The sequence below is a fragment of the Pongo pygmaeus genome, chromosome 15 (genome assembly GCF_028885625.2).
Source record: "Pongo pygmaeus isolate AG05252 chromosome 15, NHGRI_mPonPyg2-v2.0_pri, whole genome shotgun sequence".
NCBI lineage: Eukaryota > Metazoa > Chordata > Mammalia > Primates > Hominidae > Pongo > Pongo pygmaeus.
Window position 1 is genome coordinate 95,215,555 of NC_072388.2, and position 124,133 is coordinate 95,339,687.

At 48.5% G+C, this 124,133-nt stretch overlaps 3 protein-coding genes across 6 annotated transcripts; all 3 read left to right on the forward strand.

The window, feature by feature from the left end:
- The first annotated feature begins 55,678 nt into the window (after positions 1-55,678).
- On the forward strand, positions 55,679-94,172 carry BDKRB2 (bradykinin receptor B2). Of its 3 annotated transcripts, XM_063652050.1 has the most exons (4): positions 55,696-56,027; positions 87,285-87,397; positions 89,914-90,079; positions 90,620-94,172. In XM_063652050.1, exon 4 carries the CDS (start codon positions 90,627-90,629, stop codon positions 91,719-91,721), a length of 1,095 nt encoding a protein of 364 aa, XP_063508120.1. In that variant the 5' UTR covers positions 55,696-56,027; positions 87,285-87,397; positions 89,914-90,079; positions 90,620-90,626; the 3' UTR covers positions 91,722-94,172. The 3 variants fall into 3 exon arrangements, with proteins under 3 accessions (XP_054305438.1, XP_063508120.1, XP_054305439.1); XM_054449463.2 differs by lacking the exon at positions 89,914-90,079 and having other exon boundaries at positions 55,679-56,027; XM_054449464.2 differs by lacking the exon at positions 89,914-90,079 and having other exon boundaries at positions 87,290-87,397.
- On the forward strand, positions 73,263-73,678 carry LOC129013071 (cyclin-dependent kinases regulatory subunit 1-like). The gene has a single exon (XM_054449468.2). It carries the CDS (start codon positions 73,328-73,330, stop codon positions 73,565-73,567), a length of 240 nt encoding a protein of 79 aa, XP_054305443.2. The 5' UTR covers positions 73,263-73,327; the 3' UTR covers positions 73,568-73,678.
- An 8,298-nt stretch (positions 94,173-102,470) lies between the features above and the next one.
- Positions 102,471-114,691, forward strand: BDKRB1 (bradykinin receptor B1). 2 transcript variants are annotated; one of them, XM_054449466.2, is made up of 3 exons: positions 102,471-106,216; positions 112,591-112,709; positions 113,600-114,691. In XM_054449466.2, the coding sequence occupies exon 3, from the start codon at positions 113,610-113,612 to the stop codon at positions 114,669-114,671; it is 1,062 nt and encodes a 353-aa protein (XP_054305441.2). In that variant the 5' UTR covers positions 102,471-106,216; positions 112,591-112,709; positions 113,600-113,609; the 3' UTR covers positions 114,672-114,691. The 2 variants fall into 2 exon arrangements, with proteins under 2 accessions (XP_054305441.2, XP_054305440.2); XM_054449465.2 differs by lacking the exon at positions 112,591-112,709.
- Positions 114,692-124,133: the final 9,442 nt, after the last annotated feature.

A 124,133-nucleotide genomic window follows, 5' to 3' on the forward strand; every position in this document is an offset into this window, starting at 1 on the left:
TATAGGCCCTGTGAGAGTTATGCTTTAAGTAGGTTCTATTTTGGTGTATGTCAAGGTTTTGTTTCAAGATTTAGAACTCCTTTTAGCATTTCTTACAGTGCTGGCTTAATAGTGGCAAATTCTCTCAGCATTTGTTTGTCTGAAAAAGACTATCTCTCCTTCATTTATAAAGCTTAGTTTCACTGGATACAAAATCCTCGACACAAAATTATTTTGTTTCAGGAGGTTGAAGATGGGACCTTCATCCCTTCTGGCTTATAGGGATTCTGCTGAGAAGCCTGTTGGTAATCTGATATGTTTTCCTATAGATTATCTGATGCTTTTGTCTCAAAGCTCTTAAGATTCTTTCCTTCATCTTGACTTTAGATAACCTGATGACTATGTGCCTAGGTGATTATCTTTTTGTGATGAATTTTCCAGGTGTTCTTTGAGCTTCTTGTATTTGGAGGTCTAAATCTCTAGCAAGGCCAGGGAAATTTTCCTCAATTATTCCTTCAAGTAAGTTTTCCAAACTTTTAGATTTTGATTCTTCCTCAGGAACGACAAGTATTCTTAGGTTTGGCCATTTAACATCCCAAATTTCTTGGAGGCTTTGTTCACTTTTTAAATTCTTTTTTTCTTTGTCTTTGTCTGATTGGGTTAATTTGAAAGCATTGTCTTCAAGCTGTAAAGTTCTTCTACTTGCTCTAGTCTATTGCTGAAATTTTCCACTGCATTTTGTATTTCTCTAAGTGTGTCTTTCATTTCCATAAGTTGTGATTGTTTTTTTCTTTATATCTATTTCTCTGGAGAATTTTTCATCCATATCCTGTATTTTTTTTTAAGTTCCTTAAGTTGGTTTTCACCTTTCTCTGGTAACTCCTTGAGTAGCTTTAATAATCAACCTTCTGAATTCTTTATCTGGCCATTCAGAGATTTCTTCTTGGTTTGGATCCATTGCTGAAGAGCTGATGTGATCTTTTGGGGATATTATAGAACCCTGTTTCATCATAGTACCAGAATTACTTTTCTGATTCCTTCTCATTTGGGTAGGGCAAGGCCTGCTGTTCAGATTCTCTTGTGTCACGGAGTGATCCCTTGATGTGGTGCTCTTCCCCTTCCCCTAGGGGTGGGGCTTCCTGAGAGCTGGACTGCAGTGATTATTATTGCTTTTCTGGGTCTAGCCACCCAGTGGGGATACCACGCTCTGGGCTTGTGCTGGAGGATGTCTGCAGAGTCCTATGATGTGATCCGTCTTCAGGTCTTCCAGCCGTGGATACCAGCACCTGCTCTGTGAGAGTCTTTGGTTGTAGATATATTTAGTGTGCTGGCTTTCTTGAATGCTGGTTATGCTAGTGGTGAGGTTTCATGTGGACACCCTCAGGACCTCTGGTTAACCAGGATATTGCAGGCAGCAAAATTAGGTGTTGTATTCTCCTTCCTGGGATCAAGGTTATTCTGTCCTGAGTTGTTATAATGACCTGAGTTGGTTGGCCTCCAGCCAGGAGGTGCTGCTTTCAGGAAAGAAATAGCTGCTGTAGTAGTAGGAGGCTCTAAGCTCTCTAAGCTTGCCCAAAGATGGCCAGGGTAAGCATTTTGATTTATCAGGCAACGGATAGGGCCATAAAGCTTCCAATAGTTTCTGTGTTTTGTGTTTGGCTATGAGGGCAAGTAGGGAAATACCATCAGGTCCAGGCAGGGTTAGGCAGGTCTAGGCTCACACTCTTCTTGGAGAGGGCTTACCATGGCCACTGTGGGAAGTAGGGGAGTGGCTCTCAGGCCAGTAGAGTTAGTTCCAGAGGGGATTATGACTGCCTCTGCCATGTCATGTAGTTTGCCAGGAAAGTGGGGAATAGTTTGTAGCGAGAGGCCTCACCCAGCTCCCACGTAGTTGGCAAGACTAGTCTTGCTCTTGCAGTGCCCCACTCAGATCTTGCCCCAGGCCATGAGCTACCCCACTGAGAAAGCAAGCACAGCTTTTGGTCCTTGCCCCTCGCCCCTCCCATCTGCCCACTCTGACAGCGGCAGCTCCTGTGCTCCTATGCTCCCTCACTCACTCATATCCAGCTCTTGCTCATCCCCTGGAGTCCACTCAAGAAAATGTTTGCCCAGTCGAAACCACAACCAATTTCAGTTGGGAGTTTCCTTTGTCCCATGACCCCTCCCCAGTTCCACTGGCTGCCTTCCCCAAGGGCCCCTGTGAGATATAAAAGCAATGGCTTCCCAGGGCTCGAGCTGGAGACTGGGAGTGCGTTAGGGCTCTTCCCTTGAAGCTAACTGTACTTTTATATTTCTTGCACCTCCCTAAACCCGTTTCATTTCTAGGTAAGGTTAAATCCTTCTCCTGTGATCTGGATTTTCAGATTCCCCAGTGGGGATGGGTGTTCAGAGGTGGATTTTCCCCCTCTCACACTTTGGGAACTCACAGTTTTTCACCTGTTTCAAGGAATTTGCATCAGGGTGCCACTTCTTTCAAAGGATCTGTGGATTCTTTTGGTTTTCCTGGTACATTCCTACAATGGTTCTTGGAGCAAAAGATCATGGTGTGAGTCTCCACACGCTCTTCTGTTCATCCATGTGGGAGCTGCATGTTAGCCCTGTCTCCTATCCACCATTTCTATCCTTAAACATCATTAACTGAGTGGTTACTATATGCCAGGTACATAGTACAACACAGATGGTTCAGGTACAAAAATCAGAGGCAATTTCTTTCTTCTAGGAAATTTTAGTTCAGAAAGAGAGATAGGTAAAAATAACCACTGAATTTCAAACAAAGTTAACCAAGTAACCATCATCACTCCATCATCATCACATCTGCTAGCATTGATGGAGAGCCTATTACTCTGGTGCTAGAGTACTCTACATGTATCACCTCATTTAATTCCCACAATGACTTATGAGGAAGTTCCCATTATTGATTCCAGTTTACAGATGAGAAAACAGAGACTAAGTAATTGCCCCAACATCTCAAAGCCAACATGTGCCAGACCCAGTATAAAACTTGAGTCTGCCTCCAGAGCTTCTACTTATTTCTATTATTTTACATTAAAATGGGATATGAGCAGACTCCCATGGGGTGGTGATGGACAGAGCAATTCCAAGAAAGAAATCAAGGAAGGCTTTATGGAGGAGGAGGCACTGAGGCAGAGCTTTGAATGATGAGTTTAATTCCAAAAGGTGAAGAAGAAGGGTAATGGCATCTTACACGGTAGAAGCTGCCGGGGGCTGGAGCCTGGGGTGCCCTGCAAGAGTAACCCAAAAGTTTGACCAGTGCTACAATAAATCAATTTTATTTAACGTTCAATGGCTACTTGATTATTGGTCTTCAAAGGAGGCCTCTCCTGCATGTTCTCACTTGTTATGTAACTCCTACAACTCGTCAAAACATAATCTCAAATTCCTCTTTAGTAATTGGAGAGTATCAGCCAGGCACGGTGGCTCACATCTGTAATCCCAGCACTTTGAGACATTGAGGCAGGTGGATCACGAGGTCAGGAGTTCGAGACCAGCCTGGCCAACATGGTGAAACCCCATCTCTACAAAAAATACAAAAATTAGCTGGGTGTGGCGGTGCATACCTGTAATCCCAGCTACACGGAAGGCTGAGGCAGGAGAATCACTTGAACCAGGAAGTCGGAGGTTGCAGTGAGCCAAGATTGCACCACCGCACTCCAGCTTGGCAACAGAGTGAGAAATTGGAGAGCACCATATTGTATGTGATGGTCTCAATGGTGTTACATTGCTTCTCTTTCACTGCCTATTTTTATTTGAAACATTACCGGACAGCAGAGGCTGACACATCAGGAGAGTGCTTTTGCCTCGTGAAAGCTGCCAGATAACAGGCTCAAAATGTGTCACTTTCAAAGTGCCAGCAAAGATGCTTGGGGACACTAGGATGTGGCTTGCCTTGCTTGGGGGCAGGCTGAGAGAAAACGCCCTGCTCACTGGCCTCCCCCCTTGTCCACCACGTGTCGCTTGGCAAGGGAGCCTTCATGGACACTTAGATCATGCTGCTTGGTGAAGGTGAAGCCGGGGAAGCAGGCAGGAGTGGATCCTGGAGGGCCTGGAAAGCCGTGCTGTGGAGTTTGGCCTTGGCCTGCAGACGATGGGCAGCCGTTGCCCGTTTTTGGAGAGAAGGGTATTATGATCCAAAGTATGTTTCAGGAAGAGAACTCTGGTTGCAGTCTAAAGAAGCTTTAACATCCCTCTCTCCACAACTGATGAAACAACTTGACAACAACGTTAACAACTTTGAAACAAAGTTGAGTAAGATGTAGATGAGCTAACCGTAGCAATCACTACGCTCAACAGTTGAAGGCTCTATCTTTCAGTGGACAATGTCTGTTTATCTGATGCTGGGTCATAAACCAAGTCTCAATAAGTTTACAAAGATTTAAATCATGCAGAGTAGAAGTAAATGGAAATAAATTAAAAATCAATGATAAAACTGTATCTAGAAATTCAACAAGTATTTGCACATTAAGCAACAAACTTCTAAATAACCCAGAGGTCAAAGCAGAAATCACAAAGAAAATTGGAAAATATTCAAAGCAGAGAGAAAAATCTGTGCAATAAAGCTAATACAGCACTTGGAGATAATTTATAGCTTTAAGTACTTACACTAGAAAAGAAGGAAGGTCTAAAGTTAATAGTCTAACTTTCTACAGTAAGAAATTAGAAAAAGAAAAGCAAAGTAAAATCAAAGGAAATAAAAGAAAGAAGGTAATAAAGATAACAGCAGAAATAATAAAATAGAAATAGAAATACTACAGAGAAAAATAACAAATCCAAAAGTTTATTCTGTGAAAAGATACAAGAAAAAAATAATAAACACCTAACTAGACTGATGAAAGAAAAAAATAAATACAAACTACCAGTAGCAGAAATAAAACAAGGGTTTTTCTGCAGACATAACTAGACAGTGTAACTCTAATATCAAACCTAACAAAGATATTATATAAAAAGAAATTACAGATAAATATACCATATGAATATAGACACAAAAATCTTAATAAAATATCAACATACCAAATCCAGTACTATATCAAAAGTATAATGCATTATGACTAAGTTGGTTTTATTACAGAACTACAAAATTGATTTAACCTTTAAAAATCAAATAATATATATTGCCATATTAATAAGATAAAAGAGAAAAACACATGATAATTTTAATAAACACAAAAAAAGATACCAAAAAAGCATTTGACAAAATCAAATGCACATTCATAATAAAATTATCAGAAAAGTTTGAGGAAAGGACATTTATTAAAAATACTACAGCCGGACGGGTGAGGTGGCTCATGCCTGTAATCCCAGCACTTTGGGAGGCCGAGGTGGGCAGATCACCTGAGGTCAGGAATTTGAGACCAGCCTGGCCAACATGGTGAAACCCCATCTCTACTAAAAACACAAAAGTTAGCTGGGTGTGGTGTCGGGTGCCTGTAATCCTAGCTACTGGGGAGGCTGAGGCAGGAGAATCACTTGAATCTGGGAGGCAGAGGTTGCAGTGAGCTGAGATGGCACCACTGCGTTCTAGCTGGGAGACAAGAGCAAAACTCTGCCTCAAAAAAAAAAAAAAAAATACTACAGCTAAATCATACTTAATGGTGAAGTAGTTAATATTTTTACCTAAAGATCAGGAGTAAGACAACATATATGCTATCATCTCTTCTACTGAATCTTGAACTGGAGGTTGTAACCGTATAATAGGCAAGTAACAATCAAAAGACACAAAGGTAGGAAGGAAATAAATAAAGCATTTTTGCAGATGACATCATTGTTTACATAGAAAATGTTAAGCTACAAAACAACTACTAGAATTATAAAATGAATCTAGCAAGGTCACAAAATACAGGGCAAATATACCTTAAAAAAATCAATCAATTTTTTTTTTTTCTTGAGATGGAGTTTTGCTCTGTTGCCCAGCCTGGAGTGCAGTGGCATGATCTCGGCTCACTGTAACCTCCCCGTCCTGGGTTCAGGCAATTCTCTCACCTCAGCCCCCAACTAGCTGGGATTACAGGCATGCATCACCATGCCCAGCTAATTTTTGTATTTTTAGTAGAGACGGTGTTTCACCATGTTGGCCAGGCTGGTCTTGAACTCCTGACCTCAGATGATCCGCCTGCCTTGGCCTCCCAAAGTGCTGGGATTACAGATGTGAGCCACCAGGCCCGGCCTCAAATTTTTATATATTAGCAGCAAACAATTTGAAATTTAAATTTAAAAAGTAATGTTATTTATCACAATATCAAAACCACAAATATTTATAAATAAATGTTTCTTTAAAAAAATGGGCGAGATCTATACACTGAAGGCTAAAAAGCGTTGCTGTAAACAATGAGAGAAGACTTAGAGACAGCGCTAGACTATTGTTCATGAAAGTCAAGTCTCAAGTTTTATGGATGCCAGTTTTCTTTTAAGTGATGTATGGATCTAATGCAATCCCAATAAAATCGGTTACAAGCAGACTTTTTTTTTTTGCAGAAATTTGACCATGTAGTTCTGCAATTGAATTGAAAGACCAAGAACCTAGAATATCTAAAGCAATCTTAAGAAGAGAGAACAAAGTTGGAGGACTTAGACTATCTGACTTCGGACTTCAAGATTTACTATAAAGTTATATTCATTAAGAGAATGTGATATTGACCCAAGTCTTGACAAACAGATCAATAAAACAGAATAGACAACCCAGAAATAAATCCACACTTACGTGGCTATTTGATTTTTGGTAAGGTGCCAATATAATCCAATGGGGAAAGAAAAGTCTTTTCAATAAATTGTGGAACGATTAGATAGTGATATGGGGGACAAAATGAACCTAGACCTCTGCTTCACACCAATAAGCAAAGCTAATTTAAGAAAAATGGTAAGCATAAAGGCTAAAATAAAACTCTAAAAGAAAATAGGAAAATATCCTCATGATTTAGGGTAGGCATGAATTTTCTACACAGGACACAGCAACAAGCATAAACTTTTTTTAAATTGAAAAATCAGAATTTATCAAAATCAAAGCCTCTGTGCACCAAAAGACATTGTCTAAAAATAAATAACTGGCCGGGCACAGTGGCTCACGCCTGTAATCCCAGCACTTTGGGAGGCCAAGGTGGGTGGATCACGAGGTCAGGAGTTCGAGACTAGCTTGACCAAAATGGTGAAACCCCATCTCTACTAAAAATACAAAAATTAGCCAGATGTGGTGACACGCACCTGTAATCCCAGCTACTCAGGAGGCTGAGGCAGGGGAACCATTTGAACCTGGGAGGCGGAGGTTGCAGTGAGCCGAGATTGTGCCACTGCACTCCAGCCTAGGTGACAGAGCAAGACTCTGTCTCAAAAAAAAAAAAAAAGAATAACCCAGCCAAAGCCTCGAAGAAAATATTTTTACAACATATATCTGATGAGGCACTGGAACCCAGGATATATTTTAAAACTTCTATACCTCAATAACAAAAAGACAACACCACAAAACTTTAGCAAAAGATTTAAACAAAGACATTTCACAAAAGAAGATATACAAATGGCCGATAAGCATATGACAAAGTATTCAACATTATTTGTCATAAGGAAAATGCTAATTAAAACCACAATTACATACCATTCATAGTCCTTGAAGAGCTAAAAGTTTACAAGTCTGACAATACCAAATGTTGGCAAACATGGAACATCCAGGACTCTTGTATCCTTAAGCAGTATACATTCACACGCTATAAACTATTACTGTATTCGCACACACAACTTCTTATAAAGTGCAGCATATGCTTACCTTATAATTGGGAATTCTGCTCCTAGGTATTTACCCAGGAAAGAAATGAAAGCATATATCACAAAACTTCTGCATAAGAATGTTTTCAGTAGTTTTACTTAAAATATCCCCAAACTAAGGCTGGGTGCAGTGGCTTATGCCTGGAAGGACAAGGATGCACAAACTAGTATATGAAAAGCCCAGTTCCTAGGCTGGTTAGAGCACCAGGATGGGAATGTGCAAACCTGGGCTCTTTTTATGGCATTACCATAAACTCCCTGCATGTCCCCAGGTAGGTATGTTCCATCTCTCAGGCTCATTTTTGTCATCCCTACATCAGCAACCTTGTGCCTGTGGGAGGTCTGTGGCTGGGGAAAAAAATGGATGCTGGAGCTTCTAGGTTATTGACTCTAATTTTGTCCTTGGAGGGAATGTGGCATTGAGGCCCAAGAACCATCCTTTGGACCAGCATCGCAGGTGACCCTAGGGTAGTTACTCTAAGAGTCAGATTTGCAGATTCCCAAGTTACCCTTCCCAGTTTCAAAATTCTGTGATTTCACCTTCTGCTAAGTGTAAGAGAGTGTTTTCTTGAGGAGTCCACGTAGATGAGAAGGCAGCCCTGGCAGTGGGCCTAATGTGCATACAGAGAGATCCCTGGAGACCAGCTGCCTGTCTGGAGGCAATGAAGCAGAGACGTAATGACCTTAACCTCCGAAAGGCAGCTGCAGAATCCTATCCTTTGCAGGGCTAATCACTTTTGGGACTTATACTTCCTGGACTGCAGTGGGCAGTGGCCCAGGATGCGGGTCAGATAGCTGAGAACTATGTGGCAGGTTCATTAGCTGGAAAACCTCCCCACCCCAACTAATCAATTGTACGAGGCCTGAAACCTGGGAATGAGGGAAGCCAGCCACCTGCAGCAAACCACAACCCCTTTCCTGGGTAGGTAATAGCTGGTTCCTGCAGAAACGAGTTGTATTAGCACAAAGAGTGGATCCCACGAAGAAACCAGGAGTTTGATGGAAAAAACTAATTCTATTCCTGTTCACTGTTCATATATACATATATACACATATATATTTGTTTTGTTTTGTTCCGTTTGAGATGCAGTCTCGCACTGTCGCCCGGGCTGGAGTGCAATGGTGTGACCTTGGCTCACTGCAATCTCCGCCTCCTGAGTTCACGCATTTCTCCTGCCTCAGCCTCCCGAATAGCTGGAATTACAGGTGCACACCACCACACTCAGCTAATTTTTTGTATTTTTAGTAGAGACAGGGTTTCACTATGTTGGCCAGACTAGTCTCAAACTCCTGACCTCATGATCTGCCCACCTCAGCCTCCCAAAGTGCTAGGATTACAGGTGTGAGCCACTGCACCTGGCCATTCACTTAAATATTTATGGCTCCACAAACAATCTTAGTGCTGCCCTAATCATCCAGTCTCCTAGGGGCACATGGAGGCTTTAAAAAACTACATTTTGAAATATGGCATTGTTGAGAAAACTATTTGAAGTCCCACACCGAAGAGTTAAATGAAGCTCGGTTTTGAGGTGGGAGCAGCCTGTCCAGCAGGAGGGCCGTAGGTGACAGAGACAAAGGCTTGTGGCCCAGTTTGAGGAGAATTGGTTTCTGCTGGGCTTTGACATGGAATTTGACTCAAGAAGAAGGGAGTTGGAGTCTTTCCAAACATAAAGCACAGCCAAGGATGAGGATGAACAGAGGTAGGAGGGCTCCTGAAGGCGTCTGGTAGACCCTGAGGTTGGTAGCCCATCATTTCATCCCAGTGATGAACCTGACCATTAGCACATGGCATTCCACTGGTGACGGTGATCTGTTAAGGGGTGCACACGTCCCCTAAATTGGCCCAGTCAGTTTCAAGAAAAACTTGACAAGACTTGGAAAAGAGGTTTCTCCATCTTCTCCTTGTGGGTGTGGATAAGGCCTTTGGGAGGCCAAGGCGGGCGGATCACTTGAAGCCTGGAGTTCAAGACCAGCCTGACCAACATGGCAAAACCCTGTCTCTACTAAAAATACAAAATTAGTCGGGTATGGTGGCACAAGCCTGTAAACCCAACTACTCGGGAGGCTGAGGTGAGAGGATCACTTGAACCTGGGAGGTGAATAAGGAAGCATATTGACCTTGTTGTCACTGGCTGCCACCCCACAACCACGAGATGGACCAGCCTCAGGGTGACATCAGTGCTGAGAATGGAAGAGCAAGAGACTGGAAAGGACATGTTCCCTGATGCCAGCATTAAGCCACAGAGTGCCCTGTACCTAAAGGCCCCCTGCCTCTGCACTGCCAGCTATGTGAGATGCATTTCCTTATTGTTTAGCCCCCACTTTTCTTGAGACAGAGTCTTGCTCTGTCACCCATGCTAGAGTGCAGTGGCGCGATCTCAGCTCACTGCAGCCTCTGCCTCCTGGGTTCAAGCGATTCTCCGGCCTCAGCCTCTCGAGTAGCTGGGATTAAAGGTGCCTGCCACCATACCAGGCTAATTTTTGTATTTTTAGTAGAGACAGGGGTTTCGCCATCTTGGCCAGGCTGGTCTTGAACTCCTGACCTCATGATGCACCCGCATCAGCCTCCCAAAGTCCTGGGATTACAGGCATGAGCCACTGCACCCTGTTTAGCCCCTTTTTAATCAGATGTCTTTTCTTTGCTGCAAAAGCTTCCTGGCTGGTACAACATCCTGCAGAAGAAGTTGCACATGGAAATGTGGGCAGGAGCCTCACAGAGAATCCTAATGAGTAAGGCAGGCTAGTGTGTAGGAACCTATCACGTTTGTTTCAAACATTTACAAAACGTCAGTTTTGATGGTGTTTTTTCTGCAAAGACACACTTGATTTGCATATTAAGTATGAGGAATATTCTTCCATTCCACCAAGAAAAATGTTCTCACCCATGTTTTATAAAACCTAAAGCCCTCTCAGTGTTCATTTTCTATTTTTGAAAAAAAGTATAGGTAGGAGAAATATCTCACATTTGTCTTTAAGAAAAAAAAAATCCAGCATAGGTGCAATGGTAAATTGTTAGAGCCACATGGCCTCCATGTGAAGGAGACAATATAGAGTGGTGGGGACTGGGGCAAAACAGAGAGTTCATGGCCCATCTAAAGGGCTTCAGCAGCTGGCGACATGTAGGACTGTGGGCCTAGGGTCACCTGTCTCTACTAAAAATACAAAAATTAGCCCGGCATGGTGGCATAGGCCTGTAAACCTGACCACTCGGGATTCTTCAACAGAAGCTATAACATCAACTTTGTATGTGAATTCTCCAGACTTTCCCATTTTAAAAAAAGTAGATCAACACTGTGTGAGCCAAACATCATAAATCTGAAGTTGTTTATGCTTGACTGAGGCTCGGCATAGCAGCTCTCATGCTGCACGGAACAGGCCCAGCATCTCCAAACATATGGCCAACTAGGTACAACGTGTGTCATCACACTGTTATTTATGATACCGGCAATATGGAAACAACCTTAATTTCTGTAACAGAGATTAAGTAAATTATGGCAAATCCACTTAGTGGAAGATTATGTAACTGTTTAAAGAAGATATTTACAAAGAGTAACTTGAGAGAAATGTGTATAATACAACGTCAACTGGGGAGAAAGAGTCTGAAGAACTGTGTACAAACTTGATTACAACTCTGACAAAGAATACAAAATAGAGCAATGCCTTAAAAATTAACTCTGAAAGTAAACAAACCATATAGTAACAGGAACTGTCTCTAGGTGGAGATAATATTGCTCAATCTTCATTTCCTTATACTTTTCTGAACTTTGCAAATTGTCTATAATTTTATAATCATGAAAGAATAAACTTGGTTTTCAGCTTTCTAAAGCACTAGGATGATGACTTCCCTGAGCCCTGTCTTCATCCACATCACCCTCAGCAGGCCAAGTTCAGTTGGGTTCAGGTCTGCAAACTTTTCCAAACCAGCGATGTTGTGCCATACTCTGGTCCAGGCACAGACGGTGGAGCCAAGTTAGAGCCAGTCTCTGTCCTGGAAGAGCCCACGGACCAATTACACAAACCAGATAACTTTAAAACCAAGTAGTGAGAAGACAGACAGCTCAGAACACCACCTAGAGCCCAGAGATTGAATGGCCTGATCTTTAGATGAGAGATGAGGAGACAACATCTGGGCTGAGTTGGGAGGCCTTCTAAGAGCCCTCTAGCTGAATAAAGGTGGCAATGGGGTCCTAGGAGAAGATCCTCATGGTGCAAAGGCACAGAGGCAGGAACCAACCTGGCCCACGAAGGAGACCAACTTACCTGGGGAATAATGAAGGCCAGGCCTCATGTGTGGGCCTCAAACTCCTCAGATCATCTCTCTCGACCGCTGTTGGGGGCGAGTCAGGTTGTATGAGTCTCTCTCATTAGGGTGTGGGTCAGTTGTCCACTTGAGGCTTGAATCACCTTTGGGTCACCCAGGTTCAAGGACAGAGGCTCTGCCATTGGTCAGTTCAACTGCATCCTCGCATCTAAGAGGTGGGGTGGCCTAAGCACAAAGCAAGGTGCCTGTCCTCCCAGCACACCTAGATATCCACTGAGATGGGTTACACGGCACTGTTTTGGGGGAGTCTGATTCTGGGGAGACCCTGAGACCATCAGTATAGTTGCCTCAACCATTGTCCGAGATGGGAAGGAGAGAAGGAAGGAAATAAACATTTTGAGCACCTGCCAAAATGTAGGAAAGAGAGGAACCACATTTTCTGGCACTTTGCTAATTGCTTTTATACATACTACCTCTCTTAATCCTAACCCAGTGAGGTAGGTATAATTGTCTTTGCTTCAAAGCTGGAAAAGCATGCCTCAGAGAGGGCAGGTAGCTTGCCTGAAGCCACACAACTTGTAAGTGGTGGAGCCAGGACTAGAACCAGGCGTCCTGCCTTCCAGGTGTGGGCTCTTCTCACCAGTTCACATTACCTCAATGACAGGGACTGGGTTTATAGACTTATTGAGCTTTCTTCACTCCATAATTGAGTGCACATCTGGACTCCTTTGCCAAGCATTTTAGTACCAGAGCTGCTATGAACACCGTCTATCTAAGCAACCTGGACTTTTGAGCCATTTCCACTCTTAATTGCTCCTCCCACAGAGCACCTGTCTTCTGGGGAGGGAAAGAGTGTGTCAACACAACTGGAGAATGTCACAGCAGAGCTGATGCCAGGCTCATGATTCCTGGGATGCTGTCTCTCAGGCATGGCATAAAGATTCCAGAACTCTCCTTCTCTACTTTCCTATGGGTTAGAGGTAAGCTTCTGGTTTGTTAGCAAGGCAACATTTAACCCTTCTAAGAAAAGGCAAATGATGTGGCAGTGAGATGGGGAACAGCCACCCAGGGGAGGCAGCCAGGTATGGCAGGCAAGCCATCCACAGACCACAGAGGGAGGCCTTTCAATGATGCTAGACAAATCATGGTCCTCTCTGGGCCTTAAGGACTAGGGCTGAATTGGAGCCAAGGCTTTCAGACTTGGGGAGGGAGGAAGAAGTCATCTGTGGCACTTGTTACAAACTTGCAGCCCCTCACTCTCTCTACATTGTCCATTTTAAACACTCTGCCCAGGTGAGTCTCAAAAAAGATGATTCATAACAAATCTTAGTCTGTGGTGTGAGCTCCTCTCAGGCTCCTGACCTGCACACAAGTCAGTCTGCTTGACTCCTTTGCTCTTATTTTCCTTAGATGTCTCCAACTAGAAGTGTTCTAATCAGAACCTCCAAGTCTTCCAGGCCACCCTCTATCCCCATCCAGCCTCACCTCCCACAGGCTTCCCCAAAACTGCCTTGGTTCCTCTCTTTCCTGCATACTCCACATCCAATTCATCAGCAAACCACACCCTCTTCCTACGCAGTGTATCTGCAGTCCACCACTTCCCTCACCTCCCCGGCTACCCACTCTGGTGAAGGTTACCAAGACTAGAGCCATAACCACATACTTGGTCTCTCAGGTTCTACTCTTGCCGCCTAAAATCCATCCTTTGCACAGCAGACACAGCGATCCTTTTAGAGGACCTAGTAGATCATCACACCACTGCTTACATCGCCCCTGCCCCCAGTGATTTCCCAGTGATGCTGGTACAGGTCCAGGCCCTGGGTGATGTCAGGGTCTGCATTTCTATGAAGTTCTTGGCCTTTTCCTCATGGTCACAAGAAGGTGGCCTCATCCAGGCAGGAAATGGTTGAGATCTGTGGCTTTCCAGTTTCCAGTGATCTCATGCCCTGAACCATGCCCAAGGGCACTTTCGTGACTTGCATGGGCCCAACGAGTACCAAGACAACTCTGCTGGCCTCCTGGAGCTGAGCCCTTTCTAGGTGTCAGTGGCTCTCCCAGACACTTGACCTCAGCTCATTGTGGTGGGAAGAATCCTTAAGATGCCCTCAATTCCCATCCGCTGGTTATTCAAGCAAACACTAACCTAGGTACTGCTGTGAAGGGACCTTGTCAAGTGGGCCTGATGTGATCAGGTGAGCTCTTTAAAAACAGCGCATTTTTAGCTGCTTCACCCCTAAAGAAACAACCAGCAGAGTGAAGAGACCCCCTACAGAATGGGAGAAAATATTTACAAACTATTCATGCAACAAGGGACTGATATCCAGAATATACAAGGAACTCAAACAACTCAAAGCCAAAAAAGAAATAATCTCATTAAAAAGTGAGCCAAAGATCTGAATAGACAGTTCTCAAAAGAAGACAGACAAATGGCCCACAGGTATGTGAAAAAAAATGCTCAACATCAGGGAAATGCAAATCAAAACCCCAGTGAGATATCATCTCACCCCAGTTAGAATGGCCATTAGCAAAAAGACAAAAAATAACAAATGCTGGTGAGGACACAGAGAGAAGGAAACCTTTATACACTGTTGGTCGGGACGCACATTGGTACAGTCATTATGGAAGACAGTGCGGATGTTTCTCAAAAAACTAAACACAGAACTGTCATATGACCCAGCAATCCCACTATTGGGTATTTATCCAAATGAAAGGAAATCAGTATATCAAAGGGATACCTGCACTCACATGCTCATTGCAGCACCACTTGTATCAGCAAAGATATGAGAACAACCTAAGTATCCATCAATGGATGAATGGATCAAGAAAATGTTGTATATATACACAGTGGAATACACAGCCATAAAACAATGAAATCCTGTCATTTGCAGCAACATGGATGGAACTGGAAGTCATTTTGTTCAGTAAAATAAGCCAGGCACAGAAAGACAAATATTGCATGTTCTCACTCATGCGTAGAAGCTAAAATGTGGATCTCATGGAGGTGGAGAGTAGAGTGACAGTTGCCAGAGGCTGCGAAGGATATTGCGGGGCCAGGGGAGATGCAGAGAGGTTGGTTTAGGGGTGCAAACATACAGTGCCAGTGTTCAATAGCACAGTAGATTCACTTCAGTTAACAATATAGTGTGTATTTCAAAATAACTAGAAGATTTGAAATATTACCCACTCAAAGAAATGCTAAAGGCTCAAGGCGATGCATATTCTAAATACACTATTTGATCATCGCACATTGTATTCATGCATCCAAATACCATGTGTATCCCATAACTATGTATAAATACTATACTTCAGTTTAAAAAACGGAACAGTTTCTCCAGTTGGAGGCAGAAGTCAGAGTTATCAGAAGCACAGAACGAGGTCTATACATCATTGTTGTCTTTGAGGATGGAGGTGGGAACGTGCCAAGAAATGCAGTGGCCTCTAAAAGTTGAGAGTGGCCCCCAGTTCACAGCAAGCAAGAAAATGGGGGCCTTGGTCCTACAACTGCAAGGAACTGAGTTCAGCCCACAGTGTGAGTGAGTTCAGAAGCAGATTCTTCTTCCAGAGTCTCCAGATAAGAGCCCAGCCTGGCCAACACCTTGATTTTGGCCTTATTAAAACCTAAGCTGAAGGCTGGGCCTGGTGGCTCATGCCTGTAATCTCAGCACTTTGGGAGGCCGAGGCAGGCAGATCACTTGAGGTCAGGAGTTCGAGACCAGCCTGGCCAACATGGTGAAACCCTGCCTCTACTAAAATTACAAAAAAATTAGCCAGGCGTGGTGGCATGCACCTGGATTCCCAGCTACTCCGGAGGCTGAGGCAGGAGAATCGCTTGAACCCGGGAGGTGGAGCTTGCAGTGAGCAAAGATCGTGCCACTGCACTCCAGCCTGGACGACAGAGCAAGACTACATCTAAAAAAAAAAACTCTAAGCTGAGAACCCAGCTGGCATGCCTGGACTTCTGACCTACAGAACTTGAGATGACAAATGGGTTTTCTTTTAAGCTGCTTCTAAATGTGGGGTAATTTCTTATGCAGCAGTAATAAACAAATGCACTCCTATAATCTTCCATCCTTAATCCACCAATCCTGCTGGGTAGATATTTTCATCCCCCATCTTACGGGTGAGGCTCAGAGAGGTCTAGCCCACCAGGGTTCCCCAGGGGACCCCAGCCTGGAGCCTGACCTCTCTAACTCCCTACCTTGCCTCCCCTGTCTTTGGAGCACTCATGGTGTGCAGACCCAGGGCTGGGCGCTACAGACTCAGAGATGAACCTGACGAAGTCTTTGTCCCTGAGGAGCTCATGATTTGGTGGTGGAGAGTTACCAATGAGATGGGAAGAAGACAGGAAGAAATTAACCAGAGAGAATCACAGAACAGAACTCAATCACAGCTTTCACAGTTAGTTAGAAACTTAGAGACCAAAGCCTGCTCTCTAATCCAACATCATTTTCAGACTAGAAAGGGGAGTTGGAAAAAAATCCAAGCCTAGAACCCACTTCTGACCCCTGTGTTTGCTCTCTCTGTTAAGGGGCAATGGTGGGCTCTTTCATCCCCTGGAAAACAAGGAAGCAGTGAGGACCAGCTGCCACGCTGCTGCCTCCAGGGCTTCCAACCCCACCTGTCCTCTGGAAAAGCAGAAGACACTGACATGCATGCCAAGGCTGGGAGGGAAAGAGGAGGTGGGGACGGAAGTGCCACCCATCTTCTTCCTCCCTCCCTCCCTACCTTCTCCCCGCTCCCCAGAGGCCAGGACAATGGGGGATGAGTGGGAGTGGGTGAGGGGGAGAGGCAATGACAAGAATAAAAGAGTCAGGGGATGGATTGATTTATTTATTTGCCTTCAAGAACCCAAGAATAAAATTCCAGTGTGGCAGGAGCCTCATCTCAGGTGTCCCCAAGCTCCCTCCCCAGCTGTAAGCGACTGTCTGTCATAAAGAAGCCAGGGAAGATGAAGCCCAAACCATGGGACTTCGCAAGCACTGCTCTCTGGCCACACTCACTGTCCCTGTAACACCACATCAAGACACAGGGGAGCTGAAAACCCTGACCACGGGGGTGGCACGGCCAAATACCTTTGCAGCCTGGATCGCCTGCCTGGGGCAGAGGAATCCTTAAGCATGAATATGGAACAAATGTTCTTGTGGCCAAGGATGGAATGTGACAGCACAAAGAAACACTGGGCTGTCACTTCCCTTCCAGGCTGGCACACTTCTCCATCCAGGAAGCCAGGGAACACGTGATTCTATGCATCCCAACAGGAGACTGATGTGGACTCTGTATAGGAATATAGGAACCCCAGAGAGGTGGAGCTGCCATTTGCAAACATGTCTCTCTACCAAAGGGGAAAGATCCTATTCTATGAGAGGCCCTTCTGTCCTGCAGAGTACGGGGTGGGTTTGGACAGGTAAATGTGGGCTGGAGAGGGGTAGATTGACCTGAAGACCTGCAGGGAGGGTGGGGAAGGAGGAAGAGAAGGGGAAAGACAGTCATGAATGTGTAGAATGGTGGGAAGCCAGGACTCTGGGCTGGCAGGGAGAGACCCAGTGGAAAGCGGCCAGAGGGTTTTATGGGCGGACATGGCTGGCGGCATTGCTGCAATGCACACCCCCACCACCTTCTCTCTAGACCTTCAAGAGAGTGGGCTACACACTCTCAATGTGCAGGGTTGTCCTATTTCTTGTGTTTGTGGAAATGGGAGAGTCGAGTTCCACGCTGAGCTTGACACAACACGGGTGAGACACGGGGCAGCGAGATAAGCCCTAAATTGGAAGCAGATGCTTGGGGCCACAGGCAGCCATAGGAACTTAAACCCCCAAGACATCTTGGAAAAAGCCAATTGTATGTAGGTTGCAAGAGTCAGGGAAATGTCTGCTGACTGCAGGCCCATGTCATGAAGGTCTCCCTATCACACATGCCCACATACCTGGCCACCCCCCAGTGCCAGGTCAGAGTCCCTCTGTGAGTGCCCACTTGCATTGTGCCTATGACTGCCACTGGACCACCCACCACACCATGTCACCATGACCAGTTCACTTCCCTGCCTCCCTGTTCAGACTCTGGGATCCTCAAGGCCAGGGACTGTATGCTAATCATCTCAGACACCCCACCACCTCGCTCAAGCCTCAACAAAAATTGGCGTTGGGCAGAAGAGAACTGGATGGACACTTCTGGAGTCTGACATTGTGCCAGGCTCTGAGGGTACAAGTTGACTAAGACCTGCAACCTGCTCACAGGGTGCTCATGGGCTCAGTAAGATGGGTGTCCTAAGAGGCAGTGAGGTCCTCATCCCTGGAGGTAGGGAGGTGCGCTGGGCCCCAGCTTGGCAGAAAACTGAGAAGGGTGATCAAGCTCCCATGGGTGAGGGTCTAGATGGTTTCAGTGTCCCTCTGGCCCTTGGATTCCCTGACTTCTGAGATCTTGGTCCTGTCAGATACTGGCTCCAAAACATTCAGCTGCCTCTCCACAGTCTTCCAGTTTCTAATGAGCAGTCCGTGAGCAGAGGGAGGTAAACAAGAGCTGAGTCACCCTGTGGAATCCCCAAGTAGAAGTCACCTCCCTCTTAATAACCATTATAAACACATTACCAGCAGCTCTGTTTACTTGCTCTTTGGAGTTTATGCAGCTGCATGGAACGTAATATGGAGGATGAGCTACAAACATTTGACCACCCCATATTTAGCCATCTTTGTGTCCGGTCTGTATGTCATTCCACATTCAACATCCTTGTGCTGGCCAAGAAGAGGAGGTGGGGGGCTACTGCCAGCCCCACCTGGGGAGCCTTCATGGGCCTCACCATCAACTAAATGGTGTCCTTATCTCATGGGAAGCTGAAGGACCCTTTGGGCTGAACCCCAGGGAGCCACAGTTTTCAGCACCTGTCTCATGCTGGTTTCTCTGATCTTTGACTGCCATCAATCCCTCAGCAAGGCTGGGTTCCTCTCTCCTGGCACTACAAAAATAAATTCATGGCAGGGCGTGGTGGCTCACGCCTGTAATCCCAGCACTTCGGGAGGCCGAGGTAGGTGGATCACCTGAGGTCAGGAGCTCAAGACCAGCCTGACTAACATGGAGAAACCTCATCTCTACTAAAAATACAAAATTAGCTGGGAGTGGTGGCGCATGCCTGTAATTCCAGCTATTCTGGAGGCTGAGGCGGGAGAATCCCTTGAACCAGGAGGCAGAGGTTGCAGTGAGCCAAGTTCACATCATTGCACTCCAGCCTGGGCAACAAGAATGAACTCCATCTCAAAAAAAAAAAAGAATCAGCCAGGCACGGTGGCTCATGCCCACAATCCCAGCACTTTGGGAGGCCGAGCTAGGTGGATCAAGAGGTCAGATCAAGACCTTCCTGGTGAAACCCTGTCTCTACTAAAAAATACAAAAAATTAGCCAGGTATGGTGCACGCACATGTAGTCCCAGCTACTCGGGAGGCTGAGGCAGGAGAATCACTTGAACCAGGAGGCGGAGGTTGCAGTGAGCCAAGATCATGCCACTGCACTCCAGCCTGGGTGACAGAGCAAGACTCCATCTCAAAAAAAAAAAAAAAACAATCCATAAATTGCTGGGGACCCACAGCATGTATCAGATGAACTTGTTGTTTCTGGTTTTCTCAAAACTTGAGCTTTAAAATCCCGTTTCACAGATCAGGAAAGAGAGACCAAGTAGGGTAAAGAATTTTCCTAGGGCCCCAGTTGGCCACAGGCCATCCCGGCTCTAGGTGGCAGGCTCTTTTCCTGCCACTCTGATCCTTCCAAACCTGTTCCCCTTCCAGGGTTCCGAATTTTAGCTGATAACATCAACCTCCACATGGTCTTCATCCCCACTGTATGTTGTAGAATTGGCTTGAATTGCATGTGTCAGAAATCCACCTCCAGTGGCTTAACCAAGGAGGGATCTCTGTGTTATGTGGCAAAATATCTGGAGGTAGGCAGTCTGGCACTTTGCACTTGTGTGAGAAAGCCACTAAGAACCCAGATTCCTCATTATATCCTGCTCCACCCTCCCTACCTCAAATCTCTCGTCCTCATGATCAGAAGAGAGCTGCTCTACCTCCAGACATTGCAACAACTTTCCAAGCAGGAAGAAAGGTTTATGTCACCTGATTTTTTTCCCTTTTATACAGGAAACAGCAGCTTTGCCTGGTAGATTTCTGTTTACGTCGCATCGTCACAACTGGGCTATTAGACCACCTTTAACTGCAAGGCACCTGGGAAGCTGAGCAGTAACTAATCACATTGCTTCCCTGAACAAAACTGAGTTTCTGCTGGGAAGAAAGAGGAGAATGGATATTGGATCAGCAATCAGCTGCCTGGGCCTGCCACACCCACTTCCTACATTTACCCAGCCTCTGAGTCCCATGCAGTCTAACTACTCAGTTTCTTGAAATCCACTTTTCTTTTTCTTGCCAAGATTACTACCCCAGTGCAGCCCCCTCTAACCATGCTGTCTGCGAGGCACAATGGGGTGACTGGCTGCTGTCTACTCCTACCCTGCCATTATCAATCTTTCCAAAGCACAGAGCATGTGGCTTCCCTGTTCTCAAACCCGCAGTTCCTCTCCATTGCTTATTAAAGATATCCAGATTCCTCAAGCTGACACTGACGTCCCTTTACACCCCAGCCCTAACCTACTTCTTCCCTTGCCTCCTAGAACTCCCGATGTCCAGCCACCCCACTATCTCCCAATCTGCGGACAGTGGTGTTCTCTCCCAGGCCTCCTAAACTTGGCTTGTGCGGTCTCCCTGTGCTTGGCATGGCTTTCTTCCTGCCTATTCTACTCATTGGAAATTATCCTTTAAGTCTCAGCTCAAATGCCACGTTTCCTGTAACCATTTACTAAGCACCCCAATCAGAATCCACCTCTCCCTCCTCAGCGCTCCCCTTGGATGTACAGTTTGACATGGAGTCCAGCTGATTGTTGCAGAGTCTCTGATGGCTAAGGCTGCCCAGCACCGATCTTCTTCCAGTAATAGCCTTTTGGGGATTCGCCCCTTCCCCATCCTTGGTCCATGGGATCCTGAGGTTCTGGTGACATCATATAATACATTAACCTGCTTAAACATCTCCTGACCTAGATATATCTCTAGACTTTTCAGTTACATTAGACTCTATAATTCCTTTTCATTTGAATCCATTTCTTTTGAATTTTCTTTTAGGTGTGGTCAAAAGTCTTCCCAGAGAGTGCTGAGCATCTCTCCCTGGCTGGGTTGGAAACTCCTTGATGGACAAGGTCTATAGTTCATTGCACTTTGTTCCCCTTGCCTGGTACAGAGCACCTTCCTTGGGAAGGAGCAGGGATGGGGAAAATGAACTGAGATACTGATGAAATGAGAGATCCACACCCCCACCCCTGACACCTGTGAGGCTTCATCCTGGAGCCCTCTGGGTCATCACCTGTTTCCCGATGCCTCAATTCTGCTGAACCGCGTTAGCCATGTGTGTTCTGAGGCCTTTCCCTGACCCCTGGCATTTGTTTAACAAAGTCACACTCAGTAATGTGTGCAAAATGAAGTCTCTCTGCTGGCATCTCTGGTTCCAAGCCTTGTTCTGTTTAAGCTGGCAGGGCCTGGCTCATAGTAGGCATTTAACACTGTCAGTTGTTTTTATTGCCAGGCATTTAATGCATGTTCATTGTATTTATTGCCCAACTCTTTGGGTAAGCCATTGAGTGAAACACCTGCCGCCTATCAGTGCTCAGTAGACACCCATTACCGTAATCCGTGTGAACATGTAACAGTGGCTCACCTTCCTTTTACAATCCCAGGTGATCCATAGAGATCCAGTGAGCCCCCAGCCTCAAGTCACTGTCATCAGTCTCCTGAATTGTTGCAAAAAGCTCATGACCATTCTCCACCACCCACCCTTGCCTCCCTGCCATCAGTTATGAACACAGCAGCCAGCATGACCTGTTGAAAGGTTAAGTCAGATCTGTTGCTCCTCGGCTCAGAACCCTCCAGGGCTTCCTCCCATCCCACCCAGAGTAAAAAGCAACATGAATCACTTGGCTGGCCCCCAGGCCCTCCAGATCTGGCCCAGGATCCCTCACCTCTCTCCAGGCTCACTCTGACCCAGCTCCACCACCTTTCCTTGGATGCTTAGGATATTCCAGGCTCCCTCCCATCCTACGACCTCCCGACTTGCGCTTGCTTCTGCAAAGCTGCTCCCCCAGAGAACGGCACATGTTGTCCGCTTCCCTATCATTTGAGATCCTCTAAAGTATCATTTCATCTGAAATGGCATGTCCCCCCGACCCCCGTGCTCCACATTCCCCCTCGTGCTGTCACGCTTTCCAGCATGCCATGCTCACTGCCTGACATAGGGCTTAGCCACATGCTCACTCATTTAGCGTCTGTGTCCAGGGCAAGCACTGTGTCCGTTCACAACTGTAGCTCCAGGCCAACTGTGCACAACACACAGGAAGTACTTTCATCCTCCAGAAAAGTATCAGCAGAACCCCTCGCCAAAGGGTACAGTTGGTGAAGCCCTTCTGGGGCCATTCTGCAGTTCTTGTCTGAGAAGAAGAAAGGACAGATAGAAAAGTGGCAACGTTTTTTGGGCATCTGTTATGTGTCAGGCAAAGGGTTAGGAGTTTGCCTTCAATGAACACATGGAAGTGGAAAAATAAGTCTTCACCCACTGTCTTTGTCCGTGTGGGCTGCTATAAAAAAGTACCTTATACTGGGTGGCTTATCAACAACAGAAGTTTCTCACCTTTCTGGAGCTTGAGAAGTCCAAGATCAAAGCCCCAGCATGGTCGGTGTCTGGTGAGGGCCCTTCCTGGTTCACAGATGGCAGCTTCTTGCTGAGTCCTCACATGGCAGAAGGGATGAACAAGCTTCCCTTCACCTTTTTAATGAAGGCACTAATCCCGTCCATGTGATTCCACCCTCATGACCTAATCGCCTCCCAAAGGCCCCACTTCCTCACACCATCATTTTGGGGGTTGGGATTTTGACATATGAATTTGGGGAGGTGGGGGGGCAGAAACATTCAGATCATAGCACCTGCCCATGCTGACCACTGTGAGCCATTATTTAAAGTATCACATTCTCTCCCCGTCCACTTCATCTGCTTGGGTGCCCCTGCTATGTGGGTGCCTTAGGCCCCCAGCTTCATTGCCTATTAGACAATTCAATAGTGACTAACTCCACTTTACAGATGACAAAACTGAGGCACAAAGAAGTTCAAAACTTGCTCCATGATTCAATTCAGGCCCATCAAATCCTAGAGCCCCCCGCTAACCATTCAACCCCAGATGGAGCATCTCCTGTGACATCTCAACCTGCCGGTTCCCATTTCACTCCTGACCCTGCCCTTGAGAGAGCCCTGCCAGGGCTGATGCCCGGCCCAGGAAGACTGAAATCTAACTCCAGATGCCAGATCACATGCACATCTGTCAGGTGGGTCTGCTGGATTTGGGCCCAGCTTTTTTTTTTTTTTTTTTTTTTTTGAGATGGAGTCTTGCTGTGTCGCCCAGTTGGAGTGCAGTGGCGCGATCTCGGCTCTCTGCAAGCTCCACCTCCCGGGTTCATGCCATTCTCCTGCCTCAGCCTCCCAAGTAGCTGGGACTACAGGTGCCTGCCACCACGCCCAGCTAATTTTTTGTATTTTTAGTACAGACGGGGTTTCACTGTGTTAGCCAGGATGGTCTTGATCTCCGGACCTCGTGATCCACCCACCTTGGCCTCCCAAAGTTCTGGGATCACAGATGTGAGCCACCACGCCCGGCCTTGGGCCCAGCTCTTAAACCAACCACCCCAATGTTGTTCACCTCTCAGCAGCAGACACACCAGAGGCATTGATGCATGTTGAATTCTTTGTCTGTTTGCTGCTGTTCTCAAGAGCAGCATATTCTCTGCACTGGGCTTCCCCACAGCTGATCTGGGATGTTGATGGGTGGAGTCCTAAATGTAAAGGTGGGTTAGCATCTCTCAAGGAATTCAGTGTCCTACAGCCCCAGGAGACTGGATTTCACAGGAGGCTTTTCCTCCTGCACCAGGTGGCTGCCTTCTTTTCTCTCTGGTTATGAGGGACATAACCACGGCAAAGCCAAGAGACCTCTAGCAGCCCCCGGGCACTGCCAGCTCCTGTGTCCCTTGCTGTCCTTCCCTGTCCTGTGCCAGCCGCACTGAAGCTGCATGGGGTCTGCCCTGGCACATCCTTCCTGCACAGCCACAGTCTGTGGACACTCCTGGCCACGCTGAAACAGACTCTTCAGTCATGACTTCTTCCACTCATCTCATGGGCTGGTAGCTGCCTTTGAGAACCTGGAGGCCTGAATCTGTCAGGCAAGATAACTTTCTGAGCCTCTGCTATTGCAGGCACCTTCTAGGCACTGGGGACACAGCCATATGGATGGACCTCTGCCCCCAAGGAGCTGATGTCCTAGGAAAAGAGTGTAAAGATGTAAGATACACATGAGTAAGACAAAGCCAAAAACCAAGGGTGTCTGAGAAGAAGAGCGGGGCTCATGGAGAAAGTGACAGGGCAGCTGTATAGAGGTGGCGTCTGTGTGAGTCCTGAATGTCAAGAAGGCGGCAGTACCAAGATCTCGGGAAGAGGTATCCAAATGGAAGGAGGAGACGCGTAGAAGCACAGAGGGCTTGCAGGGTGCAGAGCCGGGAGAAGGTCTGTGTAGCTGCAACTCAGAGGGAGATCTGGGGACATGAGGGTGTGGGACAGGCAGGGCAGGGGCGCTGGCCCCGTCAAGGGATTGGGATCCCATTGACAGTGTGATGGGAGCCACTGGAGGCATTAGCTGGGGCGTGGCATGATCTGACTTACACCTCAGTGAGACCACCCAACTCTGTGAGGAGAGGGCAGGTGGGACATGGGTCAGTGGCCGCTGCAGGCCCAGGGGAGCTGGTGGCAGCCTGGGCTCAGGGGAAAGGTAAGGCGCTAAGGGGCAGTCACCTCAGGATCAGCTTTAGAGGTAAAGCCATCAGGAGTAACTGGGGGGTTGGCAGTAGGGTCTTAGGAAGAGAGGAATCAAGGGTAATATCTGAGTTTTGACTGAGCCAGAAGGCACATGATGATGCGATCTCCTGTCTCAGGGAAGACTGGAGAAGCAGCAGCCTTGGCGGTGCGCTGACAGTCAGTTGTTCTACCTTGTCACATTAGTGGGAGTTGTGTGTTATTCATCTAGGAGGAGAGGGCCCAATGCTGGGTAGACAGAAGGGTCTGGGGCTCAGAGGGGTCCAGGATTCAGAAAGGAATTTTAGAGTCAGCGTATGGCAGATGGCATTTGAGCGGTGGGGCTGCGTGAGCTCCCCTAGAGGTTGTGGACAGAGGGAGGAAGGCTGAGGCTGGCCCCAGGGCGCTGTACCTTCCAGAGGTCTTGTTGGCGAGAAGGAGGATCCAGCAGAGGAGACAGACAGGCAGCAGCTCGTGAGGCAGGAAGCCTGGAGAGGGAAGAGCTTCCAGAAGGACAAGGCTGGTCACATCACATGATATAGGAGGTTGAGTCAAATGAGGACAGAGAAGTGAACACTCGCTGTGGCCACATAAGGCATCAGTTACCAGTAGAACCATCTCATGGGGTATGATGGGGACAAGAACCCAGGTGGAGAGGCTCTAGGAGAGGTGAGAACGTCAGCCAGCAGCCAACGTGACTCTTCGAGGTGCTGTGAAGGAGGCAGAAAAGGAAGTGGTGAACAGAAGAAGATGGACAGTCCAGGGGTGTTCAAAAGGGGCTGTGCGGGCTACTTAGGGATGTCTGGCCGGAAGGTGTCATTGATGACAGGGGAAAGAGATGGAAATAAGTAGAGAAACAAAGTCCTGGAGAGGGGGAGAGGGAAAGGGATCCTGAGCCACGTGCATAGAAGCAGAGACCTGTCTTCCAGGTGGAGCATGTGGACACCGGACATGCTGGCAGGCTAGGAACTGCTGAGCACTTCTCACCTGAGTACATAGACTCTCTCCATCAAACATGACACGAGGCCATCGGCCAAGAGGGAGAGAAGAAAGCACCATGGAAGATGGAGAGAAAGAAGGAGTGGTGAACTAGGAAAGTGAAAGAGTACATTTCTAGGGAAGCGTGATGGATTTAGAGAAAGTGTTCATTGCCCTCTAGAGATCTGTGCTCCTAAATTTAAAGTGAGAGCAACTAGCAGCATTGTACGATATTTCCCAGCCATAATCAGCTTCCAGGTGAGGGCTGAGGGCGAGCAGAGTTGGGGCAGAGATGTTTTGGAAGGTCACGAGGTGGAAAAATAGGAGACGATAGCAAGAGGGATTCTTGGAATCAAGACTGAATGGGGGTTGGGAGCAGTGGCTCACGCCTGTAATCCCAACACTTTGGGAGGCCAAGGCAAGTGGATTACCTGAAGTCAGGAGTTCAAGACCAGCCTGGCCAACATGGTAAAACCCTGTCTCTACTGAAAAAAAATACAAAAATTAGCCAGGTGTGGTTATACATGCCTGTAATCCCTGCTGCTCTGGAGGCTGAGGCAGGAGAATGGATTGAACCCGGCAGGCAGAGGGTGCAGTGAGCCAAAATCGTGCCACTGCACTCCAGCCTGGGCAACAGAGCGAGACTTGATGGGTGGATGGGCTGGGTGGCAGAGATGATCACTGGCTGTCCCTTGAGATCAGGCAACTGGAAATGCTCGGGATTAGACAGTGGAGTGACTGCTGCTGGTGCCCTGTCCAAGCCCTTTCCAGACCCCAGGAGGCTGTGCTCTGTGCACTCTGCAGACCTTGGCCAATGCCAGTCTCATGGCTGCCACAATGGCTGCCCTGGAGATAAAGGGCACTAACTCATTGGTGCGCCAGAGCCCCCCATGGGATGAGGCAGAAGCTGGGTTCCAACCAAGACCACCTGCTTAGCTTTTTCCACCTACCATATCCTGCTTCCTTTGCCTCCCTTTTCCTGGGAGTACTCCCCAGTAAATCATTTGAGCAAGAATCCAGCCTCAGGCTCTGCTTTAAGATCTACGAATTTTCATGTGCCAAGAACCATGATGGGGGCGGTGGTGGAGAAAGAGCCAGTGAATCCAGTACTAATAATATCAGTGAGCAAGGAGGGTGATGGGGCAGTCAGGAAATGACAGCTGGCAGGAGTCGGGGTCATGAAGAAGAAGCATGCCTGTCAAAGGGGCTTTGAAAAGGAAGGAGACGGGTAGGGGACTGGCTGGAGAGCAAGGAAGATATTGGCCCTACTACTTCCAGATCCTGCAATTATGGAGTGTGATAGAAAGAATTAGCCACTGAAGAAGATTTGGGGAAAAGCAGGACTTTCAACAGACAGCCAAGTTTGAGATAGTATAAGAAGGTGAAATGATCAGAACTCATGATAAACCAAGAGTTTTGGATGGCTCAGAGGAAGGGGTGGATAAGCGAGGAAGGATGGGTGATAGGGTCAGATTAGGAAATATTCAGAGCATCTGTAGGAAGTGGAAGGTCTCAGATGATTCAGGAGGCTAAGGTTCTGCCAGAAGCTGAGGGGAAGAGACATTTAATTCTTGATGGATTTGGTCCTGGGGCTGAGAGCTCATACTGACAAGTGCCCCAAGGCAACAGACTCAGCAGAAGGATGTCTGCCATCGCAGATGGGAAGAGCAACTTTCTCAGGCCATTTCTCCAGGTTCCTGAAAAACTAATTTAACTGGTTTGCATACACAAAACCAAGGGTTTAGCTGGGGCCTCCCTGCCTCTTGGGGATTTGGAGAAATTTCACCCAAACTCCCAACGTGTGGGCACTGAGCCTCCCAAGGATTCCTCCCCACCCCACCCTCCCACCCTCAAAATGATTTTTGTGGCTGTTTGACAGCTTGATTCTCCAGCACTGCACTCCTGTATCCTGGAGGGACTGACTGTTTTCTGGCCTCAGCTTTCTGAACATGAAGCTCAGGCTTTGCTTCAGCTGCCAAATTTTGTGAGTTGAGCAATTTAAGGCACAGAGGAGCAGGCGGAAGAGGGGCAGTGTGCGTGCGTTGCTCTCTGCCAAGCTGGGGCTCACCGTTCCTCTCTTTTTCTCACCCCACTGACCTCAGCGTGAGTGCATGTGCGCACGCACACACACACACATGCTCACACACATCAGAGTAGTCAGCATCTCCCGTGGTCTCAAGGAGGATGTTTCTGCCCACATGCAGGCCCTGGGGGCTCAGCTTCCATTCCAAGTGACTGCCCAGGAATTTATTTCCAAGACATACAATGTTCTTATTGAAAGAAATTTGGAAAACACGGTTTTGTCCCTCTGAGAAAACAATGTGGTGTGGTCAGGGATACAAACTCTGGGATCACACCACAGCAAGGAGCTGAACCTTCCTGAGCCTTGATTTCCTAATCTAGACAATGGGGGTGATAATACCACAGTTGACATTTTCCAGCACTTTCCTTGGGCTTGGCAATAGGCTAAGCACTTTATAACCATCATCTTAGTTAATTCCAACATTAGCCTTACGAACTGGGAATTACTTTCACTGATCAAAGGATAAAAATGAGGTTCAATGAGTTTAAATAACTTGCCCACCATCTCCTGGTTTTTAGTTGGCTGAGCTAGGATTCCATGGTGGGTCTTTTTCACTTTGAAGCCTTTGCTCTTAAACTCTCTGCACCATGCAGAGTCAGGAGCCCTCGGAGCACCTGCTGGCTCTGCCACTAATTTGACCCCCCTCCCCTTGGGCCTCAGTTGCCCAATCTGTAAAAGTAAAAAAGGTCCCTTCCAGCTCTATCCCAATTGAATTTTTGAAAATGGCAGTCTTGGCTTTGAAAGAGTTAACACAGACGCATGTGAGTCAAAAGTCCCTTCTTACTCTGCTTTGTCCCAAGTTTCCTAAGATAGCTTTGAAGACCAAAAGCGCATAACAGCTTAAGCTTGAAGGCAGAGTTTAGGAGGAGGTGAGCGTGCAAACAGCCACTGCAGTTCTTCTGGGAGGCCTGTACATTATCCCTAAATATTGCTTAACTTTTTATAGTGTTCTATTTTATCAGTGATGAGGCTTCCACCATGAAATCACAATATTAGAAACCAACTCAGAGAGCACTTGGGTTTAACAGAGGAACAGGCAGGGGAGGGGGGTTTCCTGAGACCCCTCACGTGCCAGGCTTCATCACAAGTTCAGTACACGGAGGGGAAGCTCAGGTCCTGAGAGGGTGGGGCCTACCCTGCTCCACCCACACACAAATCATGGCAGAGCCAGGACCCTGAGCAGATCTTTGAGCCCAGGGCGTTCATTCCGAGAGCTCCCCTGCCAGTGCCTGTCCTTTCTCATCTGTGTTTTTCCAGAATTTCTTAAACAACACTGGGGGATAAGGGGGGCTGCCCAGTCACCAGGGCTCTGGGCCCTACCTGGCTTCAACCTGAGCAACTTTGTTTTTATCAACCTAAGATTTTGTTGGAAAAAGGCTTTGGTTGCTTACAAAATTTTTTTAAGTTTATGTTCCAGCCTGGGCAACATGGCCAGACCTCGTCTCTACAAATAATTAAAAAAAAAAAAAAAAAATTAGCCAGGCATGGTGGCTCTCGCCTGTAGTCCCAGCTACTAAGGAGATTGAGGAAAGAGGTCGAGATTCAGTGAGGTATGATCGCTCCCCTGCACACAGCCTGGGTGACGGAGCCAGACCCTGTCCCCCTGACAAAAGCAGTTTGGAAATGCAGCTATACTTTCCACATTCATTTTTTTTCTTGCTCCTAAATTGATTTCAGCAAAAAATGGAAGCTCCCTGACACCGGGAATGCAGAGAAGAGAGACATACAAAGCAGCTCTGCATTTGGGGCAAGGAATTCAATTGCACTGTAGTGGTGTGAGTGTGTTTGTGTGTGATAATGTGTGTGCATGGGTGTGCGTGTGCATGCCCCACACCCACTCACAGTGAGTCAGGGTGACACGTTTTGCACAGACATCCTGATTCCCGCTAAGAGGCAACCACAGCTGGCACCCATGGCCTTGTTTATGCTCCCAGATGCTGAGCGACACAAATGATAAATCCAAGCAAGTTGTTTGCCTGCAGAGTTCCTGGGCTGCTCCAAAGTCGCAGCTGGGGGAAACCCACAGGGCTCTAGACCCAGCCGTGCAGGTAGAGCCCTTCCATGTGCTTTTGAAGATGGCACAGCGGGTACGTCCCAGCAGCCAGGCCATCTGGTGGCTAAGAAATGAAGTTCCAGACAGAGCCCTGGGTTGGACACAGTCTGGTCTCAGATCAGACCTTGGTCTCTAGACCCCTGGCACGTCCTGGGCTTCAGCGGCCTTCCCCAGATGTCCTCTGGAGCCCTCACCTTCACGTTCACCCAGCTACAACCATTCCTCACCTCAGTGAGCTTCTGACTGTTTTCCAGCGCACACCTAGGCCAACAGGAAGCCACCCAGACCCCATGGCATGATGTGCGAAGCCCTTCATAGCCTGGGCCCACCAGGAAGGCACTCCCTCAATTCACTCCTGACTTTATTCCTGAATTCAGGGATACACAAATGCCTGATCCAGGATCTGTCTCCCCTCTGCGCCATCCAGAGCCTTGCCAGCACTTGGCAGAAATGAGGTGGGATCAGAGCTGATGGAGAATTGAATAAATAAAAGAACAAATGAAATATGCAAGAGTCCATTGAACACTATAAAGAACTGAAATCATAAACATAAGAAATTATTACTATTAGGAAGAATGTGATTATCACATGCCCCACTGGGCAACTTTTTTGGCCTTGTGACAGGCTTTATGGAAATAAATAATTTAGCTTTAAGAAAATCAGTCAACCAATTTTAGAAAGTAATGACACCTGTTTTCTCATTGTAGAAAACTTTGAAAACATGATGAAAAGATTAGTCACATATAGTCCAAACAACCAGATATAGCCCAATGACACTGGGTGTATTTTCTTCCAGTCTGCTAGGCAAGTGTGTGAATGTAAAAAGTAATGTAAGTGGGATGAAATTGCATACTGTTTTATATCCTGTCATTTTCAGGTAATATTTTGTTGTTTATACTTTGCTATGTTTTGACCCCCGAAGTCAGGTTCCAGCATCCCCATTTTCTGGCTCTGTGACCTTGGGCCATTCATTTCACCTCGCTGAGCCCCTATTTCTCATCTCAAAAATAACAACACTCTTACTGGAGCCAATATCAACTTTCTCCTCTTTGCGAACATATTGTTAAACTATATTTACCAGGCTCCTTTGCAGCTAGATGAGGCCACATGACACTCTTCTGGCCAATGGGATGTAGGAGGAAATGATGTATGCCGCTTTTGTGCTTGGCTCATAGAATCTCCCACCAATGGCCCTCCAATTTCCCTCCTTACCCTCCAGGGCCCCCATGTTATTGAGTTGCACTAAAGCATTCAGGAAACTATGAGATGGAAGAGCCACCAGGAGGACCCAAGATGGAACAGATCTGGGTCCCCAAGTCAGACCCTGGAGAAGGAGCCAAGTGGCCTATGATGTGAACAAGAAAAAAATCCATGCTGCTTAAAGGTATCAGGATGTATTTGTTTCTGCAGCCCAGCTTAATCTGACAGCTACTTACCTCGTAAGGCATGCTGCGCCATTTAAATGAAATATGTGACATCAGTAGCCCATAAAAAGCACTTCAAATCTGAGCCATTACAAATTAAAGAACAATAAAGGATAAACAAGCCATTTGGTAAATTGGATAATACACACCGTAAGGTTTGTGGGACTTCAGGGAAGAGAGAAATCACTGTGGACAGCAGTGAGCAGTAAAAGGCGTGTTGAGGGGAATTTCTAGGATGTGTATGGCTGTGGGTCAGAAGAAGATTTGGAGATGTTTCATTCAACCAGTGTGAGTTTGCCAACCTCCAGGAGGCAGGAAGAGCAGTGAATGGGGGTTGGGGGGGGGTCCTGTATGATTACAGGAAAGTGAGAAAGCACCCGACTGGAGACTCATGCCCAGCTCCCAGGGCCTGTCCAGCAGAAGCTGATCCCGCTTCACACAGAACCTAGGTTCCTCTCTCCAATCAGCCTCTCTGTCTGTTCAGCTTCAATACAAAGCCTGAGGACCCCCTGACATTCCAACTCCCTCAGCCATGCCCTGTCCTTCATGAAGTCCTGCAATTCCAGCTAGTAAACACCTCTCCAAACAAAATCAGCATCACCACCTCCCTCTCACCATCTTCAAGAAGTCACCTTTATCTCTCCCCTGGGCTGCTCCTTCTGTACCTCTCCACACACATGCACGCCACCCACACACATGCACGCCAACCACACACATGCACTTCAACCACACATGCACTGCAACCACACACATGCACACCAACCATGCACATGCACACCAACCATGCACATGCACGCCAACCACGCACATGCACTGCAACCACACACATGCACGCCAACCACGCACATGCACACCAACCACGCACATGCTCTGCAACCACACACATGCACGCCAACCACGCACATGCACGCCAACCACGCACATGCACACCAACAACATACATACATGCAGGTCCGTCTCCCACAACAGCAGAGGGCCCTGGGAAACGCACATTGGATCATGTACCACACCCCATAAATATACACCATGATGATTAATGTAATGTGTCAACTCAGCTGAGCCACGGTGTCTAGATATGTCATCAAACATTATTCTGGATGTTGCTGTGAGGATGTTTTTGGAGATTAACATTTAAAGGGGCAGACTTTGAGTAAAGCAGACTTCCCTCCCCAGTGTACAGGGACCTTACCCAATCAGTTGAAGGCCCAAATAGGATTAAAAGACTGACCTTGTGCTTAATATTCGTCTTTCCCAAAAATCGATGTCCTCCATCAAGGAGCCGACAGAGCCTGCTTTGTTCACATGGAGTCCCCAGTGCTTGCGGTTGGGGCATGTCATAGGCCTGCATACAATTTAAAAGACTAAATAAATGAATATCTATTATAATCCAAATATGTATTTCCAGCTGGACACAACAATGATCGTTCCTTCTCATTTCCGATCACATATTGTTTGGCTGCATGACGAATGCTCACACTCAAAAATGTCTCCATCATTACACAATCCATGATGGGAAACTGACTAAAGCAGGTTGCCTGTGGCAGCAACCCCACCCGGGACATTCAGCCACGTAGCCAAGCGTCCCTGCTGCCCCTCCTAGCCTTTCCCTCCCCAGCCCTCACCATCCAGCCGAACATCCTGATCTCGGATGCCAAGGCCCCCAGGTCTCCCCCCAGCTTCCCTCCTTCCTTTCTAATAAGAGGAGACTCCGCTCTGAGGCTAATTCTCTGTGTGGACAGGGTCATATTCCTTAACCTCTTTGGCTCTGGATCCTCCTCTATAAAGTGAAAGGCTGGATCAGAGGGTTGTCGGAGGCCGCCTGGCCCTGACTATGTGATCCACAATCATCTACATCTTTCTGCACCTTGGCCTGACTGCCCCTTCTCACACTGCCAGGACTTCCGGTGGCTCAGAGCCAAAATCCACTACTCAAGTATTCCAACCCAAGTGATTCTTAAGCCACCACACCATGCCATGCCAGCCTTGCCAGCCTGGAGGTAAAATCAGGATCACAAATATAAAACAGGATTCTTCTCCCTCTTTCCTTAACTGCAATTGCAGAAGCGGACTCAGCTGTCCTCAATGGGTCTCTCCCACACACTCACTCATATATGCACATACACATACACATACACACACACTCACACATACATATTCACATCACATTTTCTTTGTTTCAGGCAGGGTGTTTTCATTATAAGCAACAGAAACCAGTTCTGGCATATCTAAGGAGGAGGGAGAGAGGAAGCAGAGAAGGACCATGAAGAAGAGGATGAGAAAGAGGAAAAACTGGAAAGTCTCCCAGAATCACAGGAGCCTGAACAGCGAGGTCTTGGGAAGGACAAGGCGCAGCCGGGTCAGAGATCCAGGAACAGGAACCAGCCAGCGGCCTCTTCAGAGCTGGACAAGCAGGATCACCAGCCACCACTGCATCCTCTTTTTTGTTATCAAATTATGTCATACATATAAGAGATTATATTCAGAACATATCAGTATCATTTCAAAAATATACAAGTAAACTGGCCTCCATAGATTCAACAACCAGGTCAAGAAATAGAACTTCGCCAACAGGTCTGAAGCCCCCAGGAGCCAGTTTAGCCTGCAAAGCCTTAACTCTTGTCCATCCTCACCTACACGCACTTGAGGGTCAAGCTGCTCTTCCAGGAACTTGATTGGCCCAACTCAGTCATATGCCAACCACTTGATTTTAAGTCTCAATGAAACTTCATGCACTGGGGAGCCAGAAGGCCACCAAAAGGCAACTGGAGTACTACTATGAGAAATGTGGACCTCAGTACTGTGTGGCACAGCAAGTGTCCCCTAGTAGGTTACCCTTGGAAGACTTGCCCCAAAAGATCCTTCTTTCACCTGTGTTTGAGGATTTTTTTTTGGTTTTGACTTGCTTTTCTTTATACCTCCTCTTTGACTTAGATGTCCGTCCATGGGACTGAGCCAGAACAACGATTAAATGGCAGACAGCAGGCTGTGCCCACAACCTCTTTTCTCCTATTTTGGCCATTTTTGTCTTGAACTTAGCAAAAATGGATGATTCTCCTAGAAGGAGTTATTTCCCAAGAAATCCCCAGCTTCTTTATACAAAGACGCCACTGATGGGACTGGCCTATGACTTGAATCCTAAAGCATGCCCAGCACCCCCTTCCCAACAAAGAAGGCAGAGATGAGTTGAAGCCAAAGTAATGGTTTCTCCTGTTGCTCAGTGTGATCAGGATTACTAGCTGTCCACCAAAACTCATTCCCCTGATTTCTTAGTAACAGGCATGTAGCCAGTGATGGGCTGCCCAGTTAGATAACACTCCCCAGGCTATCTTGGATGTGATATGTGCATTTGTAGGTCTAGAATCTAAGCCTCAGGGCATGCTTCCTTCTCACTCTCTTTTTCCTTTTCCCATAAGCTGGAACCTGGACATGGCAGTGACCCAACTCTAATCACAGAAATGACCAAGGTGACCTGGAGAATAATGGAGTGCCACCACCCTGACAAGCTGAATGGCTCGCTCCAGGACCGTTACGTGAGAGCAAGCGATTGCAAGCCAGTCCTCATGTAAATGAATACACCTACAATCAAAAGACCTTTATCTCAGTACCTAGAGGAGACATCCCGTGATGTGGATCCAGGAAAAGCCTTCTGGTCAACAGACACCAACCCAACTTCTAGCCATTTTGTAGGACCTTGGCCTTTTGGTGAAAGCATTTCACCCCAGGACACCGACCAAGAAAGTGCCCATGAATCCTGAATAGAGTAACGCATTTCTCTATATTTCATTAGCCGAGATAAGGGGATCTGAAAGAATGATACACAAGACCAACAGAATTTTGGAAGGGAGGACAATAAAAAAAACGCTGAGACTAAATTATAGTCTGACAAAGATTGAGGAGATAGGGCACTGGGGATACCAGAGATTAATTTGTAAGAACCGCCAGGTGCAGTGGCTCATGCCTGTAATCCCAGCACTTCGGAAGGCTGAGGCAGGCAGATCACCTGAGGTCAGGATTTCGAGACCAGCCTGGCCAACATGGTGAAGCCCTGTCTCTACTAAAAATACAAAAATTAGCCAGGCGTGGTGGCAGGCACCTGTAATCCCGGCTACTCGGGAGGCTGAGGCAGGAGAATCACTTGAACCCAGGAGGCAGAGGTTGCAGTCAGCCGAGACTGTGCCACAGCACTCCAGCCTGGGCAGCAAGAGTGAAACTCCATCTCAAAAAAGAAAAAAGAAAAAAAAAAACTTTGTAAGAACCATGAGGGGAAAATGAAAAGCCAAAGAAAAGGACACAGAAAAAAACAATGAGAAGCATAGACAGAAAAACAGATGCGAAATCTGCTTGCAAAGTAAACCTTAGATTCAGAGGGAGAACTCTCACCAACAAGGACAGAGGGGAAGGGAGATAGAGATGGAGACAGAAAGGGAAAGAGACAGAGTGAGAGAGAGAGAGAGCAAATAAGGAGGCTGGTGTTAATGATCGCATTTATCCACATCAAAGCCCAGGATTTCCATCTGCTCCCTGGTGCCTGAGTTCCATCATTGCCAAGATGGAAACCATCTGGCTCTATGCACGCGGCCCTCCCAGTGTTTTTCCCACAACACTGGTGTTTTTCCAGCTCCCCGACCTCGTAGGGAATTTCATGCCCGAGTCAGAGGCACGATGTCAACTGGGCCTCAATCCTCTCCTGCCCCAGTCTCTCATTGCCCGTGGAAGCCATTGCCCAGTGTGTTGGCCCCGCGCACATTCACTGAGCCAGTCTCCCTCTGAGCCCCTCACTCGGCTGGTTTCTTACAGTGCCATCTGCCCAGAGCATAACCAGAGACCCAGGCATTGTCCCAGGTCAGGGGAGGAGGGAATGTGAAGAGCCTGGGTGGGCGCTGAGATAGGGGACCTGCCCGCAAGAGCTGACCCTTCTGTCTCTCAGTTGTGTAACCTGAGGCAAGTCACTGCTCCTGTCTGAGCCTCAGTTTCCCCATATATAAAATGGGACTGGTAATACCTATTTCACAGGTGTGTTTGAGGATTAAATAACTATTATAGGAAGGCTTAAGCCAAGTTCTATGGAATAGGAGAGGCTGAATCATAGCTGATAATCATGTATTATTATTGGTAGGCAGGTGAGGAGGTAAAATCTTCCCGGCTGGCTCCATGGTTTTTTAGAACATGCCCCTAGACTACATCTTTGTGTGGGTCCCGGTCCAGGTAGAAGCCTCCCCAGTCAGTGGCCAAGCCCCAGGGCCTGGCATGAACTCCCATGACCCGGAGCCACAGAGAACGAAAAGCCTTGAGCTGTCCTGATGTTGTTGCCCTCATGAGTAATGAGGATGCACTAAATGAGCACAATATTAAGGAGATGTGGTTGCCCAGAGTGGCCTTGGGGAGGCGGGGGCAGGGAAGGGAGCAACGTCCCTGTAGTGCCAGGATCTGGACATTACACAGGGCACGTAGCTGCCTCTATTTGCAGCCTTTACTAACCTGACTCAAGTATGCCACATTCTCTTCCAAAGATGCAGGAAGGCAGTTCTGGAAGCTTCCTGCTACCCATGGTCATGGATCAATTGCCTAGAACCCAGAATAATAGTTCCTGAGAGATGCATGCAGGCACTGTGCATGCATTAGCTTGTTGAATCCTGGCACAAGCCTAGCAGATAGGTTCTGTTGCAGCTGCATTGAACAGATGAAAAAGCAAGCTAAGTGCCTTGAGATTTGCAGCACAGGCAGAGGCAGAATTTGGACCAGGCAGTCCACCTCTCTGGCTGCTGCCGTGCCTGCCATTCTGGGACCACAGGGGGCCTCTCTTCACCGTGCTTCAGAGGGCTTGGGTGTCAGCACCCCGAGTTCTGGAGGTTTGGCTGACGTGGACCCCAGAAAGCTTCCAGGACAGAGAGAGTCCATCCAAGTTCAGTCAGCCCCTCCTCAGGATCACACAGGCTATGCCCTGGGTTAGCAGCCTCTGGGCTGGATGAGATGGACACACAGCACCTCTGAGACTCCACAACATCTGGTCTTAGCACCACTGTGTCTGCGAGTGGATTTGAGAATGCCACAAACACCCAAGAGGCTGTTTCTTAACCTCTCAGAAGCTTCATGTGCAATTTCAGGCTTTTATTTCTGAGTCGGGAATGGACTACTTTGTCTGTTGTAAGACAGCTTAGGGCAGCAGTGAGCATAGTGGTGACGCCTGGCAGGCCAGGGGCCACCAAAAGTCCATACTCACTCTAGGAGATAGCCCACTGCATCTACTATGCACCAGGCACTGCTCTAAGGGCTCAGAGTCCACTGGTGAACAAGACAGGCAAGGTCTTTGATGTCTTGGAGTTTACGTTCTAGTAAAGGAACACCTCCAGTGAGCGAGTAAAACCACGGCCCTCAAAAGCAGGACAGTGATCGGGCTACAAGGAAGACAAACAATGCTAAAGAGATAGAGGTCAAAGTCTCCGTGCATGTGTGTGTCTGTGTGAGTAGCATCCATGGGGTGTGTACGTGTGTTTGTGTGATGTGTGTGTTGGTGGAGTTTGCATTGGTGTGCACATTGTGTGTGGTTTATCTGTGTGATGTGTATGTGTGTGTTGTGTGTGGTCTGTGTTTGTGTGTGTGCGCTGGTATGTGTGACGTGTGTTTCTGTGTGTGTGCATATGTGTATGTGTTGTGGGCTACTTCAGATTGGGCGGTCAGGCAGGCTTCTCTGGGAGAAGTGACACTTGAGCCAAAGTGGCCAGGGGACCTGGCTACAGAAGATGAGACAATCAGGGTAACTGTCAGAACTGGCCGCCCCCAGGATTAGGAGGCTCCCAGCTGTGGCGTGTAGTGCCCCATCAGCCCTCCTCTTATGTGGGGTCGCTCCTGGTGAAGGAACATGAAACGTGTCCTCCCTTCCAGGGCCCACAGAAGGGCAGAATGCAAACCCAGGCCTGAGCTTCCCAAGTCTTTTGAACTGCTGGCAAGATTACAGCTGTGCTGGTGGAGCTTCCCAAACACCCGGAGGAAACCCATGCCCCAGTGAGGCCTTTCTCCAAACAAGTCACTGTTCTTAACTGCCTCTTGCAGGGACCCTGCCCAGAAGGCACAGCCCTGAGGCATCCACTAGCTGTCTTAGAGAGCCCGGATTCCCTGGGGGACTTTCCAGGCCTCTGTGGCCTGCCCAAAGTCACTCACCTGCATGGAGCTCATTCATTTCTTCTCACTGTGGAGTGTAAGAGGCCAGACATTTTTTGCACGGCAAAACTCCAAAAGCAAAACCACAAAAGTCCTGTACCTGCTTATCTACACGTTCCATTCCATCCATCAGAGTGAAAATCCAAGCAAGGTTTTCATATGTCTGATACTGGCTGACTGGGTAACCATGCACACATAAAATCATTTTTTCACTCATCCACCTTTCTCCAGTGTTCACAGCATTGGAGACAGTGGTGTATAGAAGATGAGATTTCTGCCTCCAGGAGTCCATGGGAGGGAGCAAAGACATCCATCCAAATAATCACTGAGCACCTGCTCAGCTCCAGGTGCCCAGGGAAGGGGAGTAATCTCTTGGCAGACACAAAGTAAGACAGGGAGGCACAGGCGCAGTGGATACGCATGGCAGGGCAACAAGCCCCTGCAGGCTGAGCTTCCAGAGAAGGCTGTGTGGGGCACTGACGGTTAAGCTGGGGCCCAAATGATAAATGGGTGTTGCCAGATGCAGGGAAGATTGATGAAGCGGGTGGATTACTTGAGGCCAGGAGTTCAAGACCAGCCTGGCCAACATGGTGAAACCCTGTCTCTACTGAAAATACAAAAATTAGCCGGGCATGGTGGCGGGTGCCTGTAATCCCAGCTACTCAGGAGGCAGAGGCAGGAGAATTGCTTGAACCCAGGAAGCGGAGGTTGCAGTGAGCCAAGATCTCACCACTGCACTCCAGCCGGGGTGATAAAACAAGACTCCATCTTAAAAAAAAAAAAAAAAAAAAAAAAAAGTGATGGGGAGAGTTCCAGGACTAGCAGAGGAAAGATTTAGCCAGTACACACTGGATATTAAATTACCAACATACTTCCTTATGTGTGAATAGACACCTTCCCACATCCCATCCCAACACTCGGCTCGCCCCAACCCCTGCTCCTGGAATCCCCTTTTATGGGGTGAATTGTGTCCCCCAAAAAGGAGTTGATGTCATAACCCCCAGTAGCTGTGGACATGACCTTGTTTGGAAATAGTCTTTGCAGACAATCAAGTTAAAAGGAGATCATTGGAGTGGCCCTAATCCAATGTGTTCTTATATAAAAGGGAGAAACTTCGACACAGACACACACACACAGGGAGAATGCGATGTGCAGATGGGAGTTCTGCTGCCACAGCTAAGGAGTTACCAGAAGCTACAGAGAGGCCTGGAACAGATTCCCCCTAGAGCCTTCACAGGGTTCCCGGCCCCGCCCACACCTTAATGTCAGACTGCTAGTCTCCAACACTGTGAGACAATAAATTCCTGTCGTTTAAGCCGCTCCATTTATGGTACTTTGTTATGGCAGCTGTGGGTAACTGACACACTCCCTATGATCCAAACGCTAAAGAGGAAACTCCTGGTAGACCAAGAGGTCTCCAAGAGGCTGTTCCATTGTATTGCCATTGGTAAAGATTTTAAATATCACTCCTGGAGAAAGCAAATGTAAAAGTCCTGAGTCCAAGATCTCTCTGAAACTGAAAGAAAGCTCCAGGGGACAGGAGAGAGAGGGTGAAAGTGGGAAGAAGGGATAGCAGGAGCCAGGCACCACCGGGGGTTTGGTCCTTACTCTAAGAGCAAGAGAAGCACTGTAGAGTTTCAAGTGACAAATGCTGACTTATGCTTTTGGAAGGGCCCTTGGGCTACCGGGAGGACAAGGGGCAAATGTGGCGGTGAAGACACTTCATAGGAAGCAGAGCCTTATCCAGGCTGGAGAGGTTGGTGGCAGCTCTGGGCTGGGAATGGGAATGGCTGGGGGAGTCCTCACTTCTGTTTCGTCTGTAAAGTAGCAGGAAAGGTTATTTGCGTGGGATGATGGAGAACTAGAAGGTGTCAGGGTGTGAAGGAAAGAAAGCAGGACAAGCTTGGGTGTCAGCAGCTGGGAACCCCTGGGAGGCTCTGGGCAGCCCGTGGGGCTCTGCCAAAGCTGGTGATTCTGAGTCGGCAGTGGCATCGGGGCACCGAGCTGGGGGAGGCCCATCATCAGTGCCGTGGTGGATGGGGAAGTGCTCGAGGGAAGGGAGGGGCCGAGGGCCATCATGCCTGTGAGGGGAAGGCAGACGCAGTGGGAGCAGTCGAGTAACTTATCTGGAAGGCAGGAGGGTTATAGGCAGAAAATTAAATGACAGTGTTGGCTAAAAGTGGCAGATTCATCACACGTCGGTGTGCTCCCTCTCCCAAAACCCCTTTAAAAATATTAGTAAAGGTGTTGCGATTTTTCAAAAGGTGTTGCTGTACAAGAACACGGCACACAGAAGACGCTGCAGCAGCAGCCGAGTCAATAAACTGTTAGTTGACTGAAAGCCAGCCAGGGATCTAGCAGAGTGAAGACGGTGTCCACCCAAGGGCATGAGGAGAGGGTGCTGTCAACAAGCCACTTGACCACAGAATCTAGGGGCTCAGTGTTTTGAAGTAGCAGGTGTCACAAAAAGAGGGTGTTAGATATGAGACTCAAGAAAAAGGAGATTGGATAAAAATTTGTCTGCAAAATGTTTGTGTTCTCAGTCCCCTCCTCCTAGCCTCCATTACGCTCCCTCTGACCCAAACATTAAAGAGTAGACCAAGAGGTCTGACTCCAGCAATATCTTCTTCTCCCTTCCCCCACTAAATACCTCCAGTCCCTACACTAGCTTTACTCTCTGGGAAAATTAAATGGGAGAGATTAGAGGTGAGGCATGAGGCTGAACAACTTAGGGTTCCATGGAAATCTGTATGTGGAGCTCTGGCACCCTAGGCTCCTTCTGGGTCCTATTCCCAGAAGGCCAATGCCAGGCATATGCTTGTCAAGCAGGGACTTCAGGGCTCTAGAGGGAACACCTGCAGAGCTGACATTGGAAGCGTCAACGAAAAGAGTCAAACTCTGTAAAATATTTGAAGAGATTTATTCTGAGCCAAATATGAGCAACCATGCCCATGACACAGCCCTCAGGAGATCCTGAGAACATGTGCCCAAGATGGTCGGTGTGCAGCTTGGTTTTATACATTTTAGGGAGGCATGAGACAGCAATCAAATACATTTAAGAAATACATTGATTTGGTCCAGAAAGGTGGGACAACGCAAAGTGTGTGGTGGGGAGGGGTGTTTCAGGCTATAGGTACATTTAAACATTTTCCGGTTGACAATTGGTTGAGTTTCTCTTTTTTTTTTTGCGTTCCTCCTTTTTTAATTTTTTAATTTTAATTATTTTATTTTAGTTTAAATTCTGGGATACATGTGCAGAAGGTGCAGGTTTGTTACATAGATATACATGTGCCATAGTAGTTTGCTGCACCTAGCAACCCATCATCTAGGTTTTAAGCCCCATATGCATTAGGTATTTGTCCTAATGCTCTCCCTCCTCTTGCCCCCACCCACAGACAGGCCCTAGTGTGTGTTTTTCCCCCTCCCTCTGGCCATGTGTCCTCACTGTTCAGCTCCCACTTATGAGTGAGAGCATGAGGTGTTTGGTTTTCTGTTCCTGTGCTAGTTTGCTGAGAATAATGACTTTTGGCTTCATCCATGTCCCTGCAAAGGACATGAACTCATTCCTTTTTAAGGCTGACTAGTATTCCTAGTGTATATGTGCTACATTTTCTTTATCCAGTCTATCATTGATGGTCATTTGGGTTGGTTCCACGTCTTTGCTATTGTAAATAGTGCTGCAATAAACATACGTGTGCATGTGTCTTTATATTAGAATGATTATTTAATGGGTGCAATATTTTATCCTTGTGAGGTTTTAATAATAATTTAATTTTTTTTGATAGTCTTCACTGCTTATTCTTGGTCTCTCTCCTCTTTGCTTGCTTTAGTGGGTTTCTTCAAATGGCCAGTGCCGCTGGCCACCTGCTTACACTGCATAGTGAGCTGGCCCCAGGGTCTGCACAGCTAGTCTGGCCTCAGTGCCAAGAGTGCTTCATGGAGGAAACATCCAGCAGCAAGCTAGGAATGCTGGTGGGGGCCTTTCTGAGGACTAAGCTCTGATTTTTTAATCTTGTCCAAATTCCTATCTAAGGGGTCTTGGAAGTTATGACTTACAAACCATAAATTCTCATCAGATGTGTTTCATTTAACCCTATATATCGTGCCTTACTTTCCAACCTGACTCTGGCATAATATTATGAGATAAGGACGAAAATAAAAATATTTTACCCCAAAACATTTTTCTTTGCCATATCTTGAAATGGCCCTGCAAAGCTGTCCTTTGTGAGGAAAATTTGCATCTGAAATAAATCTCTATTAACATAGCTAGATCTTTTTCTTCCAGGCCCTCCCAATCCTAAAGAGATTAACTAAGAGTCTAGCACCTTTTAAAGATCTGAATAGGAAACATTTGTCATCCATTGTCTCTAAGGGCAGCCAATATAAGACTTCAAAAGAACCTTGGCCTCCACAAACTTTTATCTTAACCTGAACATTTCCTTTCTATTGATTCCAGGTCTTTAGACCATTTGACCCAGCAATCCCATTACTGGATATATACCCAAAGGATTATAAATCATTCTACTATGCAAACACCATCCTTGGGGACGTCAACGTTTTGCCAAGCAGGAAGAGCAACAGGGACAGACATCAGAAGGGCTCTTACTGTCCTCATGGGGTCCAAAGGGCACAACAGAAAGGCAGCGAGGAAATGGAGGGTGGCTCTAGGCTCAGAGCCTGGTGGGCCTGCCACTGTGGGCAGTGACCACGCAGTGGGGTTGGGGCCTGCTGGATGGAACTAAGTCACAGGACCTCACTGGATGAAGCCCGAGAGGAGAGGCTCAGACGGTGGGGAGGAGTAGGAAGCAGTCCTCTTGCCCAAGGCCCCATGGCACTGGTATGGGTGAGCAGCTCAGGGGACCAACTCTGGGGCAGGCACTGCAGCAAGCAGCGGCTGGAGTGTGAGCAGAAGTTTGCTCATTTGACACCTGGGGCTGGGCAGAGCCCCTCCCAGGGGCAGCTCTGGGCAGCCTGTGGAGAGACTGATGCAAGACGGGCAAGTTCAGAGAACGAAAGATTCCTTCCAGCTGAGGGACGTCTGGAGGAGGGGACATTGGCGCTGAGACATTCTAGGAGGTGGGACTTGTAACATGGAAAGATGGGGAAATATACAGAGTGGATCTTGCTAAGTGCCGGGGGCTGTGCAGGCAAAGGCTCAGAGGCGGAGAACGCCAGGGACATGTGGCCCAAGTATGGGAGGTCTGGAGCGGGGTCGTTGTGAGTGTGTTGGTTCTTGTGGGTCTTTCCTGCCTCTCTGAACCCCCTTTCTGGGTGTGGGGGATTCTCCACCTCATGAGGGTGGCAAATGCTCTCCCACCCTTTTCTGCACCTGGGGTGCAGGTGGTAACAAGGATTCCATCATAGGATGCTTCCACATGGGCCTTTGAACCAGGAGCCAGTGATGGGGAGAGGTGAGCGCGCTAGGAACCCGTCCAAGGAGGGTGGCAGAAGCTGCAGCCAGTTCCCAGATGCATCGGGGCAGCGTGGGACTGTCCAGCGTGGCCTGGGCTCATCTGCAGTGGCAACTCCAGGTCTGTGCCCACAGAGGCAGCCACAGTGTCTACACAGGAGCAGCTCTGAGGTGACTGTTGGGCACCATCATTCCTGGCTGCTTGTCCCCTAGAGTTCCCCTGACCCCTACCAGCCAGAGAACTGCTGAGTCCTTCTGGGGTGGAGGAGATGCACAGACCACCCGGGTTTCTATTGTTTGTTTCGAAGCACTCCGTATGCAGGGGAAGAAGGCGTTTGTGATTCAATCAATAATTATTCACGACACACTTCCCTTTGCCAGGCACTGTGCCAACCTCCATAACAATGTAATTCACTTTTGCTTCCATTAGACTGCTAAAAATGTCCCCAAATAAACCCTGGAATCAAAAAAGGGACCTTCAGGAAAGGAAAGGTCACCTTCTCACTTTCTGAATCATCTGGTCTGGGAAGAGAACCTAGCTTGGTGCCCGGAAGAGCGGCCAGTCTAACAGCCTCCACCCACACGGGCTCTGCTGCAGGGGGCCCTGGCTATTCCTGGCAACAGGGGACTCTGGATCCTGCTCCCACCTCTACCCCCTGGGGTTCGTTCCAGGGCCACGTTTAGGAAGGTGGTGTCTATTTATGGGGCAGGAGTGAGAGGATGTGTTGCTCAGGGCCACCTTGATGTCTCGGGGCTGGCTCCTCCCTCCGTCCAGCACCCCTCCCCCAGGACTGCCACATCTCCTAGGACTGCCACTCTCATGACTCGCCAGGAGACCAGGGGACCCTTTGCCACCTCCGAAGTGTAGCGGGTAGGGGGCTGGTGGTGTTCATCTTGACAAGGAGAAAGCAGGACCAGCTTCCCAGCTCAGGGAGTCCTAGGCTGGCACATGGGGACAGAGGTGGCCTCCATGGCCATTTGAAGGGCAGGTGAGTGAGAATTCTGGGGGACCTATGAAATGGAATAGGAAGGGTGTAGACTGAGGAGTCAGCCAGAAACTGGGTTCACAACTGGCTACAGCCTCTCTTTCTCTGGCCAAGGGGTGTTTATCGAGCACCTGGCGTGTGCCTGCCTGCAGATCAGTGGATGGCACAGACACAGCCCTTGCCCTCTGCACATTCATGGTGACATGGGAGAACAGCAAATCAACAAGCTCACCACTCCACAGAGGAGGTATGCTGCACGCAGAATGATAGGGAGGGCAAAGGGCACCGTCTTCGTCAGGATGGCAGGGGAGGCCCCTGAGGAGGAGCCACTGAGCCTGCGCCTTGGGGAGGAGAGGCGCTGGCCATGGGGGGCAAGGGGAGAGCTTTCCTCACATAGCCAGTGGTGCTAGTGGCCCGCGGCAGCACAGGGCAGATGAAGAGGCCTGCAGAGGGTGGTGATGGGGGCTGGGGATTGCTGAGAGATGGTTGGAGGCGCGGGGCACTGGTGAGAGACGGTCGGAGGCGTGGGGCACTGGTGAGAGACGGTTGGAGGTGTGGGGCACCGGTGAGAGATGGTCGGAGATGTGGGGTCCTGGGGCTCACACCCGGCAAGGTGAGAGGGTGTTTGGGTTTTATTGTGGGTGCAGTGGAAACCAGAGGATGGCATACCTTCTTAAAAATTCCTCTGGACAGTGGTTGCCAGTGGGTGGGGGTTGGGATGACTTTGACCACAAATGGGACACGCAGGCCACGAGGGTGACGCACTGCTCCAGGGGGCCAGAGCCGTGGTTCTGCACCTGTCAAAACCCATGGAATTAAACACCACAGAAAGTGAACTGTACTGTTGTGCAATGTTTTCTAAGTCCTTCAATTGAAAAAGGCCCTTCCAGCAGCTGTATGAAGGTGTGGCTGAAGTGTGGGAGGCAAAGGAGGGGAAGAGAGAAACCGGCCAGAGTCCCGGAGGAGACCCCTGGTCAGAGTGTCTGGGTGAGGTGGGTGATGGCCATGGGGACAGGGCTATGAGCTCAGGTCCTCTGGGAGCCTCTGAGGAGCCTCAGTTTCCTCATCAGGGACACTGTGCAGCAGTTTCCACTCAGGAGCTGTCCATGTGTTCTGGGGATGGTGCCTATAACCTGCCTGGCAGGGCCTGGCTGGAGCAGGTGCTCAGCCCTTAGGAGCTGGATGATTGACCTTTTTCCAGAGGGTGGCTGTGGCTGGCCTCAGGGTGCCTGGAGGTGAGCCATCCGCCTAGGGAGCAGGGAGGGGGCCACCTTCAGAAAACAGACCTGAAGGGGAACTGAAGGGGAACTGTTCAACAGTGAAGGACACCTGGCTGGAGGTCCCTGGCCTACGGATCAAGTGACGTCACCCCAAGCCGAGGAATGTGACCCAGAATGTTGTGTACTTAGAGGGTTTCTCTCTCCCAGGGAGGTCTGAGCATTTTTGTGGGGGCCGAATCAGGATCTGGCTGAAGCATCAGACTTGGGAGGGGGAAGGTGCAGGGCAGGCAGCTCCCAGGGAAAGCTGCAGGCTCAGGACTGGAGCTCCAGGCTGCAGACCAGGGCACTGGGGTCAGGAGTACTGGATTCCTGCTTCAATGTGGCCACGGATTATCTGGGCGCCCCTGGGAAGGTCACTCGCCTCTGCCTGTTTGTAAGGTCAGGTGAGTAGAACATGGGAGCGCCCCTTGGTGCACTATGAAATATTCTCCCAACACAGGGATGGACAGGATGGTGATGCTCACGGTGACAGTTGGCACCTCGAGTGGGTAGAAACTCCACTGCCCCGGGTCAGTGTCCTTCCAGAGTCAGTGAGCTGTGTTTGAACCTGAGAGTGGAGATCAAAAGACAAAAGGGATATTGCTGGTAGGAATGTGCAGCAGCCACTGGGTAAACAGTCCGGCCACTCCTCAAAAAGTTAAGCATAGAGTTAACCACGTGACCCAGCAATTCTCTGGGTCTTCCCAAAAGAATGGAAAACAGACTCAGGCAAACACTTGTACGTGATTGTCCCTAGCAGCATTAGCCACATAGTCAAGAGACGAAAATAGCCTGAATGTCCATCAGCTAGTGAATGGATAAACAAAACATGGTACATTTAGACAGTCTTAAAGAGGAATAAAGTACCTACACATGGTGCAATATGGATTGTGTTAGTCTGTTTGCATATAAATACCTGGCCAGGCACGGTGGCTCACGCCTGTAATCCTAACACTTTGGGAGGCCGAGGCCAGTGGATTGCTTGAGCTCAGGAGTTCAAGACCAGCCTAGCCAACACAGGGAAACCCCGTCTCTACTAAAATACAAAAAAATTAGCTGGGTGTGATGGCATGCACCTCTAGTCCCAGCCACTCAGGAGGCTGAGGCAGGAGAATTGCTTGTACCTGGGAGGCGGACGTTGCAGTGAGCTGAGATCGCACCACTGCAATCCAAGCTGGGAGACAGAGCAAGACTCGGTCTCCAAAAAAAAAAGAAAGAAAGAAAGAAATACCTGATACAGGGTAACTTGTAAAGACAAGAGATTTGTTTGGCTCACAGTTCTGCAGACTGTACAGGAAGCACAGTGCTGGCATCTGCTTCTGGTGAGGGCTCAGGAAGCTTCTGATCGTGGGGGAAGGCAACTGGAAGGTGGCATGTCATGTGGCGAGAGAGGAAGCAAGAGAGAGAGGGAGGAGGTGCCAGGATCTTTTAAACAAACAGCTCTTAAGGAAGCTCATCGAGTGAGAACTCATTACTGTGAGGACATCACCAAGCCATTTCTGAGGGATCCGCCACCATGACCCAGTCATCTCCCCCTCAGCCCACCTCCAACACTGGAGGTCACATTTCAACATGAGATTGGAAAGGGACAAATATCGATCCAAACCATATCACGGATGAGCCTCGAAAGTGTTTTGCTAAGTGAAAAAAGTCAGACACAGAAGTTCACATATTGTAAGGTTTCATTTATATGAAATGTCCAGAATAGGCAAATCCATAGAAACAGAAAGTCAGCTGGTGGTGGCCAGGGGCTGGGGGTGGGAGGGGGTTATGGGAGCAACTGCTTAGTGAGTAATGTGGTCCTCTTTGTGGGTGATGAAATGCTTTGGAACCAGATAGAAGTGATACTTGTACAATATTGTGAATGTACTAAATGCCACTCAATTATACACTTTAAAATGGGTAATTTTATGTTATGTGAGTTTCACCTTGATTTTTTCAAAAGGGAGGAAAAGAAGGAGTGCTTGTGGCCACTGCCAAGAAGAGAGGAGTAATCCAGTGAGGATTGGGCTTTACGCAGATTCCCACCTGGCCATCCCAGTAGCCCTATGATGGACCTGTTCACATTGATACTTCCATTCTACTGGTGAGGAGCCTGGGGCTCCTGCCCAGGCTTGTGTGGGTTGTGAGTGGCGGCGCTGGGCTTGAAGGCGAGATCTGTGGCTATCTTGTGCAGTCCTTGCCACAGGCCTGCCGCTCTGCTGCTTGCCTTGTAGCAATCGTCTCATCTAATTTTCACAAGCCGTGCAGCAGGTGCTATCTCTGTGTTATAAAGGGCGTGGCTGGACAGGGGGCTTACAGCCACCCTGGTGACAAGTGATCAGAGGACAGGAGGACCCTGGCCCAGGGCCTTGAAGGAAGACAAGTCGTGGGTCACTTGGGAAGGCACAGACAGACAGTAAGAGGCTGTGACAAAGCGGCTCAGAGGGAACGCGGGCTTCAGGAGCAGGCACATCGTGCGGGGCTGGAGAGCAATGGGACTGGGTCTGCAGCGCTGTGACAAAGGGAGTCCAGGGGAGGAACAGCACAGGCCAAGCACAGTGTGAGCCAAGAACAGGGCCCCAGGGGACTGGAGGCCTGGTCAGGTGAAGGAGCCGATTGGTAGACAGGTAGACCAGGTGGACATGGCTACATCATGGAGGGCTCCTGCCAGGTGCCAACCCCCACTCCTGTGTCTCCTCGGAGGCAAGGGCCCCTTGTGCCACCACTGGTGGCCAATAGGATGGAACCTGAACTTGGGATATGGAGGGCAGATAGGGGTGGGGAAGGCAATTCTATGGGCAGGCTGAGCGGGCAGCCTGGGACTCTGGCTCAGCTGTCAGTCCCAGGAGAAGAGGGGCCTGAGGAATTCCAGGAAGCGAGAGGAGGAACCGGCCCCACTGCGCCTGCCTCAGAATCCCCCAGGCGGACGTCCCAGCACCAGGAAGTGAGTAACTGCCTCTCCAGACCTGCAGACGACAGCCCCACTGCCAAGGATAGAATTAGGAAGCGTGGCCAGGATGACTGCCAGGCTGAGGGCTACTTCCCGCCAAACCTGGGGATGATCGATGATCTGCCATCCCCATCAGACCAGGACCCACCATCACCTCCCAGGGCAGCAGAGGGATAGACGGACGGAGGAAGGACTGGCCTCTTCTTCACCTTGCCCCCACCTCAGGTCCCTCTCCATCTCACTTCTGAAGGTTTTTGCACCAGGAATAGCCAGGACTTTGCTTGCTTTAAGCATTTGCTTCTTCCAAACGCATTTCATAGACCCTTCAGAGGACTTTGCATATTTCCTTAACACTAAGGACCTCTATTTATAAGACACCAGCTTTCAAGGGAAAGAATAATTGCAGATTAAATCTACCCACTTCAATTTCTTAAGCGTTAGAATGGAGAAAAGTCTCTGAGTTGGGGAAGTCCCTGCCAAGCCCTGGGTGAGGAACTGGGCATTCCCTCTCTCCCTTGTTTGCCCAGCAACCTTCAGAGGTGGAGGGTAGGGCTCATTTCTCCAGACAACTCACTCCAGGTCTCTCTGCTGGAAGCGGTGGTGCCCGGTTCAGAGACGCTCAAAGTGAGTCCAAGGTGTTCCATCCAGAGGCCATGCTTTCCATTCAAACCAGGACTTGCTTCAAAGGCAGAAAGAAGGCAGCGGCGTTCTAACAGATACCAAGGCAAGAGACCCCGTCATATCCTTCCTTACTGGTGTTGTTTCCCTACATTGGCCAACCACAACCCACCAAAAAGGGGAGGGCAGGGCTCCAGAGTTCCTGCTCCTTTCAGTCCCCCAACTCCCTGTGAGAGGAAGGTAGAGAGTGCTGATAAAGCATGCACATACCAAGAAGTGAAAGGAAAACAGATGAGCTTGTTTTCTGCAGTGTTTCTGCTGTCCTGGTAAAAACAAAATACACGTGCGCCTGCAAGCTGTGAAATAGAAATTGCACAATTCTGGTGGTTTTAAATAAGAGCTAAATGCACTGGTTTTTGTGCTTATAACTGGCATTGAGTGATATCAAGGTGAATGGTAAATGCATGCTAATAATTTAACGTTTTAATTTTTCTATACCTAGAACAACATTAAACAGCAAATTTTAAAAATGCCATGACAGGCCAGAAGCAGTGGCTCACTCCTGCAATCCCAGCATTTTGGGAGGCTAAGGGCAGGGAGATCACTTGAGGTCAGGAGTTTGAGACCAGCCTGGCCAACATGGTGAATCCTCATCTCTACCAAAAATACAAAAATTAGCCGGGCATGGTGGCACACACTTGTAATCCCAGCTACTCGGGAGGCTGAGGCAAGAGGATCGCTTGAACCCGGGAGGTGGAGTTACAGTGAGCCAAGATCACACCACACCACTGCACTCCAGCCTGGGGGAGCAGCAGAATGAGACTTGGTCTCAAAATAACAAAACAACAACAACAACAAAGAACAGTTGTCATGACAAGTCAAAAGAGAGACCGCAGAAGAAAGGAAAAGCCTTATGGCTTAACACCTTTACCAACACTTCTTTCCTGCTTTTTGAGGAATGGGCCCCTTTTTCACTTTGTATGGAGTCCCACAAATTCTGTAGTTGGCCTGGCTGTCATACGTTTTCGTGAATGCTAAGGAAAGGATGGTGGCTGGAGGCAGAGCGGTGCAAGAAGAAACAGAGCAATAGAAAAGGGGAAAATTCGGCCAGGTGCAGTGGCTCACGCCTGTAATCCCAGCACTCTGGGAGGCCGAGGAGGGCGGATCACGAGGTCAGGAGATCGAGACCATCCTGGCTACCACAGAGAAACCCCGTCTCTACTAAAAATACAAAAAATTAACTGGGCACAGTGGCGGGCGCCTGTAGTCCCAGCTACTCCGGAGGCTGAGGCAGGAGAATGGCGTGAACCCGTGAGACGGAGCTTGCAGTGAGCCGAGATCGTGCCACCGCACTCCAGCCTGGGGGACAGAGCGAGGCTCCGTCTCAAAAAAAAAAAAAGGGGAGGGGGGAAATTCCGCTTACAACAACAGCATATATAATATGATCCTGCTCATGTAAAGTGGGATATATTGAAGTACAGACATATATAACACTATACAATGAATACATGTAAACACACAGAAACATGGCATCAAATTCTTTTTTTTTTTTTTTTTAATTTGAGACACAGTTTCACTCTGTCACCCAGGCTGAAATGCAGTGGCGCAATCTCAGCTCACTGCAACATCCACCTCCTGAGTTCAAGCGGTTCTTCTGCCTCAGCCTCCCAAGTAGCTGGGATTACAGGCTCCTGCCACCACGCCTGGCTAATTTTGTATTTTTTAGTAGAGACGGGGTTTTACCATGTTGGCCAGGCTGGTCTCAAACCCCTGACCTCAAGTGAGCCACCTGCCTCGACTTCCAAAGTGCTGGGACTACAGGCGTTAGCCACTGCACCCAGCTGGCATCAAATTCTTAATCATCTCCAAGCTGTACACTTTTCAGTTGATTTTCACTTTTTATCGTACACATTAAGTTCAAATAATAGAGAAACAATACATCCATATTATGTATATGCTCAGCTTTTTTTTTTTTTTTTTTTTTGAGACAGAGTCTCACTCTGTTGCCCAGGCGAGAGTGCAGCGGCGCAATTTCGGCTCACTGCAACCTCTGCCTCCCAGGTTCGAGTGATTCTCCTGCCTCAGCTCCCGAGTAACTGGCATTACAGATGTGTGCCACCATGCCTGGCTCATTTTTGTATTTTTTTAGTAGAGACGGGGTTTTGCTATGCTGGCCAGGCTGGTCTCGAACTCCTGACCTCAGATGACCCGCCTGCCTCAGCCTCCCAAAGTGCTGGGATTACAGGCGTGAGCCACAGCACCCGGCCATGATCAGCTTTTTTAAAAAGCTGCATTTTCATTTGGGGAAAGGGAAGACACGCCGATGGAGTCAGACTTGGACTCAGCTCTTGGCTCTGCTGTTTCCACTGTGCAGGATTTAGGCCAAGTTAAGTAACTTCTCTCAGCCTCTGATTCTCCATCTGTAAAATGGGGATACTGACTGGTAACCATCTCATCAGGCTGCTGTGAAGGGTCGTGTGCTTATGTAGGGCCTGCTACAGAGATCACTTAGCAGCGAGTTGCCATGCAGGGCTAGAACTGGGGGGCTCATGCCTGTGCCAGAGGACAGTGCCCCCATAGGCTGTGCAGGAGGCCTCTGGGAAGGGTGGCCAGAGGCAGGGAAGGCAGGCCAGAGACGGCACACATGGGCACATGGGCTGGGAGGCGCTTTGGGGACGCAGAGGCTCTGTAGAGTTCTTAGGTGTGAGCGTTAGTGCCAATCAGGCAAAACTACAGGCTCTGCATGGGTTTTGCCGTGAACCCAAATCAGCACTTATCCTCTGACCCTGCTTTCCAGTTTCCCTGCTGGTCTGTCTGACCTATGTGTAACTGGTCAGCCTTTTGCAGGGCAGCTGCTGATTGACAGAGGACCAGGGAGTGCCTTTCTGGTCAGCACTGTGGCATTCTGGACAAAAGCACAGCCCGCTCCTGGAGGCCAACGAATAGAATAATGGCCTTCCCAGGAGCACCTGTGCCTCACACACAGACATATGGAGAGAATGTTCTGGAACATCAGGGTGGAGGGTGGACTTTCATAAACAAACATGTACATACATGTCTACAGCCCACTTTTATGCTGTTCTGTTTGGCCCACTCTTTCCTTCATCCCAGTAAGGTTGGATCTGGGCACTTTTCCCCATAGACTGCTTGTGCTCCTTGCAGAGGGCGCCTCCTATGTGCCGGGTGATAAATAGCAATAAGTAAGATGGGGTCCTTGTCTCGTGGTGTTCTCAGACCACCAAGAAAAATTCCGGGGTGTGTTAGAAAACAGGCATGCAAGAGGTGCAGACAGGACCAGGGGCTTCAGGAAAGGCCCCCACGCAGCCTCCCAAGAGAAGAGCAGGCTTGATTCAAGCGAGGGCGAGAAAGGGCATTTCAGGCAGAGATTGTCACATCAAAGGCCCCGGGTCAAGTGCAATCCTGCCCCACTCAGGAGTGTGAGGGGAGTCTGTGGGGCTAAAGTACAGAGGGCTGGTCATGGCTGGGGAGGCTGCGGTGGCCAGGGAGGAGGGAGCAGGAGGAACAGCTTCTTATCATGCCACGTGAAGGAGCCCTGCTTAGTGGGGCAGGGTTTTGCCAAAATAACTGGATCCCTCCTGTGGTCCTTGCTGAATGCAGTTGGGCTGACTCGAACCTGGAGGCTTTACAGGGCTGAGCCAGCCCCTGCAGACCCCAGCCAAGCAGACTGAGTGGTGAGGAGTGTGATGAGGCTGCCGCTGCAGGGACTTTGCAGGGGCGTTGAGGCAAACCTTCTCAAAAATGCAAAAATGTACTGCAAAAATGCAGTACAAAAGTGTGCCGCTCCAGACATAAACTGGGTGCTACTGAGTCCTCAAGAACACTTTGAAATCCTCAGCCCGGCTTTGCCCATAGGCAGGGGACTGGCCCAGGGTAAACTCCTCCAAGGCATGGGGATGTCTGATTCATTCACTTCTGCTTGACAATGCACTGCCTGGCTATGTGGTTATCTGATAAATGAGTGTGTGGGTGGATGGTGGGAGGGAGGGAGGGAGGGAGGGGGGAGAGAGGGACGGATGGACGGACGGACAGATGGACGGACGGACGGATGGATAGATGGATGGATGGATGGACGGATGGATGGATGGACAGACAGGTGAATGAGTGAATGAATGGATGGATAGGTGGATAGGCACGTGGGTGGATGTGTGGGTAGATACCAGTATAGATGAATGGAAGAGTGTGTAATTGTTTTATAAGATTAAAAGATTCCTTTGATGGCAGGATGCAACATAGTAACACTCAGATAAATGAAAGGTAGAACTTTTGTTTCTTACAGCTCCAAATGAGAGGCTGTCAGGCTGGGCCACACAGGATGTGCAACTGGGGACTGGGTCCCAGCAAGCTGGAGCTATAGGTGGCAGCTATGTGTGGCACATGGGGTAGTGTTAATGAGGTTTCCTTGGCTCCCTATGGATTGGCTAATTTGAATAATTTTGTGAGTTCCAGTTGATGGGAGCTGTCCATTATTGTTTGGTACCTGGCTCCAAGGCAATCAGGACGGGTGCCTAGTGGCCCAGAGTGTGAGAACCTGGTAAGAGAAAGGGCCAGAATGTGAACTTAATCAGCTGCTCACGAACTGGCTGGCCTCCAGCCAGGACCTCCAAACTGGCTTAAAGTAGCCTTTTTTAAAAACTATATGACAGAGATGGATGGAGACGTGTGCAGATGGACAGATGTCTTTTGGGGATTTCTGTCAATGATATTTACAGAAGCATCAACATTGGATTCAGATCCTTGAGGATTTTCAACTCATAGATACAGAGCTCTACAATATCTAAGTTGGAAGAGACTTCAGAGGGTCTCTAGACGCTCATGCAGGTCTCAATATGTTGTGTGTCTCGGAGCTCTTCAATATTTTAGTGAAAGCTATAGATGAGGCTCCATAGGGGGTAAAGCACAGACGCAACTTTTCAGAGGGCTTGTGGTCTCTGGGAAGCCTGTCCACAGACCTCTGTCCCCAACTGGGAAGTCAGGAAACTCCAAATTAAGGAGCCCCAATGTGGTTGAACAGGCAGGTGCACAGATGAGTCAACCACACAGCCAGGCCAGGGAGGGCCTTCACTCAAGGGCCTACAGCCAGTTCACAGCCAAGCCAGGGCTAGCGCCCAGGCCACCCATAAACTTATCTGAGACTCTGTTTCCCTGTCTCCATGATGATGGGATCAGGCTTGATTGCTGGTTTGTAGGTTTGTTATGAATCAAGTCACAGGGAAGAGGAGCTGATGGGCTGGGGGGACATCCTCTGGCCCTCCTGTCTCTTCCCCAGATCCACTGGGCCCACTCTTATCTGTTCTCTTCTGAAGGAAGGGTTTTAAGGCTTCAAAAAAAAAAAACAAAAAAAAAACAAAAAAAAAAACAAAAAACACGTTTTGAAAGTCCCTGTCCTTTCCAGCTCCTACCGTCTCATCCCTGGGAGTGTAAAGTGCTGCAGATGGTTAGTAAGTCTTTGAGCAAAACTGAGAAAGCCAATCTGAGCGCTGACATGGTGACATGGGAGAAACCTCCGCCATACATCTCCGAAGAAACGGCCGCGTGTCTCAGGGGAGCGCAAACACCCGTACCCAGGAAACAGGACAGCTTCTGCCACTGTCGCCCTTGGGAGCCGTACATGGCATACAAAGAAATCCCAGGACTCCGCCTGCCCACCTGGCCACCCTCTGTTTACACCTTCTGCGTAAACGCCCACTGTTTACATCCAAAACTCAGACACAAAATAACCACCTCAAGAAAATAAATAATGATAAGAAATAAATGTTACGTGAGGCAAATTTATTCACACGGGGCTTCCCAGGCCACTTTGTGGTCAGCCGGGAGGGATGTTTTTGCCGTCCCACGACTCCAATGGGCAGCCGGGCTACGCAAACATGGAAATCTTCCAAGAACCTCGCTTGCCCCCAGGGCTCAGAGGGTGGCAGAGCGGAGAGCGAAGGTGGCCGCAGCCTTCCCGGCCCCACAGCCAGCCTGGCTCCGGCTGGGCAGGAGTGCAGAGCTCGGCTGGAGGCGGAGGGGGAAGTGCCCAGGAGGCTGATGACATCACCACCCAGCCCTTGAAAGATGAGCTGTTCCCGCCGCCACTCCAGCTCTGGCTTCTGGGCTCCGAGGAGGGGTGGGGACGGTGGGGACATCAGGCTGCCCCACAGTACCCAGGGAGCGACCGAAGTGCCCATGCCGCTTGCTCTAGAGAAGGTGGGTGCCGGGCAGGGGCTGCTCCAGCCGCCTTACCTTTGCTGGGAGGACAAACTGTCCCAGCATAGAGGGAGGGAGGGAGGGCAGGCAGCGGGGAGAAGTTTCCCTCTGGTCGTGGGGAGTTGGGAAAATTTCCCGTCCTTCCGGAGGGGAGGTCTGACAGGCGATGGGGAGAAGGGTTCCCAGCAGGAGGAATCGCCCTGTTTGTCTGTTGTAGGTTTCTCTTCTCTGAATCAAGGTGACAGACAGGCTTGTGTGTGTCCAGTGTGTGAGGGATTTCGTGATTGGATTTTCACATACTTTGGGTGGGCACCTTGGAGTAAAGCAGCGAGGTGTGGTGCAGCAGGGATGGGTGCTGGGTGGAGGCTCCAGAACCTGGCTTTTCACCCACAGCTGTGCCACTCGTTGGCCCTGTGCGACCCTGGACAAGTTTCTGAGCCTCAGTTTCTCTGTCTGCAAAGCAGCCTGCTCGCTGGCTCCCTGGGGATGGCAGGGTTAAATCAGAAGCAGGCGGGAGGGGTTTGTGAATGTTGGCTGATGCGCCTCCAGGAGGCAGGTGGTAGTGACTATCTCAGATGGGCTTAGCGACCCTCTTCCCATGGTCCTAGCTGACCAGGGCAGGGGGATAGGATGGTGCAGGGGTTCCGAGCATGGGCTTTGCATCCAGTCCAGGTTGCAGTTCCAGCTCTGCTCTCACCCTGTGGGTGACGTTTTTGGGTGAGTTATTTTGTCCCGTCTCCTGAGCTGTAAAGAAGACCTGGCAGTTCCTCTTTATGCAGAGATAGAGGTAGGCTCTTGCCTGTGAAGCACCGTGTGTGTCATAGGCACTAAATAAATGGCAGCCGTGATTCGAGTTGCTGAGAGTAGGTCGTTTACGCAGCCTGGGTGGAGGTGAACAGCAGGTGTTGCTGTTCCAGGCAGGTCAGAATGTGCCTCACTGAATCACAGGCCGCCTGTGGCTCCCCAGCCTACAGGAAGTGGGAGCCCTGGCCCGGGAGTGGGATGATGGGGGCCTCCCTGGCCAACCCCACCCCAATTCCATTTCTGAGTTGGAGAAGGGCTCAGGTGGCCGGGGGACAGGGGAGCAACCCCAGAGGACATTGCAAAGAGCCCCTGCCCGAGGTTCTCTGGAGAAAAAACTGTGCTGCGTCCTTCAGGCCCCGGCAGCAGCAAGAGACATTCCACAGTTGTGAGCCCCACAGGCTTGGAGGAAGCATTTGCTGTTTCCCCTGCTTGAGGTGAGAGCAGGAGACAGCCAAGAGAAGGCGTCTTTGGATGGAAAAGAGGAAGCATGCGTGCTGTCCCCACAGGCAGGACCCCAGGCCTCATCCCAGCTCTCCCTGCAACCCTGCACTCCAAGCCTCTCACTGCACTGATGAGGAAACTGAGTCTCGAGGGGGAACATGACCTCAGCCAGCCCTTCGCTCAGTGTCCAGGGAAATGCTTCAATCTCTTTGGGATTCAGTCTCTTTGGGATTCCCTCCCTTGCAAATGGGGAGGTTCCCATGGTTGGGCCTGCACAATGGGTCTGAGGACTTTGAATTTGGTCGTTGCCTGCCAGTGGGACCCAACACGGAAATATTAGGTTGGTGCAAAAGTCATCGCGGCTCTTGCCATTAGAAGCAATGCCAAAAACCGCAATGACTTTTGCACCAACCTAATAGCTGCACCACGTGGTTTTTGCTAACACAGTGACTGGCTCGGTAACAAGTTTGGTGGCTCCAGAGGTAACATTAGGGCGGCCTCCTCACCTGTGCTGCTTGTGGTCAGGGAGGGGCCCACCTGGGCGCAGCGGGGAGAGCCCTGCTGATTTGCCCAGTGTCATAGCCTGTTTGAACTGCTATAAGAAATGCTTTAGACTGGGTAATTTATCGAAAAACAGACATTTATTGCTCTCAGTGCTGGAGGCTAGGAAGCCCAAGATCAAGGCACTGGCAGATTGGGTGTCCGGTGAGGACCTATTCGTCATAGATGGCACCTTCTATGCGTCCTCATATGGTGGAAGGGTGAACACGCTCTCCCAGGCCTTTTTTAAAGAGCACCAATCCCATTCACAAGGAGGGAGACCTCATGATCTAATCACCCCCCAAAAGCCTCACCTCTTAATATCACCACCTTGGGGATTAAGTCTCAACAGGTGAATTTTGGAGGGACACAGGCATTTGGATCATAGCACCAGGGGACTCTGGTTTTCAGAATGAAAGTAGGGGCCTCGTCTATCTGCTCAAGCTGCCTCCTCTGCGCTGAAAACGATGCCTAGCCCAACATGGATGGATCAGTGTTTGCTGAAATGCTGAATGGTTAAATGAATAAATAAATATTGCTCATATAGCAGGCAATAAAAAAGCACACAGAACCTAACACTAAGTGAGTGAAGCCAATCTGAAAAGGCATATGCTGTATGATTTCAACTATATGTGACATTCTGGAAAAAGGCAAAACTATGAAGACAGTAAAGAATAAAAAAATCAGTGGTTGCCAGGAATTAGGGGAGGGAGGAGAGAATTAGAGGAGCCCAGAGACTTTTAGGGCAGTGAAACTTCTGTATGATACTATAATGGTAGAGGCATGTCATTATGCATTTGTCCAAACCCACAGAATGTCCATCACCAAGAGTGAACCCTGATGAAAACTATGGACTTTGGGTGATGATGATGTGTCAACGCAGGTTCATCAATTACAACAAATTGACCGCTCTTGTGGGGGATGTCAGTAATGGGGGAGGCTATGTATGTGTGGGCACAGGGGGTATATAGTAAGTCTCCATACTTTCTGCTCAATTTTGCTGTGAATCTAAAACTCCTTTTTAAAAAAAAAAAAAAAAAAAGGCACACAGAGCAGATCTGCATGTTGCTTTGAGGATTCAGAAGGCACTTAGGACAATTACAGTACCTCAGGGTCATGAGTCAAACAATCAGACCTGCCAAGACTTGACGCCCCAAATGCATCACTTCTGACATGCACTGGGTCCAGGAATCCCCTGCCTCATGAATATCCATCTTAGTGTGCATGCCTCCAAGAATGGGGAGCTCACTACTTTGCGAGGCAGCCCGTTCCATCTCAGGAGAGTTCTACTGGTTAAAAGCTCTTCCTCCAACTGCCCCCACTGAGCAATGGGTCCACTTTCATTTCCTTGGGGTTTGTACCATTCTAGTTCTATTGCTTCTCTCTGAGCTAAATATCCACAGCTACTAAATCTGACCCCCATGAAAAGTGTTAAATCCTAAATTCCTCCTCTGAGCTCCTCTGGTTTTCCTGGGGACCTAAGGCTCTGCTTCCCCAAAACACCCGCTCCAGGGTTGTTTTCTAGAACAAACCTAAGGCGTGAAGTATTTCTTTGACTCTTTCATCACAGTGGGTTCTGGAAGATTCTGGAGGCTGGAAACATATGTGCCTCCCCCTCCCCACACACATTCCAAAAAAGTCATCACAGCAGAAAGCAGGGTGGAACAAACACAGCTCTGGGTTCAAATTCCAACCCTGTCACTTACTGACCAGAAAAGTTCTCTAAGCCTCAGTTTCTTCTGTACAATGGGGATCATCATTCCTATTTTTGAGGACCACTGGGAGGCTTACCTCTGATTGTGCTGATGTAGTGAAAGGGGGTGTCAGGCACACTGCAGGAGCTCGGGTACCAGATGGACGGTCTACGGAGGCAGGAGTGAGGGCCTGGGGCGGTCACAGAGGTTGCATTTGCTTTGCAGTAAGGCCATGGCCACTTGAGGGTGTCCAGAAAAAAGCCCTCTCTGATATGCACATGGTCCTGTGTCCAGGCAATGAGCCTGTGGGCACTGACAGCAAGAGTCATTCTCACGCTTCTCTTCAGGGCTCAAACTTTAGATTTACTCTGGCCTGTCCCATCCCATTCACTGCTAACCCCTCTGAGCCGCTCTGATCTGTGCCACCGGTGAAGGGCAGTGGCAGGGCACAGAGAAGTGGCCCAGCTGAGTGACATCTGGAAATGAACAGTGCCTGTGGGGACGTCCGTGGGGTGTTGTGACCTGTACAGTGCCAGGCTCCAGCACAGCCCCGTCGCTTCTGTGGTTCTTATCATGGTCATGAGGTCACTTCTTCTCTTCCCTGCGGGTTTCCTAAGTGGTCACACTCCAGTGGCAGGGGTGATCTGCCGGAGAAAGACCAAAATTTGTTGTACTTTAGAATCACCTGGAGGCTGGTCACCCACGCAGGTGCGGGGGTCCTGCTCTGGGGACTGTAATTTGAAGTCTGGGTACTATTCACTGAAATGACAGACTGCGGCAAGTCTCAATCAGTCGAGGTTTATTGAGTTGATAAACCTCGATCGACATTTATCGAGAGTTTGAGGGTGCACCTGGGAAAAACATGAGCCACAGAAAATGTGTGGGGCCTATGTTCTCCGAAGAGGTTTTCATGAGACTTAGTGTTGTAAATCAAAGAGAAACTGACTGAACCAGGTCTCAATTATTTTTTAAGTTTATTTTGCCAAGGTTAAGGATGCACCCAGGAAAAAGGGACACGAAATCACAGGAAACATCTCTGGCCCATGCTTCTTTCAAAGAAGGGGCTTCACTATTCAAAGGGAAAAGAGCAGGCAGTAGGGGAAAGAAGGAAAAATGGGGGGAAGGTGGCCAAAAGAGGCAAGCAGTTGCACCCGTTTGAGCCTTTTCATTAACTTCACTGAATGCACATTTTTCATGTGAAAGAAGCAGGTGGAGGAATCATCAATTCCGCATTCACCTGGGGCTCAGTCAATCTGCATTTTTATATAGGATAAAATAATCATAGGGCTGGGCACAGTAGCTCACACCTGTAATCCCAGCAGTTTGGGAGGCCAAGGTGGGTGGGTCACCTGAGGTCAAGAGTTCAAGACCAGCCTGTCCAACATGGTGAAACCCTGTCTCTACTAAAATTACAAAAACTAGCCGGGCATGGTGGCGCATGCCTGTAGTTCTAGCTACTTGGGAAGCTGAGGCAGGATAATCATTTGAACCCAGGAGGCAGAGGTTGCAGGGAGCTGAGATCGCACCACTGCACTCCAGCCTGGGTGACAGAGCAAGACTCTATCTCAAAATAATAATCATCATCATCATAATCATAGCATATAGGAAGCCGTCAGCTATACACTCGTCTCAGGTGAGCAGAGAGATGACTTTTGGTTCTATCCTTTGTCCCATATCTGTGAAGCTAAGCTGTTAATTTATATCATGAGGGTGAAATACAACAGAGCTGCTTGAAGGCAAAGATCCTGGGGCCCACAAGGAATTTCACTGCAAGCAAAATGTGAGGGAAGTAAATAGTTATCCATTTAGACACAAAACAGGAGGCAGGTTGTGTGACCCAGCTCCCAGCTGGACTTTCCCCTTTGGCTTAGTGAGTTTGGGGTCCTGGGATTTTAATTTTACTTTTCTTTCATAGTATTTACACATGTCCTTGAAGTGGAGAAAGCATGTAGGAACACCATCAGCGTGACTCTAACAGACTTGAGTGTGAGGAGCTAGGCTTGGATTGCAGACCTCAAGTTACAATTGATGTGTCCTTGTTTTGTGGTAAGATCCACATCTTGAAAGGTTTCACCCAGCAAAGAACAATTTATGGGGGCAGTCATGGGGAGATATCTGAGGCCTTTTCCTTTCTGTGGGGGTCTGGCTAATGTCTAAGGTTGTGGAGTAACAGCAGTCATTAGGAATAAGGATGACAATGTTGCCTGATTCAGTCTCCAGGCTTAACTTTCCCTTTGGCATAAAGAGTTTGGGGGTCCCAAGATTTCTATTTTCCTTTACAGTACTCAAGGACTTGCTAATATCTCTGGGGATTTCGGCCACGCTTTGAAACAAGCTACCTTAGCAAATGATCTGTCCTGGACCCAAAAGCCACTCTCCTCAGGCCCTTCCTCCTAGTTCCACCAGCCAAAAAACTTGGGGTCCCCAAACCTGTTCTTCACTCTCTGGCACCTGTGCTCATGTGCCTGCTGCCTCAGGAAATGACAGAAACCCTCCCCGATCCAAGTTATTAGCAAACTGCACATCTCCACAAAAATTTAAACGGACAGATTGTTAAATGCATACAGCTCACAGCCAGCTCCCTTCAAGGTAGATTTGGGCCCAAACATTTCGGGAAGCATCAGGCTGTGCCCCGCCTCCCCTACCAAACAGGAATCCTCTCGAGGGAAAAGACTGGGCCTTTCCCTCAGCCCGTAGCACCCAGGCTCATGCTTGGCACCTGCTGTGCTCTAAGAGTGCAGGGGTCACTCCCTGACCACAGAGGGAGGCTCTCTGGGGTTCTCCCGGAGCCTCGGAGATTGCACCTTGTGCATGCGCTGCTGCACCTGGGGTACATCACCCCCACTCTGGAGCCCTCTGGCCAGTTAGCAAAGTGAGAGGTGAGAGAAGGACCTCTTGGTTCTTCTTTGAACAGAAAGATCCAGAAAGCAATGGCTAGAACACAAGAACAGGGCAGGGGAGGCAGGAAAGGGCCTGCACACCTGCTACAGATCATTTGTGATAGCCAAAACACCTGTGCTGATCATTTGTGATAGCCAAAAATAGTGAAAACTTGGGGAGACTCCTCAAATGAACTGTAGCTTGAGCACATTAGGGAGATGGACTCCGTGAAGATGATTCCGCTCTCCACCCACTTGCCTTCTCCCTCCTCCTCCTGCTCCTCCTCTTTCGGAAGCCAGGCACAGGGATTGAATCCCACCCCATTCCTCCCCTGCTCTGTGACCTAGGGCAAGGGATGTGGTCTCTGGGATCCTTCGTTCCTTCAGCTATAAATAGTAGTAGAATTGGAAATTACCTACGAAAACTGGGAACTCCCTGCAGAGGCCGGTGCATTACAGGGCAGTCCTACTCTGAAATACTGTGAGGCCGTTGAAAGCAAGGTGGGTCGACAGATTGTTAAATGCAAAGAGGTGAGGACACAGCTGGCGGTGCATTTAGGGTGCTTCTGCAGGAGTCCTTATACATGGATATGTGCACATCTGCTCCTGAAAGCTCAGAAGATGTCTGGAAAGCAACAGGAGACACCAGTGAGCCTGGCTGTCTCTTAAGGCGACAGGCAGGGACAGAACCTGGAGGGAGACTTACCCCTCACTGTATTCTCTTTCACACTCAAGTGTTACCATGAGGATGCATATCTCTTTGCAAAAATTTAAATATAAAAAGCAAAACAAACTTGAATAGAAATAAACTACTTGAAAATTTTAGAAAACACTGTTACATCAAAGAGACAGATCATCAAAACTGAAATTATGGAAACGACTAACTATAAGAACACTGCTTACCAAACTTATGGGATGCAGCCAAAGCCATAGTCAGGGGATGAGTCATGCCTTTCCATTTTTAAATTATTAAACCCAAAAGATTGCAAAAAAAACTGTTCAATTCAATAAACTAGATAATAATGATCCAAAAAAGTAGAAGAAAGAAAAGAATTACAAAAACAAAATGACAAGTTAGAAAGATAAAAAGCATTAATGTCAGTAGGCCATCTAAGGATGGCTCTTTGAAGAGCAGACAGGAGAAGGGCAATCCCAGGAAGTGCTATGTGCTATGCAGAGAATTAGAATAAGTTGATGGCAGAGATCAGTGGGTGGCGGCTCGCTTGGATGGTAAAGAGTAGCCTGCAGCCAAAGTTGGGCACAGCAGTGCAGCCTTTATTGGGGGAATGCCTGGGAAGCAAGATTTGCCTAGGTAGGAGTTTCCATCAGCACCTGCAGAAAGATCTCCTTTCTACCCTGGCCCCCAGTTCTTTGATGAGTTTTGCTAATACTCCTGTGTCTCTGAAGAGCAGGCGCCTCACCTATGGAAAGGTAGGATAGCAGGAGTTAATGCCCCCTCCCCCATTCCAAAGCCCCTGCCTGGGATTCTACCATCTCAGCTTCATATGCTTTATAGGAGTTCAGTCTGAGCCCGCAACCCAAACAGGCTTACAGATGTGCTAGCTATTTTGCCACCAGTATTTTTTAATAGTCAGTATTTGGAAATTGGCACCAACCGGCCCGATTGTTCAACAGTCCTGGGTTAGGTTACTAGGCCAATTACTTGCTGAGTAACCCAGGGCAGGTCACTGACCTCTCCGAACCTCTCCTTTCTCACCTGTGTGATAAAGACTACTGCTGTGCCAATGCAATAGGACTATGTATGAAAGTACCCAGACTGTGCCCAGACTCAAGAAGCTGGTTTATTCCTTCCTCCCTTAACCATTTACTGAGAGACTGCTCAGGGCTCCCCTCAGCTCAGAGATCTTTCCCCACAAGGAGCTGAGAGCCTGGTGGGAGAGACAGGCAGAGACCCAAGTGGTTCTAACACAGCTCTCTGAATCTGTAACCCCAAGTCCCATCCCCAGAGGACCCTGGGACAGTCACACTGATGGTTTGTCCCTAAGCCTCCAGCATCAGGAGCCATGTGGCAGGATCTCCACTCTTCTTCTTTCTGGGCCTCTGTCTGGACTGACCCAAACACACACACAGACATACACACACACACGTGTACACACACAAGCTGCTTCTTTGCTGCCTGCATGTCCCCACACCAGCTTATGACACATCTACAATGTCTGATGTGTCATTGTGGGCAGGTTTCAAGTTGGAGGACCTAGACCCAGGTAAAGTAGAGGGTCTGTCTAAGTGAGGGAGGGTGCGCAGTGGAGAGAAAGTGTAGGGGAGACTGCCCAATGCCATGGACGTATGCCTGAGCCCCAGGGCACCCTTGACCCCCAAAACGATCACAAGTATCCTCCCCTGATAAACCTGCCAAGTAGTTATTGTGTCTCCACTTGACAGTTGAGGAAATGGTCCCTAGAGGTGAAACAGAGCTAGTTAGAGACTGGGCTGGCCCTGGAGCCTGGCCTGGGTCTTCCCATCACATCCTGCCTCCCCATACAAGCAAAGGTCGAGAGGTGGGAACTCCCAAAGCTGCTCAGGCAGGGCCAGGGGAGACCAGTGGGGCAGGGAGGGGACAGGAGGGGAAGGAGGAGCTGGGGCTGGAGAAGTGGATAGGAGCATGAGTCCCTTGCCTGGGCCTCCCCATGGTGGGCAGTGATCCAAAAGCCCCAGCCAGAGCCTTCTGCCCTGTGACGGGGGCGCCCTGCATGTCCCCTCACTCCCTGCCCTCCAGTCCCCACCAGTCCTCCTGTTTTCCATGAGGATGAGTAGCAGCCGCAGGGACTTTCCTCGCTAGTGGCCTGGGCCGTATCTTCCGGGAGTCTGTTTGGACTGTGGTGTCTGTGGCTGAGAGGGTGGAGGTGAGGGCACCCAGGGCCATCACTTGACAGAACAATCTGTGGATTTGGGGGAAAGCAGAGGCGACTGTCATTCCTGAGACAGGACGGGAACCAACAGGAAGGATTCCTGAGTGCCAGGGATGATCACACTGGATCCTCACAACAACCCTCTTGCCGGGGACAATGCTCCTTATCCCACAAGCTGGGACCTGGGCTCCGACAGGAGGCCACGCACTTACAGTCCTGCCTTTAGTGACTGGCAGAGCTGGGATTTGAACACCTCTGGTGAGACTCCCTCGTCCAGCCTCCTTCATTGTATAGCAGGTTTGCCTCACATGCCAGAGTTGGGGTGGCCTCAGGGCACAGCCAGGGGATGCCCCCAAATCCACAAATGTGGTTTGAGTCCCAGTCCCTCCTCTCTCCAGCCTCCAAACCCTCACCTATGCAATGGTGCCTTGCCCGGCTCACAGGCTATGAAAAGGGGTGAGATGAGACAGTGTCCCCTAAATACATCTAACAACACTTTTGAATGGAAAAGAGAAAAAGAAAATACTACAAGCATGTAGATTGACTGGAGGTTGGGGAGTTGGTGGGGGTGGAGACAGGCAATCCATAAAGCAAGAAAAATCAGGCTGGGTTCAGGCTTTTCTGCAGCAGCGAATGCATCAGAGCCTCCAGTGGGGCAGCTGTAGACCTAAGAGAGAGGCAGGTGTGATGCTGAATGGTTCATCACAAGAGAAGGCAGCAGAAAGACAGGCTCAAAAGTGAGAGGGTGCCCAGAAAATGCCATGCCTGCAGCTTCGTGAAAAAACACTCAAAGCGATAACCCAGCCGGCAGAGATGTGAATCAAAGTGAAGATTGGAGGCTGGAGAACTGTTTGCCTCTGTCCTTGTCCTTTGATTCACTGGGACACCAAATTATGGAACCAGGCTGCATTTTGTGAGAATGAGTGGATTTTGCAGCCCAGGAGGAAACCTCATCTTCCCAGAGCTTCTCTCCACTGGCTCCCAGCTGCTTGCTTTTTTTTCAGGTTATTAGAAGCCCACTGATTCTACCTGCTCAGTAAGGGTGGTTGGGTGCTATGGGACATCATTAAACAAACAGTTTATAAATAGTTTAAACATTTCATTTTAAATTCAAGCATGATTGTGCATGTCTTTACCAGTTTTTATGTAAGCAAAGCCTTTCCTTTAAGCACAAATTGGCTGATTATCTTTCTTACATAAATAAACCCATAATTCATTCCAAACACTTGGCTTATTTTAATATTTTTATTGCCAAAGAAATATATGTTCTTCACAGAAAACTTGGATACCATGACAAACAATAAAGAAAACCCAAAAGCAACCTATGATCCCATGCTCAAAGACAACCAGCGCCAGTAATAATTTGGTATTTTACCTTCTCAACTTTTGAACTTTGTTATATATACAATTTGATTACCCAGCTTTTTGTTCCCTTAACATGTTATCAGAAATATTCTCTCATTTTTGGTGAACTCTTAGAAGCATCCTTTTTTCATGTCTGCTTGACATTTGTTGAGTGGATATAAGATCATGTATTTAACCGACTGCCTGGTCCTAAACATTTAGGTTGTTTCCTGTGAGCCTCCTTCTACATGATGAGGAACATCTCTTTGCATAAAGCTTTTCCTGTCCTTTTGATTATTTTCAAAAATACCAAACAAAAAAAAACGGAGGGTGTTGAAGGTTCTGGGTTTGCTTCAATGAATTATCCAAATATTAAATGATCTAGAGACAGGTTTGGGAGCCACTAAACCCTCTCCTCCTGTCTGACCCTATTCAAAGAAGACATTGGAAGCTGCCATCTGCTTTCCTCTCTCAGTCTGTAAGTGGCTCATTAAATACCTGCAAACTAGATTATTTTTATGTTGTCTTGGCTACAGGAGTTTCTGCAGGAATCAGAAACAGGAAGCAAGGCAGGTCCTTGGAGACAGAGGAGCTGGCATCTTATCAGATGCGATTTCTTATTAATAGTCATCCCTAACATTGATTGGACACCTACTAATAATCAATCCCATCTTACAGATAAGGGAACTGAGTAGCAATAATCTATCCCATCTTACAGATAAGGAAACTGAGACTCAGACAGGTTAAGGGCGCTGCAGTAAGCACAGACACAGAGCTGTTCTCCCTGTGTCAGCTCCTGCGCAGTGTGAGTGGAAGGGTGAGCCACTGTGGCGTGCCCTCTGCCAGGCACAGGCCTGCAGGTCAGACTCACAGGGGCCAAGCAGAGCATCTGGGAGGATTTTGTTTCTGGCTCCAAAAATGAAATACCAAGGAAAGTAGGCAAGCTCATGCATGTCAGAATCCTCAGTCTCAGCTCAGGAAGTAGGAATTTTCCACCTTTGTTAGCAGCAGCGATGGCAAACCCCAGGGCCCTACATATAGCCTGTGCCTTAGTCAGGGTCTGCAAAGGCCTCACTGCCCCGGGCCAGGTTGCAAGACCCCTCCTACCAACTGAGGTACAAATCACAGTTCCTGGAGGGTGGGCATTTATATAACAGGGAACAGAACTCTTCTGTACCTCCCACTTCCCCGCAAGAAGTAGGCCAGGCATGGTAGCTCATGCCTGTAAATGAAGCATTTTGGGAGACCAAGGTAGGAGGGTCACTTGAGGCCAGGAGTTTGAGACAAGCCTGGGCAAGATCCCATCTTTAAAAAAAAATTTAAAAATTAGTGAGCTGTGGTGGCAGGAGCTGTGGTCCCAGCTGCTTGGGAGGATGAGGTGGGAGGATCGCTTGAACCCGGGGGGTAGAGGCTACAGTGAGTTATAATTGTACCACTGCACTCCAGCCTGGGCAACAGAGCAAGACCCTGTTTCAACAAAAGAAAAAGAAGAAAGAAGGAGAAGAGGAAGAAAGAAGGAGAAGAGGAAGAAGAAGAAGAAGGAAGAGAAGGAGAAGAAGAAGGAGGAGGAGGAGGAGGAGATCCTACAGCACTGTTTGGAGGATTATGGGAAAATTAGGCCCACGCATCTGATATACAATCGGCACCTCCAGTAGCCACACATCCTACAAACATAAAATGTGTGTCTTGAACCAGAAAGCCCAAGGAGTGAGGGGCTGTGGCATTGAGTGGGGTAGCTATACATAGTCCTAGGGCTTAAATCTATAGAATTTAAGTAATCCTGGTCCAAACTCACCAGAAACATTGCCTAGACTTTACTTGAATACCTTTAGTGACAGGGAACTAACTACTGCCAAAGGCAACTAACTCAGCTCAGCAAACATTCAGTGATCAGCTGCACTTCCCCGGGACCAGAGATTCAGATAAGCAAACACCCTGTTCTGTGCTCAAGGGACTGATGGTGTGTGACAATCGAGATAGTGTGAAGAAAAAGGACAGCAGGTGTGTGTCTCTGTGCATGCATGTGCAAACACCGACACTGCAGTATGTATTCATAGGAAGTCACTACAATGGTGAGGCTCACCTGGCACCAGAATGAACAGATTTAAGAAAGCTAGTCATCACAGACTGTCACAGCTGGAAGGATTTTACAAAATAACCTATCTTATCACCCTCCTTTGCCCTAGAGATGGGGAAATTGAGGCCCAAAGAGCAAAAGCCACCTGCTCAAAGGTATATTGTTGAGTCTAATGATAAAAATAACTATAGCAATAGCAACACTGAGGGCAGTTGTCCTAGATGGATGCTGACTCCATGCCGGCCCCTGGGCTAGGCGTCTGGTGGCACTAGCTCATTTCACTGCCATAACAACTGGGTCCCCCATCTTGCAGATGAGGAAGCCCAGGTTCAGAGAGGTGAAGTGGGGGGCTGGGGGTCTATCCCAGACCTTGTTGTGTTGTCACCTCCTCACTCTCCCAGTAGCGCCAGCCAGAGCACCTGTCTTGGGAGTCCCGAGGCAGGGACAGACCATGCATCCAGGAAGCCCCCAGGCTCTAAGGAGGCAGCCCTATAACTGCTGGATGACCAGAAATCAGGCAGGGATCCCTAAGTCCCTTCTGAGCCTCAGTCTCCAGGCTCCTCCAGCCAGGTCTGCCTTATACACTTGACCACAATCAACCCGGCTCTTTCTCGGTTCTTTTCATCTCTCTGGTGGTTTTGTATGTAGAGTCACCCAGGTCCCCACTTACGAGCCTGTGAGATGGGATAAATCACTTCCCTTTGCTGAGCCTCAGTTCCTTCATCTGTAAATGGGTGCAACAAGTTCCTTCAGGACAATCGTGAGGCTCAGGGAAAGGACTGTCGTGCAAACACACCATGGCATGAGCTGTTGAGTGCAGTGCCCACTGCCACTAAGGAACGAGTGCCACTCTGGGATTGTGGAAAGTGCAGAGCGGCAGGGTTGAGATGCTCGTGCATGACTTTGGACAGGTCATCTGCCTCTCAGAGGTTTAGTTTCCTTACCTGTTAAGCTTGGACTAAAAATCTCTAAATGGTGAGTTTCTTCCAACTTTGTTGGCTCTAGCATGTCTGTGGTCCTTAATGGTTTACAAAGCGCTTTTGCGCTTGAGACCCCTAAGTGCTGATTCTACCACATCCCCATCCACTTAATAGTGGGATGACCTTAGCCAAGGCTCTTCACCTAAACTTCCATAAGCCCCTCACTGGAATTTGAGCCTGTTTTGCTTTTTTAAAGTGAGGGCAATGCTACTGGCCCCACCCATCTTACAGGACAAGGGAAGCCCAAGGACATGAGAGCGTTCTGAGCTGCTTCCCAGGCCCTGCTCTGCCACTGACTTGCTGAGGCTGGGTTTCCCCATCTGCAAAACGAGGACATAAAAACCCATCTAGAGCTGGGCATGGTGGCTCACGCCTGTAATCCCAGCACTTTGGGAGTCCAAGGCAGGCAGATCACTTGAGGTCAAGAGTTCGAGACCAGCCTGGCCAACATGGCGAAACCCCATCTCTACTAAAAATACAAAATATTAGCCAGGTGTGGTAGCTCATGCCTGTAAGCCCAGCTACTAGGAAGGCTGAGGCAGGAGAATTGCTTGAACCCAGGGGACAGAGGTTGCAGTGAGCCAAGATCGCGCCACTGCACTCCAGTCTGGGCGACAGAGCGAGACCCTGTTTCAAAAAAAACAAAAACAAACCAAAACAAAAAAAACCCATCTAGAGTGTTGTGGGGATTAAATGAGTTAATATCTGTCAGCCCAGGGAAGCCCACCCTTGCCCAGAAGTCCCCAAGGGCATAGGGCAGAGCAGCAGGAGCCCAAGTACCAGGTCCCAGTCCCCACCCCTCCCCTGAGAGTTGTGTGGCCCTGGGCAAGTCAGAGGAAACGCCGGGGGTATTTATTTTAAAAAGTGTCTGTCAGGAGTCTACACCATGCCAGGGGTTTCAAAGATGAAAGAGGCATGAGTTTGTCCCTCAAGCAGCTCAGGAGGAGCTGGAGAAGGTTTCCTAGGCACGAGCTTGTCCACACCATGACACATAGACCCTGAAGTGTTTTAAATCAATCACAAAAAGCAAAAATACAAGGAAGCTGACAGATCTTTGCTTCAGGAGAAGTGGAGGCTTGGGAACAAATGAGATCATCACGGTCTTTTTGTCCATTTTCTAAGGAGTTGGGATCATTGCCTGAGACCCTGCAGATCTGGAGGTACCAACATGAGACTCCGAGGGCCACTTCCTCTGCCCCTCCCTTCCCACCCCCTTTAAGGCCCTCTCTGGAATCAATCCCTTTCCCTCCATCTCCCCAGACCTGGCTCAGGCCTCCATCGTGCCTCTGGTCTGGTGCCTCAGCCCCATCGCTTCCTGCCTCCAGATTTTGCCAACCGCCCCCCACCTTTGGCCATGTCCAGGCATCCTGGCACAAAAGCCAAGATGAGATCTATACTTGAGAGTGTATATGAGAGGGATGCAACTGAGGCTACCTGGAGTACATGGACACAGCCATGGCCTCAGGTCATCATCTCCCCCATGAAGCCTCCCACACCTCCTGTCCCCATCTTGGGCATACTTCCCACCACCTGGGAGACCCCTGAGGACAGGCATCGTCTGTCTTTCACCACTATATCCCCCTATAAAGAGAGATAATGCAGTGAGGTGCCGGGGTTCAAATCCCAACTCCACCCATCACCAGCTGTGTGACTCTAGACAAGTCACCTCGCTGCTCTATTCCTCCAATTTTTATAAAATTGGGATAGTACCAGTGCCTGCATCTAAAATGGTTGTGGATTACATGAATTATTTCATGGAAAGTGCTTAGAACATTGCTTGGCATTCATAGTAAGCCTCCAAAAACTGAAGTTATTATTATTCCCTGGTTGCTGGCCCAGAGTAAGCACTCATAAATTTGTTGAATGAATGCAATGTAAACAGGAAAATGCTCTGTAAATGCTGGTGTAAGCTCGTCAGCTTCACTGTCGTCGTCAACATTGTCCTGATGCTATTCATGGTGGTTGTGCTATTTAGAGCCCTGCTGGCTGTAGACCACCAATGTGGGCACAGTCCTAGCCCCTCGCTCAAGTAGGGTATGCAAGGACTCAGGAGACGTCAACAGACATTCACAATATTCACACTGGGACCTTGGAACCAGTGTGGTTGAGTAGACACCTGGAGGACAGAGTTCTGAGTTTATTTGGGAGGGGTTGCCTGGGAGAGTCAACTGTCTGGAAAGGGTTCCTGGAGGAGGAGGATTTGCTAAAGGTGCGTGAGTGGTTGGTGCAAGGGGGCTTGTGGGGAACCGGAGCGTCCTGGTGTTTAGAGCAGCGAGGAAAAGGCTAGGTAAGGACAAAGGACATTGGGACAGACAGAAAGCCTGACTCTGGAAAGAAGGGGCCAAGGTCACTGGAGAGGAGAGAGAGGAAGGATTAAGGACTATTGAGTGGGTCATAGGGGTTGAGGACTCTGTGTAGGGAAAACAGTTTTCCACTCAATCCTTTTGATGCCACTGTGATTAAATGTGTGGATTTATTTCCTCAGAAATTGTCTTACAATTCCATTCAATTCTGACATTATCTGCCTGGAGGCAGCACAGGATAAGAGCTCAGTCCCACAAGACTGCCCCCACTTCAGAACCCATCGCAAGTTTCAAGTGGCCTGCACTTCTGACCAACCAGCTGTAAGACACGGGTTCCCACAACCCCCTCCACGGGTTCAGTAATTTGCTAGGATGGCTCACAGCATCAGGGAAATGTTTACTTACATTACTGACTTATAATAAAAGATACCACTCGCCACAGCCAGGTGGAAGAGAGGCACAGATCCACACGTGGGGCAAGGGCCTGGAGCTTCAGTGCTCTCTCTGGGGGCACCACCACCTCAGCCCCTCCCTGTGTTCACCAACCCGGAAGCTCTCCCAATCCTGTCTTTTAGGGATTTTGATGGAGGCTTCGTCATATAGGCATGATGGATAATAAATTCAATCTCCAGCCCCTCTTCCCTTCCTGGAGGATGTGGGGTGAAAGTTCCAAACTTCGTATCATGGCCTGGTCATTCTGATGACAGCTCCCATCCTGAGCCTATCCAGCCACCACCAAGAGTCACCTCATTAGAACAAAAGATGCTCCTATCATCTAGAAATGTCAAGGGAGTTAGGAGCTCCGTGTCAGGAACTGGTGTCAAAGACCAAATATGTATTTCCTGTTATATCATGATATCACAGGCTGTGAGAAGAATGCAATCAATGGTCAAACTCCAGAGCTGCACGCTCTCCAATATGGCAGGGACCAGCCACATGCAGTCACCAAACACTTGAAAGATGGCTGCTGCTTCAAACTGGTATGCTAAGTGTAAATACACACTAGATTTTGAAGAGTTAGCAGGAAAAAATAATAATATAAAATAACTCAATGACTTTTTGTATTGATTACATATTAAAATAATGTTTTGGATATATTTGATTATATCAAATATATAACCAAAATTGATTTCACCTGTGTCTCTTTACTTTTTTTAACGTGGCTACTAGAAAATTTGAAGTTACTTCTGTGGCTAACTTTATAGTTCTATTGGACATCACCGACGGCTCTAGGCTATGGAAAATTCTGTAGAACAAACAACTGGAAGTTGGAAGAAAAGACAGTAAGAAATAGCAGGGAAGGGTGTGCTGTTGGGAGTTGCTTGGAGGTTGGCGGCGCAGGGCTGAAGGCTAGCAAACTGAGCGATCATGTCACACAAACAAATTTACTATTCGGACAAATACGACGACGAGGAGTTTGAGTATCGACATGTCATGCTGCCCAAGGACATAGCCAAGCTGGTCCTTAAAGCCCATTTGATGTCTGAATCTGAGTGGAGGAATCTTGGCATTCAGCAGAGCCAGGGATGGGTCCATTATATGATCCACGAATCAGAATCTCACATCTTGCTGTTCCGGCGCCCACTACCCAAGAAGCCAAAGAAATGAAGCTGGCGAGCTACTTTTCAACCTCAAGCTTTACACAGCTGTCCTTACTTCCTAACATCTTTCTGATAACATTATTATGTTGCCTTCTTGTTTCTCACTTTGATATTTAAAAGATGTTCAATACGTTGTTTGAATGTGCTGGTAACTGCTTTGCTTCTTGAGTAGAGCCACCACCACCCAGCCCAGCCAGATGAGTGCTCTGTGGACCCACAGCCTCAGCTGAGTGTGACCCTAAAAGCCACAATGTGCTCTGTACCCAGAACGCACTTGGCAGATGGAGGACGCATCTGAGTTTGAGACCATGGCTGTTACAGGGATCATGTAAACTTGCTGTTTTTGTTTTTTCCTGCCGGGTGTTGTATGTATGGTGACTTGTGGATTTATGTTTCAGTGTACTGGAAACTTTCCATTTTATTCAAGAAATCTGTTCATGTTAAAAGCCTTGATTAACGAGGAAGTTTTTATAATCTAAAAAAAAAAAAAAAAGAAATAGCAGGGAAGGCTGTAGGTCAAAAGAAACTTAAGATACCTAAGATACCTATCAAACAACCCAATGTGTAAAGTCATTTGCATTCTGATTCAAGAAAACCAGCTGTGAAAAAAGTAGCATGAAATTCATATGATTGAAGTTGTAATACTTCCTGGATAGTTGATGTTATTAGGGAATTATTGTCAGTTTCTTCGAGATGTGATAATGGTTGTCTAATTATGCTTTCTGAAATAAGAGTCCTTAGCTTTTAGGGAAGCATAATGAAATATTTACAGATGAAATGACAGACATGCAGGATTTACTTCAAATATTGCAGGAGGGGTAGGGTAGGTTTGGGCATAGAGAAAAAGATCAGCTGCGAGTTGGTGATTACTGAAGCTGGGTGAAGTATGTGGAGTTTCATTATGCTAGTCTATCTACTTGTAGGTATATTCCAAATTTTCCATAATAAAAAGTTAAAAAACAAAAAAGAGAACCACCATCCCCACCTGAGGTTCTGGCCCAGACTGCTTATGTTCAAATCTCAACTCTAGTCTTGCTAGCTGTGCCTCTGTTTGCTCATCTGCAAAATGGGGATGATAGTATTAGGTCCTACATTGCAGGGGTTTATCTGTAATGTGCTTAAAAATGTGGAAACAATATAAATGAAATGAAGATACGTTGCAGGCACTTTGCACATTGTCACAGTGCTCCCAATGCCTTGTTCCCGGGAGGTTATCCTTATTTACCAAGAGGTTAAGTCACCTGCCCTGGCTCATCCAGTCAGTGGAGGCAAAGCCAAGATATGTCCTGAGTTCATCTGACTTCTGAGTTCAGGCATGACCTGAATGTTCTTGCCTCAGGCTCAGGGCTCAGCATTTCCTGTCTTCCCTGCTTCTCCAGTCTTGAGAGATTCTGGGCCTGTTTCCCTGCAGATCAGCTCTAAGGAACATGCTTCTCTCCTGCTCCTTTCTAGAAAAGGCATAACATTGGCAGAACCAGGAACTCTGGAGTTCTGAAGTTTGACTCCCTCAATTCCAAGGGGCTCCACCTCCTGAGCGGAATTGGATAGAAGACAAAGGTCACATGGCTAGGGTGAGGCTTTGAGATGGGCGAGACTGTGAGCAGGACTGACAGGTCAGGGCCAGGACCCAGGATCTTCAGAAGCCACAGGGAGCGAGGCAGGGAGCAGCCTCCTTTGTGCCACACCCAGTGAAGGGGAACTTGCTAAGACAGATTTGTTCCTCCCATCTCCAGAAGAGCCTTTGGATGCCAATGGGTGAGGAGCTAAACCTCTGCAAACTCAGTGTGCTGATCCTATTGCCTCTGCTTGCATGCCTCTCAGGATGGGGAGTTCACTGCGTCCCCCTCTTTAAGGACATTATGGTTGTACAAAGGTCTCCAGAATCATCTATTACAACCCCTCATTCTCCCAATGAGGAAATTAAAGCTCAGAGATGCCGAGGCATTTACCCAAGGGCACACCTGGTCCTGGGCCTAGACCCCTAGACAATACTCCTTCCATCTCTTTGCTATAGAGTCTCAGACAAGGGAGGGATCTTGGCTGGCTGAGAAATCAAGGAAGGCTTCTTAGAGGAAGTGAGATTGGAGGTGGCCCTTGTAGGGTGGCACTAAGATGTCACTTGATATCCTAACTTTTTTTTTTGCCCTGCCCACCATGTCTGTGCCTGTGCTGCCATGTCACACTAAGCAGAGTAAAATGAAGGAAGGAAGGGATGAAAGGGGCAGGAAAGTGACTCCCAGGAGCTGAAAGGGCAATAGTCTAGGTCCCTTCAGCACCTAGGGTATGTTGTGGGAAGCCCTACCCCAGATACTACCCTGTGCAGATAGGGATAAAACTCCACCTGTCCCATCTCAATGCTCTCCCCGGCTCCTCTGGCCTGCTTGCTGGGCAGGGCCCAAACCAGTTCAGGATTCCTTTTTCTCTGTGACCGACCAGTTAGGGTTCTCTGTTTACTGTGTCTCCTCCTCTTTGTTTTGTATACCCAGCTGAGTGGGAAGAAGGTCACAGCCTGGGCTCACACGTGGTGGAGGAGCGGGGCCAGTAGCTGTTTAGGCAGAGACCCCGCCCACCGCCCTCCGCTCCCACCCCGGCAGGGCCTGTGCCATCCCCAGGACACCGGAGACCAGCAGGGGGCTGGAAAGGCTGTGGGAGAAACAGCCTTCCCGGACACACCCAGCTACGGCTCACTTCCCAGCCTGAGCTGTTCCTTAGGAATTGCTTTTCTGGGAAACACACCCTCTTCCAGACCTGCAGCCTTCCTTCCTATGTGGTTTTTGGTTTTGCTCTCTGGTGAGGGTTTCTATATTTTCCTGGTATACATGAATGGCATACAGGAAGGTGGAATGAAGACATCGTGACCACCACGCAAAGGCCACTGCTCTTAAGGTTTGATGTAAGCTCCCCACTCTCCACCCCCACTACCCCTCTGCCTCGGCCTGGGGTATGAGGTCTTGGTTTTGACAATCAGACAATATTAGCACACTGCTGTGTCTTCCACCTGCAATGGAGCACTGCAGGACGATTTTGAAAAGCAAAGTGGCAGGCCGGGCGTGGTGACTCACGCCTGTAATCCCAGCACTTTGGGAGGCTGAGGCGGGCGGATTACCTGAGGTCAGGAGTTCGAGACCAGCCTGACCAACATGGAGAAAGCCCCGTCTCTCCTAAAAATATAAAATTAGCCAGGCGTGATGGTGCATGCCTGTAATCCCAGCTACCTGGGAGGCTGAGGCAGGAGAATTGCTTGAACCTGGGAGGCAGAGGTTGCAGTGAGCCAAGATCGTGCCATTGCACTCCAGCCTGGGCAACAAAAGTGAGACTTGGTCTCAAAAAAAATAAATAAATAAAATAGCAAAGTGGCTGAATACCAAGATTCTAGGAACTAGGTTCAGCCAAACTGGCTATGTGTCCTGGTAGAATGCCTACCCTCTGTCTCTGGGCCTCCATGCCCATCTCTGTAACATGAGGGATTCTGATGAAATAAGGTCCAAGAGCCCTTCCCATACTACTACTCCAGGATTCTGTAAGGTTAATTTGGCAAGAATTCCAACGGCGGAAGAAAGATGGAGGGAGGAATATGTCCAGTCTAATAACCCTATGCTCAAGTCAGAGGGCCCCTCGGGCAGTGTCCCCCAGGGCTACAGCCCTGGCCCCAGACCCTGAGCCCCTCTAACCTGGGTCAAACCCCTAAAAGCCACTCCAGCAAGAGACAGGCAAAGCCTGGGCTCTTGCTCCAGGCTGGCATTGCCTTACTGTGTAGCTGTAGACATCGTTTCACCTCTCGAGGCCTCAGTTTTCCCCTCTGCAAAAGACAGGGTGGGGTAGTTTGGGCATTTTCTTCTTAACTACCAGGACTCTTTCCTCCAATAAAATTGTGATGGAAACCGGATATCACACAAAGGGAAAGGAAACACTGGCATTTCTGGAGTGTTTGAAGCATGCGAAGTATTGTTTAAGGGCTTTGCAATCATTAATGTACTTTGTGCTCACATCAACCCCACAAAGTAGGTGCTATTATTATCCCCATTTGACACATGAAGAAACTGAGGCCCTGAGGAGTTAAGCCACTTGTCCAAGATAAAGAGTGGGAGCTGGACTTCTGATAGGGAGTGGGCCTGAGTCATGAAACCACAAGACTTGTGTAGTTCCAACACCCTGGGGACATCTCCAGGCACTTGACCCGTGCTCTTCCAACATTCATGTATGCACGCGCATACACACACACACGTGCACACACACACATGCACACACACAAACACGCACATGTGTGCACACACAAACACATGCATGCATGCACATATACACACACCAACACAAACACACATGTGCACAAACACACACATGTGTGCGCACAAACACACATACACGCACGCACACACACACAAATGCACACACATGCGTGCACTGTGGCTACTCCTCTGCAGCCTGCTGGCCAAACTCGGCTCAAGCCCCAAATCAAAGGTGACTGGCAAGATTGCAAGATGGATTTCTGGAGATGGGAAACTCTGCGTCATCAAATTGTCTCAGGGACGGAACACCCATCAGAGCCCTGGGGAAGAGAAGAGACACGGGGCGGCTGCCAATTTTGCTGACCTATGCTGCTGACTTCTCAGCAGCCCCCAACTCCTGTGGTCAGCTGAGCCCAGGTCCAAGCTGCCCACTGCATGGGGTTTGTTCCCTGCAGGGGCTATAAGCCACAGCATCCCCTCCAAGACAGCCAGTCCTGTGAACCCGCTCAATCCCTCACTATTCCTTGGGGCCTGCCCTGGGAGATGGGAGAGTTCCCTGGACCCCTTCTTGGGACTTGCAGTGACAGGGGTGTGGCTCACTTGCTCAAATGCCTTGTGTGAAAGGAAGCATGCAAGAGAGTGGGTGCTGAGGCCAGGGCAAGCGCTTTCGGGCTCTGGCCCTACAGTACCGTCTAGGAATGTGTTACAATTAATGCTCTTTTAGCAGTTGCCATCCATTGATGGCTAAGTGTTAACCAACTCAGTGGAGAGTGAGGGTGACAGCCTTTTACACTCTGCCCTCTTGGTACCTGGGTCCTTGGCTGGCATCCAGGAAGAATCAGGTCACACGGACTTGAAGGATGGTGAATGCAGAGGTTTTATTGAGTGATGGAGGTGGCTCTCAGTGGGATGGGGAGCTGGAAAGTGGATGGAGTGGGAAGGTAATCTTCCAGATGGCTGAACTCTTCTCCAACTGTCCAGCTGCCTCTTCCACATCCAGACACTTCTTCTCTTCTCTCCTTCTCTGCCATGCTGCTCTGCTCCTCTGCCAATGGAGTTTGGGGTTTTTATGGGTATACGATGGGGGGCATGGTGGGCCAGGGTGGTTTTGGCAAAAGCAACACTCAGGTGGGAAAACAGGAATGTGAAGTTCTCATTTAGGGCCGTGGGCCCAGGCTTGTGGGTGGGGCCTTTGCCAGAGAACTGTCCTCCTCTACCCAGTATTTCCCTGCCTCCTGTCCATGTCACCTGCACCAAGAACCTCGCTGGGTGGGAGCCAATCCAGAGCCAGAGAAAGGACTTGACACTTGGGCTCAGGCAGACCCAGGCTTGAATCCTGGCCCTGCCTCTGATGATCAGGGTGACCTGAACTATCTCAGGTTGCCTTGCTGACTCTGCTTTCCCATCTGGAACATGGAAATAGCAACGCATCAGCCACTCAGTGCAGTGTTGAGGCTGGAACAGGTGGGGCACACTGTAAGCTCCATTTCCTTTTGCCTCCACCCAGCAATTATGTCTGCTGGGGAGAAGAGGAGAAATAAGGATCACACCCTGCCCTCTAACAGTCAGTCAACAACCATTTATTAAACACCTACTATGTGTCAGTCACTTGACAAAGAAATGAAATAACAACACAAGCAACTCTTATAGCTGTGCCCTATAATAAATGTTATAGAAGCAGGAGGTGGGTAGAGGCAGAAGAGAACCTTCTGCTTGCAGGAGGATATCAGTCAGAGAAACAGAACCAATAGGAGACACAGATTAAGAGACATATTGCAAGGAATTGGCTTATGTGATTGTCGGGATGACTAGGCAAGTCAGAAGTCCCTTGGGAATGCCAGAACACTCAGCCTTGGACCGAAGCTCCTGCCTGCAAGCTGAATCTCTTCTTCTTCCAGGAAACCTCAGATCTGCTCTGAAGTCCTTTCAACTGATTGAATCAGGCCCATGCAGGGAGTTGAGGACAAGCTTCCTTAGTGAAAGCCAGCTGGCTGTGGGCTGTCACCACACAGACAAACTGCTTCACAGCAACACCGAGATTAGCGTGAAATGGAATAACTGGGGCCTGTCGTCCAGACAGGCGGACCCACAGACTCACCGCAGCAGAGCACCTAGAGGAGGCCACGGAGGGTTAGTGACAGAGCAGAATCAGACAGGGCACCCGGGCAGGGGGCAGACCCAGCAAAGGCTCCTAGGAGGGATTGTAGAAGAGGTCCTTGGAGATCAGGGAGTACAGCAACGTGGCTGTGGCACTGTTAAATAAAATTAAATTAAAAAGGATTGGTGGCTCACGCCTGTAATCCCAGCACTTTGGGAGGCCAAGGCAGGCGGATCACAAGGTCAGGAGCTCAAGACCATCCTGGATAACACGGTGAAACCCCATCTCTACTAAAAACACACAAAAAAATTTAGCCAGGCGTGATGGCGGGTGCCCGTAGTCCCAACTACTCAGGAGGCTGAGGCAGGAGAATGGCATGAACCCAGGAGGCGGAGCTTGCAGTGAGCCGAGATGGTGCCACTGCACTCCAGCCTGGGCCACACAGCGAGATTCCATCTCAAAAAAAAAAAAAAAAAAAAAATTAAAAAGGGTTGGAATAAAAGAATGGTTTAATAAACAAAAATAAACAAATGCAATGCCTTTTTTGAAGGCATCATTACTACAGCCATGATGGAGCAACATGGATACATTCCCATGATAAGAGGTTTCATGTAAAACCACAGTGACAGAACACTGTTGGATGTGGCATACATAAATAGCTGTGTCCAGGGATGGAACTCTGGGAGATTTTCCCATTAGTTTTAAATGCTCTTTCATGTAGTTATTTTTTTATTTTTATTTTTGAGACAGAGTCTCGCTCTGTCGCCCAGGCTGGAGTGCAACGGTGTGATCTCGGCTCACTGCAAACTCCGCCTCCTGGGTTCAAGTGATTCTCCAGCCTCAGCCCCCCGAGTAGCTGGGATTATAGGTGCCCGCCACCACGCCCAGCTAATTTTTGTATTTTCAGTAGAGACAGGGCTTAATATTAGTTTTAAATGCTCTTTGCTGTAGTTGTTTTTTGTTTGTTTGTTTTTGTTTTTTTGAGATGGAGTCTCGCTCTGTCACCTAGGTTGGAGTGCAATGGTGGGATCTCAGCTCACTGCAACCTCTGCCTCCCGATTCAGGTAATTCTCCTGCCTCAGCTCCCCAAGTAGCTGGGATTATAGGCACCCGCCATGATGCCCAGCTAATTTTTGTATTTTTGTAGAGGCGGGGTTTCACCATGTTGGCCAAACTGGTCTTGAACTCCTGACCTCAGGTGATCCACCCGCCTCGGCCTGCCAAAGTGCTGGGATTACAGGCTTGAGCCACTGCACCCAGCCTAGTTATCTTAGTTATCTTTTTTTTTTTTTTTTTAAGAGAGAGATGTTATTTTTTTTTAAGGGGAATGAGTGGTGTTAGGATGTCAGATGAAATTGCTTATTTATTAAAACTGGAAAACCCAATGTGGGGAAAGAAACAAAACACACTGAGCAGAATAATCTAACCACAGTGAACAGGAAAAAAGGCCAAGAATAAAATAAGTTCCGGGGTATCCAAGGGAGAGCGAAGCCAGGCCGGCAGGCCTCCTCCTCCCTTGCAGAAAGCAGGATGGATGAGGGGCTCTGCTTCTCCAGGCTCCCTCATGTCCCCACTGAAAGTGTTTCCAGAACATTCCAGGCCCATAAAGTGTCCAAATGCTGGAAGGATTCACATGTATATGTCTGGGATTGAATCAAATCTTGTGACTCAGTTCTCTTTGGGAGTTCTGAGATGGAGATCACTTCCCAGAACCCCGTCCTCCCCCTACAGACAGCTTTGGCCTTCTTTTCAGGGAAGAAAAGAAAAGGGACACTTGGAAACCCTGCTGATGGCCACCCAGCTCCTGCTGTTGAGGCTGATAAGGTTTATGAGGCACCAACGCCCCCTTCCGCGACCCCCTGCCTGCTGTGGCCTGAGGCTTACCTTCGTAACTGTCTTATAAACAGCATCCAGACTCAGTAACCATGTCACTCAGCTTTTAGAGGAAAACATTTATTCTGGGGAGGTGTCAGGGAAAGGATTCAGGAGATCTTGGTTCTTTCTAGCTCTGGCCTTGACATCGACTTGCTGGGTGGTCTGAAGGATTTCACTTATTTACAGAGAGAATGTTGTTCGAGAGTTTGGGATGTGCAAAACTCAGCTGCAGGCGTGGTGCGGGGTGGGAAGATGAGCAAGGCAGGGTCCTCCTATCCAAGTACAGCGAATAGGGTGGGACAGACGCACATGCACTTTATGCACACATGCACGCACACCATGTGCTCAGCTGCCACTGAGAGGATAAGAGATGCAGAGGCAGAGGGAGAACAGCCGCCCTCTGACTAAGGATGGATCCCAGCTGTCTCAAGAGCTCTCCTGGATGGACAGATTGGTGGCATCCCAGCAACACCCCCCATCTCTCCATCCAGCTGTGTAATGAATGACTGGAAACCTCAGCTGGCCTGTGAGCAGGAGATCTGGCCAGGTGGAAGGGAATCCCTGACACCCTACAACCCCTGGTGTAGCTAAAGCAGACGGGCCTCCTGGGCTGGTGCAGGAAGAACAGCTTATGTTCTCGAACACATTGACCACGTGCTCCATGTGTCTGACACACACGGACTCGTCTACTCCCCACAACGACCTTGGAGATGGGGCTGTTTAAAATACCAATCCCCACTGTATAGTTGAAAAAAAATGAGGTGCAATGAGGTTAAATAACGAGCTCTAGAGAGGAGGACTCAATTCACAGTCAGCTTCCAGAGCCCATTGCCCTAACTGCCAGGCTGGCTTCCCGTCCGTAATGCACGTTTCCAGCTAGAGGCTTTCAGGCTGGGTTTCCCACACTTAGCCATTTACATTCACGTTCACAGTTTTTGCCATATCCATGTCACCTGTACAACCATTTCTTTAGTAGTGACTTACTTTTGAACTGCAACTTCATGTCACCAATTTAAATGGAAAATGAGTATCATTTATCATAAAAAAGATGATAACTATAAAAAATAAAAGCAATAGAATGTAAACAATGCTATTAAAGCCTGGGTAGATTCGGGGACCAGCCAAGGCTCTGAGCCTGCTCAGTCTGTTGAAAAAGGAGATTACGCACATAGAAAGGTGTTGAAGACGCACAGACTCCACGCTGAGATGTTCTTGTTGGCCTAATCAGGAGGAATGACTAGATTATTCAATTCAAGGTTATTTACCAGCCAAACTACTTCCCTTGCTGGGAAATGCTTCCCAGCTCTAACATGCAGTCACAAAATACGGGTCACAAGTTGACATCAGAAGGAAAAATATCTTTTCCTTCTCCACGTCTGAGTTCTTGGTTGGGGGCCCTGAAACAAAAAACAGATTAACAAGAGAAAAGTGAACAAATAAATTTAATGTAAGTTTAATGTGACATGGGAACCTTCATAAGGAAATGAAGTGATTAAGCCTGAGTGCCTTTTTATTTTTTTGAGACAGAGTCTCACTCTATCGCCCAGGCTGGAGTGCAGTGGTGCAATACAGCTCACTGCAGCCTCGATCACCCCGGGCTCAGCTGATCCTCCCACCTCAGCCTCCCAGGTAGTTAGGACTAGGACTACAAGTGTGCGCCACCACGCCCACCTAATTTTTTTGTACTTTTTGTAGACACAGTCTCATTGTGTTGGCCACGCTGGTCTCCCACTCCTGGGCTCAAGCGATCAGCCTGCCTCAGCCTCCCAAAGTGCTGGGGTCACAGGCAGGAACCACTGTGCCCGGCCTGAGTGTTTCCATTAGATGTGATGAAGAGTGGAGAATCGTGGGAATGTGGTGGGACCAGGGAGCATGAGCGAAGTACAGAGAACCGGGGAAACAGCAAGGCCTGTTGGGGCTCCTCTCAGTGTCCCCAGTGCTCAGAGCGGAGGGTGCCCCTTTCCTCTGGGTGTGGAGTCTGGTGACCTGCTTCAGGGAACAATCACAGAGTCCTTCCTGCACCTGCTGTTTCTTGGATTCTTTCCACTTAAAATATTCAACATGTGAAGCTGCCACATTTTGGGGTAGCGTGCCCTGAACCCCATCATTGGCTAAAAGGTCGGGGGTCCCACATGAGGCACACTTGGCCCTTAAGACAGTGACACTATGTATTTCGTGGAGGCCACTGCTTCAAAGGCCCTAAGGTGTGGATTCCTGGGAAACCAAAACAGGCTGTCTCCGAGGCTCGAGTGGAATTGATTCCTGACAGCACCAGGCCCACAGTGTCTGTGTGAGTAAATGAAGAAAGTGTTTTTACAGTAAGTCTTCTTGGACAGAATTCTGAGGGAGAGAGAGAATGAGTGAATCAGAATGTTGGATGTTCCCTCTAAGGCATTTGTTTAAAAAATCAGGGGAAAAACCCAGGAGCAGAGTCATCGCCTGTCCCCAGCTCTAAGGATCAGCGTCTGTGAGGGGCACAAGTCCACCCTCCTAGCTCTGTAGACAAGGAGACTGTGGTCCAGAGAGATGGAGATCCCACAGACAACGGCCCACCTGGAGCACCCCCTCCCCGCCTGACTTTATATTCCCAGGATGCGTTCATCAGGGTCTCAGTAAAAAAGAGAGGGCACATTCCAATTGGGTAATAGGAAGAGGATGTTAATGAAGCGTTTCTTTACAGTGCTGTAGGCAGCATATTGGGGTTCTGCGAGGAGCAGGCAGCACCCTGGGTGCCTCAGGGCTGGTGTGGCAAAGCCTCAGCACCCTCCCTACCTCCTTCCCCGCTCGCGATCAGGCCCCTGATAAAAGCACTGAACTCTGCTCCAGGCCTGGCCAGCATAAAGGCCCCCAAGAGAGGAGCCAACAACACCCCATCCTCCCTCTCACCCTCCCTCAGGCTCCTGCTGGGGCTCCCACTGGCCAAACCCAAAGAGAAGCCAGAAGGCAAAGAGCCCCGTGTACCCGTCAGGGCTCCCGAGCAGGGGCCACAGAGGAAAAGCCAGGAGGTGACCTGGAGCAGGACACAGCAGCTCCCTGACAGGGATCCTCACCCAGGGCACACCTCTAGAGCAGATGGAGAAAACAACTCAGTAGACTTCAGACTCCCAAATTCTCCCAGTTCTTTAATCTGCCTGCCCTCTGGACTTTGGGAGAAAGTTGAAAGGGAAAGCCCTCAACTTTGTTTTGAAAATGAGAGCAATGTTTACAGCCACTAGCAAGCAATTAGGATCCAGCTGGGCTGATGTGGCCAGATCTGGGGACACCCAGCCAGGTAGATGCACAACAGACCCATAATGGAGGTCAGCGAGGAAACACTGGACACGTCCCCCATGACCGAGCTGTGAGGACCTGAGTTATCTGTGCGGCGGTCACTATCGTGTAGAAATGGAAGCTGTGCATGCAGGCTGAGGCCTCTCAGCTGGACGGTTCAGCCTGAGTGAGCCCCAAGAGGACAGGGGAGGCTGGTCTTCATTCTTCCCCTCTGAATCACCAGCACATGACAGACTGTCAATAATTTGTTAAATGCTTTTAAAAATGAATGCTTTAAGCCGGGTGCGGTGGTTCACATCTGTAATCCCAGCACTTTGGGAGGCCGAGGCGGGTGGATCGTTTGAGGTCAGGAGTTCGAGACCAACCTGGCCAACATGGCAAAACCTCATCTCTACCAAAAATACAAAAATTAGCCGGGCATGGTGGCAGGCACCTGTGATCCCAGCTACTCAGGAGGTTGAGACAGGAGAATCGCTTGAACTCGGGAGGCAGAGGTTGCAGTGAGCCGAGATTACGCCATTGCACTCCAGCCTCGGCGACAGAGCGAGACTCCGTCTCAAAAAAAAAAAAAAAAAAAAAATTATGCTTCAAACACATGATCTCTCACCACTGTTGAATTTTCTTTCTATGAGCCCAGGAGGGCCTCTCAGAGAGGAAAGCTCCTAGGTCTTCCTTTCCCTCTGCAAACTCCCTGCCTTGAAGAATCAGAAGGACTGTGCTGCTCGTTGCATCCTTTGCAAGTTCCAAACCCTGATCCCAGCTCTGCTTAGGGGTTCCGGCAAACCTTTTCCGGGTGTTAATTACCTCCCGCTTCATTTCCTGTTTACCAACTCAGCTTTTTGTTTTAATGTGTTTGAATTCCCTGAACTGACCATTGTCTGATCTCCACCTTCCAACTGAATTAGGGGAGCTGGGCTTCTGGAAACCCAGGTGCCGGGTGTTGCAGAGTGGCTGAAAGCTGGGATGTGGCAGATCTGTGGCTACATTCATGCACACACACACCCACATACCCACACATGCACATGCACACACACACACCTGCACTCACACACTTGCACATGCATAGACCACAGCTTTCCACACCCTTCCTAGACAAGGATCACTTGGTATCCTGGAAAGAGTGTGAAGTCTGGAATGGAAAGAGAGGGGGTTAAGCCCTACCTCTAGCCATGGGACTGAGACAAGTCACTCCCACCCGTCTGTGCCTCGTTTCCTCCTCTGTGAGGCAAGCACAGAGCCCATGCCTCCCTCCCTGGATGGGAGTGATGTGAAACTTGAAGAGGGATAGAGACAGGGGTCGTCAATGGAAGCCCCTTGGGCAAAAAGGCCCTTTCATCCAGGGGCACAGAGGAGGACCTGAGCTGAGAACTTGACAGCACCTTGTATTGGTAACCAGCCCAAGGGACTGGAAATACTCAGATGTGTCTGTCTCCCTTATTAGGTTCAAAGTCCCTCAAGACCCTGTCTCCATCACAGTGCTCCAGTCCAGACCCCTCCTCTGAGCTTCAGACCCTGCTGGACCCAACAGCCGTTCCCATCCCCACCCGCCTGGAATTCTCCAAAGAACTTCCCCTTTAACAGTTCCAGTCTAAACACATGACCTTTCTCCTCTAAATCAGCCCCCCATCTCCACCTTTGCAGGAGATGGAAGCCATGACACCTGCCTCGCCCCTGTCCTCACCCCATCCATGTCCAATCAAGCACTAGGCATATCAGGTTTACCCTCTGAACTCCTCTGGAATCCAGCCTCTCAGCCTCCATCATCCCAGGCCGAAGCTAATGGGATAACTGGTCCTTGCTTCCACTCTACCCCCACTGCAATCCTGACTTCCTGAGCAGCAGCCAGGGCCTAATCCACATTCACACCAAGCGCCTTCCTGACTGAGATATCCTCCTGCACCGCCATCCCTCCACCCTGTTTAGTTCTGCTCACCCTCAGTGTTATCATCAATACCCACTCGCCCTCGCAGGCGGGTTTGGGACCCCATGTTCTATGCTATCACAGGACCTTTTGCTTCATTTCACTGTACTTAGGTCAGTTTGCAGTTATTAAGTGACTGATCAATGTCTGGCTTCTCCAGCAGACTGTCAGCTCCTAGCCATTGTATCGCTAGCACCGCTGTGTGGGAGCACTTCACAAACGTCCATTGAGTCAGGGACTCAGCAGTCTCCATTTCTCCTCCCTGCTGGAGAATGCATGTATTTTGCAGTCCCCAGCCCCTGTGCCATCTAACCATCTTTTCTTCTCTGTTCAGCCCAGGTGTGGCCTCACTCACATCCCACTCTGAGTCCAAATGTTCTCTCCCTGGAAGATACCAATGTTTCTGTCTGTTCGTGAGGACTCCGTGCCCACCACGACCTCTTTCAGGTGAGTCAAAGGGATTCCTCAGTTCACTAGTTAGGGGTGGGGGGCAGACACCCTGGAGAACTCCCTGGAAAGCTCAACTCTCATGCCCCAGACAACAGTTGAAGGAACCAGTGATGTTAAGCCCCAAGACAAAACCTCTCAAGTGTCCAAGTCCCTGTAGGCCTGTCGGGAGCAGAGGGAATGTTCTGCGGAACTAGAGGAAGAGGGGCTCGGGGAGGAGAAGGGCACATTCCTAGTTGTCATATGTGATCTATCCCAGATGAACTTGGAAGTGAAGGTAAGAGAGTTAAACATTAAAGTAAATACCCAGTGGATCAGACAGCAATGTGCCAGATTGCCTTGGAAACAAAATATCTCCAACACATGGTTGACATCTGGTGGAAGATCAGAACACTCTAAAGAGAGAATTTAAGGGGAGGGGGAGGAGGACCTGAGCCAGAGTAGAAGCAGACGATAGGGAGATCTGTTCTGGGGGGCAGCATTTGCAAGAAACAAGGCTGAGGGATCCACTCCAACCTCTCCACCCTGCTGCAAATGCGGCCTATGATGAAGATGAGCAGATGGCCATCTCAGCTGGGTCCACAGTGCACTGGACCTATAGTTTCCAATTCCGCACTCACCAGGCATCTTTCTGATGATCCGATGGCTTCTCAGAGCCAGGGATGGGCCAGGATCCATCCCCTTGGCTATTGTCTTGCTGAGAAATTAATACGCAGCATATGGTTCTATACTTTGGTCTCTAGTGAGTTAGCTCATGAAAGATGATAGATTCTCCAAGCCAGGGGTATGGAGGAAATGGGTTTTCTGTAGCTACAGAAATGGGGTTGAGGGTTGGACCAAGGGGACTACCCAGGGGAAGTCTTACCTTCAGAGGACTCTGGAAGGAAGGCTGCAAGTTCTCATGGATCAAGAATTCAGAGCCCAGTAGAAACAGCTTATCTCTGTTCCAAGATGTCTGGGGCCTTGGTTGGAAGATTCAAAGGCTAGGAAACCAGGAGCCACCAAAAGCTTAACTGGGGCCAGAGGATCCACTTTGAAGGTGGCAAGTTGGTTCCCCGCTATGTGGCTGCTTGAGTATCCTCACACGGCGGCTCACATCCTTCCAAGTAAGCAATGCAAGAGGCCAAGAAAGACGCTGCAAAGCATGTTATGACCTAGCCTCAGAAATCACACACCATCCCTGCCACCATTAGTAAGAAGTCCAGCCCACATCCAGGAGAAGAGGAAGCAGATTCCTCCTTTTGAAAGGAAGAATATCAAGTAATTTGGGGGCATATGAAAGCCACCACACACCACAGGGATCTTTTCAGAGCATACTTCTTATACCATCACTGTAGTTCCTTAAGACTCAGGGGCAAAGCCTCACTTCCTTAGCACCCAGTGAAGACCACGCTTACTCCCTCACTCAACCTTTTGCTACTTCCCACCTCTCCTGTCCGACATCTAGTGTCACTTTCCAGAACATACCAAGAGTTTCCCCAGTTCTGTGCCTCTGCTCAGGCTGTTCCCCCTGCCTGGTCTGCTTGTCCTCCTTCTTGTCCCCTGTCAAAATGCTTCTTATCCTTCAAGACCCAGCTCTAGAGTCACCTCCAACCCGTTACCCACCAGCCCCCACTCCAAGTCTGTGTCCCACATCCCTCCTGCTACCTCCAGGGCACCCTCTACACTCTGGGCCACAGTTGTCAGGAGTCGGGCAGGGCAGGGGCTGGGTAGTGTCTTCTTTGTGTTCTTGCACTCAGGGCAGAGCTCAGCACAGAGCAGATGCTCAAAAAACATTTAAAGGATAAAAGCATTGATTTGTGGGTCCCCCAGTCTGGCTCCAGGATGCCAGCCAGCTGCTCCTAGAAGCAAAGGGACTTTTCATGGGAAATCCCAGAGGTGATGATCAGTATCTCTCCCATAACTTGTAGCTCAGCTCTTCCTCCATGAGCCTGACTATCAATGGACCTCCCAGAAAAGGCCCCTTTTCCTTCTCTCACCCACAGCACAGGGCACTGGGAAAATGCCCAATGCGTCCTGCCCTCTGGGTTGTGCTTTGGACTTTTCAGTGTGTCTTCACATCCACTCTTCAACTTGAATCTTGCAACAGCCATGAAAAAAGAAATGCAAAGCAAGTCAGGATGAGAGCAATACCCTACTCCAAAGAAGGCAAAATAGAAGCCCAGAGAGGTCAAGCAATTTGCCCAAGACCACACAGCTAGGATTGGAACTCATGGCTGTCCAAGCCCCATGCCTCTGCTGAAGGTAGAGATGAATTACAGCAACAAGTCTAGAAAGGTGCCTGCCTTGTGGTCTGTGAGTCTTGCCTAAGAACGAAAGAGGAGCCAGTGGGTTAAAGATTAGGTCACCAACAAACGGTGGTGTTGGAGTTTACCACTGGTTATTTTAATGGGTTTTCAAGAATTGTTAATTACTAATGTTTATTGAGCCAAGTGCAGTGCTTGGGGCATTTTGCACATTGTCTCAGATCCCTATCACAACCCTGAGAGGTAGTTTTTTTAACTCCCATTTTACAGGTGAGGTAATTGTGGTTCAAGGACGTTAAGTAACTTCCCCAGCATCACACGGCTTATAAGTAAGGCAGCCAGGATGTGAACCCAGTAGGACTATCTGGCTCCAAAGTCCCCACCCTCCCTCGCCATCTGCATCCTCCGATCATCTTCAGTGCTTTGCTGATAGAAGGTACGAAATACGATGCCACAGACTGTCCAGGAAGACAGAAACTGGGCAGATGGGCTGGCCATGGTCTCCAAGCCAGAATGGAATCTCCAGGTCTGGCATGATATCATTTTTCTCTTTTAATAAATTAACTCACCCACAACAAGGTTTTGAGAGGCTGAAAGCTGAGCAACTCCCTTGGGAGGGGCCCGGTTGATAAGGAAGGAATGTGAATCCTCCCATCATGGAAGCTTCAAGGAGGTCAAGGGTCCAAGACTTGAGATTGTTAGTGTTGTTGATGGATACTGGCCAAGGAAATCTCCCAGTGGAGCCTTGAGATGAAGAACATGAGGCCCCCGTTTAGATCCAAGGATCAGAGGGGGCTCTGTAAGACCCAGGAGAGTCAGGTGCGCCAGAGCGCTGGCTGCAGAAAACAGCCTGAGCTCCACCTCGGCTTCTCCATGTCCTGGCTGGTTGTCTTTAACCCCTGTCTCCTTCCGCACCAGTTTTTGTCCTTCCCTCATGACCCTGAGGGGTAACAACTTCTTTTCCACTTTCTTTCAGCGCCGACATGCTCAATGTCACCTTGCAAGGGCCCACTCTTAACGGGACCTTTGCCCAGAGCAAATGCCCCCAAGTGGAGTGGCTGGGCTGGCTCAACACCATCCAGCCCCCCTTCCTCTGGGTGCTGTTCGTGCTGGCCACCCTAGAGAACATCTTTGTCCTCAGCGTCTTCTGCCTGCACAAGAGCAGCTGCACAGTGGCAGAGATCTACCTGGGGAACCTGGCCGCAGCGGACCTGATCCTGGCCTGCGGGCTGCCCTTCTGGGCCATCACCATCTCCAACAACTTCGACTGGCTCTTTGGGGAGACACTCTGCCGCGTGGTGAATGCCATTATCTACATGAACCTGTACAGCAGCATCTGTTTCCTGATGCTGGTGAGCATCGACCGCTACCTGGCCCTGGTGAAAACCATGTCCATGGGCCGGATGCGCGGCGTGCGCTGGGCCAAGCTCTACAGCTTGGTGATTTGGGGATGCACGCTGCTCCTGAGCTCACCCATGCTGGTGTTCCGGACCATGAAGGAGTATAGCGATGAGGGCCACAACGTCACTGCTTGCGTCATCAGCTACCCATCCCTCATCTGGGAAGTGTTCACCAACATGCTCCTGAATGTCGTAGGCTTCCTGCTGCCCCTGAGCGTCATCACCTTCTGCACAATGCAGATCATGCAGGTGCTGCGGAACAACGAGATGCAGAAGTTCAAGGAGATCCAGACGGAGAGGAGGGCCACGGTGCTAGTCCTGGTTGTGCTGCTGCTGTTCATCATCTGCTGGCTGCCCTTCCAGATCAGCACCTTCCTGGACACGCTGCATCGCCTCGGCATCCTCTCCAGCTGCCAGGACGAGCGCATCATCGATGTAATCACACAGATCGCCTCCTTCATGGCCTACAGCAACAGCTGCCTCAACCCACTGGTGTACGTGATCGTGGGCAAGCGCTTCCGAAAGAAGTCTTGGGAGGTGTACCAGGGAGTGTGCCAGAAAGGGGGCTGCAGGTCAGAACCCATTCAGATGGAGAACTCCATGGGCACACTGCGGACCTCCATCTCGGTGGAACGCCAGATTCACAAACTGCAGGACTGGGCAGGGAGCAGACAGTGAGCAAATGCCAGCAGGGCTGCTGTGAATTTGTGTAAGGATTGAGGGACAGTTGCTTTTCAGCATGGGCCCAGGAATGCCAAGGAGACATCCATGCATGACCTTGGGAAATGAGTTGATGTCTCCATTAAAACACCGGAGAGTAATTCCTGCCCTGTCCAATTTTGCAGGGAGCATGGCTGTGAGGATGGGGTGAACTCATGCACAGCCAAGGACTCCATAAACACGACAGCATTACTGTTCTTATTTGCTGCCACGCCTGAGCCAGCCTGCTCCTTCCCAGGAGTGGAGGAGGCCTGGGGGCAGGGAGAGGAGTGACTGAGCTTCCCTCCCATGTGGTCTCCGTCCCTGTCCCAGCAAGACAACTTAGATCTCCAGGAGAACCGCCATCCAGCTTTGGTGCAATGGCTGAGTGCACAGGTGAATTGTTGCCCTGGGTTTCTTTAATCTATTCAGCTAGAACTTTGGAGGACAATTTCTTGCATTAATGAAGGTTAAGCTCTGAGGGGTCCCTGATAAGAACCTGGAGACCAGGATTTTATGGCTCCCCTCACTGATGGACAAGGAGGTCTGTGCCAAAGAAGAGTCCAATAAGCAGATATTGAGCACTTGCTGTATATGCAGTATTGAGGACTGTAGGCAAGAGGGAAGAAAGAGAAGGAGCCATCTCCATCTTGAAGGAACTCAAAGACTCAAGTGGGAACGACTGGGCACTGCCACCACCAGAAAGCTGTTCGACCAGATGGTCGAGCAGGGTGCTGTGGGTGATATGGACAGCAGAAGGGGGAGACCAAGGTTCCAGCTCAACCAATAACTATTGCACAACCACCTGTCCCTGCCTCAGTTCCCTCTTCTGTAACATGAAGTCGTTGTGAGGATTAAAGGCAGTAACAGGTATAAAAGTACTTAGAAAAGCAAAGGGTGCTATGTACATGTGAGGCATTATTATGCAGATGTAACTGGGATATGTTTACTATAAGGAAAAGACACTGAGGTTTAGAAATAGCTCCGTGGAGCAGAATCTGTATTGGGAGCCGGTGGCGGTGTGAAGCACCAGTGTCTGGCACACAGTAGGTGCTCATTGGCTCCCTTCCACCTGTCATTCCCACCACCCTGAGGCCCCCACCGCCACACACACATGAGCATTTGGAGAGAAGGCCATGTCTTCAAAGTTTGATTTGTGATGAGGCAGAGGAAGATATCTCTAATCGGTCTTGCCCAGAGGATCACAGTGCTGAGACCCCCCCACTGCCAGCCGGTACCTGGGAAGGGGGAGAGTGCAGGCCTGCTCAGGGACTGTTCCTGTCTCATCAACCAAGGGATTGTTCCTGCCAATCAATGGTTTATTGGAAGGTGGCCCAGTATGAGCCCTAGAACAGTGTGAAAAGGAATGGCAATGGTGTTCACCATCGGCAGTGCCAGGGCAGCCCTCATTCACTTCATAAATGAATATTTATTAGCTGGTTGGAGAGCTAGAACCTGGAGAACTAGAACCTGGAGGGCTAGAACCTGGAGAGGCTAGAACCTAGAGGGGCTAGAACCTAGAGAAGCTAAAACCCGGAGAGCTAGAAGCTGGAGGACTAGAACCTGGAGGGCTGGAATCTGGAGAGCTAGAACCTGGAGGGCCAGAACCTGGAGGGCTAGAACCTAGAAGGGCTAGAACCTGGAGGGCTAGAACCTGGCAGGCTAGAACCTAGAAGGGCTAGAACCTGAAGAGCTGGAACCTGGAGGGCTAGAACCTGGAAGGGCTAGAACCTGTAGAGCTAGAACATGGAGAGCTAGAACCCGGCAGGCTAGAACCTGGCAAGCTAGAACCTGGAGGGAATGAACCTGGAGGGCTAGAACCTGGAGAATGAGAAAAATTTACATGGCAAAGAGCCCATAAATCCTGACCAATCCAACTCTGAATTTTAAAGCAAAAGCGTCAATATAAGATTCCCTCCTTACCCCCAACCCACTCTTTTTTCCCACCACCCACTCTCCTCTGCCTCAATAAGTATCTGGAGAAAGAAAACAGGTGAAAGAAGAAGTAAAAACCATTTAGTATTAGTATTAGAATGAAGTCAAACTGTGCTACCCATGGTGAATGGAAAAAAAAAAAAAAGAGGCTGTGTTTTGTCACACAGGGCAGTCATTCATCAGCAGAGCACGTGATGGTCTGAGACTCTCTTAGGAGCAGAGTTCTGCGCAATAGCCATGTGGGGATCCACACGTGGTCTGAGGGGCAACTGAGTCTGCGGGAGAAGAGCTGCCCTGTGCATGGTGTAGATGCCCTGATAAAGAACATCTGCCCTGTGAAAGACCCAATGAGCTGTTATGTTGTCAACAGGAAGCATTTCACATCCAATGAGAAGCATTTCACATCCATGAGAAAATCATGTAAACATGTGTCTTTTCTGTATTATGTATTCTGTATTATGCTGTAGAGCATAATAAATGGATGAGGTTTTTGCACAGCTCTAGCATTTGTTACAACTCCGGAAACCTCTGAGTTTGGTCCCTGGGGTACCGCCTTGCACACTCAGAAGCCTTTGGGAAGGGGTGCTATTTATTTCTGCTCAATCTGTTAACAGCCTTCTGGCATGTAGATCAGTGGTCTCCAAGCTTTTGTGATTGCATATTCCTATAGGAAAAAAGAATTGATTATGCATACCCAACATGTATATTTATTAATATGTATGAAGATGTACATTCTAAAATATAATCAACCAGTAGAAATTTAAGAAAGAAGATGTAAAAAACATATTAACAGTGCTTGAATATTTCCTTCCATCTTACATTTCTACAGGGATAACTCATTACCAAGTTCCCACTACGTGAGTGTGAGACCCTCATGAGGGCTAGAATCATAGGCGCAGCAGCGATTCAATCATTTATTCATGCAATATAGACTTACTGAGTGCCTACCACTTGATTTCCCTTCGAATCAGGAGTATCTTCTACAATATCCTGATGAAAAGCCACTTGTTTCATACTCCCAGTGATGGGGAACTCATTATCCATTCCACTTTGGGATCCCTTCATTATTCATGTATTCATTGCTTCACTCATTTATTAAACAAAACTTGCCTAGTCTGTCTCCATAAATGCCCCTCCTCCATCCATGCATCCATCCATCCATGCCAGAAACCTGGGGCTCATCGTTCAACGTACCCTCTCCTTCATCTGTTCCATCTAGTGGGTCAGCACCTCTTTTATTTTTTTCTAACTTTTATTTTGAGTTCAGGGGTACACGTGCAGGTTTGTTACATAGGTAAACTTGGGTCATGGGGGTTTGTTGTACAGATTATTTCATCACCCAAGCATTAAGCCTAGTACCCATTAGTTATTTTTCCTGCTCCTCTCCCTCTTCCCAACCCCCACCCTCCACTAGGCCCCAGTGTCTGTTGTTCCCTTCTTTGTGTTCATGTGTTCTCATCATTTAGCTCTCACTTACAAATGAGAACATGTGGTATTTGGTTTTCTGTTCTTGGGTTAGTTCACTAAAGATAATGGCCTCCAGCTCCATCCATGTTCCCGCAGAGGATATGATCTCATTCTTTTTTATGGCTGCATAGTATACCATGGTTGTACATGTACCGCATTTTCTTTATCCAGTCTATAATTGATGGGCATTTACATTGATTCCATGCCTTTGCCATTGTGAATAGTGCTGCAATGAACATTCATGTGCATGTGTATTTATGATACAATGATTTATATTCCTTTGGGTATATACCCAGTAATGGGATCAGCACTTCTTTTAGATTCTACTCACTGTTTCCTAAATCTATGTTTCCTTCTATGTCCAACCATTGTCTGTCATGAGTGCCTCCAATACTAACCCCTACTATCTCCCAATTCTTATTCTCCACTCTGCAGCCAACATCGTCTTTTAAGAATGCAAATACATTCATGGGGAGGCTATAAACATAGAGAACTGTGTTAGGAGCCAAGACTTTAGGATTAGGTAGACCTGGATTCCACTTGTGGTTTAGCTTTGGGCTCTTATTTGCTGTGTAGTCTTGGGTACTTCAGTTATCCTTTCTGAGTCAACATTTCCTTGTCCGTAAAATGGGGATAATAATGGTATCTACCTCATAAAATTGTTAATAGGATTAATGTATGAAAGCATCTAGCACAGTGCCTGGTACATAGTTGGCACTGAACATGTACTAGCTTTGATGATGATGATGATGATGATGATGATGATGATGATGATGTTGGCAGTGAGTGTGATGGGGGCATCCTCCAAGGGAAACCCTTCCATAGTGTCCCACCCCTCTTGCGATAAGGTTCTACAGCTGTAACATGGCTTGCAAGACCCTTCATGATCTGGCCCCTGTCTTGTCTCTATGTCTCCCTCTCTCTGCTCCAGGCTCATTCTCTACCCTCCAGCCATTTGGATGCAAGAACCTAGACAGATCCCAGAAGATATTTCATTCTGCCTCCAGTGCCCATTCTTCCCACCCAGCCTGCACCCCCTCACTAAGTGCCCTGAACTTGGAGGAAGTTGTCCACAAGTGCTTAAGGGAGCTCACTCATCCAGGGAATTTTGTTCACAGATGCCTGCATTACTCAAGGGAGTCAGCAATCCAGGGGAAACCACATGCCTGGAAACCTGAGCAGGGCTCTTAGCAGGCAAGAAAAAAAACAAAAAAAAAGGGCTGGGAGAGCCTCCCCAGCCAGGAAACAGGAGCAGCCCCTTGACTCCTGACCCTCCCTGGCTCCAGCAAGCTGGTGCAATGGGAAGAAGCCCAGGTGGGCTTAGGGGACCAAGCAAGGGGCCTAGCTCCTGAGTCTTCCCTGGCCAGAGAGGGGTGAGAATAGGATGCAGAGATGCAAACTAGACACCAGATGACCTCATGGGAATTCATGCTAGTGCTGGAGCCTCTTGAGCACAGCCTTCATGACTGTGTCTCCATTTTGTAGACCCCAGCCCTGTGCTGCATTACCTCCTTGTTACCCAATTTTTGACCCTTACGTAGCTCTGATCCTTCACCAAGGATGAGGGCAGGGAGCAGGGATGAGCAACAGAGGTCATGATTTGGCAATAGCAATGGCTGAAAGTTTAATCATTTGTTCATGAGAGTTTTATTCTGGTTTTAGTTTTTTATTTTGTTTTGTTGGCTGAGGCAAAACAGTCCCAGGTCAAAGGGATCCCATCAAAATACTTCATGCTCACAACCACTCTGGGAGTTTGCATGATCACTGGTTCATGGTATGGAAACTGAGGCCCAGAAAGGGAAGTAACTTGCCAAGGCCATGCAGTTCTTAAGGAGGGTGCTCTGGAAATTCTCTCTGTTCCTGGGGTGTTCATGCCTTAACAAACCAAGAATACAAATTCTGTCACAGGAAAAGTCCTCGAAGTGCCTTCTTGCATGAGGAGCTTATGACCCAGGGCTTGGGCTATTTCTGCCACAATAAAAGCTTTGCATCTCATAGGCCTTGTGCATACTTGCTTCCTGCAGATCACCTTCCCAGAGGCTGGTGGCTGTAATTCACATGCCATACAGTTTACCCACTTTAGCTTTTACTTAATAACCGATTCATGCAACCATCACTACTGTCTAATCCCAGAACACTCTCATCAACTCCCAAGAAATTGCATATTCATTAGCAGTCACGTCCCATTCTCCCTTCCTCGTGGCTTTGGGCAACCACTAATCTTTCTGGCTCTAGATTTACCTGTTGCGAAAGAAGCCAGGCACATGTTGTAGGATGCTGTCTCTGTAGAGCCTATAACACGTGCCTTTTGTGTCTAGCTCCTTTTGCCTCCTTACACTGAGCTAGAATGTTTAATTGTTGGGGGAGAACTTTGGGGACCAGGCCATGGGTTCCCTACCATGCCACTTGTGTGATCTCAGCAAGCCACTTTACTCATCTTCCCTCCCATCACCTTTGGCCTTAGTTTGCTCGTCTGTCAAATGGAGAGATAATAAGTCATGACTCTAACAGGCTTCTGGCATGTAGATCAGTGGTCTCCAAGGACTGCCTTCTGTGATGTTGATGCTGTCCTCTATAGTTTACGAAGGCCCTAGCACCAACAGTACAGGGGCTTGGAGGCAGGTTCCTGGTTCACATCTCACCTCTGCCACTTCCCAGGTGTGGGAATTTGAAGAAGGTTGGTGAATTTCTCTGAGTGTCTCTTTTCTCATCTATTAAATGAAGATTCCAAGTATTGTGAAGATTCAGTGAGATAAAGATGTTGTGATGAGTTGAAGAGTATCCCTCCACCCCAACTCATGTCCACATGGAACTTCAGAATACGACCTTATTTGGGAATAGGGTCTTTGCAGAAGTAGTTAAATTAAGATGAGTTTACACAGGTTGAGCATTCCTAATCCAAAAATCTGAAATCACAAATGCCCCCAAATCCACAACTTTTTGAGCACTGACATGATGCTCAAAGGACATGTTATTGGAACATTTTAGATTTTGAATTTCTGGATTAAGGATGGTCAGCTGGTATGAATTCTGCAAATATTCCAAAATCCAAAAACATTCAAAATCCAAAACACAAAAACTTCTGGTCCCAAGCATTTCTGGTTAAGGGATACCCAACCTGTACTGGACTAAGGTGACCCCTAAATTCAATAACTGGTGTCCTTATAAGAAGAGGAGAAAAAAAGGCACAGAGAGAAGGCCATAAGAAGATGGTGGAGAGTCTGGAGCGATGCTTCCACAAGCCAAGAAATGTGAAGGATTGCCCAGAACCACCAGAAGTGAGGAAGAAGCAAGGAGTGGCTTCTCCTTCAGAGCCTCCAGGAGGAATCAACACTGCCAGCACCTTGATTTTGGACTTCTGGCCTCCAGAACTGTGAGAGGAAAAATGTTCGTTGTTTAGGCCACTTAGATTTTGATACTTTGTATGGCATCCTAAGCAAATGGACACAGGTGTTTTAGTCTTTTTGAGCACATGCTCACCATCAAGTTGCCCATTAAGGTACCTGCAGGCCCCTTCTCTCAACAATGAGAGAGCACACTGGATGTTTTTCTCGGGTCTTTTTAGGGTTAGAGATATTTGTTAGTGCAGATTTCCTAAGAAATAATAGGAAATGCAATCTTACTGAATTGTAGAGGATTTTTTTCAAATGGAAGATACTGAGGCCTTTCCCATATTGCGGGCCAGCCCCAAGCCCCCAGAGCGTGAATCATGGGCCCGAGGTGCTGAGTGTAAATGCCCATCCTTGTGGACCTAGGACCTGGGATCCACTGATTCTTTCTTCCTTCCCCAGAACCAAAAGGCAGGCCAATTCAAGGAGTCTCAGACCAGGATTTAAATAAATAAATAAATGACCTCAGGGCCCAGCTCCCAGCTTCCAGACAGCCCAGCCACCAACCCTACCCAGGTGGGAGGCTACTTATAGACAACCCTGAAAGATGGTCAAAGACGGGGTTCTGAGACTCTCTGGATGCCTCCTTTCATGCTGAGTCACCCTTTGCGGTCCACTCAGCCGGCAAGCAATGCGTGTCTGTTTCCTCTCCTCAGTCCCGGCTAAGACAGAACACAGCGTGTGTGGGCCCTCCTCATAATGACACGACCACTGTCTTGTGCAACAGTAAAATGATAAAATTAGGAACAGTTACTGTGGGGTTCCTACCAAAGGCCAGTTGCATCACCACATTATCCCATGCGATTCCCAAACTCTGCAACGTGCTCCACTTTACAGACCGAGGCTCCGGAAAGTGGAATTGAAAATGGTCCAGATTCTCCAATTGCACACAAAAAAATGTGTTGCTTTCTTCCATAATTTCCCATTAAATTGTTGTCTCTTTCACCAAAAAAAAAAAAAAAAAAAAAAGCAAGAAGAAGAAGAAAATGGTCCAGATTCACCTTCTCAGCAGTGATGGAGCTAGGGTGTCAACCCTGCTGAAGCAGCTCCACACCATACACCTGCCTGCCTGGACTTCCAAATCAGACCTTAAGGACCAGGGACGGGACTTGCTTTTGCAGTCAGGTTTGCTCACTGTCTCCCTGACCTCCCTAAGTACAGTAGTCCCCCCTTTATCCATGGTTTCAATTACCTGTGGCCAATACAGTTCTGAAAATATTAAATGGAAAATTCCAGAAAAAAGCAATTAATACGTTTTAAACTATGCACCATTCTGAGTAGTGTGATGAAACCTCGCCCCGTCCTGCTTTGTTCCACATGGGACATGAGTTGTCCCTTTGTCCAATGTACCCATGCTGCATAAGCTACCCACCATTACTGTACAGCATAATGTTATAAAGTTTGGTACTATCTGCAGTTTCAGGCATCCACTGGGGGTCTTGGAACGTTTTCCCCATGCCTAAGGGGGAACTGCTGTACAGAGCCTCATGCCTTTCTGTTTTGAAGACCACTGGATCCTGTTCTGTTTCTTCAAAGAATTCACAATCACAGTCCTGTACAGGTTTCTCTGTTAGTCTGTCTCTATCCCAAGTCTGTAGCCCCCATGAGGGCTGGGACAGTCAAGAATGACCCCAAGTCTTCAAGAAAAGGTATGGTTATCTTCAGCAATTTCAGTTCCCCTATACTCAGAGTTCTGCAGCTCACAGAAGCAACTTCAGTTTCCCTGGATCCGGAGTTTTGCATCCCCATCATGGGGACCAATATGATTTATATGAAAGATAAATGCTCACAGCATCAACTTTATAATACAGTAATCCAATTCCATCTCTTTAAAACATCATAAGGGAACTACTGGTTTCTAAAGAAAACATCTTATTCCATACCCCCATTCTTTGCTGTACACATACATGGGTTAATTAGGCATCTAGGCTGATTGAAAAATGATGTAAGAGCTTTTCCATATGGTACTTGCTGCCAGATTAAGAAAGAAAGGTCATAAAACTGAGAAAAGATGCATTAACATGTACATATTCATCTTATCCTGGGAACATCTATACAGCACGATACTGACATTTCCCACACAGTTATTTGATCCTCACAACTTTCAGAAGCAGGGAGGACCACAGCATTCCAGGACCACTGGCCGGGCTCTCTTCTGGAGGCCCTGCAGGTGGGCTCCACCTGCTGTGAGCATTTATCTTTAGAACAGATCATGTAGTTACAGCTATAATACTCCAAGTACAGGGAAATAGAAATTGCTTCCATGAGCTGCAAAACTTTATGCACATGCTATCTCAAAGCACCCTTACTCTGGGCTGAAACTATCATTCAATTATCTTCCCTGAACCAAACCAAGAGCTGCACAGGGCCTGCTGGAGGGTAGGGGATATGGGATATTCATGGATAGCGTAAGTGGGGTGTGGGGCTTGAACCCGGGCTTTCTGACCCCAAGTTCCAAGTGAGCCTTCCACAAAGGCTTATGAACATGTGTGTGTTATAATACACATGCTGGTCCTCCCACCTGCGATGGTTTTCTCAGCTTGCTTGCCTTCCAAACTCCTATTCAGCCCTGAAAACCCAGTTTAAATAATCCTCTGCCATGAATTCTTCCCCAACTCTGCATAATAGTCGAGGTTCTCTAGAGAAATATAACCAACAGAAAATAGATAAATATAGATAGATTTGTTATAAGGAATTGGTTTATGTGATTATGGAGGCTGAGAAGTCCCACCATCTGCTGTCTGCAAGCTGGAGACCCAGGAGGACCAGTGACGTAGTTCCAGTGGGAGTGTGAAGGCCAGAGACCCAGGACGGCCAGTAAGAAGGTGGGAGAAGACAGATGTCCCAGCTTGAAAACAGCCAGGCAGAGAGAACCAATTCTCCCTTGCTGCTCCTTTCAGTTGTATTCAGGCCTCCGACAGGTTGGATGCCACCCACCGTGTTAGGGAAGACAATCTGCCTTACTCAGTCTACCAATTCAAACATTAATCATTCGGAATTAACCTATGAAGGTTAAACTCGCTCACGGACACCCCCAGAAACCATGTTTAACCAAATATCTGGGCACCCCATGGCTCAGTCAGCATGACACATAAATTACCCATCCCACTCCACCTCGAGCAGAACTCATTTTTTTCAAACCTCACACTCAGACGAGTGTGACGCTCGTCCTTGTCTTCAGCCATCCCAAGAGCTCCTTAAGTGGGCAGGGAGTGGGCTGTGTTCTTCTATGCACCCCCTGTGCCCACACAGGGCCTGGCCCCCCACAAGGGGTTTGGGACATGTTTATTGACATAAGACAAGCTATTGCTATTATATACTTATTTGTAATACATAGTTATGAATACACTCAGCAAATATTTGAGCACCTGCTACATATCAGCCCTGTTGTACGAGTTGGGAAGATGAACCTAATCAAAAGAGATAAATCCGTTGCCTGGTGGAGCAGGTGGCAATAGGGCTGTGAAGAGCAGTGGAGCAGGCCAAGAGGAGGAGCAGTTATTTCAGGAAAGGTCTCTCTGACAAGGGAGGATTAGTGAGGACCAGAAGGACCTGGGGGAGCAAGCGTGGGGCTCTCGATGGGAAGGTGCCCCGTGTAGGGGAACGGACAGTGCAAAGGCCCTGAGGTGGGAGAGGAGGTGGCACATTCAAAACAGAGAGAGGAAAGGCTGGGCATAATGGGGAGTGCCTGTAATCCCAGCATTTTGGGAGGCCGAGGCAGGAGGATGGCTTGGGCCCCCAGGAATTTGAGACCAGCCTAGGCGACATAGTGAGACCCTGTGTCAAAATACAAAAAACACAGCTCGAGGAAGCCAGGGCAGCCAGGCACCATGAGACGAGTGCTCTGGGAGGCAGCTGGGTCTGCGCATGTGCCCTGGGAGACAGCTGGGTTTGCGCGTGTGCTTTGGGAGACAGCTGGGTCTGCGCATGTGCTCTGGGAGACAGCTGGGTCTGCGCAAGTGCAGCGTTGCCGATGTAAGGTCTCTGTTTTCCTGGGCCTGAGACAGCAACAGAGGAGTTCGAGAAGAGACGTGACACGGCCTGGCTTCGGCTTTAGGAGACAGAGAAATGCAGCTGATTGTCCCGGTACAAGCCCCTTCTGAGTGCGTGTGCACTCCTGGGATTCCCGAGGCTCCCTAAGGAGGAAGGTCTGGTGATCCCCTACTCTGCCCGGGCGAGAAGGCCTTCATCTCCCAAAGCAGGGCCACACAAGGGCAGGGAGGAACCCCTGGCCCATTGGAGCTTTATCTGCTAAGTGGGCACCTTCCCACCCCAGAGCCAGCACCCAGGACCCTTCACTTCTGGGCTGGCTGCCAGGCCATGGCAGCACCTGGAGCTGCCTGAATGCCCAGGACGTGCTCATGTCCACCCTGTCATCCTGTAGATCTCCAAGTGTTTGTGCTTTGCTAAGTGTACATTTGGGATTTTCTGCTTACCTCCCCGCTTACACTTAGACACCGTCTGTTCACCCCATCCATTCCCTGCTTCCTATGTGCTAGACACACATGCTTTTCTAGGGTGGCATTTGCTTGGCACCAGGTGGGTGCTCCATATGTGTTTTTAGAATAAAGGGGAAAGCACTCAGGCCCCGTGCTTAGAGAAAAGCAGAGGATTACACCAGGACTTGAGTGATGGATGAGCATTGAACAGTGCGAGGAGGAGGAGGTCATTTTCAGCAAATGCTCACAAGCAGGATGCATTCAGAGCCCATGAGTCACTCACTCAGCATGGAGGGTGGCTCTGGGTGTTACAGCAAGACTATGGGGGAGCTCGTGAATTCCAAGGGGTTGGGTCGTTGTCCTGTGACATGACAAAATCCAGGTGTTTCCAAAATATTAATCCAGCAGAAGGATAGACTGAAGGAAAGGAATCAGAAAGCCAGGAGTTTGGTTTACAGTCCTTTGTTGCAGACTTGTATGTACATTGCATGAGTTTCTAAACCCTGTGATGGGAAGAAAGGTGTGACCGCCAACAGCCTTGGTCGGGGGTGAAAGGACACGAGCTGGACCACAGTGAGGGTGCTGCATTTCATCCTGGCAAGAATTCTGCCCAGCTGTGGCTTTCTGTCCTCCGTCTACAACTGGGAGAATACTGGAGACATCAGATGTCGTGTAAGGACTAAGAACGAACCCTGGAGAGGCTTAGCATCTGGGTGCTATTTGTAGAGGTGTGCTGGGTAACATGTACTAGAGTCTTTCATTTTGAAGAACCTGCTGGATATGACTAGAAAAGTAAAGGAGAAAAAAACTCCAGGACTGATCGATGAGAGAACTGAAAAGTGGCCCTTTTCAGTGTCACAGTGGGCACTGGGACTGCATGTCCCCAGGGGCCTCAAACTCCAGAGCTCACCTTCCCTTGAATACACATCCAGTATGGCCCAAGCCCACGCATACTACAGGGAGTCCAGCCTGCCTGGAGTGCCCCCTCACTAGTATTTAGGACACCCCAGGGAAGGTTGGCCTGTCCTCTATTTCCAGAGGCAGCCCTTTATCCCCTGTGGCCACCTCTTCACCCAAGTACCCGGGGGACTTCATCAAGCACAGCACACATCAGACTGTAAAGTTTAACCAAACCTTATGGAGGCTGTGGGAATTACAAACAACTAAATTCAGAAAAGGCAAGGGTTGGCCGGGCGCGGTGGCTCACGCCTGTAATCCCAGCACTTTGGGAGGCCGAGGCGGGTCGATCACCTGAGGTCGGGGGTTCGAGACCAGCCTAACCAACATGGAGAAACCCCATCTCTACTAAAAATACAAAATTAGCTGGGTGTGGTGGTGTGTGCCTGTAATCCCAGCTACTCGGGAGGCTGAGGCAGGAGAATCGCTTGAACCCAGGAGGCGGAGGTTGCAGTGAGCTGAGATCACCCCATTGCACTCCAGCCTGAGCAACAAGAGTGAAACTCCATCTCAAAAAAAAAAGAAAAAAGAAAAGGCAAGCGAAGTCTCAGAAGAGGGTCCTCAGTGCCTACCCACTTCTTAGTCCCCTGCTGTCTTCTGCCACACTATAGGGACCTGCTTTTCTTTCACAGATTTGGGGTCCCCTCCTCCTGCCCTCAGCCCCACTCCCTTGGCCCCAGAGACAGTAGGAGACCCTCTGCTCCCCTGAGCCCGGGCCTGTCTCGCATTTCCCATGGAGATGAGCAACAAGGGGAAACATGGGTCTTAAAGAACTTTCCATTCCACCCCCCACCACCTTGGCAAGGCAGCCAGATGCATCTCCGAAGTCCAGCTCACTCAGGCCAGCTCTCTTCACAGCCTGTCTTCCAGCGAGAGGCAAAGCAGAGATCAGACCTGCACGTGCTCTTCATGGCAGAGCTGGCCTTATACGCGTTCCTGGGTGAATAAACAGGGAGACATCTCCTAAGAACAAATGCTTCTCAGAAACAGTATAGTCTAAACTCATATTGAAGGGAAAATAAGCCAGCCACGGGCTGGAGAGACCCCCGCCTACATTACTAAGTAACAGGAAAGGCTAAGATTTGGAGCCTTCCTCCGGTTCAGATCTATCCCTGGAATGATGGAAGATGCTTGCCTGTTGACAATTTTTTTTTATTAAAAATCCCACCCAGGAGGTCTCTCCTGATAGGAAGGGACCATCCTCTAAGGCAAATTCCAACTTCTTCCCTGAAATGTACATCCACTACTGAGCCTCAGAATGCTATTTGTTCCACCTACTTCCACAGTTTTAAGGTCTTCAGCAACAGGAGAAGACAGCAGGAAAACTTGAAGTGCAGTTGGCTCCCACTGAGATATCACTAGCAGAAAAAGGAAACACAAGGAAAAGGCAAGATTCTAAAGACAGAGGTGACACCTTCTGCTCCAAACATTTGGAGGGTCACCTTTCCAGAAGTCAGACTCGAAGTCCTGAATTCTGGCATGAATGAGTTCTACATGTAGGGGGTGGCCTGGAAAGATCTTAATTTGTAAGATGGCAGGTAAGGGGCCTCCAGTTGGAGAATCTTGCCACCTGATTCTCAAAGCCAAAAATATCCTACTGTCTGAAACATGAGGTCTTGAGTAGTTCAACTTGACCCATGCAGACATAATTTGAGAGACGCCAAGGAGGATTAGGAAAAAGTGTATCTGGTCTTACTCAGCTCTGAACATTGCATGAGTCAAACGTTTTCCTAGCTCTCTGTTTGTGTAATGGGTCCACTCTGATGGATTCTTGGCGATGTATCTTTCATGACCAAAATTCAAAGAGGCCATTTGAAGTGGCTCCCACAAAAGCTGCTGCAGAGCCCCAGACATTCGGAAGCCAATAGTGAAGGGGCCAAAAGCCAACCCTCAATGTTCACTGACACTTTGCGAGCCTTGGGGCAAGTTGGCGACGTCAAAACGTGTTTTTAGGGCATGTTTGTCAACATACAGATCTTGGGCAGGATTGCAGGCCTCTGCAGATGGTACCAAAGTAAAGGGAGAGATGGTAGCTGAATAATCTCTCATCATCCCTAAAGTGCAAAGTGAAATGAGAGTGGATTTTTCCTTCCAAATCCACTTGGAGTGAGTCCCGAAAGACTCACTTTTGCGGCAATCCCCACAATGACATCACTGGAGTGGAGGTTATATAATTTAAAGCGACCACATCTCCACAGCACTTCCCAGAAGAGAAAACTCCTCCAAAAGCAGCTCTCACTATCAGAAAACCCAACTAAAGTTGTGAACGCCTTCATTTTCTGCCTGAGTAAGTAAATGACCACCTTTTTTTTTTCTTTTATGAGAGTACAATATGAGAGGAAATCTGTGTCTCTTAGAAAAACAAAAAACTTCCTTTTACACCTACCTATTGGCAAAATTTTCCACTTCTGTGAGGGTACTTTTTAAAAATAATTCTAAATCAATTTAAGAGACTTTTATTTCATGCCTAGTTTGGGTCTTAATTGCTTTTCCAGAACAGGAGGAGGAGGGAAAGATTTTAGAACTGGTAGGAAGGTTCCAGTAGCTCCTTATATCAAAGTCAAGTGACACATGTCAGGGCTGAATGCAGCCACCAGAGCTCACATGGACTCTGAGCAGTTACAGCCTGCAAATTCTGAATCATAAAAATTAAATTAGTCTCTCTGGGATGGCTTACAAGATTTCATAAGATCAATAACTGGTTGGGTTATTCGTGGCTTGAAAGTAGCATCTTATTATGTGACCGTGCTGATGGTCTTTAACATCTGTGGCTGAATTTCCAATGCCTTTAACATCACCATGCTGTTGAAATTGGGGTTAATTTGAAGAATTAACTAATTTGTTGAAGAAAGTCACACTCTCTCATAGCCAAGGTTAAAATGTGCAGAATTCAGAAAATACCACACAGGAATTACAGAATTGCCATCTCTCGTAGACTTGCCCAATGCCCCTTCTGAGTTCTTCAAATAGGGTCACATATTACTAACAATATCCAGAGATATTGTTTATTGAGCACCTACTATGTTCCAGGCAAATATCAGAGCTAAAGCTAAAAACTGGCAAAGGAAGATTTCTCCTCTCTGGCCAACTTTATAAACACAGACAGCAGCAGGTGAGGACAATCCCTTTAAAAATAAGCCCCACATGAGCAGACACATGCTGTGGCTGAGGTGGCCCCAGCCACCTCCTGGTCCTGGGGATGGGGGCGGTGTCCACTGACCTAATCAGATTCGAGCTAAAGTCCCTGCATAGCTGGTCGTCTCTGGCTTCCTGGGCAGGGTGCAGCCTCACCCCCTGTGCTGGTTTCCTAAGGCTGCTGTAATTAATTATCACAAAGTTAGTGGCTTAAAACGATGCAAGTTATTATCTTACAGTTCTGGAGATCAGGAGTTCAAACTCAGTCTGGCTGAGCTAAAGTCAAGATATTGGCTTGGCTTTGTTCTCCATCCCCATGATTCAATTATCTCCCACCAAGTCCCTCACACAACATGAGAGAATTATGGGAGCTACAACTCAAGATGAGATTTGGGTGGGGACACAGCCAAACCATATCAGTGCTCAACACCCTCCCATCTCTTCTCAAACTCTCAATGCCCCAGCCCCTCCACCACAGGTCAGGACCTCGCCTCCTTTCTCCCTGAGAAATCCCAACCAATCGCAGGGGAATTCCACAGATTCCCACCTGCCAGCCTCTGTCACCATAGACCTCAGCTTCCTGGCCATCATCAGAGATAGCTAGGAGAGGGATGGTCAGGCCATGTGTGTGCACACTGCCGGGGCACCCCAATAGTCAAAAATTATTTCCCCCCAAAATTAGTATTTATAGGTAGAAAGAGAGGAAAGAAGGAAGGAATGGAAGGAAGGAAGGAAGGAAGGGAGGAAGGGAGGCCGAGAGGATGGGAGGGAGGGAGGATGGGAGGAAGGAGAGAGGGAGAGAAGCAGGATGGGAGGGAGGGAGGATGGGAGGGAGGAAGGGAGGGATGGAGGAAGGAAGGAAGGAGGGAAGGAGGGTAGGGAGGAAAGGAGAGAAGGAGGGAATGAAGGGAAGGAAGGAAGGGGAAAAAAGTCCAACAAAATGGTTATATTATATTGATGGTGTTATAAAGTAGTTCTAGATAAAAACTATTTTCAAAAGGTATTTAAATATATATACATACACCTATGAATATTAAAGCAAAATAAAACATGTTTATGTTAATTAACTGAACATTTAAAAATAAGATAAGCAAAATAATTGTTCTTGTTGTATATTCACATGCTACAGTTTCTTGTACCTGACTGATACCATGTCATTGGCATTTTTCACAAGAATGTATTTTCTTCAGTGGGGTCTTGTTATTTTTAATTTTTCCATATAATTGCCTGAAATCTTTTTTCCACAAATTTTACAATTAACAAATTTAAATTAGTACCTTCAGTTGACTCTTCTCTTGAACCATAATATGTTGAGAAAATGTTCCCTGTGCAGGTTCTGAGTGATAAGCTCTCAGCAAATTCTGCCAGGCAGAGGCTGTTCTCAAGTCCAATTCTTTGCATATGGAATTGCATAAATATTTTATCCCAGATATTTTCACAGGTGCTGTCTTTGTGCCTTAGTTTGGAGTGCAGTGGTGCGATCTTGGCTCGCCGCAACCTCCGCTTCCCAGGTTCAAGTGATTCTCCTGCATCAGCCTCCCGTGTAGCTGGGATCACAGGTGCCTGCCACCATGCTCGGCTAATTTTTGTATTTTCAGTAGAGACAAAGTTTCACCATGTTGGCCAGGTTGGTCTTGAACTCCTGACCTCAGGTGATCCACCTGCCTTAGCCTCCCAAAGTGCTGGGATTACAGGCATGAGCCACACCGTGCCCAGCCCACACGTATTTTTTTTTTTTTTTTTTTTTACCAGATTAAACCTTTCAAATAAGTTGTACCTACTTATAAGTTTTGAATGTTTTGTCAGATTCAGATACTGCAAATCATTGGCTTTCTCAGTTTCATCTCATTTCGTACAGAACATGAATTTATCCAATTAAAAAGATTCTTCCCACAAGCTGAAATATTCCAGAGCTCATTTTAGAGTTTCAAAATTAACTCTTGTACAGCATTTGATTTTGATCATTTTCTGATACATTTTATAATTTTTCTGCATACCAGCTTTGTTTTCAATATTTATAATTCACTAAAAGCTTTGAAAGCTGACGTTTTGGTGCTCTATTCATTGAATAACTAGACTAAATATTTCCAACTGATTTGGAACAAAATTCAACAAAAATTTATAGATCTGTTTTAATACACTGTTTAATAACATTTTAGGATACTGAGACTCAATGTCCACTAAAATCGATTGATAATGGGAAAATAAAAGAGAAAACACATGTGAAAGTCCAGTTTTTTAAAAAAATTCATGAACTTTATCACAACAAGTTTGTAGTTCAGTAAATCTGTGCATATGTTTTAACATTTTGTAAATTTTGTCACGTACATCTATTTCAATTTATAGAATATTGACATTTATTTATATGCAATAACAAATTGTGTGTGCACCACGACCTGTTCCAATCACATTTCTGTTTCATTAGTGTCTTAATTTAGTAGGAATATTATTGTTACCATGACGCTGGACTCCACCACAATTTGTGTTTTATCCTCACAAAAATGCAGTGACTTTATTTCCAATGTGGAAAATTTAAACAACTTAAATAGCATTCACAAAAAGTCATTTGTTTCACTTTGCCAGAATGAATGTCCCAAAGCCCTGCTTTGCTTCCATGAGCTGAATGAAAGAATGAATTGTGATTGGAATTAACAGGTTTTGCTGTCTGAAGCGTCTGAGGATACTGGTGTTGAGCTGGCACCATTTTGCTTTCTGTGACGTTCTTCTTATGGAGCCAACGCACAGTCAGCCATCACTTCCACTGTTGCACGTGCACAAGAAAAGCTGGAATTAAATGTGAGCTGAGTTAACTTACAGAACAGTCATTTGATCTAAGGGAAAAGTCATGCCTCTCAGAATTATCTTATATCAGCATCTTTTGCAGCTGCAAGGATGAGAACCGTGTCTTAGGGTGCAATTTTTTTTTTTTTTTTTGAGACAGAGTCTGACTCTGTCACCCAGGCTAGAGTGCACTGGTGCGATCTCAGCTCACTGCAACCTCTGCCTCCTAGGTTCAAGCAATTCTCTGCCTCAGCCTCCCAAGTAGCTGGAATTACAGGCACCTGCCATCACACCCAGCTAGTTTTTGTAATTTTAGTACATACAGGGTTTCACCATCTTGGCCAGGCTGGTCTTGAACTCCTGACCTCATGATCCACCTGCCTCGGCCTCCCAAAGTGCTGATTACAGGCTTGAGCCACCATGCCCAGCCTGGTGCAAGGTTCTTAAAATTACTGATTTCTAAAGTAGCAGCTCTGTGTCTTAGGTTTTCTTGCAATCAGTGAAATTGCTACAGACCCCATAGTGATGCAAATGTAAACAAACATTCTATGCAAGCTATCTGCTCATCAACAACTTCCTTGAGCAACAGAAGTGCAGTGTTAAATTTCCATTAAATATTTGTTTTTTAGCTCGTCACTCCAAAAGGGTTTATTGCAAATTCTTTAAGTATTGCCAAATGATAAAATAAACATAGTTTTGGATTTATGCCCTGCAAAAAATGACCAAACTATTGTAACAAGAGCCTCCAGCCTCCTCCATATTATGCTCTGGGTGGGGACTGCTCAGCTTCCATGTGCCATGGACATTTCACAACCACCAAATCATAATTTCCCATGTCTCCTGTTGATCTGTCAACCAGCAGCTGTGCAACTTCTGCTCTTTTATCTACTCTCTCCCTTGGTGATTTCATCCAGCCTTGTGGCTTTAAATGCCATTCCTGTAGTTACAACTCCCAGTTATGTCTCATCATCCCAGATCTTGTCCCTGAATACCACACTTGTCTATCTAATTGCCTGCCAGATGTCCCCATGTGATGTCCAATTTATATCTCAACCTTAACAATTCCAAAGTTGAACTCCTGTTCTTCTCCACCCCCCACAAAAAGAACTGCTTCATCTTCATTCTGTCACCTTCATTTCAGCTGATGACAACTTCATACTTCCCAGTGTTCAGTCCAAAAATCTTGGCATTGTCCGATTTCTCCTTTCTCCCACCCAGATCCAACTGAAAATCACGGTGTTACTACCTGCAAAACACCTCTAGAGTTTGATCACTTGATCAGTTCTCACCACCTGCACTGCTACTCTCCCCAGCTGTCACCTGCCAGCATGTTTATTTAGTGTGTGTATTGCTTATCAACTCCTTCCTCCTGCTAGGCTTATACGCACACTGAGAGCAGGGATTTTTGCCTGCTGTATTCACTGCTTTGTCCTAAATACCTAGAACAGTACCTGGCACATAGTACATTCTCAGTAAATACTTGTTCAGCAAATAAATGACTGGAGGAACCAGTGAATTATACCCCGGTGTGAATAACTCCACGTGAGTGACATGACAGAATGTCACAGCTAGAAGGGCCTCTTGAGGACATCATGTCTTCCTTAGATGAGGAAAGTCAGGCTCAGAGACATGAACTGACTCTCCGAAGGTTACACAGCCAAATATGCTCTTCCAAGGTTAATTCTCTGCTACACAATAGCTTTTGTTGGTATCTATGAGGCTTTGCAGGGTTGAAGGAATCTCAGGTGTCACCCAGTGATAACAATCAGGATGGTGACAACTAACGTTTGCCGCGCGCTTACAATAAGTCAGGAACCCTGCTAAGCACTGGGTGTATATTAACCTATCCAATCTGGGGAAGAATGTTTAGGCTCTGAAGATCGTCTGGAGCCCCATAAATCCCACAGCGTAGGCAGCTGCTCACTCTGCGGATAGTATTCTGTGGATCCCTGAGTTGGCTGTGGCCGATTTTGCTGGCAGGAGGCCACAAAGCCATGAGCACAGGATGGGATCTACCCCTCGTGGGACCACAGAAGGCTGGGAGACGCAGTCTTCCCTATGGAAAGAGACAGAGCTTTCTATCCCTCGCCCGGTGAAACTCAGCATGGGAGCATGGGAGGCAGGTCAGCTGCATTGCTATGAACATGAGCTATGGGGTGCATGCAGACCAAGGTTCATAGTGTACACTGTACCCACCAGCTGTAGCTCCTCCAGCAAGCTTGGGAGGCCAGTCAGCTGCATGACTGTGAGCACCGCCTCTGGGGTCCGTGCAGACCAAGGTTCCTAGCGTAGCACTGTAACCACCACCTAGGTCTTCTCCGACAAGCTGGTTAACTTCTCTGAGCCTGGCTTTGTCATTCACCAAGTGGGGACAGGTGCAGCAGAAGAGAGCAGACAGAAGCACAGGATCTCGATCAGGCTCTTGAATCAGACTGCCTGGGTTTGAATCCAGGCCCTACTGACCAGCTGTGTGACCTCAGACAGGCGACTCCAGGTCTCAGCACTCAATTTTCTAATTGGCCAACTGGAGATGACAATGGCCCCTACCTTGAATGGCTTCCAGGAAGATTAAATGAGAAAATACTTCAATGTGAAACACTTAGAATGGCGTCTGGAACACAGAGACCATTAATACCATCTAACAGATGTTAGTTATCCTTACTTATTACTCATGCTTTCCTTTCTCTTTTATCTTTTCTCTCTCTCTTTTTTTTTTTTTTTTGGTTGTTGTTGTTGTTGAGGCAGGGTCTCAGTCTGTCGGCCCAGACTGAAGTGCAGTGGCACAATCATAGCTCGCTGCAGCCTCGACCTTCCAGGCTCAAACGATCCTCCCACCTCAGCCTCTCGAGTTGCTGGGACCACAGGTATGCACCACCATGCCCAGCTAATTTTTGTACTTTTTGTAAAGACAGGATTTCACCATGTTGCCCAGGCTGGCCTTGAACTCCTGGGTTCATCTGATCCATCTGCCTTGGCCTCCCAAAGTACTGAGATTACAGGTGTGAGCCACCACACCCTGCCAATACTCATGTTTTTCAAGCCCGTAAGAGGAACCTCCTAGCACTTTCCCCACCCTGGCCACCACACTGGTCCCAGCCCTAACAGGTCAGCTTCCTTTGCTGTTCCTGGGCTTCCCTCAGTTCTGTCTCAAGCCATGACCTCTGCCTCCATGTCTGCAGCCCTATGAGGCTGGGGCTGCTCTGTTCTGCATATCTCCAGTGCCTGGCAAGGGGCTGGCAAGAGGTAGATGCTCATTAAATGCCCGTTAAAACCCTAATAGTAATAATAATAATGGTACAGTTGTTACTAAGACTAATCACTACCTTCCAAAGTCTTTCCTGTATGCAAGGCACGGAGCTAAGCACCCTGTAGATTCTAACAACAGCCCTCCCATGATCCCACAAGAGATCATGAGTTTAAAAAGGAAAGTAAAAGTCAGTGGTTCTAAGTAGCTCACACTGAGTGACTGTACCAGGATTTGGACTCAGGCACCATCCCTTAAACCAGAGGTCAGCAAACTTTTCCTCTTCAGGAACAGATAGTAAATATCTTCAGCTTTGCAAGCCAGACAGTCTCCGTTACAAGCACTCGACTCACCCTTGTAGCACGAACACAGCTGTAGATAATGCGTCCATAAGTGGGTGTGGCTCTGTGCCAATAAAACTTTATTGTCCAGAAACAGGTGACAAGTTGGTTTGGCTCATAGGCTGTAGTCTGCCACTTCCTGTTTTATTCTACCTTCTGTTCATTTCAGGTCACTGTGCATGGCATCATCCTGGCCCCCTCTAGAGCTCCAATCCTCCAACCAGAGCCAGCTCTTCCCTCAAAATGCTACGGCCTGTGACAATGCTCCGGAAGCCTGGGGCCTGCTACACAGAGTGCTGCCGACATTTATCATCTCCATCTGTTTCTTCGGCCTCCTAGGGAACCTTTTTGTCCTGTTGGTCTTCCTCCTGCCCCGGCGGCAACTGAATGTGGCAGAAATCTACCTGGCCAACCTGGCGGCTTCTGATCTGGTGTTTGTCTTGGGCTTGCCCTTCTGGGCAGAGAATATCTGGAACCAGTTTAACTGGCCTTTCGGAGCCCTCCTCTGCCGTGTCATCAACGGGGTCATCAAAGCCAATTTGTTCATCAGCATCTTCCTGGTGGTGGCCATCAGCCAGGACCGCTACCGCGTGCTGGTGCACCCTATGGCCAGCCGGAGGCAGCAGCGGCGGAGGCAGGCCCGGGTCATCTGCATGCTCATCTGGGTTGTGGGGGGCCTCTTGAGCATCCCCACATTCCTGCTGCGATCCATCCAAGCCGTCCCAGATCTGAACATCACCGCCTGCATCCTGCTCCTCCCCCATGAGGCCTGGCACTTTGCAAGGATTGTGGAGTTAAATATTCTGGGTTTCCTCCTACCTCTGGCTGCGATCGTCTTCTTCAACTACCACATCCTGGCCTCCCTGCGAGGGCGGGGGGAGGTCAGCAGGACAAGGTGCGGGGGCCACAAGGACAGCAAGACCACAGCGCTGATCCTCACGCTCGTGGTTGCCTTCCTGGTCTGCTGGGCCCCTTACCACTTCTTTGCCTTCCTGGAATTCTTATTCCAGGTGCAAGCAGTCCAAGGCTGCTTTTGGGAGGACTTCATTGATCTGGGCCTGCAGTTGGCCAACTTTTTTGCCTTCACTAACAGCTCCCTGAATCCAGTAATTTATGTCTTTGTGGGCCGGCTCTTCAGGACCAAGGTCTGGGAACTTTATAAACAATGCACCCCTGAAAGTCTTGCTCCAATATCTTCATCCCATAGGAAAGAAATCTTCCAACTTTTCTGGCGGAATTAAAACAGCATTGAACCAAGAAACTTGGCTTTCTTATCAATTTTCTGTGACGTAATAAATGCTATTGTGATAGGCTAAATAATTACTCCTGTAGATTGGGGGATACCTAATCCCTGGACTTGATGAATGTTACCAAATTAAGGGTCTTGAGATAGGGAGATGATCCTGAATTATCCAGGTGGGCCCTATATAATCACAAGGGTCCTTATAGGAGGGAGGCAGGAGGCTCAGAGTCAGGAGATGTGACTATGGAAGCAGAGGCCAGAGGAATTCAGGGCGGCCACTACGAGCCAAGGATTGTAGGCACCCTCTAGAGGCTGTAAAGGGCAAGGAAATGGCTTCTCCCCTGGAGCCTCCAGAAGGAATGGGTCCTGCCAACTCCCTGTCTTCAGCCCAGGGAAACAGATTTAGGATTCCTGGCCTCCAGAACTGTTAGAGAATACATTTGTGTTTTGTTGTTTTGTTTTGTTTTGCTTTGCTTTGCTTTGCTTTGCTTTTTTGAGATGGGGTCTCGCTCTGTCACCCAGGCTGGAGTGTACTGGCACAATCACGGCTCACTGCAGCCTCAATTTCCCAGACTCAAGGGATCCTCCCACCTCAGCCTCCTGTAGCTGAGACTACAGGTGTGCACCACCATGCCTGGCTAACTTTTCTATTTTTTGTAGAGATGGGATCTTCTTGGGTTGCCTAGGCTGGTCTCAAACTCAAGGGCTCAAGTGATCCTCCACTTTGGTCTCCCATAGTGCTAGGATTATAGGCGTGGCCACTGCACCTGGCCCCATTTGTATTTTAAGCCACCGAGTTTCTGATAATTTGCCATAGCAGCAGCAGGAAACAAATAACAAGTATTGGGTAATGGCCTCTCTTATTACACTTCCATTTGTCTATTCAAAGCTCTCTAGGCTAACTGCCAGGAATACAGGGATGGTATAGCTAGAAGTTCTATCTTCAAGAAACTTACATACATCTAAATATTATAATACAAAAAATGAAATGAGAAATTGCATGAGCACACCACAGATCCAGCGTCTTGCGCCTTCAGAGAGAAAGGGGATGGGTTCCCTCTCAGGTTAGCAGAGAAGACGCTGTGAAGGGAGTCAGCCATGAGCCTGGTTTCCACAAAGGGTGCAATCTGGATATGTGGAAACAGGGAGGAAGGGCTGGCGGAGGCGGGAAAGGGTGAGCTGCTCACAAAAGAATGCTTGTGCATGCTCTTGTTGAACGTGTAATGCATTGGTGCGGGTCTTGCTATGAGAGACCCAACGGTAAGCATAACAGTGTCCCTACCCTCTAGGGACTCACAGCAAGGAGGACAATAATTAAGAGATTGTCATAGAGCAGGATGCCTGCCACCATCAGGGTGAGGGGTGCCATGAGAACCAGAGCAGGGCTCCAGTCTGGGTGGCTGGGAGGGAGGGTTAGAGAGGGGTTCCTGGAGGAAGAGACATATAAACTGAATCCCAAAAAACGAGAAGCTGGCCAAGCAAAATGGGGGAAAGGAGTGTTCCAGACAGAAGGAACAAAGTAGGCCCAGAGGCAGGAGGGGTTACAGGTTAGGAGGGAGAGGTTGAAGGACGGCAGAGGAGGAGGCGGGTCACGGAGAGAATTGGGGCTAGAGGAGAATGGACAGGCTGGGTCCACAATGGTCAGCTGGCAAAGAGAGTTCACCCAGGAAGCATGGTGGGCTCCAGGGGGCTTTGAGGGCCCCATTGAAGCTGGAAAGCGTGGCTGTGTTGTGTGAATTTACTCTGATAATGCTCGACAGACCCAGGAAAGGATTGCTCTGGAGTAGGGTTTAGCCAGATAGACAGCCATACGTCATGGGAGTTGGGAATCCTGGTCAGACTCTGGGAAATGATGGAGAGGGAAGAAACGAGCACAGGGAGAGAAGGAAGTGAAGTGAGATCAGTGTGTTAAAGGACGGGTGTAGTGAGAGAACCTGGGTGACAGAGCAAGAAGGAGAAGAAGGGCCAGGCATGATCTCCTGTACACTGTGAAGGGAGTCTGCGTGAGACTGGTTTCCACAAAGGGTGCAATCTGTAATCCCAGCACTTTGGGAGGCTGAGACAGGTGGATGGCTTGAGCCAGGGAGTTCGAGACCAGCCTGGGCAACATAGCAAGACCCCGTCTCTACAAAAAATACAAAAATTATCCAGGCATGGTAGTGCACACCTGTAGTCCCAGCTACTCGGGAGGCTGAGGCAAAAGGATCATCTGAGCCCAGGAGGTCAAGGTTACATGCAGTGAGCCAAGATTGTGCCACTGCATTCCAGACTGGCTGACAGAGTAAGACCCTGTCTCATTAAAAGAGAGGAAGGCATAGCCACAGAGCAGGAATGTTTGAATAGAACATTCCAGAGGCAGAGCCATCCCAGGAGATGACAAGGACCAAGTGTATCCCTGGCACCAGGTGGCTGAAGTAGAGGGAAGAAGAAGGAGGTTGGAGACAACATAGAAAATGGAGAGGTCAGGTGGTGGGTGGACCCTGCCTGGGCCCCCGCAGGCAGGCGGGACACTGTCAGGCCCTGGGGAGGAGAGAGTCCATGGGCCAGGAGGCCATTCCAAGGTCAGTTTCCATGGAGTAGGGGAGAGGGTGTAGTGACTGGACTCCAAGACACTTGGGGGAATGGGGAGAATGGCAGTCCCCACAGCTGCACGGGAAGGGCTGGTCCTCACAGAATAGCAGCAAAGACTCATTCATTCCAGGAGTGGAAAGAATGCCATGTTCTTGGAGCCTGGAGACAGAGTGTGAGAGGCTGGCAGTGGCTGGGCCACCGGGACCTCATCAGTGATAACCCTTTGATCAGTGCTCCAGCCCTTGCAGGTTTCCTGGAGAGCAGAGTGTGGTCAGAAGGCATGGAGCTGAGCCAACAGGCAAGATCTAGCCTGCACATGTGTTTAATTTGAACCACATGGTATTTTTTAAAACTCCAAGCCCCCAGGCTCTTGAGCTGGTTACCAGTACTGAAACTCCCCATAGGGAGCCAGCTTTCCAGTTTCTCTTGAACGTTTGGAAGATCCAGCAACACTGATTCAATTTCATTCATTCAGCAGATATTTATTGAGCATCTACTTTGTCAGACACTGTTGTGGGCACTGAGAATATGGCAGTGAACAAAAGAGAGGAACATCCTTGGGCCCCTTGGAGTTGACCTTCCGGGGTCCCCCCAGGGCTCCAATTCTTTGGTGCTGTGTAGCAGAGGCCCCATGAACAGGGCACCCTCCCATCAGGTTCACACACATGGCAGCTATGGGAGGTTGAGTTTGCAACCCCTGATCCAGACCATCCCTTCACATACAGTCTAGAAAATAGAGAGCAGTAAGACCTGCCCAAGTACACCCAGTGCGACTCACAGCAGCCACACACAGGAATAGGCTCAGTCATCTCATTTAATCGTCTGACTCCCTTGTGAGGTTTGTTTCAGGATGTCCACTTTCTAGGTGAGGAAGAGGAGGCTAAGAAAGGCAGTGCTTGCTCAGACTGCAGAGGCTGGATTCACCCAACTCATCTGACTCCAACACCAATGTGATTTCCAAGGCCCCAGGCAGGAATTCATTGGGCAAAGGCTCTGTGGCAAAGTGGCAAAAGTAGGCAGGAACAGGCAGGAATAGAGAGTGGGAAAGGGAAAATAATACCTGATTCTTCTTCTAGTCCGAGTGAGCTGACCCACATATGCCCTCCTTTCTTCTTTCTTCTTTTTCAGCCGGCCTTAAGCTGGTGGCTTATCAAAATCCTTTCTAGGGCTTGCATAAACCAATCCCACACTCGAGAAGAATGTGCTGGCCAGTGAAATCGGACAACATTGCTCACAGGATGTAATTCAATGGTAGACTGCAGCCACATCCTGAGAACTCAGACACCTGATTTATGAGATGCACGTAAGTAACGTTTACCGAAGCCCAGCAAATGGCCCCACAGTGGAAGAGAAACTGGCAAACCCGTACAGTAGAATTCTGTTGCCCTTCTATGGGGAAGGCCAGTTATTCATTTACAGAGAGAGAAATTTCTGCCTTGACTAAAAGGATCGATGCAGCGGGAAAAGGTAATATATCTGAGTTCCCATGGATCTGGTTGATAGGTTCGCCTGGCGTGTTCCATATGGGGCCAGGCCCAGGCCACACGTGTGGTGCTAACACCTGGGGTGGAGGGAGGAATTAGCAAATAGTCTTCCAGCATCCCCAGCTGTAGCACCCATGTGGGCTTCCACTCTCTCCCTGAGAAGGGCCAAGTAGAAAGAGAGGAGGAGCTTTCACTCCAATCCGCTCCCAGCTTTGGGTCTGTCCTGGGCTCCAGAACCGCGTGATCAGGGGCCATATGTGGGCTTCACTGCTCTCTGCAGTGGAAAAGTAAGAAAACTGCCCCCACCCTGTCCCATCATCACCCCAGTCCATCATGGGGAGTGGGTGGTGCTAAGGCCCTCCAAATCCCAGCCTTGGGGAAACTCCCTAATGTTGCAATGGCCACAGGCAGGCTCTTGTTCTCCGGAGATGAGTCACAAGTTTGATGAGGAGCAGGTCGGAAGCAGCCCTGGGAAGTGTTCCTCCCCACCCCTGCTCCCACCACAGCTCCAAGGCGCCTGGGCATCCAACCAGCGCTGATTCAAGCCCTTGGCTCCGGCTGAGCTCCGCTCTGGCCTCTGTGCACCTTCAGCTCCTTCCTGCCATTCTCTTTCCCTGTGCGCAGCCCCTTTCTCCAGACCCCCTTGATTCCTTCTCAGCACGCTCATGCCTCCCCGGACCACCCCCAGCTCAGGCCTCTGCCCAAGAAGGGCCCAACCGCAGGGCTGCAGAGTGCACAGTGCAGCCGGTCAGAGGCCCAGGTCTCTGAGTCACACGTGCCACTGTTCCAGTCCTTACTCCACCACCGCATGAGCCTGGCCGACCACCGAAACTCGGCATCCCATCTGTAAAAGGGAATGAGGAGAGCAGTGCCTCACTGTGTTGTTGTGAAAATTAAGTGACCCAAAAGGACTAGCTTATTCCCTTTTTGGAAAGAGGTAATGGGCAAAGAAGGGGAAGGAAAGGCGAGAAGGGACAAGAGGAAGGTCAAAGATGTATGTGAGACGCCAGGACAGTGCCACCCCAGCAAGCACCAAGAACCATTTCTCCTATGAGCAGAAAAGGCTTTAACTATGCCTGAAATGAATGCATGTCAAAGCACAGTCTGAATAAAATCCCAAAAATGGTGTCCGTGTCACTCTCCTGGTTGAGATATGGCACCATCCTTGTGTAAGATGTTACTATTGAGGGAAACTGAGTAAAGAGTAATGGGGGCCGGGCACAGTGCTCATGCCTATAATCCCAGCACTTTGGGAGGCCGAGACAGGCAGATCACGTGAGCCCAGGAGTTCAAAGACCAGCCTGGGCAACATGGTGAAACCCTGTCTCTAGTAAAAATACAAAAATTAGCCAGGCATGGGGGTGCACACCTGTAGTACCAGGTACTTGGGAGAATGTGGCGGGAAAATCAGTTGAGCCCAGGGTTCAAGGCTGCAGTGAGCCATGATTGTGCCATTGCACTCCAGCCTGGGCAATAAAGTGAGACCCTGTCTCAGAAAAAAAAAAAAAAAAAAAAAAAGAATGAGTACAAGGCATCTTTCTTATCACTGTATGCAAATCTACTAAAAACCTTAAAAAGAATGCATCATTAAGTTCAACCACTCTGCCTTACAGATGAAGAAACCAAGGTCCAGAGACAAGCAGACTTGTCCAAGGTCACCAAGTAAGCAGGGCTCCTGCTGAAGGGCTCTGTTCAGACCCAAGATGCCCGCTGGGCCCTGGTGACAGGTCTCAGTCTCAGGCTGAGGTCAGAGAAGAGGCCTGAGTGCCAGGGGTCTCATTTGAGTGGCCGTGATGATTGCAGAGACTCCCTATGGCCAGGATTGTGTTTCAGGCAGTAAACAGGAAGCCAAGCCTACTTTTCAGGAGCTTCAGGGGACAGAAAACTATCAGGAAGGATTGGTTGGGACCCAGCAAGTATGAGAGGAAGACATTTCAGGGCTTCAGTCAACAAGGGGCTCAGTGTACTGTAGCTGCCAAAATAGCTGCCAGCTCTCAGCTGCATTAAAAGGAGTATAGCCTCCAAAATGAGGGAGGTCATATTCCATTAATTTAGCACTGGACAGGGTCCATTAGGAGTACTGTGTCCAGCTCCTGGCTGATTCCAAAGACAGGGATCAGACTGGTGAGAGGATGCAACAGCACACCCTCCAGACACATGGCAGCAGAGGGCTTACCACAGAAGATAAGACTTATGTGGAGAGAGGAACAAATGCACTTAGTGTTACCCCAAAGGAACCAAAGAGAAAAAAATCCTGAGAAACACATTCTGTCTAATTTAAGGATGGGCTCTTTGACAGGCAGAGCTGTCCCATGATAGAACTGATGGCCCTCAATGACGTGGGTTCCTGGTCTCTGGAGGAGCCCAGCAGAGCTGAAGGATCTCTTGGCAGGAGGCTGCAACAAGAATCCAGGAAGCATCTACTGCACACTCACTCTTGAGGAGCTCACTGCATGTAAGGGAGGCAGAAAAGAAAAGAGATCATTCCTCAGTGTGAGATGTCTTGTCATGGGATGACAAAGTCTGCTGCAAGGAGTTCCAGAAGGAAAGGGGGTTCCTTGAGCTGGATCTTAAAGTTAAGTAGGACAATGAGAGTGTTGGCCACCTGCAACCTTTCCCTCACCCAAGTTCTCAGACAACAAAATCAAGGGCTGGAAGATGTATGCCAATCCCAAGGAGTGACTTTTGCCCTCTGGGCCATGTGGGTCAGTGAAGACTGAACAAGGAAGTGGCATGTTTGGAACTGCATTTCAGAGAGATCACTTTCACTAGAATATGGATGATGGCTTGCACAGTGTATCAGTTATCTATGCTGCATAACAAACCACCCCCACACTTAGTGGTTTAAAACAACCACCTCAACTCATAATTCTGTAATTGGCCATTTGGGCTGGGTTTAGCCGCGTGGTTCTTCTACTGGTCTTGGCTGGGCTTACTCATGAATCGGTGATCAACAGCCAGGCAGCTAGTTACTCTGCTTCTGGAGAATGGGCAGGAGGCTGCAGCAAGCACAAGGCCAACATCAGATGGAATTAAAACCCACTGATGGGGCCAAGAGTGGTGGCTCACACCTGTAATCCCAGCACTTTGGGAGGCCAAGGAGGTCAGGAGTTCAAGACCAGCCTGGTCAACATGGTAAAACCCCATCTCTACTAAAAATACAAAAATTAGCTGGCCATGGTGGTGCATGCCTGTAGTCCCAGCTACTCAGGAGGCTGAGGCAGGAGAATGGCTTGAACCTGGGAGGTGGAGATTGCAGTGAGCCGAGATCGCACCACCACCCTCCAGCCTGGGTGACAGAATGAGACTCCATCTTAAAAAAAAAAAAAAACCCACTGATGGGTTAGGTGAAATGGTGGCAGACTAGGGAGTATCCCAATCCTGACCTCCACAATCTAAGACAGAATCAGAGCAGCTTCTTCATTCATGGCTTTATGTGTCCAACACTTACTGAGTGACCAATACATGGCATGTAAAAGTAAAATATAAAATCCCACCTTCAGTGAGTTCACAGGATGTGAAAAAGTTCATCATGCCCATTTTATAGATGGAAAAACTGAGGCCCAGAATGCTTTGCCCCAAGACAGAGCAACTTCGTCAGTGTGAGGTCTGGGATCAAGTGCCAGCTCTTCTACTCTGAGTACTGTAGCCCAACACAGTGCTCCCTAGAAAATGGTTCCTGAGCAGCTTGTCTTTTGAATAGAAGTGCCATTTGGTCAGTGTTGATTTGGGGTTGGGAGGTGGTGAAGGGCAGAAAATTCTTCTTCCTCATTCTTCTGTGGGAGACATTACTACTGCTCACTGAGAATTCCAGTTCTTCTGAAAAATGGGAGGTTGAAGGCGTTGAACTTCCTCACCCTACAGAGACTAAGAATGGCTTCTTGCTTGCTTTGGCCAACGTAAGCAAAATTGTGTGTGACTTCTAGGCAGAAGAAAATTCAAGATCATAGTCCTCCATTCTTTCTCTGCTGTAGAAAAACCTGAAAAGCTATGTTAAGATAGTGATATCATTAAGATCTGGGGACTTCATCAGCCTGAACCTCTGAGTGACTAGGAAAAGCAAAGTTTCCTACCAGCCTACATCAAACATGTAGGTGAGGAGAAAATAAACATTTGTTGTTTTAAACCACAGAGAGTCAAGGGTTTTGTTACTGCAGCAGAACTCAGCTCATCCTGACTAACTCATCAGGTTTTGATGAAGAGGGATTGCTCCCTAAACAATTGGCTTCTTCCCCACCCCTGACTCCTCTCCCTGGAGGAGGAGTGACTTCTCTGATTATCCAGTTTCAAAAAGAAAAGGAATTGGGCCTGGCCTGTAGAGCTCAGTTCCTTACTCCATTCTCACTCTTTGGGAAGTACCTGACTGCAGATTGGTCTTCTCTTGCCCATAAGGTAAGCATAGAGTTAAAGGCTCTGCCCTAGTGGGGGAAGTCATCAGCATTGCCTGGGCCTGTGTAAGTCAGCCTGATTCTGGGATTCAGTATCAAAAAGTCTATTTTCTGGCCATGTGCCTGAGTGATACCTTCCAACCTAGCCCTTATCAGTAATAAAGAGGAGAGTGCAGGCCCTGTGCACTGACTCCACCGTCTGCCTCTTTAGTGCAGAACTCATGAGGGAAAACAGGAGTGTCTTCACACCCCAGCTCCATTATCCTGTCCATCTCTTAGTATAGAGGATGCAAATTTCAAATATCTGTTATCCCTTGGAGAAAGCTTATTGGTGAACTACAAATCTGATTCATGGGAGATTTTTCACAAAATCCTTACTAACATCTTGGTGAGTTCTGATGTGAGGTGTATTAGCCTTATAGATATTTTGGACTCGATAGTTCTTTGTCATGGATGTCTGTCCTGTGCATTATAGGATGTTTACCAGCATCCCAGGCCTCTATGTGTTAGATGCCCAGAGCAGCCTCCCTCTCCCAGTAGTGGCAACCAGCATGTCTCAAGACATTACAAATCACGCCCTTCCCCAGCTGAGAACCACATTTTAGCTGATCTGATCAAGTTATTCAACAATAGCCTCAAGGAAAGCCTGGCTATCTGGAGAGACTTCTTGGAGGTGGTAGGACTGAAACTGAATCACAGGTTCAATCACTTGCCGCTGGCAGAGTCCAATTAACAAGAGCAAGGCCTGGTATAAAGAAAGTGATTTATTTCCAAAGCTTCACTTAGGGGAAGAAGTACAAGCTCCTGCCTTAAGGGTACTGCTTTGCTTTTGGGGCAGAAAGCAGGGGCCGCTAAAGTGGGACTTGGCATGAATGGCATGCAGCGGAGGGAGCGGGCAGGTGGGGGTCTACATGATTCTTCCTAGTTCTGCCTGCAATGGTGCCAGCTCAACCATCTGGCAGAGCAGAACTAAGTTGTAACGTGGCCCGTTGTCTCGAGATACTGTCCAGGTGGGAG

What these genes read in the sequence shown, in the direction of transcription:
- BDKRB1 (XM_054449466.2), top strand. Translation starts at nt 113,610, where the DNA reads ATGGCATCATCCTGGCCCCCTCTAGAGCTCCAATCCTCCAACCAGAGC.
- LOC129013071 (XM_054449468.2), top strand. Translation starts at nt 73,328, where the DNA reads ATGTCACACAAACAAATTTACTATTCGGACAAATACGACGACGAGGAG.
- BDKRB2 (XM_054449463.2), top strand. Translation starts at nt 87,324, where the DNA reads ATGTTCTCTCCCTGGAAGATACCAATGTTTCTGTCTGTTCGTGAGGAC. An exon ending in CCCACCACGACCTCTTTCAG is followed by an intron (nt 87,398 to 90,619) that starts GTGAGTCAAAGG and finishes ACTTTCTTTCAG; the next exon opens with CGCCGACATGCTCAATGTCA.